A 144,179-nucleotide genomic window follows, 5' to 3' on the forward strand; every position below is an offset into this window, starting at 1 on the left:
GAGTCAGTTTTGACTTCGATAATGTGTTTAATTTGCCCTTTCGGGGGTAACTTCATTGGTAGATCTTGGAAAACCTTCTCGTATCTTTGAAGCAAGGAAGCAAGGATGAAATCTCTGATGTTTGATGAGTCCCTTCTATTGATAATAATTCCAAGTGCTAGCATTGCGCAACAAATGTTGGTGCCCCCTTGTGAATAAGCGTCTTCATCTGTTGAGTGGAAGCGACGATTTTATTTAGAAGTAAGTCCTGCATGCACTAAAGCTTCATCATTTATCTTTAGTCTCTGTATATTTCTGTTTGTGTTGAGCCCTTGAATGGTCAGAGTCACCACTGGTATCAGAGCCTTATCTCGTTCCTTAGAAACATATCCTTGACGAAATACATTCTATAGACAGAATCTGAAGAAAGCTAGGAAGCCTTCGAAAAGCAACTTTGTTTTACATTGTGTTGAGTAGATAAAAGCTCCTTCAGTCGACTTTTGGAATAGTTTGTATCAGTCCATTATGGCTAGATTTTTGAGATCTTTTTCTACTATTGACAAAAGATCAATATCAGAAGTAGAAAGTAGATCTGTTGAGTCAGATATAAATGAACATGAACAAGTAGAAGACCCTGAAAGCTGGAATCCTCCTGCTTTAGATACTAAAGAAGTCTATCCGGTCCCGCTTATGTTCAAATTATCAAAAAAGTATTATTTTAAAGAAGTTGAGATTAAAGTCAGAATCAAAGGTCCATTTGTACAGATAGTTGGTTTGAATTTATTTTCTGAAGATGAGATAAGGAAGTTCAGAAAGTATGCTAAAGAAGGAAGGTTTTATTATTTACATTTTGGAGCAATTAGAATTGGTTTAGCTCCTCTATTCAGACATGGATTAAATACTCCTTGCATAGCAGAATTATTTGACACAAGGCATAATGAATATGATCATGCTAGAATAGGAACCATTCTGGGGAACCTATCATCTGGTTGTCAGCATGGAACAATTTTTCCTGATTATGCTATCAGTCTAACAGATGTTCATATTAAAGACTGTTGGAAAGCCTTGATAGGAGTACAAGGGTTATCTATGGTAGATGACAGTGAATTCTTATTTGTGATAGTTCAGACTTCCTTTCAGTTAATTAATACAGTCCATCCAAATTTAAAACAGCCGGTGTTGAAAGATTGTGTAACAGTTGGGATAGTAAATGCTCAAATTGAAGGTGTGCATTATGAAAAGGAATCATTACCCAATGACTGGTATATTCAGTATAGGTCTTTGGCTTCAGATAGTGCAAATAGTAAGATTAAGAGAATGGCGCTTACAGATGGTGGTGTAAAGATTATACCTAATCCAAACCATCCTAGAATTCCTAAGCCCATAGTCTTGCCAGAGAAGCATGTATTACCAGTTGAAGAACCAATCCAAAGTGGAAGAAGATCTTTTTATAGACAGCTCACTATACCAGAAGAACAGCGTTCTACTTCCACTAGTACACCCCGGTCTGAAAGTCAGTTGTATATTCCTGAAGAAAAACCATTTTTTGCAGTCAATAAAATGTTTAGGACTCATGTAAATAGTTTTCCGCCTATAAAAGAATATCAGTTTGCTAAAAAAAGATTTGTTGGAGGGGGGAAATGGCCACCCAAAACCAAGTTCTGTGTTTCTTCATCTCGAACTAGACAGCCACCCACAAGAGCCGATTGTGCTCCCTTGTTAGAACATAATTCTCAAGATCCCGATGATATGGATCAAGTCTATCAGGTAGGAAACTACTTGACTACTTGGTGCTCCCATGCCAAGGATGTTCTAGACGATTTGGGAAAACAAGCTGATTTGATAAATGATAATCTAAAGCTGTTATATGAAGAGCAACAAGCAGAGAAAAGAGAAAGAGAAGAAGGAAACAGAAAAAGAAGGCCAAGCAAATCCCAAAGTTTCATGTAGATATGTCAACTCCAAACTACTGGGACTTAGAAGAAGATGAGGAAGATAGAAAAGAAGCAGCTCAATCTAGTGCAGGCGAAGGAACTTCCATAGACAATGGTAAACTAACCAGTGAGACAAAATCATCAAAGACATATAAGATAGATAAACCATTTGAGTCTAAAAAGGAAGTCATGACATTAGAGCAAGCTGCAATAAAATTCCCATCTTTTATTTTGTCGTCTATAAATAATCAGAATAAAGCTCATATTCTGAAAGAAGCTACAAAATATCCTAGAATTGAAGAAGACATGTTTGCAGCAAATTCTAGCGGCTATATTCTAGACCTTGATAACTCATCAAATCCAGGAGAGTCTATTAGAATTTGGATAGGAGCATTATATCAAATGCAGGTCACCACAAAATTAGACAATTTGTCTATTATGATTCTAGCTGAAAAGAGGATGGCAGGAATTGTTTTTGATTGGTGGATGGGAGGATCAGAAACAGAAAGAAGAGCAGTCATGGAAGCTGGTTTGTCCACATTAGAAATATTGTTAAAGACACAATTTGTGCCAGAACCAGTAGATGAAAAGAAACAACTTTTAACTGACCTTAGCCGTATGGAATTGAAAGATCTAAAACATTTAGATCAATTTGGTAAAGAATTTATGGCTAGAGTCTTTAAAGCTAATCTTTTCAATGACCTTGCTCAAAAAATTGCATTTTTATCAAAATTACCAGGTAATTTGGGAGATCTAATAATGAAAGATCTAGAAATTCAGATGAAAAGTCTAGATCAAATCTATTGGGTTGATCTTCTGTTTCGAGTATCAGAAAAGGTAAAATATTTATGTTGGCAGAAGAAAGCGCACGACATCACTCCAAGTTCAGATGTCTGCAGATCAGTATTGCCATGGACACCTTTTAAGTCCAAGAAGAAATCCAAAAGGTATGGCAAATACAAACCCAAAAGAATATCAAACCCAAAGAGGCCTTTTAGAAAATTCAGATTTTTGAAGAAGAGAACCAAACCCAGAAACAACAGTTGTTGTTTCATCTGTAAAAAGGAAGGACACTTTGCCAGAAAGTGCCCCCAGAAATCATCTAGTAAACTCAAAGCTTGTGTAGATATTGAAGAGTTTCAGGATGACTGGTCTGTTGTAGAATCAGATGATGAAATTTCTGATGTATATATTCTTACAGAAGTTTCAGATGTTGAGGATGAAAGTGATAATGTACAGAAAATGAATATCTGTCCATCTTGTTCAGATTTTTCTAGTGAACAGCATTACAGTGACATAGAGAGTTCTTCAGACATTGAGTCGACAAGCGAGACAGAAGAAGATTCAGATGATGAATCAGAAATCTTGGAAACAGTTCAAGAAGATAAAGGTAAGCAACCTGCAGTGCCTTCATCTCAATTTAATTCTTTCTGTCCGTATGAAAAGAAAATAACGCCATCAACCAGTATGCCACAACCAGAGGGTACTAAAGAAGAACATAATACTTTGCTAAAAAAGATTGTTAAAACAGATAGTCTGATTTATATTCCAGTACAAGTGCAAGTAAGAGGTGAATGGATTTCAGTAGATGCATTTGTAGATACTGGAGGTTCTAACAATCTAGCTAGACCATCTCTGTTCAAACCCCTGTGGAAACCATTAAAAAATATACTGGTTTCAGAGACAATTGGAGGATCTGTTCAGCTCACACATTATGTAGACAATGTTCCTTTAAAAGTTGGGGGGAGTATTATTAAAATCTCAGCAATTCAGCATTACGACCCTTCAGCAAGCTTGATGTTAGGCATGCCATTCATAAACTCTGTGCTACCTGTTACTATCAGCCAGGACAAGCTGATAATAAATTTGAAGAAAAAAGCTATATCAGTACCTAGATTAAGTATTGCAAATTCTGAAGCTAGGTATGAAAATAGTCAAAAAAGAGTAGGAACCCGAAAGCCGGTAAAAGACTCAGATGACTGGCAAGAAGTCCTACAAATTTATGAGGCCAGAGTAGAAAACAAAACAAGACAATTAGCATGCATTGATACTAATTGGTCTACAGAGCAGAAGGATATCTACCAGAGACTTCTAAAGAGTTGCTCGGACAATCCACAACAATTTTGGGAAACTGAAAGTCCGATGCAGGAAATAGTCACCTTACATGACAATGGAGTAAAGGGAAAGCTGATTCCGTGCACACCAGCCGATGAACAAGAAATAAAGAATCAGATTCAAGAATTACTAAAAATGCAGCTGATCGAGCCGAGTGAATCTCACTATGCATGTTCTACATTTCTAGTAAGAAATCATTCTGAGATCGTGAGAGGTAAGCCAAGAATGGTTATTAATTATAAACCTCTTAATGATATCACTTAGAATTTTAATTCTCCATTGCCAAGACCCGAAGTGATTATGCAGAAGATTCAGCACAGTAAGGTGTTTAGCAAATTTGATATGAAGTCAGGGTACTACCAAATCCAGATCCAGCCAGAAGACAGACACAAAACAGCTTTCATATGCCCAGCAGGTTTCTATCAGTGGAAAGTTGTTCCGTTCGGCCTGAAGAACGCTCCAGCCTTTTTTCAAAGAAGGATGGATTATATTTTTTCTAAATATGAGTTTATAGTCACATATATAGATGATATATTGATTCATAGCCCTGATGTACAGACTCACTTAGAACATTTAGAGATTTTTCTTGAAGAACTTAAAAAGCATGGAATTGTTCTGTCAGAAAGAAAAATGTCCTTATTTCAGGATAGCATTGGTTTTTTGGGGATTAATGTTGCTAATGGTGCTATTCAAATGCAGCCCCATGTGCTAACAAAGTTAACACAATTCCCTGATGAATTGAAGGACAAAAAGACAATTCAGAACTTAGACAATCAAAGAACTTAGGCATTTCCATGGCAATACTGATCTGCAGACATCTGAACTTGGAGTGATGTCGTGCGCTTTCTTCTGCCAACATAAATATTTTACCTTTTCTGATACTCGAAACAGAAGATCAACCCAATAGATTTGATCTAGACTTTTCATCTGAATTTCTAGATCTTTCATTATTAGATCTCCCAAATTACCTGGTAATTTTGATAAAAATGCAATTTTTTGAGCAAGGTCATTGAACAGATTAGCTTTAAAGACTCTAGCCATAAATTCTTTACCAAATTGATCTAAATGTTTTAGATCTTTCAATTCCATACGGCTAAGGTCAATTAAAAGCTGTTTCTTTTCATCTACTGGTTCTGGCACAAATTGTGTCTTTAACAATATTTCTAATGTGGACAAACCAGCTTCCATGACTGCTCTTCTTTCTGTTTCTGATCCTCCCATCCACCAATCAAAAACAATTCCTGCCATCCTCTTTTCAGCTAGAATCATAATAGACAAATTGTCTAATTTTGTGGTGCCCTGCATTTGATATAATGCTCCTATCCAAATTCTAATAGGCTCTCCTGGATTTGATGAGTTATCAAGGTCTAGAATATAGCCGCTAGAATTTGCTGCAAACAGGTCTTCTTCGATTCTAGGATATTTTGTAGCTTCTTTCAGAATATGAGCTTTATTCTGATTATTTATAGACGGCAAAATAAAAGATGGGAATTTTATTGCAGCTTGCTCTAATGTCATGACTTCCTTTTTAGACTCAAATGGTTTATCTATCTTATATGTCTTTGATGATTTTGTCTCACTGGTTAGTTTACCAGTGTCTATGGAAGTTCCTTCGCCTGCACTAGATTGAGCTGCTTCTTTTCTATCTTCTTCATCTTCTTCTAAATCCCAGTAGTTTGGAGTTGACATATCTACATGAAACTTTGGGATTTGCTTGGCCTTCTTTTTCTGTTTCCTTCTTCTCCTTTCTTCTCTTTCTCTTTTCTCTGCTTGTTGCTCTTCATATAACAACTTTAGATTATCATTTATCAAATCAGCTTGTTTTCCCAAATCGTCTAGAACATCCTCGGCATGGGAGCACCAAGTAGTCAAGTAGTTTCCTACCTAATAGACTTGATCCATATCATCGGGATCTTGAGAATTATGTTCTAACAAGGGAGCACAATCGGCTCTTGTGGGTGGTTGTCTAGTTCGAGATGAAGAAACACAGAACTTGGTTTTGGGTGGCCATTTCCCCCCTCTAACAAATCTTTTGTTAGAAAACTGATATTCTTCTATAGGCGGAAAAGTATTTACATGAGTCCTAAACATTTTATTGACTGCAAAAAATGGTTTTTCTTCAGGAATATACAACTGACTTTCAGACCGGGGTGTACTAGTGGAAGTAGAAGGTTGTTCTTCTGGTATAGTGAGTTGTCTATAAAAAGATCTTCTTCCACTTTGGATTGGTTCTTCAACTGGTAATACATGCTTCTCTGGCAAGACTATGGGCTTAGGAATTCTAGGATGGTTTGGATTAGGTATAATCTTTACACCACCATCTGTAAGTGCCATTCTCTTAATCTTACTATTTGCACTATCTGAAGCCAAAGACTTATACTGAATATACCAGTCATTGGGTAAGGATTCCTTTTCATAATGCACACCTTCAATTTGAGCATTTCCTATCCCAACTGTTACACAATCTTTCAACACCGGCTGTTTTAACTTTGGATGGACTGTATTAGTTAACTAAAAGGAAGTCTGAACTATCACATATAAGAATTCACTGTCATCTACCATAGATAACCCTTGTACTCCTATCAAGGCTTTCCAATAGTCTTTAATATGAACATCTGTTAGACTGATAGCATAATCAGGAAAAATTGTTCCATGCTGAAACCATATTTGCCAGGCTAGAATTCTGCCTTTTGCAATTTGTCTTGAAATCTTAGCAGACAGAAAATATTTGACTTGTGTTGGTGGTGCCTGAAACTCAAACAACTAATATTTTTGTCCATACCATTTGAATCTAATGAATTGTTTTATGTGATTTGTTGAATAAGTGCCTAGTGTTCTTAACCATTGTACACCTAAAACATCTACCCCTCCCAGGGAAACCGTATAAAAACTGGACTCCATTGAATAATCGCTTAATTGCAACTTAACTTTATGGCACTTGCCAACTCCATCTATTTGCTTTCCATCTGCTACCATAACTTTTAAGTCTGCTACTGGGTAAGCAAAAATGTTTTATCTTTTTGCAACATTGACACCTACAAAGTTTTGCTTACTTCCTGAGTCCACCATCACAATAACACTTTGCTTCTTGATGTAACCTTTAAGCTTCAGTGTCTGTGGTTGAGTTATCCCTGTGATGGCTGCTATGGAAATTCATGGCATAACATCTTCTGATTCTGGACTAGGGTTTGCATTTTCTTCATTTTTCTCTTCGTCGGAGCTATCTTCTGAGGATTCCTCTTCTTGTTTAGCTTCACAGTTGTACAATTTTTGTGTTGCGCATTTGTGTCCTAGATGATACTTGTCTCCGCGCTTCCAGCATTTGCCATCCTTTTTCTTTCAACATTAGATTGTTGTTTTCCTTCACTTTGTAATGGTGGCGGAACATACTTACTAGTATTTTCTGACAAGGTTTTACTTGCCTTTCCCTTGAAATAATTTTTAGTCCTGTCGTTACTGACATATGGTGGTTTGTGAAGTTTATATTTTCGCTCGCTAATTATGGCTGCATGTCTGACCTCCTCAATAGTTTTAGGTTTATGCAATTTTAATTCTTCGTGAATGTAATCTTTAAGGCCACAACGGTACATTTTTAGCATCTTCTCATCTGAAAACCTTCTCTGCCTTACTGCTAATACTTCCCATTCATGAGTATATTCACTCACTGATCCTTTTTGCTTCAGGGGAACAAATCTCTCGTAGACATCATCCTCCTCCTCATCATAAAACCTTTCTAACAAAGCGTTTTTAAGGTTTTGCCAATAGAATGAGCAACCCGTGCATTTAGACAACCACCACAAAAACCAATCGTATGCTTCTGCTTCTAAGTAATTGGATGCAGTCACGACTTTTTCTTATTAGCGAAGCAAAGGGTTTGCTAAAAAAATGCATCCATCTTATTTACCCATACGACAGCACCTTTAAAGTTCTTACCATCATACTTCGGTAATTCATTTTTTATTTTAAGATGGTTCTTTCTGGAAGAATGAGTATAATATTGGCTCCCTTCGAAGTGAATTTGGAGTATTTGTTGCTTCTCACGCCTCATGAAATCTTGCTCTCGAGAAGTCTTCCCTTCTAGAGCCTTGGGACTCTGTGTAGCTGAGAGTGGATTGGTCTCTCCGAAGCGCTGACTCATCAAGTTTTTTAAGGAGATACCATCAGTCATCTGGTCTTGCTTACTCACTGACTTCTCGACATTATCCATGTGTTTATTTAGCTTGTTGATGTCCTCTTGGATCTTTTTCATGCTATCATTGTTGTCGCTCGTCATTTTGTTCCGATTTTTTTGAAGACCCAATTTTTTTAATTAATTAATTAAATTAAGCTTGCGTATATATATAGTTTTTATGTGATTAATATATACGTATGTTATATCATACACTTTTAATTAATTTATTCACTCACTGAACGGTCACATCACTCGCGACAATTGACCCTACCCTTCGTGCGAATATCACCACAACCCTTCAGCGTTTCTATTCCACACACAAACGTCTTCCATGGAGCGGAAAACAACAACAGATCTCGGGGGCCGCTTTGCCAACAACCTGATTGTAGTTCCACGGATTGTTTAACTTGCAGGCTTTGCAATTCCACGAGACTGTTAACTTGCAGGGATACGCTATTGTACGCTGATCACCACACAGAATTAGGCAGACATCGGATCTCAAGGAACAACTGTTCCAAAATTTGATCCATGCCCCACGCACAAATTGCACCTCTATTCTGTAAGCACCGTATTGCACTGCGAAACACAGGGTGTTGATTGAAAGTTTGTCAAGCCTGACAGCCAACAAAAGCTCGTGGGTGTCACCCAACTAGTTCTGGCTCCGATACCACTATTAGCAATATTAATGTTTAATTTGTTGTAAACTGATAATAAGACATTAGATAGGATTCTTTGATAAAAAATGATTGATGATTTCAAGGCTGAGGCGGTGCTCCTTAAATAAGAGTTGACTGGCCACGCCTAATCAAAGAGACATGTCCCTTGGGGACTGATGTCTCTTCATTTAACTAATTATTTGCTAATTAATTGATTATAATTAATATTTTTTATTTAAATAATACTTTAATATTTTAATATTTTATTTAATTGTTACGATTTTAAGTTCATAACACCCAAACTACACTTTTCAATCAACCACCCTCTGATACCATGAAGAAATTTCAATCCCCACTCCGGTTATCAGTTTTCCTTATCACTCCATGCATTTAGTTTTAAATCCAAGCATAATAAAAATTCTAAAATCTAGAAATGACAATATTTTCCCGAAAACACAAATTTAGAGATTTCACAACTACTGAAATTGCAGAAATAAAACACAACAAAATTATGACAGCCACAGAAAATAAGGGTGATTTTTGGTCAATGTGACCCTGAAAAAACCCCCAAAAACTCTTGGGAAAAACCAGTGTGAGAGATTTTCTTTATTTCTGAAAATGCTTTTATAGAGAAATTGAAATACACAGTGAAAATTTCAATGACCGCAAATTACAACTTATCTCGATTTCCGTGCTTGAACTCCACCTCAAAAATCATGTGAATCAGTAAACAGCCAAAACAAAAATTTTCCAACAAAACAACATTAAATGTTGTACGGCCTGCCTCGAAAAGCGTGCCCAAAACCTGTTGTACAAACTACGGATTTCATCAATACGATTGCCTCGAAATTGCCCTTGCTGATGTCCCTCTTCCTCAATTTTTGTGCATTTATCTTGTTGTACAGTTTTGCTTTGGGATGTGTGCCAATAAATGTTGTTGCCCAGGTTTGTTGAAATGTCTTCTCGCTGCTTTCCTTTACTTCCTCACTACTAAGAAATTTTCTCCTTGCTCTTTTTTCTCTTTCTCTCAAATGCTCATGAAAGAATGAATTGATCTCTTTTCTCCTCCTTTTACTCTCTAAATGACTTTTTGGGTTACCCTAAGATCTAATGACTGAGATTCATTTAAATCTAAAGATGAGAATAAATGTGCATTTAATTCTTACTTTCTATTTTTTAACTCAGCCACTTAGCCCTTTATTTCCATAGTCGTTTTTTCACTTTCTAATTCTTCATTGACTTTAATAGTCACCTTTAAATTAGAATGTAACTTTACCACTTATAAAGTCACTTTTAAATTAAATTGACTTTATCACTTATAAAGTCTGTTAGGCCCCTATACTACTAGTGTAACCCCTTATTGTTATTAGTATAACCCACTTATTATATTGATGTACCCATGTAGTGCCCATATTGTTACTATTGTGCCCCATAGAAGCCCACTATTGTTATTATTGTGCCCTTACATTATTATTGTTATGTCGGCTCTGATTATGTTATGACCCCTTAGACTCCTATATATAGAAAGGAGGTCTTTTCATTTGTATCATCCAAGAATTGTTCATTTATGTAATGTAAAGGAGGTTGTCCCCTCGAAGAGGCTGAATTCTAAGGCGTTGATCTATCTTTTCTATCTTTTCTTGAGCTAGTTTCATAACATTTGGTATCAGAGCTTTGGATTCTAGGGTTTCGCTGCTCCAAACAGGTCATCGTGGCATTTTCACTATAACTTTTTTTCTGTGATGTTTCAGAAGTCGCAAAAAAAACCCATTTGAGAAGAAATCTCGTTGAACCTTGGGTCCGAATTTCAGAGCTTTTCGCGCGATATTTGCGGAGATATGATCTGAGGAAGTTGGTCTTTTTCCAGACTCGTGAATTACATTCAAAACAGGTGACCTGGGGAAAATCGTCATAACTTTCTCTCTGGGAATCGAATTGAAATTTCGTACGAAGGTACAGAAAGAGGACGGACTGTAGTTTTTTGTATGCATTTTCAGATCCAAAGGTTGAAACAGTGATTCGTGGCACGTCGTACAAGTTCGCTCTACTGAACTAGTCTATAATCAGGTCATCTTGGGAGATTGTGCATAACTCTTTCTTGGAGAATCCAATTTGGATCAGACTGGTGGCATTGGAAAGAGGACACAGAGGGCTACTACAGGTCACAATTTCAGAACTTAAAGATCTGAAAGTACAGAGTTACAGTTGTTTCAAGGTAGAGCTCCTAAAATCAAGAAAAATCAAGATGAAGAAGTTTGATGGCAAGGATCCAGTAAATTGGATACTTCAGATGGAGCAATATTTTGATATACATGGTGTACAATTGTTACAAAAGGTATGTATTGCATCTTCATATTTAGAACCAGATCAATTTTTATGGTACAAAGGGCTTTGTTCTTGTAAACAACTTGTTACGTGGTCAATTTTCACGGAGAAAATGATAGCACATTATGAGGATACAAAGAGCAACACCTTCCTTAGAGCAACACCACAACAATTGGAAAGAGTAAAAGGGCTTTGTGACATAGTGGAAAGCAAAATTATGGAAACCAGGAAGTGTACCACTCACAACTATAAAGATGGAAGTGTTGTTTCTCCTAGCCTTACACAACCTACAAGGGTTACACCACAACAATTGGAAGAAAAAAGAGAAAAAGGGCTTTGTTACAATCGTGATAGCAAATGCACTAAAGGTCATAAGTGTGCTGAGAAGAAATTATTTTACATAGAATATGAAGAGGAGGAAGAAAAGGATCAAGAAACAACAAAAGAAGAAGATATACGCCAGGACCCCACCCTAGAGAAAGAAGAAATGAATCAAACCATATCTTGTAAAGCATTGGCAAGAATTACCACTCCTCAAACTCTCAAGATAGAAGGACATATCAAGAAGAAAAAGGTGCAAGAAGTGAAAGATCACATCGAGAAAGAAGAAATGAATCCAACCATATCTTGTAATTCATTGTTCGAAATTACCACTCCTCAAACTATCAAGATAGAAGGACATATAATGAAGAAAAATGTTCAAGAAGTGAAAGATCACATCAAGCATCAAGAAATAAATCCGACCATATCTTGTAAAGGATTGGAAGAAATTACCACTCCTCAAACTCTAGAGATAGAAGGACATATCAAGAAGAAAAAGGTTCAAGCAGTGAAAGATCACATCGAGCATCAACAACAAGTTCTCCAACTTTTAAAGGATAACGCCACTTCGGTGCAAAATCAAACGAAACAACAGGCACTTAAAAAATGGCGACCTTACCGAATGGGAAGACTCTTCAAGGATGAGGATGTGGAAGCATTATTTTGTGCTATTTATATTATCCAACCAGATTGGATAAACGAAGCAAGGGATGAATGGAAGAAGGAAGAAGAAGTATGGCCACTTATTCAAAAGGTGCAAAAGATCCCAATTCAAACAATATTGCCAGAAATTAAAGAGGAAGGAAAAATCATATTGGAACCTGGAGCAGTCACAAAAACAAGAACCCGACAGCTACGAAATCGATCAATTTCAGAGTATCTCATCAAGTGGAAGAACTTACCTGCTGAATATTCCACATGGGAGGACAAGAATTTTATATAGAAGCATCAAGAACTACTCAAGCGTTGAGGACAACGCTTTTTGAAGGATAGGGGCATGTTAGGCCCCTATACTACTAGTGTAACCCCTTATTGTTATTAGTATAACCCACTTATTATATTGATGTACCCATGTAGTGCCCATATTGTTACTATTGTGCCCCATAGAAGCCCACTATTGTTATTATTGTGCCCTTACATTATTATTGTTATGTCGGCTCTGATTATGTTATAACCCCTTAGACTCCTATATATAGAAAGGAGGTCTTTTCATTTGTATCATCCAAGAATTGTTCATTTATGTAATGTAAAGGAGGTTGCCCCCTCGAAGAGGCTGAATTCTAAGGCGTTGATCTATCTTTTCTATCTTTTCTTGAGCTGGTTTCATAACAAAGTCACTTTAGGAAAAAAAAATACAAATAAATTTGGACACTTTTCCCTAGGCCAAAAAGTTCAAAACCATAGGGAAACCCTTGTCCTCTGGTACCCAAATTTTAACAAGGTTATGATAATCATTGTATATACCCTTCCATCTTTTGGTTTTCTGATTGTAAATATTTTTCTACAAATAAAAGACGTACAAAAGACATATACTTCAACAACAAATTTTAAAAATACCTGGTTCTTCCTCCAAAATAGGCCAACTTTTTAGACCAAGGATACTTCCCTGATTCTGCTGCTTGGAAAGATGATTATGGAAGATAGAGAGAGAAAACTTAACATCCATCGATGATGGCAATGGCATAAATGTACAATTGCTGAGCATTTCCAGACTCGAACTGTCTGTCTAATATTCCCATAAAACACAATCAAGAGAATGAAAGATAGCCCATTGGCACCTCAATCTGTCATCCCAACATGGGATAACTTCAGCCATCACAACCCAACACAATGTTATGTACTTGGCTGTCTGAAGCACTGGCACCATTTCCACATACTTTCACAGTAATTATATGATTAGAATTTGACTGAATTACTGCAAGCAAGAATTGCCTGTTTCCCAGAGAAAGATTCATCCTTTACTAATGGGACAGTCCTCCAGATTTGCATCTTAATACCAGAACAGCTATTTCCATCCCTTCCCTCCTCTGTAACAAAAACAACAGCAAATTCTGAGCATTCTTTCAGAAAAAGAAAATATGTGTAACCAAGCATTTCAGAGAGTGATTGTAATTTGACAGAAGAAACGCTTTACCAAATCTACAAATATATAAGCAAACTAAAATAAAGGACGATCATTCCTCAAGCAGAATATCCAAAGAATATATTGTTATCCTACATGAGAAAGCTACTTCACTGTTTTGAGAAAATATAGAAACCTACCATCTAAGTGGTTTTCATTTTGTTCCATGCAAACTGAAGCATAGTGTAAATCTGTAGGCTGAAAAAGGAGAAACTGCCAGTTACTTGTAATAGCATCACTGTTTCTGGAAACCTCCAATGTTATTGTCTGTGCCTGTAATATAAGGAAAAATAGAAAACGACTACTACTATTCAAATTAAGGAAACGGAAACTAACACCACTCATACTACTAGTATATCCTTTCATGCCTACAAACGTAATATAATTCAATGAGTTATGTTTGTTTTAGTGATGCCCTCTTTCTCACAATCCATCATCATATACACCTGCTTGAAGAGAAGTATATTTATACAATTTTTAGTTTTACCACCACCATCCAAAAATAGAAGCAGGCTTAATTTTAGCAAAAAAATGGATTTTAAAATGTCATTTTTCATGGTATACCAGGGAAGCAGCATCTCCACATTGGCACGAATCCTCTTGAATGCCTGAAATATTTTTCAGATGGATGGTGAAATCCTTGAAAGGAGCTCCACTTATCCCTCTTCCCAAAGCTTTGACATATGCTTCCTGAATCATATCACCATTTCAAAAAAATATATATCCCTTTCAGATAAAAAGCATGCATATCCTTTCTTAATACTCAGTGATTTCTAAGATAATGTCTTCACTTTTCAAAGCAGGGAGGAAAGTAAGAGCATTTCCTTATGCAGCTAGTACAGTAACTTTCTACCACAGTATGTTGAAGTATTTCAGACATTTCTATCTTCAACCTATAAAGAGTGCTAAGCCATATTGGAAAGGTTGAACCAAAAAAAGTGAATCCCTGACCTTCTAACAGACTCATATCATGACTTGTTTACAGGATCCACTTGTCATCCAACACTAGAGTTCTAATCAGTCCATTATACTCTAACTAGTGTTCTAAACAACTGTAGCTACTAGGTAATTTCTCAGAAAAAATGTTTTTCTGTGGTTTTGTTTCCCACATCTATTTATTTTGTTCATCTATGCCTTTTCCAAATGAAGAAGAATTGGTCCAACAGGCAGAAAGAATAACAGATTCAACCCAAGAAAAAAGCATTGCAAATTATAGTAAAAAAAACATAATTAGTTTATATGCTCACAGAAAACTGAGAGATGAGAAGTGAAAACAGTCATTTATTGAACCTTGAGAGTCCAGAGTTGTACAAATTTCTGTAGTTGCCTCTCAGGATCAGGGATCCCCTCTAACCATGCAATCTCCTGTAAAGAAAAATAGCGCCTGGCAAATTTTAGTATATTACTGTTCATTCTTCGTCCCTTTTCCTCCACATCAATGCCCACCTATCATGCAACAGACCGCAAATGAAACATTAGCTGAAGGGCCTAGAACCCCACAATATGATCCCAACCGCTTAATCTAGAAGCTTTTAGTATTGAGAACATAACCAAGCTCACAGATCATAGAAAAAGGAAAGGTGACCCACATACATTAACAAAGACGTATTTACCAAAACTTTGCAGCAGGTTGTAAGAAGTTCTAAAAATGACAGGTAAATAACAATCTGAGCTTACTGAAGACTTTGTCGTGACAGCACAAGCAATTAGTGAAGATGTATGAGAAAGATTGAAACATAAAGGAGGAGGTTTCCACACATTTCCATTATGCTTCTCAAAAGGCCATATTACCTGTACCAGAGAACATCCAACAAAGTGGTCATGTAAGCTATACCAAAAAATATATGACACAAAAGCAATCTGTAAAAAGAATTCTAGTTCTATTTGGTAATCAAACCACCTCTGGCTTCCCAAATGTATTCTTCCTGAACTTCAGTGATTTTGGGTTGATCTTTCCATCCGTGTCTGCTTCAGAAACATCAGAAATATGTCAAAATTAATATTCAATATTAAATAACAATCATGCATTAGGACCAAACAAGCAAAACAGAGACCATTATATTAGAATAATTGCATTCTGAGCAACATTCATCTTATTAAACTATCCACACATGTAGAGGGTGCTTACTTAGTCATATCTGTAGTAGTTAAACGTTTTAAAGAGATCAAAGGATTGCAGTGCATCTGTACTGAAGTTGAAAGGTGCATAAAAACAACTAGGAAGAAATTTCCACAGCTTCTCCACCTTTACAGTACTAAAAACAACTTCGAAGATCCCTAACTAAATCCATGAACAGAATATCATTTAACTTCCATTTGCTTGGAAAAGAAAACCAAGCAATTTACTGATTTAAGCACTCAAGCATCTCTTCTAAACATAGCCATATTCACATCCTTTTGATCTTCATAACATGACGAAAATTATCAATCTAGGAAGGAAAAGCAGACAAAAGCCTACATAGGGTCAACCTGTTGACTGATGGCCAATTTATGGTCATATATGTCTGAACCATGTCTCATGAGATTTAAATACTGTGATTATTTAAAGCAATGTTTTTTGACCCTCCAACAGATACCATAATCTATGAGAATAACTCAGCAATGCCAAAGAGGAAAAGTTGACTTGTACTCTAGAAAAGAACAGGAGTTGAAACAGAAAATTAAAAATATTAAAAATTCCAACAAATTTCAAGGGAAAAAAAACCATTGGTATGTAAGTTTACAATGGCCACATACTGCAAATATCAATAGTAATTCGATTCAAAGTACATATCTGATATTACACACTACAAAATACCATGGATTCTGGAAAGTTGGCAGGCTTGTTCACTGTCTACAGTGAGATAGAGTCAGAAAAACAAGCATGATTAGTGTGTTTGTTAATGATTTCAGTCTTTTTGCGAGTGAGATTCATCAAGTCAATCTGACTCACATTTGGCTGGCAAGTCTAAGTCAAGTGAGACAAAATCCCAAGTATGACTCAAGGCCAAGTCAAACTTAAGGAAACTGACTTGACTTGGTTTCTTCAAAGAGTAGAATCAAAAAAGAATGTTGTCAGAACTAAAAAAAAACATTTGTGCACATACACTACCAAAAAAGCAATTTCATGAGAACTCGAATAGTAGTATTTGAAATGGTTGTAAACAGTATAACATAAGCTTTTAGCTTTTCTTGTGTTAGCTTTCCTTTTTAAGCTTTTTTCTCATCAAAGTATTCCCTTTATGGATAACACAACTCTTATTTTAGAAGAATAGTGTGTAGCCTTGTAGGCTATCCATGGCACTTGTGCTAAACTTGTAAATACCAGTTTTGGTTCCCGTGTTCTTATATATACATATAATCAATGACAGAATGCATAGTTTTATGGTTAGCAAATACTTGTGTCTTCCTCAGTGTGGTTGCTTCTTGGACTCTATATTCATTACTTATCCATGTGTTAGTTGGGGCACATATCAGTTGGTATTTGAGCTTACCATTAGGGATTTGGGAGTTTTGTAGTTGTAGTTTCTTTCGAGTCCTTCCCATCTGGAGGAAATACTATTCTCATTCATGTCATCAACCTCTATATATCTGTCTCTCCTAATATCCAAGGAAGATGAGAATAAAAACATGATAGTTCCTGTAAGAAGAAAAAATTGTTCATATTAGAACTAATAGCAATGTTTACAGTAGCACTTTCCAAGGGCAACCTTCCAAATGAGCAGAGCTAAGATAAAATGCAATTACTTTACAACATTACATAGTTCCTTGCTCCTTTAAATAGGTTCTGGCACACCCTAATCCTAACTTCTATGGCCCCTATATTAAAATTAGGTCATATTAAATTTATTGAATGCTAACCACTAAGTAGGCCTTGTTTAATGAGGTAACGTTACATCAATTGAAAAACATCCTTTGAACATACACATATATCATAGTGTTGTGTCCAAGTGGAATGGATGCATTGCAATAAATCAGAGGTAGGACAGAATCCATTAAAATGCATATCACTACATTAGAGGCATATGACGAGAGTAGCTCGGAGACCACCTACTCCAATATTTTTAACACGAGCTTTATCTATTTTTTCTACAAATTCATTATTCTATACTAGATGTATGGGCCAAAACAGCTAATGAGAGTTTACAATTGACCACATCTTTAAAGGAGCAAGGCTTTGAGGAAGAGGGTGTACTTTACCCCCACACCTCCACGAAGTCGTAATACCAAGGAGAGGGTTGCATATTTACAAACTCCATGATTTAAAAGCAAACAAAAATCTTCCAATTGCTTATAGAAAGGTCGTTGTTGTGTCACCAGGATCCCCACTTTGGGTTGCAGCCTTTGTTTGATGGATCCAATAGGATCAAAGGATTTAGCCAATAAGCTGAGGGTTTTCCCCTCAATCAATGTATTTTGACTCAACCAAAACAAACAAGTCTCGCTAAGTCTTCTTTGGCTTGAGTACTTGCCAACAAAGTCACCACTCACCACAAACTCACCAACATTCACCGCCAACTTGTTATCAAACTCACCATATTGCTTATGCACAAAATTTGCCATATTTTAAGATTTTTTTGTATTTGTTGAGTCTTTAACAAGTCTTTCCTAACTCAGTAATTCTTGCCAAGTCCCAGGCCAATCGTCCTTGGTGAGTCTGAGTGTGACAACATTTCCCTCAATAGAACAGTCCAAAATTTGATAAATTTCCTCATAGCTTTTACCCGAATAAGAATGTTTGTCGTTGTTACCCATCAAAAAGCGGGCAATCCATAGGAGAAATTTTTCTCCTCCTTGGAAAACAAACCAGCGAGTAGTCCTATTGATCAGTGACATGATGCCATAGATCCCCCACCTATTGCTCCAGTCAGATTTCTTTCTCCCATCTAACATTCCTACTTGAAGGAAGGAAGGTCATCTATCTGTAGGTACCTTAACCATTTTGTAATCATGTGCCTTTACTTAATGTTTTGAGGCATAATAATATGAATCAAGGGGTGATCCAGAGGAATGAAAACTTGACTGTATTTATGTTCCCTCACTTGACCTGGGAGGTTAGTCTTTGACTCTAATCCAGTAGGACCTCCTTTGAGGCCTTAGGGTTATCGAAAGGACACCACTGTGGAGGCTTTGATTAAAGTGGTGCACCCATGGTATTCCATACTTACCAGTTACCACTTTCCATTCTTTCCATTATTTCATCTCCATTATTTGTTGGTTGATGTAGCTTGGACAAGTGTTCTAGTCTCATGTGGTGTCAGAGAGGCTAGGAACACAAGTAGAAAATATCTCCAAGTAGAAAATATTTCTAATGAGAGATTATAAAGGAAATTGATTGGCAATCTTGGAGATCATTCATTGCAATGAAGAGGAAGCAATGATAGTTTGCGGCTTGACACTAGTGAGGGTTTCAGCAGCAGTTGAAGCAGTGAATATTTCTGGAGTTTTCTTTCATCGGCATTCTTGTAGTTTCCGAGATTTGTGGGAGGAATTCTCCCATCGTTTTTCTGCAAAAGGGAGGCCGAGTTATTGAAATCATGAGGGTTCTGAGAGAGACCGAGTTTTCCCTGAGAGAGGCTAACATTCCTTGTTGCGGCCAAGATTTCCAAGAGGAGGCCATATAGATTGCTAGGAGAGTCGTATGACTTGCCAACATAGCTGAGAGGCTAATTTCGTCTAGGCCATGAGCATCAAAGTGCCAAAGGAGCCGCACATGTGATGTTGTATAGGCCATATTTTCCAGGAGAGGTCGTGTCAGGTCGTGAGCCTTCAAATGGCCAGCTCGACTTGTGGAGGTGAAGAAATATTTTGTTGGAGCTTTGCCAGGGTTTGGCAAGTAGTATTGTAATATTCATCAATTGCAAAATTTGCTAAAGATTAATAAAACTCTCAGATCTGAAGAATTGGTTTTCCCTTCGGGGATTTCCCAAGGACGTTTTATCCAAAAATATCATGTCCATTTTGTGATTGGCTTTCTACTAGAGTTTCCACAGTTTATTTGTGTGAATATTGCAATCTTGTTTTTATTCAGTTTTTGCAATATATTAATTTTGCTCAAAATTAAATACATTGGATAATTACTGGTTGTGAGAGTTTGTAGATTTCTGTGGTGAGACTTTTGAGATTTTTTATTCAGATTCTCCACAGTCTCCATTTTTTAGTCTATGTTTCGAGTCTATAACAAGACTCATCTTCAGGACTAATGTGCAAAGAAGAGAAGGGAGCGAGGGAATAAATATGGGACCAGCAAATCCATAGGATGAAGAAAACCCTAAGCAAAAAACCACCGAAAATGAACGCAATATCTAATGTGATATTAAATATTTAATTAATTTATTTTTATTTTATTTTAATAACTTTCTATTTATATGTTATTTTTATAAATTTTTAATTATGGCCAATGACGAGGAATATAATAATTCCTAATACTTTAGATTCATTTTATTAAAACTACATAAAATTAATGCAATATCTAATATGATATTAATTATTTAAGTAAATTTTATGTAATATTAAATATTTAATTAGTTTTTATTTTAATTATATTAATTTGATAATTCTTCATATGTTATAATTATAAATTTTAATCTATTGCTAATGAGGATGAATATAATAATCACTAAAACTATAGTCTTATTTTATTAAGAGTAAATATTAAAAAAAAAAATTAATATTAATAGTATTTTATTGTTGTTAGTCATTACCAAGTTGTTAGTACTAATTTTCATAGTACTAATAATAAGGCTTACTATTATTAATTTTATGGTTTAATATTAATTATACTTAATAAAATAATAACTATAATAATAATAATTAGTGTAGGAAAAATTTTAAATAAAGGGAAGCAAACAAGGGTAGGGGACCATGAAAAGGAAATGAGAGGGAGATATAGGGAAGGAGCTAATGTGTGAGATGAGGATCGAATGCGACATTATAGACTAGAGGAATAAAGGAAAGATGGGGGCGAAATGATCTAAAAATGGAGAGGTATCAACCTGCGAGAGGAACGGGGATCAATGGAGGAAAAAGGAGGGGGGGGGCCGGGGTGGCTCAAAGAAAGAGGATTATGTTGTGCGGGAGAGTAAGGGAATCCAGTTTCTGCTTACTTCCAATCCCCCATCCCTATTGAAATTGTGAGGGTGCTTAATGATTTCAAGGGCCTCGCGAATTTTTCTTTTATAGTTAAGGTTTTCATTAGCGATAATCTTAGTGTCTTCCAAGCAGATATGATGACACATCTTAGTTGAATGTTCAGCCAGTGCTGAAGACCATGTTCTACCATTTTTGATGTCAGCGCCATGTTCTTTAAGTCTAATCCTGAAGGTTCTCCCTGTTTCTCCCATATAACAATTTCAGCAAGAACATGTGACTTTATAAACACCCTTATGTTGGAGTTGATCAAGAATGTATTTCACGGATCTCATCTTTTGTCTTATTGTTGACATGGGCTTAAAAGAGGTTTCAATTCTTTTTTAGAACCTTAGCCAGCTTGTCTGTGACCCCCTGAATGTATGGTAGATAAGCCCTTCTACTAGAAGCTTGGGAATTTGTTTCAGGTTTTCTCTTCATGTTACCATATCTAGCTCTTCTAATGCTCTTGACGATGTCAGTGTTTTTATATCCATTGCGAGCAAAGACCTTCTTTAAATATTCTATTTCTTCTTCAATGTGAGAGCAATTTGATATTCTGAAAGCTCTTGTGAAAAGAGTCTTAAGAACCCCCATCTTTTGTGTCGAGTGATGGTGTGAGTCTGCATGAAGGTAGTTATCGGTGTGTGCTTTCTTTCTGAACACCTTATGTCCTAAAGATCCATCTTCATTTCTTATGAGGAGAATGTCTAAGAACGGGATACTGTTGTTTTCCTCAACCTCCATTGTGAACTTGATATCTTTAGATATACTGTTGAGGTGGTCTAGAAAGTTACTTAACTCCTTGTCTCCATGAGGCCAATTTACACTGGTGTCATCAACGAATCTGAACCAAAATTTGGGCTTCAACGAGAAAGTGTCAAGAGCTTTCTTTTCAAACTTTTCCATAAAGAGGTTGGCTACTATAGGGATAGTGGGGATCCCATATCTACTCCCGATATCTGTTCAAAGAATTCACCTTGGAAGGAGAAGAAAGTGGAGCGAAGGCATATTTCTGCCAGCTTTGCAGTTTGGGGATCTGTGACCTCTTTCACAACCTGAACAACTTCCTCCAAAGGGATTTTATCCCCAAGATCCATTTTTACTTTTTTGATGAATTCCACATATTGGTTGGAGTCTTTAATGAATGAGCTTGTATTGCCAACCAAGGGTGCCAAAGCGTTGACCACATATTTTGCCAATGCATATGTGGGTGCCCCAATAGTGTTGACAATAGGTCTGAGGGGGGCACCAACCTTATGAATCTTGGGGGCTCCATAAATTCGCGGGGTGATTTCACTATCAGGCGACAGGCGCTTCTTCATTATATCATCCAAGTTTGAATCCTTGATGGCTTTTTTAACAATTTTGGTAATTTTAAAAATAGGGTTATCTTTTAGCTTCTTGTAGCTACCACTGTTATATAGGTGGTCTTTCATTTTGGTGGTGTATTCTTCTTTGTCCATAACCACAGTTGCCCCACCTTTGTCTTCTTTCAAGATTACAATGTTTTCATTATTCCTTAAACTTTTTAGGGCTCTTAATTGCTCATGGTTTAAATTGCTTTTAGGAGGCCTTGCCTTTCTTAAGATTATGACACATTCTTGTCTAACCTGCTCTCTATCTTCATCCCTAAGAGCTTGAACCCCATCTTCAAGACTACAAATAATTTCTTCTAAAGGAATCTGATTGGGGGCTAAGGCAAAGTTGAGTCCTTTATTTAGGACTTCTACTTCCTCCTTATTTAATTCATTAGAGGGAATATTAACTACTTTTTTGTTTAAAAAATTAGTGGATGTGTTAGATATTAGGTTAGTTGTATTGGGCTTCTCTTTATTATCATAATTATCTAAACCATCAGTTATGCTTCTAACACTGCTTAAATTTGACTCCATGCTATTGGAACGCTTGCCGAGGAGGACAACATTGTTTTCTTTATTTTTCATAGGCTCAGTGTTGTTTACTTCAATGTTTGAAAGTTGTCGACTGGTATTGATAAGATCATTCTTGAAAAACGAACCACCTGTATCCTCATCGTTTGATATCATGCAGAGGACAGCGTTGTCATTGTTCGAACGTCCTTGGTTCTTGCCTTCTGCAGAATTCAGTTTATCCTCTTGATTGTGAACAACATTGTCATTTTCCGTAAGCCTATTGTCAGCTGTTATAATATTGGAAACCAGCGTAGGAGTCACATTTTTTGCAGAATTCTTATTGTATTCATCACCGGATTCACTTTCTGCAGAAACGTAGGTATTATCTGGTCTATTGCTGGATGTGTGATGAATCAACTGGCCGGCCACGGTTTCTGCATTTTTATTTACACCTGTATGTCTGGTTTTCCAATACGCTTTTGAGCTCGGACTGTCTCTGCTTACGGTGTTCTCAGAAATTAAACATCCAGTCCACCGAGACTTTAACTTATCAATTTTTCTTTTCTATCTCTCCTGCGCTAATCATCCTTCCTTCTCTGCCTTGAGCGTAGCTGAGGCATCAATGATAATCCACAGGCCCTGTCTAACATTTTCTGCAATAAGCAATATTTTTATCGATTTTTCACATGGTATCAGAGCAAATCTAAAGCACAAAGGTTTATGTAGTAGATCAGTGCAGGGCTTTGGAAGAGAAAGACAAGGGTTTAATACCCAGATCGATTTTTTTAGTTTGTTCCAGATTTACTTGGAACAATTTTACCAGTGTTATTTTATGCAAGAAGGATGCAAAATTAACCAATACAAATTCCCAATTTACTAGTGCAGGTTGCTAGAGACATAGTTTTTTTGTCAGTTTCCAAATCAATTTTCTGGAGGCAATGCGAGTGGGTTTATCTAGTTGTTGGAGGCAGAGAAATTTGTCAGAGTGATTTCTCGAAGGTGCTACGAGTTTCTGGGAGGGCCAATGGGCAGTGTGAGGTCACAGGGGAAGTGCGAGTTGCCCAGTAGCATTTGACATCACTTGCAGAGGGAGACCGTGAGGTTTTCCAAATACTTTTGTTAGCTGGTAGAAGAGATATTTATTTTTATTTTCTCTCGAGGGCTTTAGTAATGGCTTCAACAAGATTGAGGGATCAAGATAAGTTGGATGGTGAATCGAACTTTGGTGTCTGGAGAATTCGGTGCCTTCTTATTTTAGAAGAGCATGGGTTGAAGGAGTTTTCTATAGCACATATTGTTGTACCAACAGATCCTATCATGTTGCATGGGTACCGGAAAGATGATGCCAAGGCCAGGCGTATTATTATAGATGGGGTCAAGGACCACATAGTTCCAGATTTAGCAGAAGAAGATACAACCAAGGTGTGAGATGCCATCAACAAACTTTTGCAAGATAAAAATATGAATCGGAAAATGATCCTAAGAGAGAAGCTCAGAAGCACCAGACAAAATAAGGGAGAAAACGTTATCAGTTATCTCACCTGCATCAGGACAGTCAGAGATGAGCTAGCAGCCATTGGAGAGAAGGTCGATGATGAAGAGCTTGTGAGAACAACCTTGAATGGGTTTCAGAAGCAGTGGGATGTTTTCGTGCAAGTGGTTAGTGGAAGATCTAATTTTGCTACTTGGGAACACTTGTGGAATGACTTCACACAGGAGGAGCTTCAACTAAGCCTTGTGAAAGGCAACAGTGGTACTAGCAGCAATTCTGAGTAGAAGGGAGATGACAACAAGAATGTTGCTCTTGTGAGCAAGGAAAAAGCGAAGAAGGGATCCAGTAAAGGGTCCAACTCCAAGAAGGAAAAGAAGGACATGTCGAAGGTCAAGTGTTATGGTTATCACAAGTTTGGTAATTACAGTAGCAATCGCCTACACAAGAGAAAGGTGATGAGAAGGGAAAGAAGCAGACAGTGGCCATCACAAATGAGTCTTCTAGTCAGATGAAGAATGAGTTTCCACTCATCGCTTGCAGCAACAGTTGGAGAGAGTTGTGGCATAGTGGAATGGGCCATGGGACACTCAAGGTGATAGGTGTTCCAAATACAAAAATGGAGCACAATGGTGCCGAATGTAGAATACCATGCTCACTAAGAGGAAGCGTTAGTTGATGTAGCTCGAACAAGTGTTCTAACCTCAGGTGGTGTTAGTGAAGCTAGGAACACGAGCAAAAAACATCTCTGAGCTCAAGTTATTCTTTTGAATGTAAATGTCTTAAATTAATTAATCAATTTTTAATTATTTTCCTAAGTTTTAACTTAGGGAAATAGATTAATTAATTAGTAATAATTGAGACATGGTCGATTTTCCTCTAGAGACTTCTAGTAAAGTTTCTAAGTGATCTTAACCATTGATTAGATCATTTAGTATCTAGATCTTGGTTGTTGATTTCTCAATAAGATATTATAAATGAAATCGATGGGCAGTCTTGGAGATCATTCATTGCCATGAAGAGGACGCAGTGATAGCGTGGGGTTTAACACCAATGAGGGTTTCAGTGGCAATTAAAGTAGTGAATATTTCCAAAGTTTTCTTTCATCAGTATTCTTCCAATTTCCAAGATCTAGAGGAGGAATTATCCTAGCGTTTTTCTACAGACAAGGAGGCTGAGTTATTAAGGTCATGAGGGTTCCAAGTGTTGAGAAATCGAAAGGGGGAGCACTTAGGGTGATTTCTCTTTACTTGATAATTGCTTGTGAGGTTATGTTGGCTTCTTATTACTTTATTATGTTTTTTTCATCAAACAATTACCAAAACCATAAACAATGAACATCACAATAGACAATGAACACAGAATGTAGGCTCCAAGCCAGGGCAAAACCCCTCCAAGGGGAAACCCAAAAAATTCTTCTCTTCATATAAAATCAGATGAAATGAGGAATCCAAGACCCAAACAACAAGACCAAGGAAAGCCCTTCTTCCAGCAAGTCAAAGTCAACTCAAGTTAGCACCTTCCAAAACAGCTCCAGCTACAAAATTTTGGCCTGCAATTTCAGAATTTTGGCCCCAATTTCATAATTTCAGACCTGCAATGACTCTGTAACTTCGGCCCTTATAGTAGCTTCAAAACTTCGCATGTGTGAGGAATCTAGGGCATATTTCAAGGTAGAAACTTCGATTTTTCTTCTTTCTCTCTTGCTTCCCAGCTTCTTCTTCTCTTGAATTTCACGCTTCTTTTCTTGGAGTTCGAACTTGCTTGAGTGGTCTTCCAAATGAGGTCGAATTGTGTCTATTTATACACATGCAGGACGTCAAATTACCCCTACCAGGGCCGACTTGGTTTTGGAGGCATAAAAATTACATTTTTGACTCAAATAAATTTCTTTTTCCACTCTCTTCAAAGTCGAAATGGGACTTGACTCAAGGACAATAATTTGACTTATGACAAATATTATTTTGACTCAATAAACCCTAGAAGCATGAAGAACATGCTTGACTTAGATGACCAAACAATTTGAGCATGAAACCCATGCTTGAAAAATAATATTTCTTTTCTTCTTTTTGATCTTTTACATAGAATATATAATAACATGAGTACAATATCAGTTATGAAGACCTTACCCAGTTACATTTTCTAACACTACCTCTTGTTGAGAAATCTAGGACATTGGCATTAGGTGATTTCTCTTTGATTAGTAAATTCTTGTGAATGCTTTTTACTTCTTTAGATTAGGATCTTCTTCTTCCTAGATTATTAGTGTTCTTCTTCATCAAACAATAACCAATGCATGAACATAAATTGACAAGAGACATAGAATGTAGGCTATCAGCCAAGCCAAAACCTCTCACTCTTTGAGAGGAAAACCCACACAAATTCTTCTTATAGAGATTCTAATTGACGAATACCAAGACCAACACCCTTGACCTATTAGCCATTCCAAGACCAAGACACAAGTCCTCTTCCACCTTCTCGTTCACTTTCTTACGGTTCCTTCTCCTTCAAATTCCATACCTTATGAGATCACTGTAGTTATGAGATGACATTGAATTGAGATCATTGTAAAAATACGAATCATAATCACACCGAGACCTTCCTGAGACCTAGTCACACACTTGCGACCTTCTTCTCGAGTGGCACCGATCTCTCCTTCGCTGTGAGATAGAGTATCGAGGTTTTTGCTGTGTTATAACATCAAGACAGTGTGGAGACATCACTGTAGTATCACCAAAACTTTCTCTACTCCAATCCGCAATATAACCTCTGCAATTAGACCGAAACAGAGACAAACCCTTCCTGTGATTGCTCTGAACCTTGATCATTGTAGTCTCGTTGTATTTCTCCTTGCTGTACCGAATTTATCTAATGCATTTAATCACCGAAAAACTCAGAGACATCCAAACTGTTGACTGTGATTTTTCTTCCAAAATTACAGAGATATATGCGAGCTTCTGACTATCAAAATTGTGAAGACCCTAGCCACGTATATATAGTAGTTTGTCCTATATTTTAAGCCGACATGTGCATCGAATAGATGTGTCTTTATTTAGGTGAGCTGATGTGATCTTTTACTTCATCTGGAGGCCGACATGAAGAGAAGGACTTATGCTTGTCGTTGGAAGGCTTTATAGACTCATATAAATTTGACACATGCTCAATAAGAGCTCTTCATACATGACATTGATTCTTTTTACGATTTCTAAAGGCTCACAATGTGAGCCATCTAAATAAAATCTCTTGCTCATGAAACCCATGAAGCAAGCCAATAATAATTTTATTTTCTTCTTCACATTATTTACAAAAATCACAATTACATGTCATTATGAAGACCGAACCTAGTTACACTTTTCAACACCTCTTAACTAGGGAGGTATTCATAATCACATAATAGGTACATGGATATACTCAAACTGAAATCTTCCTATAAGAAGTGTCAGATTCGTAAGTCATCTTTTAAGCATCATCAACATGACCAACATTGTCAAATACCATCATAATTAGGTCTTTTGATTAACGAGCTCTAACTCTCCACAAGATTTGAGCACAACGTTGGGAGGTACACACATATGGATACCTCAACCTCTCAAGGCACATAACCCCATCTGGATGTTCACAAGGTGTGTCCTTCTAGGACTTATTCTTATCTCGGACTCCCAATCCTCAAAGAATATCGGTCCTCTTCGACCACTCTTATCTTGGATACCCTGTTAGATCCTCAAAGAGTGACGGTCCATGGAACTACTTCCTATCTTGAATTTCCAATTGTTAATTTTAGGTTAACATGTTCTTTGCTTAGGTCAATCACTTCAATGATTCATATGAGCCCAAGATTAATTCCATTACTTTCAATAGCCACATAAACTATTATTTCATTGACAATAATTGAAGAAAGAACATAAGTAATCATATGCAAAGGGAAAGCCAAAACAAGAGAACACAGGAATTGGCTCAAGCCAAGGAAAAACCCCAAGGTGGCGAAAACCCTTGATCAATCTTCTTTATTATTGGTATCAAATGTTCAACAGAGAAAGAGAGAGAGAGAGAGTACAATCATAGTCAAAATTGACTTGCCAATATGTTGATCAACTCCACTATCCAAATGCTAAGGAGATAGCCCAGTCAAGTTTGTACTTCTGCCTTCTTCCCTACCCATAGGTCAACAATAATCAAAGCAACTTCAAAACTGTCTTGAAAAGGGAACTCGATCCTGAAACAATAAATGTGGCCTCCTTAGCTGATGATGAGGAACCCAAAACATTTCAATTCTAGGCAGATTACATATCTTGTTAGGGCACACATCAACCCTAACTTACATCAACAAACCCATGAAAGTAACCCCAAAACACCTTGCTTTTTCTTGTTGTGAGTGAGGCCCTGGATAGGCTAATATCTAGGCCTCTCATCCTTCATTAAATATGGGTTTGAATCCTGCAATCTTCATAGTAGGTCTGCGACCTGCAAGAGGAGATACAAGCTACCCGGAACAACCCTTAATTATCTAGCAAATTAGCCCAGACATTCTCAAAACAACCTCAACCTCCTGCCTGTGGAACTCGGCCTATGAAAGAATCTAAAATGATGCCAACCTTGCCCTTACTGCCTTCGTTGGAGACCTTCTTTCTTCTGTGGCTATTTCAGAGAGAAGAAGATTAAGATATGGATGTGACTAATGAGGTTGGAAGTCACTTCCATTTTTAGGAGATGGAAAGGGGTTTAACTTGGTTAATTATCCCCAATCCAACCTTGATGAGTTACACATGAGTGGGCTTGCTTTCAAAAATATATTTTTCCTTATCCAATTTAAGTGATCTTTAGGTTGATTTTGGTCCTCTCGAAAAGAGGAATTCATTGCAATAATTATCTCCATCAAATGAGTTTTTCAAAGTGGAATTTAGCCCTAGTTTTGAATTTTAACACCAATCCTCAAGGAGTACCAATTTCCAGATGCTTATCCAATCCACCATTCTCCATTCTCCCTCCATGGCCTTCACTAGATGTAAGGTTGTTAGTCCAAGCTTATTGCATGACACATGGAGAAGAGAATATAGTGTCCCATATCACTCCTTAACCAAGGAGGAGGTCATTACTCCTTTTTCACATATATAAAGGAGATTTCTTGCTCGCTCTCAATCAAAGAGACTTCATCATACTCATATGTTGCATTCTTTGTCTCTTTCATCGACTACTTGTTCTTCTTGTGGAGATCATAGTAGTAGCTACAGAGGTTCCTCTTCTCACATCATCGTATATCATATCTGAGCTTCGACCTTCCTAGATGTTGTGGAGCCAAACTCTTTCTCAATGTTCCTTCATAATAGGGTTCTTCAACATCACTTTCCATCAATCATTGCCTTCATCATCAATAGTATCCTTCCAACCCAATCAATGTATACTTAATCATTGCTCCTTCAATCCATCAAAAAGTAAATATCATCGAATTCAACATGACCAACAAGTTATCTTGTGACTTGCTACCTTTTTTGTATTCATGGTGTGTTTATTTTGATCTTCAATACTACAAAGCCAAAAATCAATGTTGTCTACTCAATCCATGTGATTAGAATTGAGCTTAAACCAAACAATTGTAGATATATTATCTCAATTGTTATCCTTTCAATATGAAATTTTGCAAGATATCCTTCCAGGTAGTTCGGTCATAATTCAAATGGATCATACGTACCAATTATCAAAATCAGAGTTACCTAGTAGTGATAGCCTTCAAGATGTCATGTTCTGCTAGTAGCTCCCTCTGAGATCAACATCCCCTTGTATGGTTTATCTTCATATAAGAATCCTTCTTCATGCTTTCTTGGAGTGAACTAATCAACAAGCTTCAAAATCATGCTTAGTAGAGTTTATGCAACTCCCTCTGAAGTTGTTTTTCTTACAATCTTCAATAGACCAGATCAGATGTAGATCAATGTCATGCTTCAGGAGACCATATCAGATGTTGTCCAACTTCATCATAAGTTTTTCCCATGCTTTCCAATGGAAGAGTTCTTTCTTATCCAATCAAAACATACCATCATTCATCTATCATGTTGTATATGCATATGGAAGAGATCATTCATATTCATCATACTTCTTTATGCAATTGAATAGAAGTTCTTTTTGAGAAATCTAAGGTATAGCAATTAAGTGATTTCTCTTTTGTTGATAATTTATTGTGAATGCCTTTTACTTCTTAGATAAGGACCTTCTTTGACTTATTATAGTGTTATTCTTCATCAAACAGCTACCAATGCATAAACCATAAAGAGACAAGAGACACAGAATATAGGCTATCAACTAGGGAAAAAACCTCTCCTACTTGAGAGAACAACCCGACCAAATTCTTCTTCTTATAGAGACTTCAATTGACGAATAACAAGACCAAGACCCTTGACCTATTTGCCACTCCAAGACAAAGACACAAAACATGCTTGATGAGGTCCTTCCTTGAGTCAACGATAGTCAACCCTCTTGCTTCTTCCTTCTTGTCGGCTACCCTTCAGAATTTCGGTCCCTTGGTTTAGCATTGTACTTCTTGTCTCTATTCAGAAACCCTAGCACATGAGTTTGACCAACTTTGATTCTTTGTCTTCCTTGCTCTAGAAGGAGACATCTTCTTGACACTTCGGCTTGAGATCTTTCTTGTTCTCCACCCAAAAATCCTCTCTCACTGTGGCTATAATATTTTGGCCTTCTTCCTACAATCTACAAGTCTACAATCTCGCACATGTGGAGGTAATTTGACCCAAAAACAAAGCTAAAGGCCTCATTTCTCCTTCCCCTCTCCTCACTGGTTATAGAGCTTCTATTTGATGACCTTTGCACTTCTTGATTTCTATTACGAATATAAATTAAAATAAAATGAATATAAATAATGTAAATAATAAATAATCAAATATTGATTATGTTAAATAGTCATTAAGTTAAGTGAAAAGGCATGTCTAAAAGACATGCCCAGTCATGAAAGGACACCTGCCTAGGTATATATGCGGGTCCTCATTGTAACATTCAACATCCTTGTACATTTTATATATATTAATAAATTATTATTACAAATACCTTTTATGTATTTTACATTTAAAGTCAACAAGCTACAGTTTTGTTGCTTCAGTAGCATCAGAGCCATGCGAATCTTTGAAAGTTATCCACCGCACAATATAACCATGTGAGTCCTTGAACGTTATCCACCACACAATATGTTGTTAAGTTTTTGCCCTGAATTCATTGAGCAAATTAGTAAAATTCAAGAAAAGCTTCAGCTATTAGAAAAATCATGTGCAAAAGTTACAGCACGTCTAAAATAAAGCTATAATAAGAAAGATGATAGCGACAGCGAAGAAACGAAACAAGGTGAAGCAGTAGATGATTATAATGGTCGAAGATGCTGCAGTTGTGGCCGAGGTCAAGTTGGAAGAACAAAGCGTTGGAGATTTAGAAGAAAAAACAGCAAAAAGGGATCAAGAAGAAGAGAAACAAAGCATTGAAAGTTTAGAAGAAAACGTGGATCACAATGTTGATGCAAAGTCTACAGAGGATGAAGATAAGGAGGGTATTGGGAATGAAGCAGAGGTTGTCAATACTAATGCGGTGGATGAATATTCTGAATTGCATAAATCAGTGTTGACATCAAAGCGGCGGAAGAGCAAGAAACTAGAGGTTTTTGTTGGAGTTGACAAGGAAGCGACAAAGGATGATCTTAGCAAATTTTCGAGAAAATGGAAGAGATTACCGAATTGTGGTTGATTAAAGACCCTCAAACTGGGAATAATAAGGGTTATGCTTTTGTGTGATACGCCACTCTAGACGAAGCGAAGTGTGTTATAGGGGAACTCGCTAAAGTAGAGATTTGAGGGAAGAAGTGTGGAGTATCTCCCCTTGCAGAAAAGGACAATGTCTTCATTGGAAACATCGACAAGCACTGGACCAGAGATGACGTTTCAACAAGTTGAAGGAGTTGGGAGTCAAAAATATTATTGATGTCAGTGTGGTTGAAGACCCCAGCTATGTAGGAGTTAATCGTGGCTTTGCATTTATAGAACCAGAAACTCATAAAGATGCTCTAATTGCATTTAGAACATTGCAAAAGAATAGAACTTTCAAGGAGGGTAGAACCATTAAGGTTGTTTTGGCTCAGCCTTTGAACAATCATGATGAAGATGTAATGGCACAGAGAAAATACCTTGCGTTTGTGAACTACACTACTCGAGAAGTTGCTATTGCATGTATCGAGGCATTCAGCAAGGATGATGAGCTTAATGATGCAGATTCAAAGGTGAAAGTGAAGGTGTCACTAGCCAAATCTACACATAAGGGAAAATCTAGAAAAGTAAAGTCAAAAGGAACAAATAAAGGAGATCTAAAGGGAGGGAACAAAGGCGTTTCTCAAGGTCATTACATTGCAAAATATTCCTCGAACACAACAGTTGGTGCAGTAGCCCTTGAAAAGGGTGACCAACCAACGCTCTCTTCAGCAACGACTTCTTTAGAATTTGCGGCACCTAACGATCCTCATCAAAGTCAATTTGTTGTGACAATTGATAGGCATTACGATGTCACGCAAGTCTAAGATTTTATAACTATTTTGTCCAAGTTATGTCCAAGGGCAATGACTTCTTTAGAGTTTATGCAATCTCTCGATGGCTCGAACATTAGATGGCACGTTTATCTGATATTGCTCCTTGAATTTATCAGCAAAATCCCTGAAAAGAAGTTAAAGAAAGTCTTGAGTGTCAACATCGAGGCACCTCTCAATATTGAGTGTTTAATGGATGAAAAAGATGTTAGAGGATTTATCAAACGGGACGAGTTTGAACAACTTGCACAACTGATGCTTGAGCATGTGAAAGGGCCTTGCGTGCAGGCTTTGATTGAAGCAGGAGTCACTATAGATAAGATTCATGCGATTAAATTTGTTGGCTTGGGTTCTCATATTCCTACAATATTAAAAATATTGACCGAGACTTTTCGAAAAGAACCGAGGCGAACTATGAATGCAAGCAAGTGTGTGGCTCAAGGATGTGCCTTGACAATGTCGATGTTAATATGCAGGATGCCAAAAATGTTGTTGGACTTGCAATAGCGGGAACTCCACTTAGTTAAGTCATTGTTCCCTACCGTCAAGCGGCGTGCTTGGTCGAAAGGTCAACAAGTGCGAGGTTGTCATTCCGGGCGTCGGTTCATACGGGCTCGTATACATATAAAGTGATGATACACCGTATATAGCGTAGGCTCAATATATAGCAATGTTTTAAAACTCCGACTCAGCTGAGGGTCGACCTTGACTCCGACTCCGACTCAGTATCGAATCGGTTGGCTCGATTTCAATGACTCGGTCGTTGTAAAAAATACATTAGATATTTTTTTATTCTAAAAAACATAATTTTAAAGATTTTCATTCATGTTTCCAAACACACAGCATTAGAATATAGATAGAAGATAACATATGATCAAAGTAGGCTCATAAATATATCCATTAGATCAAAATGGCACCCAGTGCACTGTCCAATACATACATGATGATGATATAGAGATCAAAACAAAAACACATAACCAAGGAGGCTAGAAATAGCGTTATCCTCCAAAATAGATTGTAAGTCATCAAGGAACTAATACAAGGGTCCAAGAGTGTTCCTCACTCCAAGAAAGTCCCAAAGTGCATGTGTACATCTTCAAAAGGCACATCCTCCACCATGATTTCATCTAGGAGAGACCCTATGTCACCCTTTTCAAGCATGTGAGTGACATGGCACCCCTAAGGGTAAGCATTGGCATCAAAGAGGGATGTGCTAGCCCTCCTAAGTCATCTCAATGATAACCATCCTCATCTGTGCTTTGGAAGAAGGCACCATCCACCAAAATAGGATCAAGGCTAGCCAAGGGCATCTTCAGTCCATTTGGGCATATCATCAAATAGTCCAACGTCCAAGCTTTTAAGTTTAATGTTTTAGCATTTGGAGGCTCATCAAGGGATGTAGCATCACGTGGAATCAACTCAAGGCTCGATGCTCATCTTTGGAGGGCCATGGTTGGGGCCACAAAGTTAGGTTTGCTTTAAGAAAGGGGCAAAGAACCTATTGGAAGGTTTTGAAGAAGAATGAAGGTATCCCTTAAGGAATCTCTACTACATATGTAATACCACCTAAACAACCCTCTCAAGATCAAGTGAGATAAACTTATTTAGGGACAAAAAACCATTAAAGTATCATCGTGAAAACCTTGGAGTCCCCCAAAAGCAAATTTAAAAAAAAAATCGTTGTTTTTTAATTCACGGGTCGCTGTCATCCAACTCGGCCGAGTAGGCTCAGACTCGGTCGAGTCGGCCGAGTTGTTAGAAGACTCGGTCGAGCCGGCCGAGTTGTTAGAAGACTCGGTCGAGCCGGCCGAGTTGTTAGACAACTCGGTCGGCTCAGTAATAACTCGGCCGGCCGAACCGGTTCATTGGTCGAGTCGACCCGGTGAGGCCTTGACTCGGACCAACTCGGTCGAATCAGTTCCGAGTCAGCCGAATCTTAAAACACTGATATATATACATGGTTCGATATATTGGGTTGTATAATTGCAGGTATCACTGTTTTTAAAAACGGTCGAGTCGACTCCGACTCGGCCGAGTCAAACCGGGTTAGAAGTTGACCGGGTCAACTCGATGGGTGACTCGGACCGGTCCGCCGGCTTGTTACTGAGCCAGCCGAATTGGATACCAACTCAGCCGACTCAGTAACAACCCAGCTGACTCGGCCAAGTCCGAGCCAACTTGGTCGGTTTGGTAAGAGCGGGTAGTCAGCAGCATTTTTTTTAAAGTTCGGTTTTTCGGGACCCCAAAGCCCATTCTAATGTGCCTTTAGGTTCTTTGGGGTCCATTTCCCTCTCCTAAACCTTATAAAACCCACCCAACCCCTCTCATTTCCTCACAGCCAGCTCATTGCATTTGAGTGAGAATTTGTGAGGAATTTGTGAGGAGTTGTGGAGTTTGTTTTTGGAGCAACGGTGAGGAGTCTTGGGCAAGCATTGTAGCAGGAGTGAGGTGCTTCTTGGGCAGCGCTTGGAGCAGCATTGAAGAGTTGGTTTTTTGGAGCAACTTTGAGGAGGCAGTTTGTGCCTAGAGGTATTTTTTTTCACTTCTAAAAAATTGTTTTTGCTTATTTATTTTTTTGTGCAAATCTGGAAATTGAAAAGAGTGTTTTTGGTGAAAGAAATGAACATTGAAGCAATGCTATTTTTTTGTTTTCATTTTCAGATTTGTTTCCTTTGATTTCCAAGTGAAAAAATCGCACCTAGAGTGAAAGATGTTGCTTGGGCATGTTGAAATGGTTGATAGTCAAATGCTTTGCAAATTTTGCCATAGAAAAATTAAGGATGGTCCTGGGGGCATTAATAGGTTGAAACAACACTTGGCAGGGATTAGAGGCTAAATTACTCCATGTGAATATAAGGTCTTGAATCGAAGAGGCAAATTGAAATTCCTAGAGGTCAGCCCAATAAACCTTCAAAAGTGGATTTTTTTTTCTAGGTATGCAAACATATTTGTAGGTTTTTTTCTAGGTATGCAAACATAGAGGCCAAATTACTCCATGTGAAGCAATGTCCCCTCAGGGTTTTTCCAAGGATGTTTTGTCCAAAAATATTACATCCATTTTGTGACTAGTTTTCTATGAGAGTTTCCACAGTTTATTTTTGTGAATATTGCAATAGTGTTTTTATTTAGTGTTTGTAGTATATTAATTTTGTTTAGAATGAAATACATTGGATAATTACCTGTTGATTGCAATAAGTGATATTTTTATCGATTTTTCACATTCTTGGGGCTGGATGTCATTCGTCTTGGGATTGACACCTTCTTATCATCATCCTTGAGTCTGGGCTAGAAAACAATGCCCTAGAGCTTGATGTTGCTAAAAGAAAGATAAAACAAAAATAGAGCCACAATGAAAGAAAAAAAATAAAATGCAAAAGATGGCTAAGGCAAAAATTAGCACATGAACAAAAGCCTAACATGAGCTCTACCCCCCTCATCAACCATCACCCAGTTCCTAGAGCACATGATGCTCCATCCATACAAAGGAACCTTTGCATTGTCCTAACCTTGATGAGCGATAAAATGCTTCATCAAAGAGGTAATAAATGCTAAATCTCTAAAAGAAAGCTTTGGGCTCCTAACCTACGCACCCAAATCAAAGCGTTATCATAAAGAAGTAGAAGGCACACTAGAGGGGTGGAAAAAGAAGGCTAAGGAAAGGGATAATTCATGCCTCCACAATTGCTCCCTCCTTACATCTATAAACTTTGAATGTTAGACCACCATTAGCTAGTCACTTGGCTATGGCACCTTGCCCTAAAGTCATGCCCTCTCTATTACCACCATCTTTACATAGACCTATGAATTGATGGACTAACTTGGGACTTGTCACTTCCCCTTGGTGGTTGGGAACACCTAATATGGATATCCTTAGTTATCCATAACATAAGAGAGGGAACACTTATACAAGACTTGGTCGAGTTAGATATTTTACAGTTCTATTTGTGTGAAGTAATAGTTGTGCCCATGAACATTAAGTATGGTTCATGTTGGAAATACTGAGAGGGGGGTTGAATCAATATTTGGCTCTTTTTAACAATTTAATCATAACACATAAACTTTAAACAATTAATCAACAACATTCAGCAATGCACAACATCAAAGATAGTACACAAGAGATTTTAGGTGGAAAACCTTTTGAGAGAAAAACCACTGAACGCTTTTAATATAAGTTTAAGGATTACACCAACGTGAAGCTCCAACTTCCAAGTTCTCCTAGAACAATTGGAAGGAGGCCCCAACCTAAAGAAAGCTCCAACTCCTTGGTTTTACCATCTCCAACTAGAAGGATGCTCTGACACCCTGGTTTTAGCAGCTTTGATTGAAAGGATGCTCGAACACCTGGCAAGCTCCAACTTGCCCTAGCACCACCCAACCACCCTGAAGTGTTCTTACGCTCCAATTTGAAGGAGACCCCAATCTCTGCCTTGCACCACCCTGTTGTTGAAGAATGTAACTAGTGTTGGTCTTCATAATTGTATTTGAGTCATGATGTAATGAATTTGTCAAAAGAAAGAAAAAGAAATTGACTTATTAAAGCATGGGTTTCATGGTTTTTGGGTCAATTGTTTATAGGTCAAAGCCTCCATTGTAGGCTTCTAGAGTTTATGTCAAGTGTCTTTATCCATGTCATAATGTAATAGACCCTTCTTGGGCACTGTCAATCAAGAAACAAATTTATTTTGATGTAAATTAGGTCTTCTAGGTCTCCTCCACCAAGTCGGCCTCTAACTGGACAAATCAGCGTAATTGAGGGGCAAAATCTCCTTTATAATGGCAGTGACTCGACCTCATTTGAAGCACTCACTCAACAAGTTCAACTTGTCGTAGCTGAGGCAGAAAAAGTTTGAAATTCAAGAAGGAAGAAAGAAATAGCTAGCAAAGGAGAACAAGGTCCTTACCTAGCTAAGAAAGTCAAAAATTTCTCTCTCTTATCTCACACGTGCGAAGGAACTGAAGCTGTTGGAGGGCCGAAACTGCAGTCTTGTTGCTGGGCCTAAATGCTAAGTTGTTGAGCCGAAATTCTAAGTTGCTGGGGGTCGAAATTTTGGGTTGTTGTTGGGTTGTAGTTGTTGGACAAGAAAAAGACTATTGAAGGTTGTCGAATCATATTGGAAGGTTGACTTGGTGGAGGAGGAAGGTCTTTTGGTCTAGGGTCTTGGTCTACCTCAATTTGAGTTTGCTAGTGGAAGAGTTTGACTAGGTTTTCCCCTATAGAGGGGTTTTAGCCCTGGCTGAGAGCATACATTTGGTGTCTTTGATCTTCATGTTTTTGTTTTGATGATTGCTTGATGAAACAAAGATAAAAGAACATAATAAAGTTAATAAGAACACAAAGATATCACAAGTAATTATCAACATAAGAAAATATTTCTGCTTTTCCGATTTCTAACATGGAATAAGAGCTAAGGTGAAGAAGGAAGAAAAAGGCAGACTGAAGATTTATTGAAAAGAGAGATATAAGAAAAAGGGTTTCAAGGAAGGTCACAAGGAGTAGAAGATAGCAATATGACAAACTCAATGAAGGGAGAAAACAAACTAGAAGGAGCCTCCAACTACAAGGCATGGAAAAAGAGAATAGATCTTATTCTCGCTAAGCACAAAGTTTTGGACCTTGTTCAAGGAAAAGTCAAGAAGCCTACAGATGAAGCAGAGAAAGAGAATTTTAGAGAAACTGAATATTGGCCATAAATCTAATAGTAGATTGAGTAAAGGATAACCTAATTCCATACATATCCAACATAGACTCCACTTAAGAAATATATGAGGCTTTCTCCAAATTATTCACCATCAAGAACATTGGTCAAATAGCAAGCCTCGAAAATGAACTAAGGACAATAAAGATGACAAGAGATGATACTGTATCATCCTACTTTGTAAGGATATCTGGAATAAGAGATGAACTCCAAGCAATAGATGAAGTTGTACCGGAAAAGGAGCTCATAATTATTGTTCTTATGGGACTACCAAAAACTTGGAGTGTTTTTGCATCAGGAATTAGTGTTGAAATATGTATCTAGGTTCGGTCTTCACAAATGTATTTGAGTCACAATGAAATGTACTTATCAAAATAATGAAGAAAATATTTTTATTATTATTATTATGACTTATTGAAGCATGGGTTTCATGCTTGGGTCATCTTGTTTTAGGTCAAAGTCCCATTGAGGATTTCTAGGATTTATTCGGAGTCATTAACGTCATTGTCTATTAAAAGAGACCCTTCTAGGGCTTTCAAATCATGTAAAAAGAATTATTTTTGAATCAAAAATGAATTTAATCTCCTCCACACCAAGTCGGCCTCAAGAAGGGTAATTCGACCTCACTGGAAGGCTATATATACAAGGCAGTTCGAATTCATTTGGAGCAATTCACTCTCTCACACAGTTCGATATCCTGAAGCTGGAAGCTGGGAAGTGCGAAGTCGGAAAAGAGTTGAAATAAGGTTGGAAAGGAGTGCGAGTTTTTGGAGGAAGATAGAAGACACCAAGATCGAAATTGTGGGCCATGTCTCTCTCACTTCTGAGAAGTATCAAGGGAGATCGAAGTTTTCTCTGTCTAGTCGAAGTTGTTGCTGCTGCTGCTACTCGGTCGAAGCTACTACTGCAAGTTGATGCTACTAGGTCGAAGTTGTTTTTGAAGGGTTATCATCTGCAAGAAGGATTGAGGGTTGAGTTGGTGTGGAGGAAGTCTTTGTCTAGGTCAAAAGTCTTGGATTATCTCGAGAAACGATTAAAGGAAGAATTGTTGACTAAGTTTTCCCCTAGATAGGGGTTTGCCCTGGTTGTCCACCTACATTTGTTGTCCTTGTGCTACTGTTTTGGTAATTGCTTGATGAGCTAAAAGATAAAAGAAGAACATAAAAATAAAAGAATCACAAGTAATTATCTATATAAGAAAATATTTTTTCCTTTCTGATTTCAATTTTACCAAAAGATAAGTATTATGTTCTTTGTTTCATCTTTTCATTTTTGGTTTCCTTCTCACATCAAGATTTGTTTGTAATGTATGTTAATAACCATTTTCCTTGGTTAGAAAGCTCGTTGAATGCTTAGATGTTATGGAGACTTCAAAGGATAGACTTGAAGCATAGAAGAAGCTCTGTTGCAAAGGAAGCCCGTCAAGATTTGATGTCTTACAAGGTTTGTTATAGAACAATTCAAGGTATGTCTTAAACTACAAGTTTTGTTACAAGATTCTCTTCATAGAAAATGTATGTTCATTCTCTTTTGAAATTTGCTTTAGATTATTCACATCGTTTTGTCTAAGGCTTTGAATCTTAAAGATTCTTGTTATGGTGATTAATCATTAGATTGAATCTACCCTCGTTATACTATCATTTTGATCATTCTTGTGAAACCCTAACCTTGAAGGGTTCACTATAAAAACCAGGCCTCTTGTTGCTAAGGGTATGTGAATGTTGATCATGAAACCCTAGTCTACTTAGGGTTGTTGATGAAGTCTAAAAATTCTCTTCTTTTGATGTTTAGGGTTTTGCTATTGTTATGATAAAAACCCTAGTTTTTTAGGGTTTGTTGTTAATGTCTAAGTTATATTTTGAAACCCTAGATCTTTAGGATTGGGTGAATTAGGGTTTATGACCAAAACCTTTGTAATAGTTATAGTAAGATCCTAGGAATGAATCCCTACATGTATGTTCATATGTTTGATCGAAACCCTAGCCCAGTGAAAATTATTGTGTAACTTTGATGTATTGATGTTTGTGTCTTGGGCTTACCTAACTGATAATGATATGTATATGTGAGTATGCTAACTTAATGTTTTAGTTTGTAAAATCTACGGTTTGTAACAGAGCCCTAGAAGAGATTGATATTCTAGGACATGATGATAATGTATTCGATTATTGATATGATTTAGCATTGATGATAAAATCTAGGGTTTGCAACAAACCCTAGTAGAGTCTGACATGTAATTCTAAAAAAAAAATGTTGAAAACTTAGATGTATAGTAGGATTGTTTGATCAAATTATTGATATCTAAGGCTTTGTGTCTCAAAGATGGAGTCTAGGGTTTATGACAAAACCCTAGCAAGAAGTTGGAGTCTAGAATATAAAAGATATAACCCTTACTGATTATGAACCTAACTAGGTTTAGGTATTTAAAGCAAAAGTGATTTGATGCTTCCATTGTAATGACATGATAAACATATTATAGTTGTCTCCATGCTTCTGTATATTTGTATTTGGTTGTACTCATTGTTAAAAATCTACAGATACATAATCTTCAAGGAGTTGGAGATGTTCGTAATTGAAGATGATAATAAGCATGAGGTAGGAAGCTTTAAGAATGATGAAGATCAAGATGACCTTGATGCCATAAAAAATAAATGAAGTTTCTCCAAAGTTATGAAGTTGTTGATCTCCCCAAGTTGAGAGGGAACCTGGATAGAAGAAAGGGTATATCTCTCCAGTTGAGAGGGAGGGCATATTATGACAATCATAATGAATACCTTGAAGTAAGAATGAAACTGAATGAATGAAAGTACTACAGATGAATGTTTGTGATTCATGAAGTTATAAACAAAAGACTTGAGAAGTACTGAGACTGTATTTGGTGTTGCTGAAGAAATGGAAAAGGAAAATTGAAGATGACATAAGCAGCATCAGAATGATTGAGGACCCCGAAGGTTTGTGTTTACTTGTATATATACATTTGAAAGTTTATTACTGATTGGGGTTGTGATTGTGCAGGATCTCTCCATAAAAGATTGAACGTTTGAAGCATGCTTGGATTGGTGGATATATCTGATTTAGTTGATTAGGAGAGATGAAGCATCTTATGGCAAGATGCTTGGGAGGACATTTGGTCGGCCTATGTATTGATGTCTAGATCTCGAAGTAGGAAGGGTGGTGTTGGTCATGGGGCTCTAACCTTGGATACACACCTAGATCCTTGGGTTGGTGGTATAGCTTAAAAGCCTAATGGTACCTAGAGTGGTTAAAGCTTGAGTCCACCTTCGTCCCACCAGATTAGAGTACCCTGGTCAAGAATCTAATCTGTAGCACTATGTGTGTTGTGACTCTTCATAGAGCATATCATTTTGAGATCTTCCATGTACCTTTGTATATATGTAATTATGAATACCTCCCTAGTTAAGAGGGAGTGTTGAAGAATGTAACTAGTGTCGATCTTCATAATTGTATGAGTCAAGATGTAATGTATCTGTCAACGGAAAGAAAAATAAATTTTATTATAAAAGAAATTGACTTATTAAAGCATGGGTTTCATGCTTGGGTCAATTGTTTATAGGTCAAATCCTCCATTGTACACTTCTAGGGTTTATGTCAAGTGTCCTTGTCCATGTCATAATGTAATAGCCCCTTCTTGAGCATTGTCAATCAAGAAACAAATTTATTTTGATGTAAATTGGGTCTTTTAGGCCTCCTCCACCAAGTTGGCTTCTAACTGGACAAGTAACCCTAATTAAGGCGCAGAATCTCTTATATAAAGGCAACAACTCGACCTCATTTGAAGCACTCACTCAAGTAATTCGAATCTTAGTAGTTGATGTAGAAAAAGTGTGAAATTCAAGAAGGAAGAAGGAAATGGCTAGTGAAGGAGAAGGAGATCATTATCCAGCTAAGGAAGTTGAACTTTTCTCTCTCCTATCTCACATGTGCGAAGGAACTGAAGCTGTTGGAGGGCTGAAACTGCAGTCTTGTTGTTGGGCAGAAATTCTGAGTTGTTGGGCCGAAATTTTAAGTTGCTGGGGGCCGAAATTCTGAGTTGTTGGGCCGAAATTTTGAGTTGCTGGGGGCTGAAATTTTGGGTTGTTTTTGGGTTGTAGCTACTATACAAGAAAAAGACTATTGAAGGTTGTTGAATCGAATTGGAAGGTTGACTTGATGGAGGAGAAATGTCTTTTGGTCTAGGGTCTTGATCTATCTCAATTTGAATTTGCTAGTGGAAGAGTTTGACTGGCTTTTCCCCTATAGAGGGGTTTTAGCCCTGGCTGAGAACCTACATCTAGTGTCATTGATCTTCATGTTTTTGTTTTGATGATTGCTTGATGAAACAAAGATAAAATAAGAACATAAGAAAGTTAATAAGAACACAAAGATATCACAAGTAATTATCAACATAAGAAAATCTTTCTACCTTTCCGATTTTCTAACACCTGCCACCCTACTTCGCAAGCCACCACTTGCCATGAAGGCTCCAACCTTCAGTTCATCACAGTGGACCACGTTTCATATATTTTCAGACTGGATCCACCTGTGCTCAATATCAACATAAAAATTCAAAAACAATATGGAAACTTGGTCAATCTGCAATATTGGCACCAGGTCGTCACCAGCAATACCAACACTTTTAAAAGGATCAAAATCCTACCTAAACAATCCAGTAGCACTTAACACTCTCTGCTTAAACAACCAGATCTATTGTTGCTCAACATGTATATCCAATGGCAAACCCTAGCAGCATAGATATAGATCCACTACTAGACACTGCTCTGATCAAATGTCACTGAACCGCCTCTATAATAGCCCAATAGTTATGTCTTTCTTTCACAACACTTGACATAATATTGTTGTTAATGCTAGTGTTGTCACTGCTAACTCTTTCCCACATGCACAATCCGATGTACCACCAGTCTATCTTGTGTCCAGTGTTAAGCTATCTCAATTTTTGCCTTGGGGGATACATAATCATAAGATACTGTTAATTTTAGGTATGTTCTATGCTTAGAGCAATTTATTTCAATTTTCACAGTTAGCTCAATACCTTTTCCAGATTAGCAATCACACCAGCATTAAAGCAAACTGCAGATAGAAACATAAACATAAATCGCACAAGACAAGAGGACACAAGATGTGGCGCTAGCTAGGGACAAACCCCAATGTGGGGAAACCCTTGATCAATTCTTCTTCTATGTTCTTCAATAGTTCAACAGAGAGAGAGAGATAGTACATCTACAACAAAAGTCAACACTTTGACTTTCTAGATAAGAGAATAGATCATCTCTACATGAGATCAATTGAAGGCATGCTGCTTCAACTGATTCTCCAAGGTGACTCCTTCACCTATCATTATGTTGCATCTCGTCCATGTGCTACACCTCACCATGCTGCACCCATCATTACTATGCTGCATCTCATCATGCTTTACCAATCATGACTGTACCCATCATTGTACTACATCATGTACCATTGTTGTCCCAATGTGCTTGCTGCACCATGCTTGCCACCATGTGCCTGTTGTACCTTGCTTAACATACAGTTGTCCCAATGTGCTTACTGCACCATGCTTGCCATGCTGTCCCATTATGTTTGCAGCACCGTGCTTGCTGTTGTCCCATTGTAGCATTGATGTGCCATGTTGTTGTCCCAATGTGTTTGCAGCACCATGTACTTGCTACACCAAGTACCATTGTTGCTATCATGCTTCCCATGCATCTTGCTGCACTATCACTATGTATGCATTCAAACTTCATGGGTCACCTTGTTGTCACATCTTATCATGGACTATATTGGTTCATAGTTAAGGATCTTTGTTTTCTATGTAGGATGGAAGATGGGACAGCCTTCATCATGGGCCATCAAGACAGATCTAACATCCCCCATACATAGGCAGCAGCATCCATGCTTGTCCAACCTAGTTTGTTGTTGATTGTTAGTGAGAGACTGGTTAGGGCACACACCTATGGCCTTAATCTTCTCCAAGCTGCCCCAAACAAACCTTGGAAGGCTGCAGCTTGCTGAAGGTGAATTCCTCCCTTACTAGGTCGCTGCCTTAGGGCATATGACAGTAAAACAGCCCATGCTATTTCTTTGTTGTGGTGGTATGTACTATGGCCTACGGCCTACCACACAGCCTTGTTGTAGCATACAGCCTCCAAATGTGCCCAAACAACCAGCGTTTTACTCATCTTCTACTCAACCTAGCAGTCTATCCTTTCGGCCCTAGTTTCAGCCTTAAAGACTCCCTAACTCAGCCTCCTATAGCAGCCTTTTTCCACGTTGTTCCTTGACTCTTTCTGTTAGCAGTTAGGGCTTGTATTTGGCCTCCTCCTTGACTGCGTCTAGGGCATATCTTGTGGCACTCGTTGGACTGCACTAGGACTTGTGGAGACCCTCTCTAGACAGCATATAGGTTTTCTTTAGACAGCCTATAGAAGGCTTCTCCTAGTAGTGTGGATAAACCCTCCTTCCAGCACTCGGTCACTTGGCGCTGACCTCCAACATCCTTCAAACCCTCGCTGGCCTATCTTCCTTGCTGCGGCTAGGGCAGCTTCCTTTCCTCCAACTTCTATGGGCTTCCTCTCCTAGATTTCTCTTCCACTAAAACGCAAAGCGAGTGGAGAGAAATCAAGAGAGAAGTGTGTTCTCAAATGATTCAAGGCACCTTTATTTATACTAAAACATTGAGCACAAGTGGGGTATATTTGGTTGCTCGCTGACCCTGACGAATTGCCCATAACACAAATAAATTCATATCTCCATGAATACTTATCGAAATCGGATGATCTTTAGATCAATCCTACACCTCTCGATGAGAGGGATCCAAGAAAAATATTAGCTGCCATTAATGATGACCCACATGGAGTTTGGCTCTAGTTGCCAATTTTAACACTCCCTCTCAACTAGGGAGGACTCCATCCGTTGATCCATATGTCCGACTGTACTATCTCTTGCCACCAGTGCCATGCACTGCTCTACTTTGCTCTACTCTGCTCTGTTCTGCTCTGCTGAACCATGAAGAAGAAGAATTGATCGAGAATGTCTCATAACATTCTCTACTGACCCGAAGTCAATTTCATTGATCCCAGATCAATATCACAAGAGAGTGTCTCAAACCACTCATACTGATCCCAGATCAGTTTCATTGATCCCAGATTAATGGAGGTCATCCTAGCATAGGGAGTACGATAGATACAACGATGCGTCCATCGATAGTACTACTATGGTCCCTAACCCCATTTCCCTGCTCATTGATCAGATGAGAGGTACTTCCCATAAGTCCCAGACTGCATGGGTAGGATGCCTCAAGAGGAGAACTAATCATCTTGTCTCATAGGAGAATTAATCATCCTGTCCCAAAGTCGCCACGGGAGAACTAATCATCCTGTTTCACAGTTGCCATCAGAGAACTAATCATCCCAGTCCACAGGGGAACTAATCATCCTATTCCATAGTCGCCACGGAGAACTAATCATCCTGGCCCACAGGAGAACTAATCATCCTGTTCCACAGTCGCCACGGAGAACTAATCATCTTGGCTCACAAGAGAACTAATCATCCTGTCCTACAGTCGCCACGGGGTGTCATGGGGGAAGGTAGAACCTTTCACCCTATACATAGTGCACCACTAGGGGATGGTGAGTCGCCCTGTGGTCACATGTCGCTCCAAGAAGTACCCCGCATCCCCCTAGAGCTCCCAAGCTCAATACATCATACTCGACCCTCATAAGAGGGTCTCTAAACGACACCAAGTCATTCTCAGAAAGTCAAGAATTTGACCTCTCACAGGGGCTTCGTCAATATGTTGACGACCTGTTCATCAGTCTCAATGCGATGGAGCCTCCTCGCTCATCGAATTACCATATCCCAGATAAGGTAGTATCTGATGTCTATCTATTGGAGCAATCATCGAATACGGGATTCCTCAATAATCACATTCCCCCTGGTTGTCACAAAGAATCACAATGGTATTCATCATGTGTACAAATAGCTCACTGATGAGCTTCTACAACCAGGCAGCTTCACACGAGATCATACTCGTAGCTATGTATTCGGTCTCGGCGGTGCTTATATCAACCGAATCCTGCTTCCTGCTCATTCATGATATCGAAGGAGAATCCAGAGAAAACCAACACTAAGAAGTGCTCTAGCGATCCTCCACACTGCCTGCCCAGTCAGCGTTTGAATAATCACGCAACTTCATATTTCCGACAGTGTATCTCAATCCACGAGAGATTGTGCCCTGAAGATATCTCAGAAGATTCTTGGCACCAATCTAGTGAGGCTCAATCAAATAGGAGTTCACTATGCTAACTGTAAAGCATATATACAGACGGAAGTTCACCAATAACATCAATGCGGATGAGTTTATGAAACTCAGAGGCATTTCCCAAATCTGGTCCGGCATCACCACCATATAACTTCTGAAAGTTAAGATCCTCGAGGTAGTCACGAGTGTGCAGTTTACCATTCCATATCTGGAATCCAACTCCCTCTTACTTCTGCAAGTGAGAGGGTCTGCACCTGCCAGATATAGGTCGTTTCTCAGAAGGTGCTAGTGTGAGAGTTCTATCATCCACAACCTTCAAATAATGGTTTGGATCGACTTCACTTTTAGTGAATCTCAGCTTCATCAGACAGCTATCAATCCTCTCATATTAGGCCCGGGGTGTTTTACTTCAAGCCATAGAGGTCTTTCTTCCACCTGTATACATGAGATTCCCAATCATGAATCTCAAACCCCTCAGGTTGTTCCAAACCTGTGGAACTGCTACATGAGGTGAATGGTCCCCTTGTAATATTTTCCTTCGGTACATCTCAGACATGTACCTTCATGCTTTTCTTGAATTCAGGTATCTGAGTCACCATTTGACTCACATTGATTAGGGCCTCATAAAGTAGATCTCAGGTGTTATAAATGACATATGTCATGATCCCCAATGGACCATCCTGCAGCTTGACACAAATTGCCAACCCTGAACCCATGAGTAAAAGCATCTTTGAAAATTTCATTTTCAAGCACGTACCTTTCCATCGATGAATGCCACCCTGTAACCTTTGACTTGCATTGCCGAAATGGACACCAAGTTCTTCTTGTGATCAGGTACATAAAAGAGATTTTGTAAATGAATCGAGTTACCCTCATTCAATTGCGGGGTAACATTCCCTACACCCTTTTCGGGATATGTGGCATTAGCTCCAAGAATAATCCCACGATTGTTTCCATCTCTACCAAATTAGAGAGGGCGACCTTCTATCCGATGAAGTGCCTTGAAGCACTATAATCGATAAGCCAGATTCCCAAAGGATCTGAAGGAGAGGGCCAATACAAGATAGCACTTCTTTATCTTATCAGAAACAACATTTGATTCTTCATACCTGGGGTTTCTTGCTTTCTTTGAAGAGTCAGTAGTTTTCTTGATGACCTGCATTACCTGTCATTCCTCTGACCATTGAAGATGTCCCTGGAATGATTGTTATCATCATCAAGTGATGTGTCCCTGCCATTTGGATGCTCCTTCGCATAATGGCCGAACTAGTTATTTGTCTTCCCTTCCACCCTGAGATCTAGTCTTCCCAATGAAGTGATCTTTAGGTAGGCCATATTTCGCAGCACCATTCTGATAATATTCTCTGCTTCGATTTCACCCTCGGTGAATTTGAAGAGGGATGAGGAACCCGTTGATTCTTTTGTCCTTTCCCAACTTTCTTCAGTGATTGCTCTTTCACTCTTGCTTGGGCTTTGTCTTCACCTCAGCTCTGATACCATGTTAATTTTAAGTATGTTCTATGCTTGGAGCAATTTATTTCAATTTTCATAGTTAGCTCAATACCTTTTCCAGATTAGCAATCACATCAGCATTAAAGTAAACTGCAGATAGAAACATAAACATAAATCGCAGAAGACAAGAGGACACAAGATGTGGCGCTAACCAGGGACAAACCCTAATGTGGGGAAACCCTTGATTAATTCTTCTTCTATGTTCTTCAATAGTTCAACAGACAGAGAGAGAGAGATAGTACATCTACAACAGAAGTCAACACTTTGACTTTCTAGATAAGAGAATAGATCATCTCTACATGAGATCAGTTGAAGGCATGCTGCTTCAACTGATTCTCCAAGGTGACTCCTTCACCTATCATTGTGTTGCATCTCGTCCATGTGCTACACCTCACCATGCTGCACCCATCGTTACTATGCCGCATCTCATCATGCTTTACCAATCATGATTGTACCCATCATTGTACTGCATCATGTACCATTGCAGTCCCAATGTGCTTGTTGCACCATGCTTGCTACCATGTGCCTGTTGTACCTTGCTTAACATATAGCTGTCCCAATGTGCTTACTGCACCATGCTTGCCATGCTGTCCCATTGTGTTTGCAGCACCGTGCTTGTTGTTGTCCCATTGTAGCATTGTTGTGCCATGCTGTTGTCCCAATGTGTTTGCAGCACCATGTACTTGCTACACCAAGTACCATTGCTGCTATCATGCTTCCCATGCATCTTGCTGCACTATCACTATGTATGCATTCAAACTTCATGGGTCACCTTGCTGTCACATCTTATCATGGACTGTATTGGTTCATAGTTAAGGATCTCTGTTTTCTATGTAGGATGGAAGATGGGACAGCCTTCATCATGGGCCATCAAGACAGATCTAACATCCCTCATACATAGGCAGCAGCATCCATGCTTGTCCAACCTTGTTTGTTGTTGACTGTTAGTGACAGACTGGTTAGGGCACATACCTGTGGCCTTAATCTTCTCCAAGCTGCCCCAAACAAACCTTGGAAGACTGCGGCTTGCTGAAGGTGAATTCCTCCCTTACTAGGTTGCTGCCTTAGGGCATATGACAGCAAAACAGCCCATGCTATTTCTTTGTTGTGGTGGTATGGCCTGCGGCCTACCACACAGCCTTGCTGTAGCATACGGCCTCCTCCAAATGTGCCCAAACAGCCAGCGTTTTACTCATCTTCTACTCAGCCTAGCAGCCTATCCTTTCGGCCCTCTTCCACGCTGTTCCTTGACTCTTTCTGTTTGTGGTTAGGGCTTGTATTTGGCCTCCTCCTTGACTGCGTCTAGGGCATAGCTTGTGGCACTTGTTGGACTGCGGCTAGGGCTTGTGGAGACCTTCTCTAGACAGCGTATAGGTTTTCCTTAGACAACCTATAGAAGGCTTCTCCTAGTAGTGTGGATAAACCCTCCTTCCAGCACTCGGTCACTTGGAGCTGACCTCCAACGTCCTTCAAACCCTCGCTGGCCTATCTTCCTTGCTGCGGCTAGGGCAGCCTCCTTTCCTCCAACGTCTAGGGCTTCCTCTCCTAGATTTCTCTTCCACTAAAACCCAAAGCGAGTGGAGAGAAATCAAGAGAGAAGTGTGTTCTCAAATGATTCAAGGCACCTTTATTTATACTAAAACGTTGAGCACAAGTGGGGTATATTTGGTTGCTGGCCGACCTTGACGAATTGCCCATAACACAAATAAATTCATATCTCCATGAATACTTATCAAAATCGGATGATCTTTAGATCAACCCTACACCTCTCAATGAGAGGGATCCAAGAAAAATATCAGCTGCCATTAATGAGATGACCCACATGGAGTTTGGCCCTAGTTGCCAATTTTAACAGATACCAAGCCAACTACCTTTTTGCAATGTAAGCTTCAGCTTAAACAATTTGCTCAACACATTCTACTGTCAAAACCCTAATGGCATCATCTTTGTTCAATAATATACCAAATTAATATCATCACCAGTAGCTTTGCCCAACAACAGCGTATTCTGATTACACAACAGTAATATCTTGGGGTACATCAACCATATAACACTTTGATATACTAGTACTAGCAATCCAGCCTTAATCAATACATCATCCATTCATGGGAATATATAATTCCTTGTGGCCGTACATCAGCTACAAGAGCATACAATTCAATATCAGTATACTTGCGAAAACAACAATGATGTACAATGCTTCAGCAGCAAAACCTAATCTCAAATCTTTGTCATAGAACAATACCATTAGCCCTTCGCAACCTTGCCACAACTGCAATATAGGACCCTCACTCAGTTTTACTGAAAACTTGCATATAAACAATAGAACTCATGAAGGGTATTCAACAGCTCAAAGATCTACGCCATCTCGTTTTGGCTTTCAACAGTGATGCAAGAGTCTAACAGTATTGCAAAAAAACTACCTCACAACAAATTTGCAAAAGGTCATACAACAAAGATAATCATCTTCAGAAAACTTTTCAAAATTTGGCATAAATGATCCTCAATAGGGAAATCCGAATACAATCTGTAACCCTACATTAAATCAGACAAACGACAGCCTCAAGAAGGCCGAGAGGACTACTTCTTATCAGTCCTTAGAATGCTCCTCAATCCAGCCTTAAGAAAGCCCTATAACCAACCACTAATGGATCTCTAAGCAAGCTCAAAGAGGGCCTTTAGGACGCCTTAGACTTTTGAAAGAGTCCAATATCTTGCACCATAATTCTACCTCAGGAAAGGTTCGAGATAGACCTTGAAATTACTTCATACTCAACCCTAAAAATGACTTTGATCAGCCTCCCATTAGCCTCAGATTGACTAAGAAAACAATATCAAAGATAGGCCAAGAATGTGCATTGAAAAATATTTGTAATCTTTAGGTTATGCTTGAAAATTTTGGATTAACTTCAAGAGAAAACCTTAAATCAAACCCTTGATTAGGCCTCTGAGTATGGTCTCGGTCTAACCTTTAAGGAAGCCAAACACTGTGGATAAGTATCACAAATGGGGACCAATTTGTACCTCTGAAATAGACCTCAAAGGGGGGCAAACCATCTGCCATAGAAGGCAACAGACCATTGAAGAACCCTTCAATAAAATTTAGAAATTTAAGCCTAGAACTTCTTTGAAAAACTCAGCCTTGGAAAGAATAAGCCTCAAAAAGAATAGCTCTTGGACAACGAAGATATACTCCTGCCTCTGGAAGAGATTAGGGTGCAGTGTTAGTTTTTGGTAGTAGTGAACAGGTGTTCTAGTCTGTACAATGTCTAAGAGGCCAAGGAACACAAGATCTCCAAAACCCAGGAAAGGTTTCACAAGAAACGCCTTATAAACACCTCAATTAGATTAACTGACCAATAATTAAATCAGATTAATTTAGGAAAACTAGTTATTTAAATCAGATTAATTGAGGAAAAACGATTTTTCTCTAGAGACTTCCAAAAATTCACTTGATGGGGTCAAGATGATCTTTGCCATCGATTGTGATTAGATCATGGTTGATGATTGCTCAATGAGAGATTATAAAGAGCAAGTCGATGGGTTTGGAGAAGACATAAAACACAACAAGACATTCAAGCAGTTCAACTTACCTAGTTGCAATGATTTAGCAAGGGCACAGTTGAAGCAAAGGGAGACACCACCAGCGGATTTGAGCAATGAGAATTTCCGGAGAAATTCTTAGGAGGTTCCCAACATTCCGATGTTAGGAGGGGAGGCTAGGATTTCTAGCAGAGGATACCAAAGTAGGCAATGCAAATTGTCAATGCGAGTTAGCCAATCAGTGAGTTTGTGCTTCAGAGGTAACAATTCGATTTCTAGTCCAGGGAGGTGATCTAGAGGAAGTGCGAGTTGTCTCACTGAGCAACAGCAGGCAGTGTGAGTTCCGAAGAGGGTTTCCAGACACTGTGTGAATTTTCCTGAGCCACCAGTGCGCATTTCTGGCAAGCAGTGCAAAGAGCTAGAGGGAGTGTGAGTTGGCTAGGAGAAGGCCGAATTGATTTGCAAGAGGGAAAAGCGATTTCCCAGTTATTTTTCCAGTTGAGATAAATTTTTTGAAAGCTTTGCTAGGGAATAAGCAAGCAGTGGTATTCTCAAATTTTTGAAGATTAATAAAATGAAAACCCTCATTTGTTGCACTGCTGCGGTTTTTCCAAGGACCATTGATCAAAAATATTGGTGTCCGATTTTATATGTACAGTATTTTCTCAATTCCAGTATTTAATTTTGTGAAGAATTGTAGTAGTGAATTTATCATTATTTGCCGTAATATTTCTAAAGACAAATAAACTACATAAGTTAGAAGATAGATATCCAGTTTCTGCATTTGTGGAAATTTCGCATGGTATAAGAGTAGATCTAGCGCAAAGGGTTGGTCGCAACAACATTTTGTAGGAGTAAATCAGCGCAGGCCATGGAAGAGAAAGCACAAGGGGTTTTATAACCCAGTTTATTAATTTCTCCAATGTATTTGAGTTTGCAAATTTTCTAGAGATGGTCGCAGTAGGATTCAAAGATCGGGACAATTTGGATTTGTCTTCCAGGTTGGAAGATAAGGTCGATCTCACAGCTTACCTCTCTATCCCCACGTCCACAGGTGTCTAGTACATAGACAATGGAGCGTCAACACATATGACGGGGATTAGAGACTACTTCTCCAACTGCAAGGAGGAGGAGATGGACTTCCAGATACAGATGGGTGACAAGACAAAGTATACTCCACTCAGGAGAGGTACCATCAGTGATCAAAGGGAGTCAGGCAAGAACACCAGTGTCACAAATGTGTTGCATGTGCTAGGTTTGGGCATGAACCTGATTACATTTTTGCACTACAGGATAAGGGATATGACGGCTATTTCATAGGGCAGAAGATGTTAATTAAACACCAAAGTTGGAAGAAGGTAAAGCAAATTGGGGTTCGAAGCAACAAGCTTTATAAGTTGTAGCGAAATGCTCCAAAGGCACTAGTTAGCAACAACGGTAGTAGTGTTAGACATTTGGGAGAATTGTAGCATAGGAGAATGAGACATTTACACCATGGAGCACTCAAGAGTCAAGATGCTCAGGGAGATAGTGACTGGTGTTCCAAAATCAAGCACATAACACGATGATGTATGCAAGCCGTGCATGCTTGGGAAGTTCGCTAAGGCAACATTCCCAAGAAGTGACAGTAGAGAAGATGGTGTGTTGCATCTTGTACATTCATATATTTGTGGCCCAATGTCCACCAGATCTCTCAGAGAGTACGAGTACTTCATGACCTTCATAGATGACTACTCCAGGAAGACCTGGATCTACTTTTTGAAGACAAAGGATGAAGTCTTTAGTCGCTTCTAAGAGTTCAAGGCTCTTGTGGAGAACATGACAAGAAAAAGGATCAAGGTGCTTTGTGAAGACAATGGAGGAGAGTACAAAGATAGTGATTTCATTGGGTTTTGTGTGAAGGAGGGCATCAAGAGCGAGTACACAGCTCCATACAATCCACAACAGAATGGAGTAGCGGAGCGAAAGAACACGACAATTGTTGGGGCAGCAAAGGTTGTGTTGTATGACCAGGATATGCCCAAGTTCTTATGCGCAGAGGCATGTAGCATAGCAATGTACATACAAAACAGGGTTCCTCATAAAGCATTGGGGAAGATAACACCAGAGGAGGTCTTTACAAGGAAGAAACCAGAGGTCAGTGACTTCAGAATCTTTGGTAGCATAGCATATTGTCATGTGTTGGCTGAAAAACACACCAAACTGGATCAGACTGCGGAGAAAGGATATTTCATTGGCTACAGTGAAATGTCCAAGGCATACAGGATCTATGTTCCAAGTAGCAGAAGCATCATCTTGAGACGGGATGTGAAGTTCCAGGAGGAGAAAGCCTTCAGGATATCTCGGATGCGAGTAGGTGATCAGAGTGAGCCAGCAGAAGCTCCAAGGGCTGAGCAGCAGCAGCAGGGATAGTTACAGGGACAGCAAATCACGAGTATAGTTACCAATACGAGCACTAGCTCAGGTGCAAGGGATTTTGCAAGTTCACAGTAGGCTGAGCAGCAGGGGCAAGAAGAGGAATTGGAAGCTCCACCCACCACTAGTGGTAGAACCAACAAAGAAAGTTCGTCATAAGCTAAAGGATGCACAGGAGTTTGTGGGAACTCCTAAGATGGGCGAGAGGGAACATAGACATCCAGACAGGTATAAGGCATTGGTGACAAAGGTCATTGATAGAGAACCTTCCAGTTATGAGGAGGCTACAAAGCTTCAAGTGTGGCAGGATGCCATGGTGGAGTACACCATCATGACAAACGATGTATGGGAGGTTGTGCCTAGACCACTGGACAGGGTAGTGGTTGGCTCCAGATGGATCTACAAGATCAAGTACGATGCAGATGGAAGTGTAGAGAAGCACAAAGCTAGGTTCATGGCCAAGGGGTATGTGCAGAAGGAAGGCATCAACTATGAGGAGACCTTCACACTAATGACCAGGTATACCTCTATCCAAGCAGTGATATCTCTAGCAACGCATATGGGATGGCAGATTCACTAGATGGACGTCAAGACTGATTCTTTAACAAGGTGATAGAGGAGGAGATGTATATCAAACAGTCGGAGGGTTTCAAGACGTATGAGAGAAGCATGTGTGCAGGCTCAACAGAGCACTATACGGGCTCAAACAAGCTCCTAGGGCATGGTATGGTTGGATTGACGACTACTTGCAATAGATGGGCTTCATGAAGAGCAAAGCAGACTCCAATCTTTATTATCTAATGGTTGGAGATGAGCTACTCATCCTAGTTTTGCATGTGGATGATCGCTTCTTGACAAGGTCATCAAGGCTCATAGAGGACTGCAAGAGGGACTTGGCAACCAAATTTAAGATGAAGGATTTGGGGTTGATGCATTGCTTCCTAGGCATGGAGGTATGGCAGACAGACGGGGAGGTCTTCCTTAGTTAAGGGAGATATGCTATGGAGATCCTAAAGAGGTTCAGGATGCAGGACTTTAGACCCATGTCCACGCCTATGATTACTAACTGGAGGAAGATAGATGCATTGGAGGACACAGATGTGGACCCAACCTTGTATAGGTAGTTCATCAGTTCACTCATGTATCTGGTCAACACAAGGTCGGACATTTGTTTCGCGGTCAACACTCTCAGTGAATTCATGGTGGAACAAAAGATGGTGCATTGGACAGCAGTGGGACACATTTTGAAGTACTTGCGCATCACAGTCGAGTATGGATTGAGGTATACTCGAGGTGATGGTGTCAATTTGTGTGGATATAGAGATATAGACTAGGCAAGCAATTCAGTGGATTGGAAAAGAACTTCAAGGTGTTGCTTCAGTATTGGATCAAGGGTTCTCTTAGTGCACCAGGAACTAGAAGTCTGTGGCATTGAGTTTTGCATAGGCAGAATACATTGCAGCAAACTTGGCCACATGCGAAGCTATTTAGCTTCAGAAGCCGCTAGGGTTTATGTGTTCAATGGTTGGGTTCGACCAGTATCTACTATGATAATCAGAGTTGCATCAAGCTCATGCGAAGTTATTTAGCTTCAGAAGCTGCTAGGGCTTATGTGGTCGATGGTTGGATTCGACCGGTATCTACTATGATAACCAAAGTTGCATCAAGCTCTCTTAGAATCCATTGTTTCATGATAGGTCGAAGCATATCGACACAAGGTACCATTTCATCAGAAATTGTGTGCAGTGTGGATTCGTTCCGCTACAACATGTTCCCACAGGTCAGCAAGTTGTAGATATACTCATGAAGGCCTTGGGTAAGACCAATAATTTAATATTTCCTAAGTCTAACTTAGAAAAAATGGTTAATTAAATCAAATTAATTGAGGAAAATCAAATTTGCTCTAGAGACTTCCGGAAAAGTCACTTGATGGCGTCAAGCTGATCTTAGCCATCTATTGCGATTAGATCATGGTCGTCGATTGCTCAATGAGAGATTATAAAGAACAAGTCTATGGATTTGGAGAAGACATAGAACACAACAAGACATTCATGCAATTCGACTTACCCAATTGTGGTAATTCAAGAGACGCCAGGAGCAAGGTTTTCAACAGTGAGAATTTCCTGAGAAATTCTCAGGAGGTTTCCAGCATTCCAATGTGAGAAGGGGAGGTCGATATTTCCAGCAAAGGAGGTCGAAGCAAGCAATGGGAATCGCCAATGCGAGTTAGCCAAGTTGTCAGTGCATGCTTCAAAAGCAAGGGTTCGATTTTCAATCCAATGAGATGATCTGAAGGAAGTGCGAGTTGTCTCAGTGAGCAGTTGCAGACAATGCGAGTTCCGAAGAGGGTTTTCGGAGGCTATGTGAATTTTCCATAGTCACCACTACGCATTTTTGGTAGGCAATGAGAATAGCCAAAGGGAGTGCGAGTTGGCTAGGAGAAGACTGAATCGATTCGCCTAAAGCTTTGCCAGTGAATAGGCATGCAGTTGTTTTCTCAAATTGTTGAAGATTAATAATAATAAAAACCATCTGTTGCACTAGTTTCCCCACATCAGGGTTTTTCCAGGGATGATTGTCCAAAAATAATGGTGTCTGATTTTATGTGTGCATTATTTTCTCAGTTCCAATATTTATTTTGTGAAGTGCAGTAGTGAATTTATCGTTATTTTCCATAATATTTTTGAAGACAAATAAACATCATAAGTTAGAAGCCAAATATCTAGTCACTGCATTCGTAAAAAATTCACGCTCAAGACCTACACCCCTGTCTCAGAGATCTAACCCCATATGGGGCCGAAATTCGGCTTTTGAGGTAGCCCCAAATGCCATAGATCCAGCGCAAAATTTAACCTCAGAACAACCTTGGTTTGCCTTGAAAAATTCGGACTTGAATAGGCTTGAAGAGGGTTGAAGTAAGCACACAAAAAGAACCCTCAAGGAAGTCCCAAAAACACTTCAGAAAATCTCTATTCAAACCACTTCTAGCTTCGAAAAGGGTCCCTATCTCAGAAAAACCATCAACCAAAAGAAAACATTTAAACCCTAGATAACCCTTGCATAAATCCAGCCTCCTTTTAATGTAACACTCTATCCAGGCCTCAGAATAGTTTTAGATCAGTGAGTTTTTTATTTGATGATTTTGAAAGAACCAAGCCTCCTTATTTATACTAGCCAGAGGGCATAAAAAGAGGGGTCGACTAGCCCAACAGGCCATGGAGCCGTCCTGAACAATACTGAAATTTAAAAAGATAAATTTAACTTTTTAATAAGCCAACCTAAACTCCAACAAAATTTCTTTTTAGAGGACTGATTTGATTCCTTTGTTAGCCGATTTTGAACAAGAAAATTCCTCGTTTGGAGGGTTGATTTGTTAACCCAAGACCCAGAAAAATTCCTTGAATATAAATGCTAATATTTAACGAAACATCAAGTTGCCTTAGCATCTTTCATTGGGGTTCCTTGACCACATAATGGGGCTCCAACTTTGACAGGGCATATCTCCTCAACCGTGAGGAGTTATGTGGCATGCCAGCTACCATTGAAATTGGCAAGACAAGCTCTATCATTCTATGATGGTCTTGTTTGCAACTTCAAATATATTCTCATCCACATTCTTCATCAAAAGTGAGGGATCGTGAACACACCATAGGAGCTTCTCATCCTTCCAAGGCTTCTTAACCATTGTAGCTTCCAATCAATGTAATCCATAGACGAATATTAAGAGCATTCAAAGATTAACGTTGTCATCAATGACAACACCATTCAACAGTTCACTATGATGCATCCATGATTTTTGTTACCTAATGATTGTTAATTTGCACTTCATCTTGAGAGGGTTCTATCAGGTGGTTCTCTTCACAACAACATATGGCTTCTTGAGGTGATTGCCCCACCTTTTCAGCAAAGCAGTAGAGTTTGTACCATCCATTGTAGAGAGACAGAGTGAGATTAACCTTAATGATGCATTGTTGCATATATTGAAAAGAGCATTGGGCTATTTGATGACCACACATGATGCTTGACACCCTAAGGAACCCCCAGATGTTCAAATGTTGAGCCCATGGAGCTTGGTGTTGGAGATATTGATGATGTGCCCAGTGGACCTAGAATACCCCCAAGTTGGCCTTGACACAGTTTGATGGGCAGCACTTGTTCTAGAGCCTAGATGTGATGGCCATCCTTGAGATGATAAAGGAGGGCTTGTACACCACCTTGGAACCCCTACGCTTGAGTTATAGTGTGCCACATCATCCCTCTTGCTCCTTTGAGGGTGACATAGGGCACCATGGGGAGTGACTCTGGAGGCTTGCACATGATCCTTGAGATGCATCTTGGAGCATTGAGCACTCATTAGCCCTTATCACACCTTTTGATGGCTTATTGAGCTCATTTGGAGAATGACATCATGCTACAGGAGCTTTATCTTCCACACGTGGGATTTTATGGCACTTTTGTTACATTTTTGAGCTATGAGATTGGCTTGTAACCTCTTTCTTGTGGAACACTTGAAGTAAACTTGCCAATAGGGCTTTTTAGTTGAATAATTGTAAAAATGAGTGGGAGAAAGCTCATATAAAGAGAGCCTCCCCTCATTTTCTCTTTTAATCATCACACATGGAATTCAACTTCTCTCTAAGAGAGTGTGACTAGTCTTTTTTTCTATACATTGGGTAAAATGTGAGGTTTATGGATGCAACTTGCTCGTGGAAGTGATTTTTTCTTGGAGACATTGTTTTGGGATTAAAAGAAGTGCTTTTGTGTAGGATTGTTGTAATTTTCTTGTTTATTATTGATATTTTGCATGGTTTAATGTTTAAAGTAGGGTTCATTCGTACCATGACTAAATGTTCTATCATTGTTGAAATTTTGCTTCATAATTGCATGTAAAAGTGTCCTCTTCAAAGCATGTAAGGAAACCCTATATGTGCAAACCTTATACTTAATTTCTCCCCTAACAAGAGTAATAACCAGGGTTTAGAAATGGATTCCCTGAAGCATCCTCCCTTACTCCTTCAAACTTCTTCCTTGGAAATTTGTGCCATAAAGACTCCATTAACCCTTGTAAGATAAGGCATTGGTCCAAAAGTGTGTTAATCACCTTAAAAAGCCTTATTCTTTCGCGCTCTCCTAGACAGCTAGGGTATCCGCTAGGGTTTTGGGGATGATTTGTGCATAAAATCGTTTTATTACATAAGGGTGGCTTATAATTGAGGGTTATATCTATAAATCATATACAAGTAGAATATAGCATAGTGGATAGCTTTGCATACCCTAGAAGAGTTGATGTCACCTTCTATTCTTGTTGTTCAAAAACTACTAACCCTAGTCTCTACTAGAAGACCTTGTTCCATTCTTGTTGAAGATCATTTTAAGGTATTTTATTTGGTTGCTATATGACGTTGAACGCCATATTATTGAAGATCATTCAAACCCTAACTTATAGCTTCCCATTTACTATTCTAACTTTAGAGTGCTTGAACCTTAGTATTGAAAATCTATGTCATATTTGGCCCTGCCAAGCTCTCTATCCACCTTAAGACCCTCAAAAACTTGTCATCTTGAGCCCTGGTATTAGAATATTATTATAGGTGATTTAGGGAAGCCTCCCTTATGGTTTCAATCCTATTTCTTAACACAAGTCTGCTCACCAAACTAGTGTGTGCTTGCTCCTCAAGGCTATGCACACCATAGCCAATGAGATCTCACACAAAATTGTGCTCTCTCACAATCTCATGAGTTGTGTCTTGCCACAATCCTTTGTCCAAAAAACAACAATGAATAAACTTTATGCCTTTCGTCCTTCCTTTATAGATTTTGTCCATGTTATAATAGGCAAGTTACAAATTTGGAAATTGAGTTGTGACTGACTAGTTAATTGAGTCTAACTAGTTCTCTTCACCAATCATCACTTGGAGTTATAACTTGTCCTCCTCCAATCAAACAATGAAGTTCCCAACTCGTCTTTTTCTAAACTCGAACTACTGTCTATTTTGTAGTTAACTAAAGAAGGATCCACGTGACCAATCCTCCAACATTACGCATGAACATGTGAATTTCATCTCGCAAACTGGATGATAAGCTCACCATCTCCATGAACTTGCTCAATGGTAAAGGAAAGACAACTCGTGGTTTTTCTGGCTAAGTCACGAACCAGTGAAGACCTTCTCTTGCTACACTTTTCAACGCTCCCTCTTAGTGAGGAAGGTACTTCTGGAAGAACCTCATCCACCCGGATTTGTCTTCAACACCACCATGTTATCTGTTTTTGCAATTGCTCCCTCTAAACTAGAAGACTTCCTTTCTTCCTGCTGCAGAATTTGATCTGAAGACCTGTTCTTTCCAACCATGCTCCTATGATCTGAGTCTCACCTTAGTCATAAGTGCCATGTACCCTGTGTATCTTTATGATTGCTTACTCTGTCTTAATATGGTACTAGGAGATCCAACTCTCTCCTGATACCCCCTAAAAAACTTGTCTACCCACCTAGCTCGAACTCTCCCTGTACTAGGAGCATCTGACTGAGTGGTTGTCTCCACTGGCCCTGGTCTCTTCTCCTCATCATCCTGTTGGTTGGCCCACTTGCCAACTAGCCAAGACTCAAACTATGATATTGGCTGAGACTCCTTCTTGGGAGCTCTAACATGCTCTCGCTCTAAGGACTCCCTCAAACCTCTAGTCTCCTCCACCCTCATGTCTCTACTCTGTGCACTTCCTGACTAATCTGTGTTGTAGCCTCACTGATCAACTTGGTGTTAAGTCTTTATACTGATCTCTGCTCTGATATCATGATAATTTTCCATGAAATTCTGCAACTACTTAGATGATTTTATGAAAACTGAACTAGTTTACTTTTCACCAAGATATAGAATTTCTTAACAAGAGATAAGCAGCGGAATAAACACAAATATAAAAACACAACACACGAATTAACACAATTATTTTCTTGGGAAACCCAACTGGGAAAACCCTCTTCTTTGATGTGGTATTTTATTGTCTGAGCAATTGAATCAATTACAAGGAAAACTATTCAACTGAAAACACACGTTTCCTCGCTATACTAGCCTAAACTACCCTGCAATTATGCTAACTCAATTCTTGCTTCCTTACTCTTTGCCTAGCTTGGATTCCTTGCGCACAGGTCTCCACTTCTTGGCCTGAATTCCTTGCTCACAGGTCTCTTATTTCCTAGTGCAAAGGCCTCTTATTTCCTAGGACACAGCTCCTATTTCTTAGCACAAGTTTGCTCACCAAACCAGTCTGTGCTTACTCCTCAAGGCTACGCACACCACAACCAAAGAGATCCCACACAAAACTATGCTCTCTCTCTCAATCTTGTGAGTTGTGTCTTGCCACAACCCTTCATGCACAAAACAACAATGAATAAATGTTGCGCCTTTCGTCCTTCCTTTATAAGTTTTGTCCAAGCTATAATAGACAAGTTACGAATTTGGAAGTTGAGTTGTGACTGACTAGTTAACTGAGTCTAACTAGTTCTCTTTTCCAATCATCATTTGGAGTTATAACTCATCCTCCTTCAATCAAAGACTAAAGGTCCCAACTCATCTTTTTCTAAACTCGCACTGCCATCTATCTTGTAGTTAACTAAAGAAGGATCCATGTGATTGATCCTCCAACACTACGCATGAACTTGTGAACTTCATCTCGTAAATTGGAAGATAAGCTCGCCATCTCCATGAACTCGCTCCATGGTAAAGGAAAGACAACTCGCAGTCTTTCTGGCTAAGGCACACACCAGTGAAGACCTTCCCTCGCTACACTTTTCAACAACTACCAAGTTCATTAGTAATAGAATACAAAACAAGGGCCCAATATATTGCTCCTAGAAAAAACATGATAAAATCAAATCTATCCTATGTTGAGTAGATCTAAAGTCTAAAACTTAACAACATGGATCAAGAAAACAAACTAATAATGCAACTACCTGCAAGTATTATGGAGAACCAAAGACCAAAGACGATGAAACTCTAGGGGAGATGTCTCACTTGTGGGGGAATCAACATTCCCTAATGTTATGTCTCCTATCATTCAAGACTGAAGAGAAGAAACCCCTTGAAATAATAAGTCAAAGGTCAAAGGATATGGGGGAGAAAGAAGACATGGTATAAGGTATGTTGCATTTTCTAAATGCAATACCAAGTGTCCAAGCTCTTGAGGAAGTCTCTTGATTGTTGGTGGGGTTGTTGAAGAATATAACTAGAGTCTGTCTTCATAATTGTATATGTCAAAAGAAAGAAAAAGGAATTTTCTATTGTATAAGAAATTGACTTATTAAAGCATGGGTTTCATGCTTGGGTCAATGGTCAATAGGTCAAAGCACCCATTGAGTGCTCTAGGATTTTTTTTTGAGTCAAAGTCAAAGTCATTAGGTAATAAAACCTTCTTGGGATCATTATGACAAAGAAAAGAAAATACTTTTTATGTCAAAATTAGGCATTGCATCTCCTCCATCAAGTCAACCTAGCCTCATATCAAGTCGGCCTCTTCAATGTTGACTTGGGGTGGCATCGGATGTGCTCTAAGCCTCAAATTTTGCAGGGAGGCTTGGGCACATGCATTCCAAAGAACCCAGAAACCGTTTTGGGAAATTCCACCCAGAGACAATTATATTAAAATAATTAATATTTTTAATGGAGTTCCTAAGTCTAAACTTAGGAAAATTAAAATATTAATGGGTATTAATCTAATTGTGGGTGAATCTTCTAGATAAAGACAAAGATCAAGTCAAAATGATCTAAGCCTTTGATTAGGAGTTAATCTAGGTCGTTGGTTGTCCAACAGGAAGATATAAGAAGGGGCTTGAGGATCATTTAGAAAATACACCGCGAGATCAAGAGATCGAATTTCTTAAGTGAAGTTCTCAGGAGGAAATTTTGATCAAAGAGATCTTTTGCAATAGAGGGGCAGGGACAGTGATCCGGAGGAAGATTTCCAGATCCAGAGATGCGGTAGCAAGAGGCTGAGTTATTCCCAATGTAGGAACGCGTGCAAGAACTCGCAAGTGCAGGAACTAGCGAGTGAAGGAACGCACGAGTGCAGGAACACGCAAGTGTAGGAACACGTGAGTGCAGGAACGAAAGGTGCAACAACGCGCGAGTGCAGGCAGCATGAGTGCCGGCAGCACGATTGTCGGCAACACGAGTGCCAGGGTTGCTTTGGGAATATCTCTGCCAGATTTTCTTGTTCTTTGGATTGCCAATTGGGCATCCATAGATGTACTTAGATTTCACTGCTGCATAATAAAATAAAACCCTCACTGCTACAACGATTTTCCCAAGTTGGGTTTTTCCGAGGACATTTGTCCAAAAATAACAATGTCTTGTGTGTTTATATTTTCCTTGCTCAATTTCTATGTTTCAGAATCATATTAAATTTGGTGTAGGCTGCTTCAGTAATTTACTTCAATGTTTCAAGAAGAAATCTGAAATAAGTTTGTAATGTAATATACAATCTAGGTGAAGTAGATTCAGTTGGTTGCAGTAGGATTCCTGAGATTGTTAGACCTAGCAATTTTCACATGGTATCAGAGGTGTTGATGTGAAACAAGGAAGCGCAGATCTAGCACTGAAGCAAGGGCCAACTTGCTGCAGCAAGCAGTAGTTTGAATCTCCTGAGGGATTGCACAGTTCTCGCCAAGAGGGCTATATTTTCATGGGTGTCTCTCTCTGAGTGAGGTGACAAAGAGGTAAGACTGTCGGATCGAGAATTTGCCAAGGAAGGGGGAACCATGCAGAGCATCAGCGCAAAGCTAGAGGGACAGTTTTTTTCAAGCTTAGTGCTGGGCAAAAAGGTCGTCAGAAGAAGGAAGCAGATCGCAAAGTGAGGGAATACTTCCTCAGTGATTTTTTGCAGAGGAAATCAGTATTTCTCATTTGCTGAGCAACAGACTTACCAGCTCCATCAGGGAGTGCGTAAGCCAGCCTAGAAGCTACGCAGTAAGGAGAAAGAGGGAGTTGTTCAACAGTTTTCGGAGGATATGGCAACCAGTGGCTTGAGGGATCAAGACAGGTTGGATAGAACTTCCAACTACATCATCTAGAAGGCTAGAATGTCCTTCCTTCTAGATGAGCATGCCCTCAAGACGTATGTTGATAGTGTGGTAGTTGTCCTTGCGGATGCAGATCCGCTAAAGAAGTACAAAGCTGAAATGGCAAAGGCCAAGAGGATGATCCTGGATGGAGTCATGGATCACATGGTGTGCCACGTTGGTAGCAGAGCAACTGCTAAGGAGATGTGGGATGCTTTGGCCACATTATATCATGGATCTTCTGAGCAATGGAAGATGTACTTGGAACAGAAGTTGAGTTTTGCACATATGCAGAAGGGAGAACGTGTGGATCCATTCCTCACGGAGCTGAAAAGACCCGTGATGAGTTGTCGGCTACGGGGCATACACCTCAGGATTCGAAGTTAGTGAGACTGACCCTAAACTCTGTCTTGGATGAGTGGCAAGTCTTTGTCCAGAGTATCCTGGGCAGAGCAGCATTGACTATTGGGATGAGATGTGGGCAACTCTAAAACAAGAACTTAGGAGAGCCTTGGTCAAGGTCAAACTTGACAGAAATAGCAGCAGCAGTGGGTCAAAGCCCAAAGTAAAGGAGGAGGATAATGCAGCCCTTGCATCGAAGGGGCAGCAGGGTCAACAGAGACAAAAGAAGGACGTCTCTAAGGTGAAGTGTTTCAGATGTGGTGAGATGGGCCACTATGCATACCAATGTCCCTTGAAGAAAAAGGACAAGGATGAGAAGCACGATCCTAAGGTTGCAGCTGCAAAGATCGAACAGGAGGAGGAGTTCGCCATGACAACCAAGATACCTCTAGGAGGGAGGTGGGCTGATATAGAACTGTAGTTTGATAGAGCTATAGATGGGCAAGATCCTTGAGGAGCTCACCTCTTGGATCATCACCTTGCTACAGGAGCCCATGATCAGTAGTAGCGGGATGGAGGAGTTTTCAGTTGGTGCCATGGAGAGTTGGAGCGACAGATGCAGTAGTTAGCAGCGAAGAGCAAAGAGGCGGCAGTGCATGGAGGCACAGTGCAAAGCTTCAACGACACAGTGGCTTCAGAAGACAGTGTGGGACTTGCAGCAGTCAGGCTTTTAGCACCGAGGTGTATCCACGGGATACTTATCCAGTTTTTGGTGTTTTCAGTTGCTTCTCTCAGCAACTGAGTTGTAGTACGGATGTAGTGTTAGCAGTGGCAGTGCTAGCAGCATAGTAGATACAGCATTTGAGAGGGAGTTGTAGTACAAATGTAGCATTAGCAGTGGCAGTGTCAAAGGCAGCAATACAGTAGCAGCAACAGCGCAGTAGTTGGTGGACAACATGTCAGACATCAGTAGCGCAGAGGACGATGCTTCAGAGTCAGAGCAGTATGCAGTGGCAGTGTATTGCTAGAGCACATTCCTCGCTAAGAGGGAGTGTTGATTTGGGATAGCATCAGATGTGCTCTAAGCCTCAAATTTTGCAGGGAGGCTTGGGCACATGCGTTCCAAAGAACCAAAAAGTCGTTTTGTGAAATTCCACCCAAAGACGATTATATTAAAATAATTAATATCTTTAATAGAGTTCCCAAGTCTAAACTTAGGAAAATTAAAATATTAATGGGCATTAATCTAATTGTGGGTGAATCTTCTAGATAAGTCGGAGATCAAGTCAAAATGATCTGAGCCTTTGATTAGGAGTTAATCTAGGCCGTTGGTTGTCCATCAGGAAGATATAAGGAGGAGCTTGAGGGTCATTTGGAAAATACACTGAGAGATCAAGAGATCGAATTTCTGAAGTGAGAAGTTCTCAAGAGGAAATTCTGATCGAAGAGATATTTTGCAGTAGAGGGGCAAGGACAGTGATCCGGAGAGCCAGTAGCAAGAGGCTGAGTTATTCCCAGTGCAGGAACATGAGTGTAAGAACGCGCGAGTGCAGGAACGCGCAAGTGCAGGAACGCGCGAGTGCAGGAACTCACAAGTGCAGGAACGCGTGATTGTAGGAACGCAAGTGCAGGAACGCGCTAGTGCTGGAACGCGAGTGCAAGAATGCGAGTGCAAGAATGCAAGTGCAGGAACGCGTGAGTGCAGGAATGCGAGTGCAAGCAGCACGAGTGTCAGCAACACGAGTGCAAGGGTTGCTTAGGGAATATCTCTGCCAGATTTTCTTGTTGTTTGGATTGCTAGTTGGGTATCCATAGATGTATTCAGATTTCACTGCTACATATTAAAATAAAACCCTCATTGTCGCACCGGTTTTCCCAAGTTGGGTTTTTCCGGGGACATGTGTCCAAAAATAACGGTGTCCTGTGTGTTTCTATTTTCCTTGCTCAGTTTCTATGTTTCAGAATCATATTTAATTTGGTGTAGGTTGCTTTAGTAATTTACTTCAATGTTTCAAGAAGAAATATGAAATAAGTTTGTAATGTAATATAAAATCTAGGTGAAGTAGATTCAGTTGGTTGCAGTAGGATTCCTAAGATTGTTAGATCTAGGAATTTTCACATTCAGTTGTTCATGTCGACCTATTAGTGGAGCCTCCAATAACTATATATAGCAAAGAAGTCGACCCATTATGAGAGGAAGAAACAATGAAGTTCGAACTGCAATCAATGACGTAACAGAAGTGCGAAGATATAAAAGGAAAGTCTACAAGAAGCAAAGGAATCTATGCAGAGGAGATTAGAAGCCTAGATCTGCACGTTATCTCTTCTGTCACATATACAAATAATATACGAATGGTATGAAATGTTGCAGGACTGAAGTTCAGTAAAGTGATAGGACCGAAATATAATTTTCCTACAGGACCAAAATGTATTACAAGGGCATGACTGAAGTATGGATACTAGAGCCGAAGACACAAAATGATAAAGGGCAAGCCAAAATCTTTGAATTGTTTGTTGATGATTTTGTAGAAGAAGAAAGGTTGACTTGATGGATGGAGGAAGGTCTTAAGGTCTTGGTTTGTCTCACCTCGATTTGATTCTACTAGAAGAAGAGTTTGACTGGGTTTTCCCCTTCATAGGGGTTTTTCCCTCGCTATGCACCTATCTTTGGTATCGATCTTCTTGTTTGGAATTTGTCATGATGATGAAATAGAAACATAATAACAATAATGAAGAACAAAATAATAATCACAAGAATTTGTCAAAGTATAAGAGAAATTAAGCTAAAGAACCTAGTCTATAAGTTGCCCTAGATTTCTCAACAGGGGCATGAATTGTCCTAAGAACTATGGCATATGTTCGTAAGGGTCTCACCAATCAAGCACAAAGGGCCTCCCAAGGTCTCACAAATTTGATGGCTATTATAGTATTGTTGTATGTTTGCCTCTAAGTACCTCTATTTGTTAGAAGCATCAAGAAGACATTTATAATCATCCAAATGAGGCCTAGTTTGGTCTAGAGTGGGCAGAGTGAGCAAGATCTAAACCCAAGGGCCTCCCTCATATACAATGCCAAGCATCTTTGTTCCAACTAACAAAAAATATGGATAGAGAGTTTTAGGACTCACTAAAGGTAGTAAAGCCATCCTCTAATCTCATGGTAGATGGGGCACATGAAGATGAAGTGCTCCTTTGTCTTAATCTCATGAAGATGGCAAAGCTAGGAAATTCTATCCCCTCAAGTGAAGTGGTGGTTGGTTTCAATTCAAATGCAATGACAACCAATCGAAAACTGCCTGAGTGAGATCTAAAGGTCATGCATCACATGTTGAAGTGTGTAGGGGGTTTGAACAATATGGCCATGGGCAAAATCTGCATTTAATAGCATAAAATACCTTGGACCTCATAGTATTAGGGTTAGGCTTTTTGCGTCTTCTAAATTGAATATATATATATATATATATATATATATACAATTTTCAACCACCTTTTTAGGGTTGACATCTAGGGTTTTGTAGTTGTTTTATGCATTTTCAGCCATTGAAAAATTGTTGCGACTTATTTCCTTATTTACTCATTCAATAGCCTTCGCTTATTTATTGTTTATCATCAATTATAGGTTTTTATATAAATGTTGTCATAAATTTTGCATGTTTTGTAAATTGTAGTCTAGAAACCATAATTTGTAATAGCAGTTTGATAATTAAAGGCAACATGTGTTTGGTATGTATTGAGCCTCTCCAGGACTATCCAATCCCTCTAGATTTAGCCATGGGTCCTCTGAACTCGTTACCTTATCTCACTCGAAACCTTTCTTTATTGAACATTATCCTTGGTTGTTTTATTTAGTGGAACCCTAGAAGGGCATCTAGCCTGGGAATCCTAAGGTTATCTAATCCCCAAGATCCACTAGGGAAGACTCCCTTGTTGGGATAATATCCACCCATAAAACAAAAAGGGAACAGTTACTAAGGTGATAGTGGTGGTTGATCCCATTGTTACCCTTAACTTGCAGTGCTAGTGAGGCTTTACACTAGGGTGCTAGATTTTGTGATAACAGGGATCAAGTGTTCCTTTGCTTACAAACTTATAAACAAATATCACTTAAAGATAATGTTCCCCAAAAGCTAGCTCCTAAGTTCTATGGTCCCTATCAAATCATACAACACATTGGTCAGGTCGCTTACAAGCTGGCTCTTCCAGCCCACTCTGAGATTCATCTAGTATTTCATGTGTCTTGTTTGAAGAAGATTGTGGGATCAAATTGCAAAGTACAGATCAACTAACTAGAACTTGATGAAGAGCACACAATCAAGGAAGTATTGATTCAATGGAAATATATGCAACCAGAAGATGTCACATGGGAACCAAGAGTGATTCTCCAATGATTTCCTCAACTTCAGCCTTGAGGACAACATTGCTTTTAAAGGGGTAGGGCATGTTAGGGTCCTCCCCTAACCCCCTTACTTAAATACTTTATTAATGTATAAGGTCATCTTCCTTGAATAAGGCCCATTAAATAGTTAGTTATTTCTCAGTCATTGTAAAAAAAAGGGTCCCCTTTTATTTATAAGACCCAATTTAGTTGGTCAACGCACATTACAAGGGGGCCATAGGTAGTTGACATTCTTTATGGATAGCTAAATATAAAAGAGAAGGTTGTGTAAGTTATGTCAAGAATTGTTATTGTATTTGGAGCATCGCTCTTGGAAGTCGCCCCCTTGAAGAGGCAAGTGAACATAGCTCTCTATTTTCTATTATCAAAAGATCTTAGGGTTTAACTCTCCTTTCTCTTGTGTTCTCAGGTTTTGCACTATATTTCATTTGAATTATGCTACAGTCTCAATGATAGCTAAGATGCTAGTTTACTTTTCAACCACAATAACTAGAGGTGCAATTAAGGTGCTAGAATTCTAGAAGGCGACAAAGGGAAAACCTCTTAGACTCTTAAATTGCAAGTATTTCCCTTCTCTCATTTCTTCCTAGCATGAATGGTTGTGGACATCCAATACGCACATTGTCTAAATCAAAAATCCCTATTTTTGCAAAAGGAATTCATCACCATTATTGCTAGAACATAGTTTCTTTCATCGGAGCATCTTATTCTCTGCATCACTTATTGGTGTGCAAAATGAAAACATGTTTAGGTATTATCAAATAGAAATAATGAGCTAATTAAGGGATGTTAAGCTAGATATATTTTTTCAAATAATGATGATGTGCCAAATCAGAGGCCCATTCCCTCTAAATTTGGGTCATGAATCTCTTCTATTATGGATGTCCATATACAATCTGCTTTGGCACTTTCACTGAGATGGTCACCACATCTAATGAGAGAGAACTTATCTAATTTACTATCAAGGACTTTGCTTCTATAATTAGGCACTTTATCTACTTCTGTAAATTGGCATCCCTTTCTGTCATGGTGGGACAAAAGAAATAATTGTCTAATTTGGGTATATGTGACCCTGTATTTTTAGCCTACATGTACTTTTTGCATTCTCATGTGCAAAATACCATATCTGTATATGTAGATTATCTTCATCTCTAAGATTTTTAATTTTTTTCCTCTAAAGACAATCCTAAACATGTTAAGACACCATCAGCTCAAAGAAAGGTAACAAGATACTCTATTGGTTAGCAACCAATTTGATCATGTTGTCGCGCAATCTAGTAGGATCCTAGGAGGGGTACCTAAGGGACAACTACTAGACCAAATGAAGGCAATGGGACAAAGACCCACTGTCACCTCAGTCAGTGTCCCCTGCTCTTTACAGACTTTCACGGATCAAAGGAGTCCTAGTATGAGGGAAATCACTATTAATGATAAAATTGATGACTAAGTATGATGTGATTTCCAAGGCCCATTCAAAGGAGAGGCTCAAATACAAGCTCAATGCTTCCAGAGAAACAAAAAGGATCTCCAAGAAAGACCTAGGGCTTATGATATTCAATGATGACAAGGAGATCTAAGGTCAAGGCTCCAAAGATGATAGGGACCTTTCAAGAAGCTTTTTAGGATGATTATATCCCTTTATACAAGCTTTCGGTATTCTTGAGAAGGACCTAGTATGGGACCACACGAGACTTAGGGTTTATGTATAATCGTGGGGGAAGACTCTCCAAAGTGTTCTCTAGGTCAAGGTGAGATGGAAGAAAGGGCTTGAATGATTTATTCCATCGAATACTATGTGTCAAAACCCTCAAGAAAGCAAACACACCTAAACATTCATGATGAGCTTCTAGGCTTAGAGTCAGGGCTTCTAATTTCTCACAAATGAACAGTGGGAGTTTCGTGAAACCTTAGGGAACCCTAGGGGAGACACCAATGCAGTACTTTATCCAAGTGGAATTGAAAAATTCCTCCCCTATAAGAATTCGCAGCAAACCCTAGCAAGGTCATCTAGGTTGAAGGCCAAAATTTTTGGGAGGAGAAAAAGAGAAGGGAAAAGGGGGTGATCACCAAATTTTCTTGGATCAGTGCCTTATCCTTGGGCTATGGAATCTATGTGATTTGAAATTTGGCCTAAATTGTTTTCAAGAAGGCTAAAAAGTGATGCCCTGGCAAGCACTCTTTAACATTTACCCACCCAAAATCAAAAGACCTTCATGGAGGAAAAACAAGTTATACTCCACTAGGAAGATTCATTTGCAATCTAACAATCCTTTCCAATGATATTAAATAACTAGGGCACAAAAGAAAGAGATAGTTACAAAATCTCCACACATTAGACAATAGACATTTTTCATGCAAAAATCTTGTACAAGATTACTTACAAGATAGCAAGAGATATATCCAAATCCAACATCAAGATGATGGCTCCAAGAGAGAACGAAATTTCAGCTCCAAAGATATCGAAATGCATCAAGAGATCTCCAATAGACAACCAAGAAGTAATGTGAAATTCTCAAGAAGAGATATCCAAGTTCAATTGATGATGATCAATACAAATGAGGTCTCACTTTATTTATATGAGCCTCTACAAGTTCGATTTAGCCTAAGATGCCCAAAATTTACTTTAATGCGCAAAATAACAACAACTTTGGTGACAACCCAACCAAATAGCTCAAATGTGTAAGATAAGCCATCCAAATGAACCCGAAACAATAAAATAATGGTGCAAAGGGTCGTTGAAGGGCCTAGTTGAGTCATCAAGTGCCATTTTGAAGAACATACCTCCATGGATAATGATCAAAGGGGGTGGCCCCTTGATCTCCAAGCAAAACATCATGTGGTGCTCCCAAGTGACTATGGGGCACATGGTCTCATGGGTCTCCAAGTGGCTCATAATCAAGTCGATGCTCCATCAATGAGGGCCAGAAGATGACATATGCCCTCCCATGTCTCCCCGGGAAAGACAAAACCTCCTTTGGGCCCTAGATCAGCTGCCAAGTGTTGGGTGCAATGTGTAGCCAACTGGACAATGTCGTCCAAGTGCATCATCATCTTTATATAACTAGGGCATGAACAAGCAATTGGTGGTGCTGAAGAAGCCCATGGTGTGGCAATCAATGTTTTGCATGGTTGAAGGCTCGTAGCTCTCAACGCTCACCCTGCAAGTGCCATTATGACCCTCTGAAGGGCTTGGATACTGTATAGGGAGGGCGAGTCCAAGATGAAAACCCGTCTGTAATCCTGTATAAGATCTAATGCATCTCCTCACCTTTCAAAACAATAATTCATTAGTGCAATTGAGTAAATAAGCTTGTTAATCAAGGCAGAAATGGGCACTTCATAGTGGCATGCCTTCCAAATGGGATTTGAACACGTACTAGTGTTACCTTCCTTGACAATAGAGGTTAATGAAGGACCCTATTAGGTGGTCTCAACCTCGAAGGGAATGATAGGTCCAAGGTACACCCATCAAGTGGTAGGTGTCATGTAAAATAATGATGGAACGAAGTGGGGACAAAGGCAAGGCTCCAAGCCACATGCCATGGTACAAGGCTAGCTAAGATGAAGGAGGCCCACACCTTGGGTGTATGAATGTAAGCAGGGAGCAATCGCGATACATGAGTTACCCCGGCTTTTTTTTTCCACCCTTCTTCATTTGACTTTTGCCTTTTATTGATTCTTCCTCCTTTTACTGCTCGGGCCTCAAGGGGATGAGAGCATGATGTGTAAGATATCGCAGTAATTACCCCCTTAAGGTGGGGCAGTTCATCACCCACTAGAGGTTGGGACAATCATGGGTTCCTTGATGATGAAAAGGGCACTCATAAGGCCCTGTGAAAATTCCAATATGGAATCCTATTGCAGCAACTAGTATTATTTCTCCTAATTGTTAATTAATTTAACAATTTATCTGCTATGAAAAATATCAAAATAAACACACTGCAACCTTCACAAATAAAATTGCAGAAAATAAAATTTTGAACGCTGAGAAATGCTAACACACACACATAAAATATAACACAATTATTTTTAGACAAAAGTCCCCGGAAAAACCCAACTTGGGAAAACCGGTGCAACAGTGAGGGATTTTATTATTATGCAGTAGCAAAAATCTAAGTACAATCTGGATGCCTGAAACTGGCAATCCACAGCAAGAAAATCTGGGCAAAATTATTGAACGGAATTTACCCTTCCTCCATAAGCAATCCCAGCGCAACTTGCCTACAGAAAACTCAGCCCTTTGACCCTCTGCGATGCACTGCGCAGTTTGCTTGACGTCAAGCCTCCAACCAGTCTCTGATGAAGTCGTTCTACCTTTAGCTGCTACATGTTGAGAAATCTAGGGCATCAAGGTTAGGTGATTTCTCTATTAATGATAACTGCTTGTGAATGCTTTTTACTTCAATAGATTAGGATCTTCTCTTTAGTTAGATTATTATAGTATTCTTCGTCATCAAATACCTACCAAAGCATATATAATAAAGAGACAAGAGGCACACAATATAGGCTACCAGCGAGGGCCAAAACCTCTCCCACTTGAGAGGAAAACCCAAGCGAATTCTTCTTCTTATATTGACTTCAATTGACAAACACCAAGACCAATATCCTTGACCTATTTGCCTCTCCAAGACCAAGTCTCAAAGCTTCCTTGACAAGCTCCTTTGAGTCAACAATAGTCAACCTTCTTATTTCTTCCTCCTCAGCTACCTTTCAGAATTTCGGCCCCTTGATTTAGGTCTGCAATTTTCGACCCTAATTCAAAAACCCTAGTTGCAGCTTCTTGGAAAGTGTCACCTTCTAGATAATTCCCTTGATTCCTTCACTTAGGATAGAGTCTCCTTCTAGCTTAACTTGGCTTCTCTTTTGACTTGTCCTTCTCCAAATTCGGTTACCCAAGAGGACTGCAATTCTTCTCGACTTCTTCTGCAGCAAATGATCCCTCTTCTTCCCACTTGTAATATCAAGGTGGCGCTAAACAGATCCAAAATCGATGTTAAAGACTTCGCTCTTCCTTTTTCCCTCTTTGTTGGTGATTGTTGGAAATACTCAGGGGGGGTGAATCAATATTCCTTTTCAATTGTTACTTTTACCAATTAAATCAGTTATATTTAGAACATAAAATGAACAATAGGAATAAATGCTTTTATTAATATACTCTTTACAATAAATTAGGTACAATATATATAGGGCTCCAACCCTTGATGAAGACACCGGTCTTCAATTCCCAGGCTCCAACCCATTTCCAAGCACCAACTTGGTATTTTGTGAGGCTCCAACCTCTAGGGCTCCGACGCTATCTTTGTCAAGGCACCAACCTTGAATTTAGGAGCACTAAGTCCAAGGACACCAATCCTTCCAATTTTGAGGCACCAACCCCAAGGGCTCCGACCCTATCTTGTCAAGGCTCCAACCTTGGATTTAGGAGCACCAACTCCAAGGACACCAATCCTTCCAATTCTGAGGCACCAACCCCAAGGGTTTTAACTTTTGACCCTATAGTTTTGCTTTGTCAAGAAATGTTTTGATTATATTACACTACTCTCAAAGTCTTCTTCATTGTGTTTTGTCAATCTACAGCTTCACTGCTACATCAATGACAACCTGTCTTCATATCAAGGAGTCTTCACAATTCTTCATATTGCCCAAACAAAGTCTGCAGAGTTACCTCATGATGATTTCAAATAGCCATCACAATCTAAAATAGTCTTCACACAACTTCAATGTGTCTACAATGAATTGTACTAAGTTTTGTACACAAACAATTATTTGTTTCAACCCTCTGTTCTAACTGTCACAATAACTGCTTCAAGAGTACTTCAGAAGTGTGAACGTCACGGCTTCACGTTGTACGTTCAATTACAAAACAATCTTGTCTATGCAGTCCTTGTAACAGATCGCGACTTATGCTTTAACGAATTCATCATAGGTCCGATCTTTTAATGAATAACCCAGTCAACAAAAGCTCGACCTTCGGGTTTCTTCTTCCTCTGTTGGACCTTTGGTTTCTTTCTTCACTCACTCGGCCTTCGGCTTCGTTCTTTTCTCTGTCTCGCTCAACCTTCAGCTTACATTCACTGTTTTTCTTTTCGCTCGTCCTTCAGCTTCCTTCGAGTTCACGAGTTGTGAACTGTTTTTCTTCTTTCTTATCGATGCCCAAGATCCACGCCTTGAAGTGAAGTGTTTTAACTCGTTTTTATACGAGTTTCACCAATGACCAAAGGTCACATCTATTGGAGGGAGGCCGACTTGTATATTAAAAATATATATCGGAGAGACTTTTGTTAATATTCAACAAATTATAACATAGCCTTGTTATTTACAGAAAACGCATCAATAGAGGTCCCCACACGCCACTTCATAGCTTTCATTGCAATCGCAATTTTTTCGAACTCTCGCAATCGCAACCTTATGGCTTCACGATATAACATCCTGATACCCCTACTGCCAATGGCACTGATGCGATATGGTATCAAGCAGCTGTTAATAAATCCGTCGGGTCCACAGCTTCTATCGCAATCGGCAGTTCGAGGTCCACCACTCTATCACAATCGGCAATCCGTAATACTATCGCATTCAGCGTTTTACCATGACATCCCATTAAGACTTGTGATATGAAAGTTTTGATATGCAGAAGCGATTTTACATTGAGTCATATTATAGTGGTGCAGTCAAGTCCGCAATAATATCGCAATCGGTGTTTTAACATGACATCCTTTAAGACTTGCGGTACATAACTTCAGACGTTGCGGACACGATAATACAATAAACCTATTTCAATAGTCCTATCGGGTCCATATATTATATCGCAATTAGAACTCCAGCATGATAACTTTTAAAAGGACTTGCGATGTGGAAGATGTGGTGTTATATTAATTGTTATATAATCACGTCAGGCCCGCACCTTATATCGCACATCGGAGGTTTTGGGCAATGTTACATAACTTAATATAATGGAACTGCCGATAAAGTTCCTCCAATATAAATTCTCCAATGCGGTGTTATTACATGGTTTTATTCTTGGGTTCTTGCTCCTGTGACTTCTCTTCACTCTGCCGCTCTTCCGATAGTTGTTGCTCATGTGGCTTATCTTCATGTGACCTTCGATAGCTCTTCTTTGACTGCTCTTGTTCTTGACTTTCAATGGCTTTCTTTCTTGGGTCTACTGCTTCTATTATGTCTGTATATATATATATATATATATATATATCAATCCACTTGGCTCCTCCATCTCATCATATCATCATATATCAAACTTTCATCACTATGAGCATTATGATCAATGGGCATCAATGAGCAATCATGTATCAAAGAATTTTCCATCACAAACACTGCCATATTGACATCAATGACAACCTAGATTAACAGTGATGAGGCTCCTTCCCAAGTGATCTTCGCACTTCTTGCTGCAAACTTGTTCTTGACCGAATTGCTTGCTTCCGAATGAGAGTCGAGTTGCCTATTTATAGTGATTTTCCCATGTATATTAGTTGACTTGACAGAGATCTAGGCCGACATGTCCCTTGGGGAGGTTCCATTCTATGTTGCACGAAACTTCTAGGAAGCCAATGTTTTGGGACGTACTTGTACCCGAAACTCTGAAACTCGGCCGAAACTTGACCAAAACTCGACCATTATGTAATCATCTATGAGAGTTAATATAGACTTGGTTCTAAATTGTCATCTATAGGTCTTCTTCCCTTTTTTCTTGCAAGATAATGCGTTATTTACTTATTTATAAATTTTTATATATATATATATATATATATATAAACATATCTGATGTTTCAGCAAACGTTTCGACCAATGTTTCCATTTTTGGGAGGTGACGTTTCTAAACGTACCCATTTCAGAAACTCCGAAACGTTTCAGCACTTCGTGCAACTTTTCATTATTCCTTCTTGAAGCCAACTTGTAGGAGGTGCTTGAGCTTGGTCTTGGAGGGCCTTTTTATTCTTTTAATGACTCATACAAATATGTAACATGCCCAAGAAGGGTCCTTCATACATGACATTGACTCAATTTGAATTTTATGACTTGATGACAAAACCTAAAGGTTCACAATGGGAACCTTAACTAAAATAAAATTCCTTGATCATGAAACCCATGATTCAAGTACTACAAAAATAATTTTATTTTCTTCTTTACATCAATTACATAAAATCACAATTACACATGTCATTATGAAGACCGAACCTAGTTACACTTTTTAATACTAAGGAAATCGTCTCTTTGACCTTCTGGAACCTCTACCCGGCCTCTGGAACTGAGAACGATTTTCTCTCCAACAAATCGAATTGCCCTCTTTGAAGCTACTACGTAGTGCCTTGCATTGTCTCACTGGGATAACTTGACCCTCTTGTTGTTGCCTCTCCAGATCTAGAAAACTTGCTCCGATCATTGTCCCTGCCCCTCACTCACTACTTCGATCTCTGGCTCTCTCCAGCAACTGACTGCTACTACTCTAGAAATCGAATTGCTCAAGTGTCCTCTCCATCACCGCAACGACCTCCTCTTATAATCCACTGTTGGAGCACCAATGGCCAAGATTAAAACATAATCGATGGCTCAGATCATCTATGGATCGATCTGTGTGAGTTTCTAGACTATTCTCGTCTTATCTCAGTTAATACTGATTAATTAACCATATGCCCTAAGTTTAAACTTAGGAAATATTTAAAAATCAGTTAATAATCTAATTGAAACACTTCTAGGCGAAATTTCAGTAAACGATTTATGGGTTTTGGAGAACTTGTGTATTCTAGCGTCTCCACCAAATTTCGTGGCTAGAGCCTAGAACACATCCGATGCTACAAAAACTAACAGGGACTAGGAACCAGGGTGATGGCCATAATGATATTGGGTATAGCTCATATTTGACTTTTGCCTACGTGCTAAATTCTATTGTCCCGGCCATCTTTTGCATTTTGTGGTACATTTCATGTTGTATATGACCGTATTATGCTTTATCTTTCTTTTTAATTGCATCAACACCCAGGGCATCGTTTCGGGCCCAACCCAAGGTGTGAACAAGGAGAAGGGGGTGCTAACACCTTATGGACCCAATGGACAAATGTGGACCCAGATGGGGAAAATGTGAAAAGGGCTTGTAATAAGTGGAAAGGAGTGAAATATATGGTATTGGGAAGTGGGACCATGCAACCAAAATCAGGGTTTCCCATGTAGTGCCACTCCTAAAGCAAGTAGCCAATAAAGGAGATTCCACGGGACTAGGATACAGGATTAACCACCAAGATGAGGCAAGGGAACAAGAGTACAGTCAAAGCTCGGTCTTTCCACCAAATCCCCCCATTAATCCATGCCCAAGTGTGCCCAAGAAAAGCAAGCTTGAACACCCAATTACATAATGAAAAATCATATCTTCGGAGTTGGATGGCCCACCTTCAAACATACGATCATAACAAATGAGTGAAGACACACAATGGCTAGCTCAGGTGGCAAAGAATAGTAGCACATCAAGCTATCAGGTGGCTGCAAGGAGCTGCTGGCTGTCAGCTGAAGACAAGACTAGGAAAAAACTTGTCCTATAGGGGTCACCCACTGATGGTGGGTAACAAATCCCTTGGTTTCATTATTGATGCACAATGAGTACATACTGATTGGGAGAAGATCAAAGTTCTTCAAGAATCAAGACTACCCTACTCTCACTTGAGTTCAGTTGATGAGCATTTAAGGAAAATTGAGCTACTACAGAAAATTCATTTGTAATTATTCTCATATAGCACAGCAACTTCATCCATTGCTATAGACCACTAAGCATTTTGCCTGGGTGTCAGAACTTAAATGCATTTCCGTAGATCTAAGATACTTTATGCTCTGCACCAATGCTTCTACAACTTGATCAACGACAACCCTTTGAAGTTAAGACAGATGCTTTGCAATTGCCACGCAAGTTATTTTTAAACGGACAGGATATTCAGTAGCATGTCATTCTAAAGCTCTTTTGCAACAAAGCTTAACTGTAGAATGCACAATGAAGAGTAATACGTCCTAGCTCAAGCACTCAAGCAATGGCAACACTATATTATAGATAAGGAAGTAATTTTGAACACTCATCACAGTCCAAGATTCAGGAGCATTGCCATATGAAGTGGGCATCCTACCTGTAGCAATTCCGTTTAGTGAGTCAGTATGGGAAGGGGGGCACTAACCACATAATTTATTTTCTTAGCCACCCTTCCCATCGAGTATCTATGTCAAGTTCACTACTTAGTAAGATTGGCACAATATTTACTCTTTTGACACTCACTTTGCTCCCATCATTGCAAACTTATAGCAGGCTACAGTACTGAATCAAATTCCATTTTTGGATTATAATTTCAAGGATTCTTTACTACTTAATCTTGATCAACTTTTCACTTCCACTGGCACAACTTGTGAGTTTCTTCTGAAAGAGGCTCACTTCTTTTCATATGGGAGACATTTTGATGTTGATAAAACACTTCGGATTCTACAGCACTATTTTACTGGCTATCCAATGGAATAAACTTCAGAACTGTATTCGCATAAATCCAAACCCACTAACAGGAAAGCAGTGTTATATCAACCATTGCCAGTCCCCTCTCAAACACAGGAGTCTATATCTAGGAACTTAATTGTGATTCACCCACCACTCAGCATCTTTGCGGCAGTTTGCAAATTTTCAAAAATGGCTATCTTCATTCCCTGCAGCAAGACAATGGAATCACACAGAACAGCAAATTTATCCCTTTGGCATATCCAAACACACTTTCACCTTCCACTCACTATTTTTACAATCAAGACAGTTTTTAGCCATTTTTCGCTCTCCTTGTGTTAGATGCTTGGTTGTAAACTGTAGTATTCTATTTCATTTCATCAACAAACCAATGGTTAAACTGAGGTGGTCTCCTTGTACATGCACTCTGCATATATCAGCAGTCAATAATGTAGTGGGATAAATATCAGCATGAGCTACAATTAAGTAACTCAAACTTTGATAGGTTACTCTCCTTTTGAAATATGGCATCTCTTTTAGCCTCTTGCACCAAATGAGGCTTCAATTGCCTTGTCTACTCCAGCCACATCATCATAAAGGAACATGGCAAAGCTGCTTCTTTTGTAAAGCACATAGCCAAAGTCCATCCAGGGATATCCTTATCACAAACACACGCTCAAAATAAAGGGTCGGGCTCCACATGACTTCCAAGTCAGTGACAAGGTATCTTCACATTTGGATAAAAAGAAATTTAAGCAGCAACATCACAAGCTAAAGGCCAAATGATATGGTCCTTATATCAAAGTTGTTAGATCTAACATTCTTTGTTCAAAACTTCTAACTTATTTGTGTTTCCATGATGTGGAGAGCATCAATCAACTTAAGTGAACCATCATATGAGTATCACAATGCAAGATCAAAGGATAGTTCAAAAAGAAAATTTGGAAAGTTGATAACCTTGCATAAATCAAAGAAAATAGTGGTCTCCACGCAAGTATTTTAGCTTTCAAACTTATTCAATTGGCAGAATATGCATAACAGCCCATGTTATTCCATCAGCTTGATAAAATATGGAGGTATTTCACAGTTAAGAGACCATAATGTGTACATCCACAATATATCAATTCCAAATGTTGGAGTAAAACGTGTTGCGAGATTAAAAAAATCAAACATTGTAAGCAAAGGACCTTCTCACCGTGAAAGACACTAGGCCATAATATGAGCATATTGGGACAATGTGTTTGAGGGCAGCAGCCAGAGATGAAGGAATGGAGTTGCTTGATGATCATTTGAAAGTAATTTGGCTGGTCCAAATGCTTTACATCAACCAAAAGTACATCATTTGGTCAACCCTATTTATTACTGTACCATTATGAGTCACAACTGTAAATAATGGATTGTGTTCTGTGAGCAATTTGATGAGATCGGATAGCCAGCTCTGACTTGACAAATTATTGCAGAGCATATCAGACACTATGTAGATGTAACTCTGATTTGCCAAATAATAGGACTATCTTCAACCCAAGGAAATTGGTATACAAACATGAATTACAAAATCAAGGGAGTCAACAGGATCACTAGACATGATCGCCAAAGAAGCAATGAGAAGTGATGAGAAATAAATTGTAAATCCACCAAGTCCTACATCTTGCAAGGCTAGTGATTGCAGAGCCACTCAGACAGCTATGTAGAGGTAACTCTAATTTCCAACTTACAAGACTACCTTTCACCCAAGGAAATCGATATTCAAACACAAATTAAAAATATAAGGAGCCAACATACTTACTAGAGAAGCAATGAGAAGAGAAAAGAAGTAAATGGTAAATCCATCAAGTCCTACATTTTTTAAGACTGGTGATTGCAGAGCCACACAAACACCCATGCAAATGTAACTCCAAATTTTCCAACTTATAGACTATCTTTCACTCAGGAAAAAGATATACAAACATAATTTAAGAAATCCATGGAATCAAGGCAATTACTAGACAAGCAACGAGAAGTGAAAAGAAGCAAAATGGTAAATCCATCAAATCCTACATCTTGCAAGGCTAGTGCGCACCAAGACACGAGCAAGTAGGGCTTGTTTCTGAAGCTGCTTCTCCTTCATTTCAAAAACATGCATGTGCTCTTCTGGAGAAATCAAATCTTTATATGCATTAAAGATCATTTTGCCTTGAACCTCTTCTGGGACAAGATACCAGAAGTGAACCTCCCTGCAAATGAAGAGACAAAGCCTTAAATGAAATCTTGTAAAGTCTTACAACTTATAAAAGTCTCCCATAATTAATCATTTCATCCAACTGAACTCGTCATGCCTTCTACATTATTTATATTGGGATGAATTCAGGTCTCATGTTATCATGTTTCACAAAAATTGCATCACGCAAGCATAAAGACACAGAACAACATCTTATAGTCCCATTGACAAGTGTAGATTTAAATAGTATTTTCCTAATAGTTAGAAGAGACAATGTCCCCTCCACCAGGCAAACTTGGTACAGAAAAAGCTGTAATTTATGGCAAAGCTGTTTACTTAAAATATCCTCTCCTATCCAGGCCCTTCTTCTAGAATAGGAAGAGTGCAAGAGCATGAGAGCATACGCTATGACATCGACAGTAGGCATCAACATCCAGAACGGATCATCCAATTACACATGTAGTTTGGAAATCACGCAGAAAACACGTGAATAAAACATTATGGAAATTAATGAATCAAAGCATGTCAATAATCAAGCACTTTCCCTACACCTCACCTAGGGAAATACCTATTTTGTCAGGAAAAGTTTTTCTGCATACATCGATAAGTGGACTAACAGTAGTGGTCAGTTACAGGAATCTTGCACACTTAATTGTTAGCAATGTCACAAGTGGAACCTCATGCCTTTGGGTTGCATCCGTGGATTGGGACTTTTTCCACTCAGACGTGAGTTGAAGAGGTAGCACTTTGGAACCATTGTCAGAGATGAAGTCCATTTCCTAGAAATTTTGAAGACCATGCTTCATGATGGATGGGTTTGCAGCCTAGTAATATGAATTTTGATGGGTTGGCGTGTATATCTTAATGGAGTTGCTTTCTTTTCTTACAATCCTATGCTTGGAGATGATGCTACTTTTTGATTGGGTTGGTGTATTGGTGGAGGAGACTCACGTCTCCTTACTGGATGATGATGTTTTAGAGTTCGATGATGGATCACCCTCTTGGTATAATTGCTCACTGTCTTTTGGATATTTTTCTATAGTGGACTAGCTCTTGTATGACATGATGCTTGGCTTGGTATATGAGCGCCTTTGAAGATAGAAGCATCTTGATGGTAATTTGACAGTTTCCTAGTGACCATTTGAAGAGATAGGGCGCTTCCCTTCCTCGTCATCCCATCTTTCATATATTTGGGGGCTTGGTTGTATCACTTTGCATTCTCATTCCAAATTGTAATTTGCACTTAATGATCAAGTGAATATGCTGAGCCCAAATCAGGTATGAAGACTTTCTTTTAGATGCTTGTAAATGATTGCTGCAATCCCAAACTTGGCCTGAGTATCCAGTTTGAAGTAAAAACAGTACCCTAAGCCCAACGCATGTCTAAAAGAAAGTTCACATATATTGCAGAAGGTATGTCAAGTGCTAGAATCAGGCCTCAACGAATTGTATGAGGAGATTTAGAAGTAGACGAGTGGACCATCCAGATCTGTACATGCAATCCAAAAATCAGTATCGTGCCAGTCATTAACATGATGTCTTTCTCTATTCAGAAAATATCTCACCATCTGTTTTGGGGTCTGTTCTCAACCCTGTATTGTTATGTGACTTCAAGCCCTCATTTATTTCCTGTATCTTATTTCCAGCCAGCAAATGAGTCACCTCAGCCAGACATTAAAGGCACCATCTTCAGAAATTCACTTCCAGCAGCCAAGAAGATAGTTTAAATTCTTTCACAGTTCATTATCAGCCTTTGATGCACTCAGATCTAACACTTGTTTGTCCTGTATGAAGAACATCCTGCCCAAGTGATGACAAACACCATACAGAAATCATCTAGATCCATTTTATAAGCAGTCGATTGGACATTGGGTGAGAAGCGTTCAGCTTAGAATAGGTTTGAGGGCACAGATATTGAGGGACAAACGTTTTGAGAACAACCTATTGGACCATATTAGCATATTACCACATGAGATTCACTTTTCAAGAAAACTGAGAGTTTAAGTAAAAATATACCAGCATGGAAGCAATCTTTTGAGATTGTCAAGGCAGAATTTAAGTAGAGCTTTTGATCCAAAAAGTGATACATAACAGCCAGCATACATCTCAAAGTCAAAAATCATTAGTAAATGGAAGCATCCACCTTGGGACAATACGCATGTGACATGGCTACCTTACTATTTTTTATGCATTGCTGATTTGTCATGTGAGGTGGTTATGAGATATTGCTATGTCAATTCCTTTAGGTCTCACGTGCTATTTTGAGATGGTTACTTGCACATTTTTGAAGGGTCTATTAGTGGAGTGACCTCTCTTGGACAGGACTGACGAGAATGTTGGAGCTCATTGACATGCTCAACATTTATGGAGGAGCCACATGTGATGTGACCACTCATTATTTAGTATTTTTGACTTGTCTCGTGAGTTGGTTATGTATGAGAGCATTTTTATATTTGTTTTCCTTGGAGATAAGGATATATTTTATTTTATTTTCTTGGAGAAGAAAGGGGATCTCAACAAACTATCACTATCTTTAGCAATGGGAGTTGTTGAGGAGGCTTGAATTGTAATATTTCACTGTATTCCTTGTTGAGATTATTGGATTTAGAAAAGAATTTCATATTTTATTGTAAAAGGAGGTGGAGCTAAGAACCTATAAAAGGCCTAGCTCTCTCCTCCATTTGCATGGTTCGATTTGCGGGGTGAATCTCCTCTTGGAGATCTATTGAATATCTAATGGATAGCTTTTGGAGATTACCACATCTAGAAGGGGTTTGTGCAAAAAATTCCCTCTTCTTCCCTTTACTATTTTGCTTATGAATGTATTAGTTTGCTTCTATGAAATCGTTGTTGCTATTCTAATGCTTCATTGTAGGACATGCCCTCAAAGTATTGTTTGAGTGTGGCATCTTTAGGGCCCTGTTACCCCTCTTTCAGCAAGGGTACCTATAGATTCATTGCAACATTCTTAAGCACCATTGTAAGCCCAAGGTCACAAGTCAAAAGCCATCTAACAACCATGTCAGGCCTTGTAGGCATCCTAGACCCTAAGTCGGGTTCAATCAGTGTTGTTTTCATCAGACCATGCCTTGTCCCTTTGAGTTTGTAGCAAGTTTCTTTCGTCCCTAATAGGATTGGAGGGCCTAAGGTAAGCTTATATGTGGACTCATGGTTTTGTGGGAGCCTTGCAGTGTAGGGGTGATCACCAATGTAGGGGCCAATCCAACCCACATCAAGTGCACTCGTCTTTCTGCATGGCTACATGTCTATCAAGATTGTACGTGGCCTTGGCTTTTGTGCCATATCCCTCAAATGTTTCTCATATATAGCAGTCTCACAATCAATGGCATCTTCACACATCCCAAGGCAAAGAGGTCCCATAAGTCAAAAAGTCAACAAGGTCCCAAATTGTAGAGCTCAGTGAGAGGATGACATGCCACATGAATTTTTTCAATTTGGTGAAGGCATTCTCAAGATATGGCTGGTCTAAGTTGGTCAAACAACAGTGTTGTAGGTTTTCCGAGGTGGAAAAGGGGGAGCATAGGGCAAATTTTCACATGCATTAGATCAAAAGAAGTATACTTGCCAAGATGAACAAAACCTGTCTCAGAAAAAATTTATCCTTGGGGGCATTGGAGATCATCCACTTGGCCATGAGGATGTGGTAGGGCAATTTTTCCACATGGCATCACAAGGGCAGATTTTGTCAAAACTTCACATATAATAATGTCAAATTTGGTCTACAAAAAAGAGGAACAAAACCCCTATGTTAGTTTTTTTAAATTCCCAAGGACATTAGAGATCTTGAGGTGGTCGAAAATGCACTCATTAATGCATGGAAAAGTCAAGTCAATTAAAAATGGCCATTGGAAAGATCAATATAGTTCTTGGAGGTTACTACATCCAAGAAGATTAAGATAAGGATAAGAAAAGTAGTAGTTAAAAATCAAGTAATTAGTCTTCAACTAATGGCACGAATCCCCAAGGATGATCTCTCTTTTTCCCAAGATAAATCAACACTATTCTTCATGGTTTTGACTTTTGGACATTTTCCTTGTGGAATGTTGGACTACTTTGGTGGTGATGAGGCCATTTGACCCGTTATGTGGACAAACTCAATGTATTTGAATATTATTTTTCTCTTGAGGAGACTTAGTCTCAAAATTAACTGTGGATGACAAGTCAAATATTATTATTTTAATAGAAGAGGAAATCTAGCCATTAGCAATGAAACTTATAAATTGCTAGCTCCTCCTCCCATTAGTGGTTGTTGACTGTGAGATCATTTATGCTATGCAATAAAGAAACCAATTGGCAAAATACTCTCTTATGTCTATTGGATTGATTTTACCATGCTCTCTTTTCTTAGTTTTAGCCTTTAACCTCTACTTAATAGACTAACTTGCAGGTACAAGATTAATCAACACAAAATTGTTGCAGGGATCCATTGAGTGACACTATCACGTGGAAGGGGGGTTTCTCTGACTGTTAGCTCTCACCAAGAAGACACATTTTCAAGTATTGGACAATCCCTTTAAGGGAGAATGTTCAACCAAATTTGTGGGATGTAGTGACTATTAGTTTTCGGTAGCAGTGGATAGGTGTTCTAGTCTCTATGGTGTCTATGAGGCTAAGGAACACATTTTCTCCAATACCCAAAAAAGGTTTCACAAGAAATGTCTTAATTAGATTAATTAGTTAATTATTAAATATTTTCTTAACTTAGGAAAACTGGTTAATTAAATCAAATTAATTGAAATAAATCGATTTCGCTGTAGAGACTTTAGGGAAAATCACTTGATGGGGTCAAGATGATCTTAGCCATTGATTGAGATGAGATTGTGGTCGTTGATAGCTCAACGAGAGATTATAAGAGCAAGTCGATGGGGCTTTGGAGATCACTCAGATATAGCGAATTGCAGTGATAGCAAGGACGTGGAGGCAAACACCAGCAGCAAGATTTCAGCAAAGAGAATGGGAAGAGAATTTCCAAAGAAATTCTCCACAGAGATTCCAACGTTCCAAGAGAGAAAGGGAGGCTGAATTATTCTGCAACGAGGTCATACCAGGCAATGCAAATTGGCCAATGCGCAAAGCTAGGTATCAGGATGGATTTCTAGTTGGTGGAGACAGGTGTCTAAGGAGGTGCAAGTTACTTAGTAGATTTGCAGGAAGGCAGAGATCATTGCTAGCACTGATCTTCAGAGGCAGTGCGAGTTCCAGAGAGGGCCACGTGCATTTCCAGTTCAGCCAGTGTGTGTAGTAGGCAGGGAGTGCGAATTGCACTACGGAGGTTGAGTTAATTTTGCAGAAGGAAACTTGGGTTTCCATATTGATTTTACTAGCGCAGATATTGCATGTTGGAGCTTTGCCAATGAGAGGCAAGTTGATTGTATTTCTCAATTTTGTTGAAGGTTTATTAATAATATAAACCCTCATCTACAGAACTGGTTTTCCCCACATTGGAGTTTTTCCAGGGACAATTTGTCCAAAAATACTGGTGTCAATTATTTTGTGTGTGCTTTATTTCTCAATTCCTGTATTTATTTGTGAAGATTGCAATCGTGAATTAATCATTATTTGTCGTAATTAAATTTCTGAAGACAAATAATCTCCAACAGATAGAAGATTAAATTCCAGTTGTTGCAATTAAGGAGATTTCACACGGAATGAGAGAAGATCAACGCAGAGGGTTTGCAGGAGTTATCCAGTGCAGGGCACAAGAAGAAAAGTCGAGGGTTTATAACCCAGTTTATTGCTCTCCAGATTTATTTGGGTTTCGCTATATTTCCAAATTTCTAGAGATGGTCGCAGCAAGTTTGAGGGATTAGGACGGATTGGATGGAGCCTCCAATTTTGGCATTTGGAAAGTCGAGATGTCATTCTTATTAGATAAGTATGGACTGAAGGAGTATGTGGAGAATGTTATAGTCGCGGTGATAGATCCAACGCAGTTGGCCACCTACAAAAAGGAGAATGCCAAAGCTAAGAGGATTATCCTTAATGGAGTCAAGGACCATATTGTTCCGCATATCACAGAGTTAGACATAGCGAAGAAGATGTGGGGTACAACTTTTAATTTGTACCAGAATCCTATAAAGAACAGGAAAGTGATTCTTCGAGAGAAGTTGAGGACCATCAAGATGTATAAGGGTGAGGATGTTGTATCCTATCTCACCAGAGTTCGACTTTCCAAAGATGAATTGGTTGCACTATGAGACAAGCCAAGTGACAACGAGCTAGTGCGAATAGCACTAAATGGGTTTTCCGAGGAATGGAGCATGTTCGTCCAAGTGATTTTTGGGCAAGATGCACTTCCAGGTTGGGATCACCTATGGAGTGACTTCACTTAGAAGGAGCTTAGGCTCAGCTTGGTTAATGGCACCAGTAGTAGTGGCAAAGCACCAAAGGTGGAGAAGGAGCATAAATGTAGCCCTAGCAAGAAAAGGAAAGGCAAAGAAGGGTTCCAGTAAGGGACACGGCTCAAAAGGAGATAAGAAGAAGAAAAACCTAAAGTAAGGTCAAGTGTTTCTGTTGCAGTCAACATGGACACTATGTCAACCAATGTCCTGAACCGAAAGAAGGAAAGGAAGGGGAAGTAGACGACAACTTCAGCAGACATTGAGCATTTGTCTTCTAGGTTGGAAGACAAATTCGCTCTCATAGCTTGCCTCTCTAGCTCCACATCCACAGGAGTCTAGTATATTGACAGTGGAGAGTCAACACATATGGCGGGGGTTAGAGATTGTTTATCCAATTACAAAGACTTCCAGATACAAATGGGAAACAAGATGAAGTGTACTCCAGTTGGGAGGGATACCATCAACATTCAGAGGGACTCAGACAAGAGCAACAGTGTTATAGATGTGTTGCATGTGACAGGTTTGGGCATGAACCCAATTTCAGTTTCTGCACTACAGGATAAGGGGTACGATATCTATTTCGTGGGGCAGAAGGTGTACATCAAACACCAGAGTTGGAAGAAGGTCAAACAGATTGGGGTTCAAAGCAACAAGTTGTACAAGTTGCAGTTCGATTCTCCAAAGGCATTGATTAGTAGCAGTAGCACCAGTGGTAAAGACTTGGGAGATTTGTGGCATAGGAGAATGGGACTCTTACATCATGGAGCACTGAAATTGCTCAGGGAAAGTGTGACAGGAGTTCCAGAATTGAGCACGGAACATGACGATGTGTGCAGAGGGTGCGTACTTGGGAAATTCACAAAAACAAGATCCTCAAGTTGTGACAGTAGAGCCAGTGATGTGCTTCAGTTGATACACTCAGAATTTTGGGGCATGTTGTCTACTAGATCTCTCAAGGGTTATGAGTATTTCGTAACCTTCATCGATGACTTCTCCAGGAAAACCTGGATCTATTTTTTGAATATGAAGGATGAGGTCTTCACTCGCTTCCAAGAATTCAAGGCTCTTGTGGAGAACATGACAAGTAAAAAGATCAAGGTGCTTCATATGGATAATGGAGGTGAGTACATAGTTAAAGCCTTCACGGGGTTTTGTGCAAAGGAGGGCGTCAGGAAGGAGTGGACAACTCCATACAACCCACAACAAAATAGGGTTGCAAAGTGGAAGAAGAAGATGATTGTTGGAGGAGCGAGGGCAATGTTATATGACCAGGATATGCCTATATTTTTATGGGTGAAGGAATGTAGCACAACAGTGTACATCAAAATAGGGTTCCTCACAAAGCATTGGGGAAGATAACACCAAAAGAGGTCTTCACAGGGAAGAAGCCAGAGGTCGAGCACTTCAAAATCTTTGGCAGTATTGCTTATTGTCACACATTGAATGATAAACACACCAAATTGGATCAAACTGGAGAGAAGGGTTATTTCGTTGGCTACAACAAAACGTCTAAGGCATACAGGATCTATATTCTTGGTAGCAGGAGGATCATTGTGAGATGAGACATAAAGTTCCAAGAGGATAAAGCCTTCAGGAGATCCCGTAAGTTGCCAACATATGATTAGAGTGGGCCAGTAGAAGCTCCAAGGGTTGAGCAGCAATTGCGGGGTCAACAGAGTACTAGTACAGTTACCAGCACAAGCACTAGCTCAAGTGAAGGAGGTCCTGTGAGTTCACAGCAGACAGAGCAACAAGGGCAGGACAAGGAGAATGAAGCTCCAACCACCACCAACAAAAGGACTAGAGAGGTATCATTTTTGGGATTCAACTGCGTTAAGTAAGTCATTCAAACGTATGACCATTTCCATGAGAGGTAGTCGTAGAGAGGTGTTTCAGACATTAAAGGATGCACAGGAGTTCGTAGGAGCTCCTAGAGCAAGCACCAAAGAGCACAGATAGCCAGACAAGTACAAGGCATTGGTGACAGAGGTCGTTGACAGATAGCCTTCCAATTATCAGGAGACTGCACAACATCAGGTGTGGCAAGATGCCATGGTGGAGGAGTACAACTCCATCATGACCAATGATGTATGAGAGGTCGTGCCTGGACCCTGGACCAATGAACAAGTCTATAGTTGGATCTCGACAGATCTACAAGATCAAGCATGTTGCACATGACAGCGCGAAGTATAAGGCTAGGTTTGTGGCCAAGGGGTATGCGTAGAAAGAAGGCATAGACTATGAGGAAACCTTTGCACCAGTGGCAAGATACACACACACTCTAGTTATTATTGTTTTCCCGTGTTTGGTTCTTTACAAATCTGTTTTAAATAAGAAAAAATATAATAGTTGAACAAGAAATGGAGTTTCCCAATTTTCACATTTAGGAAACAACAAAATGTCTGCACAAAGTCATTTGGAATGTCATAGAGAAATTAGAATAGAAATGTTTCTTCTCATCTCTAGCATTTCATTGGAATTTCCCAGTATTTAATCCCATTTCACATGTTTCTTCGCCATTTGAAGTCTACACTCACCACAACATCCGTTTTTCATTTATGAAGATCTATCTAAGCTATTTTTGCTTCAGAAATAAATCATTTCAAAGACATTTCTGTTTTAAATTCAATTGAATAGATCTCAGTGAATTTACATATTTTATTTAACAAAAACAGATATACTTGTATTATAAGAATGCTGCAGTCGTATTGTACAGTCTGTGAATATATATAATTAAAATGTTCAGCAAAATTGCCTTAAGTGAGTCCAAAACTAGGATCTGACATTTTAAGTCTACAATAACTTTTTCTGAAATGTATTCCTGAAACCTACTGCATGCATATCCCTGATCAAAGACTTCTTGAAACAAACAGACTTTAAAAAACATGTAACAGTACTGTATAAAGCCCAGCTATCCATAAGCTTCTTCCCACTTCATTTTGTTGATTGTTGAGTTCTGTTGATTGTTGAGTTCTGTTGATTGTCGAGTTCTGATCCACAAGCTCCATCTCCACATCCTCACGCTGTTGTTGCACTACTTCACCCTCTTTGTCACCAGATGACCATGGGATAAGCCATGGTGTTGATGTTGACCAACCATAGATTGTTTGTTTTTAAGCAACACTCTCAGCTTGAAGCTCTGTTATTTGTTGTCTCTTCACCATCATCCCCAGACACCTGTAGGCCACCAATTCCCCTTACTCCAGAGAGGCTATTTCCCTCCAGGAGTTCAATTTCACCTAATCCAAGGCCAGGAACCAACTAAGACCCAGAAATGCAATTGCTGAGAAGAAACAGGGGCAACTCTGAACCCCAAAGGAAAATTGGCTGCAGCAACAAAATAAACCATGGGAGCACCACAAACATCAGATCCCCATACGTTGCATCCATACTCCACCAGCATCCAAAATTATGAACTAGGATGGCTGATTAACTCACTACAAAATTGATTTTAAGATGTGTGAATGGACCACATTGTGTGCACATTCCAGCCTTTGCGCTTGGTTAAAATTCACTTCACAGTATTATGACACCAAGTGTGTGACACACTTGACTTGATCATTAACCTTAACACCATATGATTAGTGGATTGGAAAGTCTCCCAATTTTTAATTTGGGGATACTGTGTTCTGGTCTGCTTGCCTTATTTGCCAATGAGTCTGCTTGTTGATTATGTACCCTAAGCACATGAAAGAATTCGACACTCAAATCTTGCCACTTCTTTTTTGATTTGGAAGAACATTTTCAATAAAACAATACTTTTCAAACAAAATGTTTTATTCATTGATTTGATAACTAGTTCTGAATCCCCAATAACAAGTAGCTGCTTGTAACGCCTTTCATCAACAATACCCATACTTTGATATAGAACAAGAGCTTCAGCTTGGTTATTTGTGGCTCTGCCCAATCCCTATTCAAAGGACTTTTCCTCATTTCCCTCAAGATAAACAATGATCGCCCCCACCACCCCGTCTACCACCTGTGCTCCTGCCACCCTGTGAATTTATACATGTTACTCAAATAAATCTTGGGGCATTTTGTGTTATCTTCCAACTTTGACATAGAGGAAGGATATGTAACTCTGTCAGGGTACCATCAGAATCTAGAATCATTTGGGTTCATCCTAAGCCTTTTATATAAAATCATAAAATCAAATGTCTGCACCTTTAGATTCGTCTTGTTTTACATTTTTTAGATCCACTTCAAGAAACACATCCCTGGCACTGCACCACAAAGATCACACTTCTGTCAGCTTGAGCACCAAGTCTAAAGGTTAACTGTTCTGCCAAAACTGCCCAGGACTTGCACTTAGCCTGGTCCTTTGAAATCCATCCAGACAGGTGGGGTAACCCTGGTGTGGACACCTCAACACTCTGTCAGCTCATCAGTGAATTAATGCTCCTTTGAAAATTCAGCATTTTATGACATGATCTTTATGTTAAAAGTTTAAAAGAAAGGTCAACCTATCAAAATGTCTATTGTGGAGTCTACTTTGGAAAACCAAAGCATCGCATCTCAATCCACAGGAATCTCAAAACAACCAATATGTTCGTGTCTTCATTGATTGATTCCCTAAAAGCAGGTTGCATTCTGTTAAATATTGCTAAATCTCCTATCCATCAGTTCTTAGCCACTGTGGACACCAGAAGCATAGTTGTTCTTTTACCTCAATAATCTGCAGTCTACCATATTACAACCGAACCGCATCATTCATTGGCTTGTGGCATTCTTTGCTTGTTTGTATTTATGGCACTTTTGATCTGCTTGCTTTGGCGTAGTGATGGAGACTGGGCGTATATGCACTGGAATATTAAGGGCTACAGGTTCAAAAACCTCCCAGTGCATACCTATGTTGCCAGGAAACGTGGGTTCGGGGACGGAGACGGCATTTTTGGAAACAGGGTGCGTGGGTTCGTCGGGTAATATAATAATATTAAATTTTAATAATTATATTTTATAAATTATAAATTTATAAATTATAATTAATAATATATATGAAATTTGAATTTGTATATTTTTCAACTTTAAAATGTTGAGTTCTCAAAGACTCAACATTTTAAACTTTATTTTATTGGGCTGCCTTGTGTGTTTGGTGGGACAGCAGTGAAATATATGCTGCCAGCAGCCATAATTTATACTTTAATGTAGCCACAAGCCTAAAAAAAAACCACAGAATTTATATGTAATGATTCAATTTTTCAAAATATATATAGTATAAAAATTTAACAACTCTGGGCTGAGTAGAGGTTAGTTTGTGGCATTGTCATCTCTGTTTAGGGCTTCGGTTGGGTACAGGAGTCTGCATAGGGAGGCCGAGGTCTGTTCCTTAGTGAACAGTGAGCTGTTTTGTGTAAACAGTGGCATGAATCGAGCCCTACAGCTCAGCGTTTGACAACAAGGAGGAGGAGGTACTATGCCGCAGCTGTAGGAGGCAAATTGAGTGTATAAAAGTGGACTGACAGTTGTGGATCATGTTGCAGACAGTCCGAAACAGCAAGAAATTGTGACATTCATTCCGACAAGCCTTTAAAAGCACTGTATGAGTTGTCACGTTATTGTAATTCTGCTTAATGTACTTGAGCCCCTGTGGGTGCTCACTGTTCAAATCTAAGTTACCAGGATTCGGATACGGATACGGATCCGGATCCGGATCCGCTAGTTTTTTGAAAATCTAAGATCCGGATACGGCAAGGATACGTCACGTACAATATATATATATATATATATATATATATATATATATATATAAATATACCTTTTAAAGCTAAAAAATCAAATACTCTATTGGTTACTTGCAAGTTGCCACTGCATTTAAAAGTCAAGTTATAATATATTAAAATTTAATATTATGATTATCCATAAGCAATTAAAAATTAAATTGTAAAATTAAATACATTAAAAAAAAAATTTAAATTTTAAATACATTTTAAAAATTTGAATAACATATATTAAATATTAATATAACTATTAACTGTTATTATAATTTATTATGTTATATAAGTTATAAGTTATAACATATATAATTATATTATATAACATATATATATATAAATATTAAATAATATATATAACTGTTAAATATTAAATAATATATATAACTGTTATAAATATAATTATTTACAATTATACCGGTTTATAATTATTTACTTTCTCATGTTTATATATATTAATATAACCGTTATTTAATATATATAACTGTTAAATATTAAATAATATATATAACTGTTTAATATATATATAAATATTAAATAATATATATAACATAATCTTAAACCAAACCATAAACCAAATAAATATTAAATAATAAATATATATAACCAAACCGTAAACCATAAACCATTACGGACCAAACCGTAAACGATAAAACCAAACCGTAAACGATTACCTGGTTAACGCGGAAGCCTGAAACCCTCGGCGTGACCGACTGTGCCCACAATGTGTGCTGCGTGCACGGGAACCAGCAGCAGTGAATGGTGCTGCGTGCAGTGGGGCCGGCGGTAAGCCCGCAAGCAAAAGTCTTGTGCAGGAGGGGCCGGCGGTGAGCACTGAGCCCGGAACGAATGGCGACAAAACAAAACTACGAATGGTCAAAGCAGACAGAGCTACGCAGAGTCCGACAAAAGTTCAAAACTAAAAGTAATGTTTTAATATCGGGACCACAAAATATCTAACCTTAAAACCTAGAAAATATCTGCGTTGCTTTTTCAGCCACCTATCACCGCTTCCGGCAGCCACCGTCCGGATCCGTATCCAAAATCGGCTTTCCGTTTCCAAAACCCGCGTTTTTTAAAATATACGTATTTTAAGCGTATTTGGGAGTATCCGGATCCGGATCCGGTTCAAATCCGTGGATCCGGCAATACTCCACTTGCCTGAGCCGGATCCGGTAACATAGGTTCAAATGTGTAATATAATGCACCTATATTTTTCAGACGCGGGTCTTGTGAAACTTTTTCATGGAAAAAAATCATTCGTTAGAGGTTGATTCTTGGAATATCTTCCTTGTTAAATCTCATGATTGAAGCTTTTATAGGTCATAGGTTTCCTTTAGATTTGGCGGTTCTCTAACCATATTTTCACCATAGCAGTCTCCTGTCATGGAGTTGTTTAAATACCACTGCTGTTGAAATAAACTAGCTCAGTAAGAAAATTGAAAACGAAAACTTGAGGAGCACCGTAAAGTAGTAAATACCACTGCCGTTGAAGCTGCTCTGTCCACTGCCGCTGAAGCTGCCCACTGCTGCTGAAGCTGCCCACTGCCGCCGGAAATGGTAAACAGGAACGGCTCAAGCCTCAACCAAATGGAAAAAAGACTCAAGTTAAATGAAATCAGTAATCACGTATCAGAAATTTTGATGTGTGCGTTCATAGAGAGTTAAAGATTTAGGGTTTTTAAAGTTTTTTACATTTGTTATAAGTTAAAACTTAATAATAAAAAAAATTTAAAATTTTTTTTTAATTTCAATAAAAAAAATTATTTGAAAATTAAATTTTTAATATAATTTTTTTTATGAAGAACCCAAAGAACCCAACCCGAAGAACCCAAGAACCCATTAAAGGAAAAGAACCCAAATTTTTTTTTGAAGAACCTGGTTCTTCATGTAAGAACCCGGTTCTTCTGGGTTCTTCTGGGAAGAACCCGTACACGAATCCGGTACTAGGGTGCGGGAACCCATGCAACATAGGTGCATACATTTACAAAATGTAATGGGAGTTGATTCATATGTATTACGGATACGTAGACACTCTAGAAACTCAAGACGCGTATCTTGATAGGTTAAACCCAATATCCAATAATAATAGTAATGATCCTTCAGCCACTGGCATGGTAACTGCAGCAGATAATCTCCTATTTTTATAATACCGTACTTGTTTTCATGGGGATTGTATCCAGCCTGTTAATTTTCTTGAAACTTTCCAACTACTTAGATGAATTACTGAAAACAAGGCAACTGAAAACTGAAACCAAATTTACTTTCACCAAGGTACAAAATTCCTTAACAATCTATAAGCAGCGGATAAAAACACCCTTATGCGGGAGCAAGCAGGCCATTTTTGTGATATTTAAACCCTAGTGAGAGCTAAGACAATACCCCGCTTTGGCCAACCCGGTTAACATCTTAGGGCTATTTTTTTGGCTAGATATGATACTTAGCCCAATTTTTTTGAAATTTTGGGACTTTTAATGCCCTAACAACGATTGCTTTAGCAACCCACATCTGTTTCTATAAAACAATCATGTACACAGCTGCATTAAAAGACAGAAAAGCAATAGAACACCACTAAATCTCGTGACCTACCTAAGAACTGCATCTCAATTCAAATGAAGCAATAGAGTAACAATCTTAATAACAAGATACCGAACTTAAACTCATTTTAAAGTCCAAGGGAATTTTGGTGAAGGTGTAAACATACCTGGGAGTTGGAGGTGCACAATAATTCAGTAATGAGAATGGCATAGTTGGGTCAGTACAAAACGTTCTCCTCCCAATATAGGAAATATGCATTGGATATATCCTTTCATGGAAATATATGCCTTCAGATTATATTATTGTATCTGGACCATGATTTCAAGTTTCAGTGGCATTCGTGATCGCAAGAATATTAAAAGTTGGTGGGTCGCTTGTCTATCATGTAATCGGCAAGCAAATTGATTTCAAAGAGAGCACAAGCAATTTCTACTTTGTTGTCTTGATAAATGGGGTGGCCTCTCCGTTTTTCCATGCTCAGAGAGGCCTCTGACAGGGGTGTCCACTATCCCCGTTGCTTTTTCTTTTAGTTGCAGAGGGCCTAAGTCGTCTACTAGTTGAGGCAAAGCACAGAGGGGACTTCCTAGGCACCATTATTGCCTAGGCTCTCTTGCTGAGACACCTTTTGTTTGTGGATGACATTTTGATTTTCTACAATGCATCCATGAGAGAGGTTGCCAGTCTGGAAGAAATTCACCCTCTTCAGCAAAAGCCACTGGCATGATTAGAAATAACAAGAAATCTTCTTTCTCCCATCACAATCTGGAAGATGAGATAAGGCTTCTTTCCCATCATATCTCCTTTGAAGAATCTCCATTGCAGCAGGGCATTAAGTATTTGGGATTCAAAATAAAGCCAGGTAACTACAACAAGGCGGACTTGCTTTGGCTCTTGGCCAGAATAGAGAAGAGGCTGAAATGCTGGAGTTTTAGGTGGCTTTCGCGGGCAAGTCGTCTAGTCCTGATAAAATCTGCCTTAGAAGCCATACCAGTTTACTGGATGTCGCTGATGTGGGTCCCAAAAAGTATATTGGAAAAAATCAGGAGAACATGCTTTAAATTCCTTTGGTCTAGGCCAATGTTGCACGAAGCGGGGATGAAACGAGGACGTTTTTTGGAAGCGGGGACACGAAAGCATCATTTTCCAAAAATCTAGGAAGCAAAGCGTCTGCGGAAGCGTCTGCTCTATATATATATATATATATATATTATTTTTTTGCATTTATACTCAAAACAAACATCCCAAATACCAAATTAGGTGTAGAAAACATGAAAACATGCATATTTTTGCATAAATCAAGATAGATATAGCATCCATTGTACATTAATAATTAATTATTCGAGCATCAACCATCTAGAATCTAGATTCTTCTCCTCTTGTCTAGTCTTTGCCTCTACCTCGATTGTCTAGGGATATTAGTCAACATTGCCCAATTTTGATCAAACTACCTTATTCAAGACTTAAAATATCATAGAAAAAGCTTAACATGCTTGATCGATGATTTTGACTTGATTGAAAGATAATTTTTGCTAAGGGCGTGCCGCGTGACAAAGGAGTTCAACAATTAACACCACCAACACTAGGGTACATATAGGGCTTGGTGCTCTTGATTAAATGCTAATCGCATACCTTCATACTTGATATAATCTAATGAAATGCCACAATCCCATTGATCCTGAATTCCTGAAAACTGTTAGGTCTACTGAATTTTGAATAGGATATGAAATTCTATTTTCTCCATATGAAGTCCAATGAGGCTGGAACCACTCTCAAACATCCTGAGTCATTTCATGGTAATGTTAAAAATTTAGGAGAATGTCACTTTAAATGAAAAATAAAGGAGAATGTCACTTTTACTTTAAGAATTTAACATTACCATGAGGGAGTGTTTGCTATATTTATATTTTTTTATATTTTTTTTGCCTTCATTCCTCACCCTAACCCAATGTGGACCCACCCCCAACAAGCAAACTCACCTAAAACTAAAAGAAAAAAATTAAAAAAAAAAAAAAAAAAAATCGATTTTCTAAACAACGCAGCGCTTTTTCCGGAAGCGTACGGAATCGTAAGGGAACCGTAGGATTCACCCTCCGAAGCGTCGTACGAAATGCGCTTCGTAGATTCGGAAGCACGCTTCGAAGGGATGCTTCCGAAATTTCCAGGAAGCGTTCAAAACAGGCGGAACCGCGTTTCAGAATTTTGGAGTTGCGCTTCCGGGGACGCTTCCTGGACGAATCCATATGGGATGCGCTTCGGGCACTAGATCCGGGGGGGGACATTTCCTACAACATTGGTCTAGGCATCAAGAAAAGGGAACTCTACCTTGGGTCAAGTGGAAAAAGCTCGCAGTCCCAAAACTACTATGCGGTTGGGGTCTCAAAAACATTTCTTCGATTTCAAAGGCCTTAGCAGACAAGGGCGGGTGGAGATTGTTATTTACCCAGAGCCCGTGGACTTTGGTCGTCACTCATAAATATATCTTTCCTTCTACTCTGGTGGAATGGATATGAAGGGTAGACAAGCCCAAGACGAACATCTCTACAATTTGGAGGTTTGTCCTCAATTATTTTGATATAATTGAAAATGGACTAACCTGGAAGATCAGCAAGGTTGACAGAGTTCGAATTAGCGTTGATCCCTGGCCTGGGAGTGGTGAGGCCCATATCGTCCCCCAACAGCCCATCATCCACTTAAGAGACAGGGGTTCACCAAACTGACCCATATCAGCAACCCGGACAACACTACAATCTAGAGACAAAGTTGGAAATTAGCAGAGCTAGCGGATGAGTTACATGAGCCAACGAATGCCTACCTGACTACCCTCTCTTCTAGTGACTGGTCACATCAAGCTATCGAAGAGGGAGGACAAACTAGTATGGTGCAACTCCCCTTTCGGCGTCTACACTCCAAAACATGGTTATCTGGTGCTGTTCTCAGATAGAGTTCTTGCAGAACCCACCTAGCCGTGGCAGGCTCTATGGAAGGTCCTACAAAAATGCGTTGTCATTGGACCAGGATGGTGCTTTCTCTGCAAAAACAATAACGAATCCATTGGGCATGTTTTAATGACATGCTCTTTTTTCCAGAAAGTATGGAACATTTGTAAATCCGTTGTGGGCCATAACGGAGCTTGGGCTGGGGACACTCTGGAGTCCGTATGGAAACAATGGCACACAGATTCAACCACAAGTGCTTTCAGAGCCCTCCCCATAATATTCTATTGGGGGATCTAGCTGGCTTGAAACAAGGCTATCTTCCAGGAACAGCCCTCTGTCCCTGAACATATCAATGCTGAAGCACTCATGATTCTAGCACATATTCCACAGGAAAAAGGCATAAGTCCACCCAAATGTATTATCAACGAAACACCAAATTGCTCTAAGCCTTAGGCTTTTTTTGATGGTGACTCCTTTGATGATGGAAATCGGAGTGGTGGGGATTTGTACTGCACTTTACAAATACCAATTCCATACACGTAAAAATGAGTTTCAGCCCAAGTTCAAACAACCTAGTGGAATTACTGGCTTGCAAATTTCTCCTGACTTTTGCAAAAGAAAGGGATGCTCAGAAATCCAAGTCTGTGGTGAATCAGTGTTATTCATCAATTCGGTCAACAACATTGTTTTAAAAAAAGTCTGAGTCGACTCCGACTCAGCCAAGTCAAACTGAGTCAATACCTGGCCGAGTCGGCTCAGTGGCCGAAACGAAATGGCTGGCCTGGTTGTTACCGAGCCAATCATTGACTCGGTAACAACTCGGCTGACTCGGTAATGACTCGGTCGGCTCGGCTCTTTGACAAAAATCCTAAAGCACATTTGTCAAAAGTTGTTCCACCTCCTACATATCAATGATTGGGTTGTTGTTTATTGCATATTTATAACCCTAAAGTAATCTATCACTGTGAGAAAGTTTTGAAAATTACAAGGCCGAAGTATGGTCATCCTAGTGGCATGAATTAGAAAACTGAAACAATGCATTGAGCCATACAATGTTTTTAAAAAGGCAAACGTTTTGGCAATGGACTAATAAATACATATTTACCTCTGATTGTTCTGGAGCTTGACCAAAATTAAATCAAGGGTTTTGAGACTTCATTAGGGGCAAAGAATTGGTATTATTGTTGTTGTAGTCTAGTGATTGTCCTTAGGCGGAGGCAAAAAAGAATCCTAGCATTGGTGGCTAAGTATGAACTTTGTATTGGACAGTGCATTGGGTGCCATTTTGATATAATGGATATATTCATGAGCCTACTTTGATCATATGTTGTCTTCTCTCTATATTCTAAAGCTTTGTGTTTGGAAACATGAATGAAAATCTTTAAAATTATGTTTTTTATAAAAAAATAAATATTTAATGTATTTTTTACAACGACCGAGTCATTGAAATCAAACCGGCCAAGTCAATACCGAGTCGGAGTCGACCCTTGGCCATTTCCGAGTCGGAGTCGGAGTTTTAAAACATTGGTCAACAAGACTCAGGCTTGCAGGAATATATACTTAGCCCCCATACTGGAGGACCTGTGGAAAATCAAGGAGGGTTTCACTCTTTTCTCGTGTTACAGAGAACAGAATGGGGATGCCGATAGGCTTTCAAAATACGGCTTGGCAATGGAAAGGGGTCTATGGAATATTCAGTTTTTCCAGGACACCTCCACTCAAGAATGCTTTCACAGGCCACTTCAGGATCAGCCTGCACACTCTGAATCAATATTGCAAACATCGGCAAGGGTCCGAAAAACCAAAAATAGTAAAAATCGTGAAAATATCGGTAAAAATTGGCAAACATCGGCTAGGACAAAAAATTGCGAAATTGGGATAAAATCGGGATGTTTGCAACACTACTCTGAACACACTCAACACTTTTGATGCTATCTACTTTTTTATCATTACACATTGCTGGAGCACGGTTATCTCCTTATTTCTGTCATACAGGACTGTCTCTCCAATCGATGGATCGGTTGGCTTCTTGCTGCTTCACTGCCATGCATCAGCTGTTTTACCTACAGGTTTTTTGAAGTCCAGACTCATGGAGGCTCTGTTTCTCCTCATCACCAGTTTTTTTAAAACTCTGTTTATGTTTTCTTTTGACTTACTTTCGGAACTTCAATCAAGCAGAATGTTGCTGGTATGCTACAGATGATATTTTGCCCTCATTTCTCTCGGAAGGGCTCTAATCTTTTTTGGGAATGCACCTTACAGGTGTATCTGCAAAATGTAATTTTGGATCATAAAACTTATGAATAAAAATTACAGCTTTTTTCCTGGGGGAAAATGTGCTGCGGATTTCTTCTAGCTTCTGCTGTTCTTATTTTTAGTTACCTATGTTTTTGTAGATCTAGCATATAAACCAGCAACTTTGATACGTTTTGAGTTTTAAAGCTATCTAGTGTTTTAGTTCACAGGTCTGCTTACCATGTTTTGAAATTTTAACAGACATGATGCTGATTCAACCAACGCCAGCCGACCATGTGTTGACTAACGAGAAAGATTCAACCTGTACTAATGTTATTTGATCTCAATTTAAGCCTTTTAAATATTGCATAAATGTTAACCTGATTCTAATAGCGACAGCTAGGACGTAAATGATATGGATATGGTTGAAATGTAGGCATCATCTAGATTATCAGTGAAATTTTATATAAATATTTTTGTAGGGACTGCACACACAACTGCCTGTGATATGTATATATATGCACACACACTCTAGTTATTATTGTTTTCCCCTGTTTGGTTCTTTACATATCTGTTTTTAATAAGAAGAAATATAACAGTTGAACAAGAAATGGCATTTCCCAATTTTCACATTTAGGAAACTACAAAATGTCTTCACAAAGTCATTTGGAATGTCATAGACAAATTAGAATAGAAATGTTTCTTCTCATTTCTAGCATTTCATTGGAAATTCCAAGTATTTAATCCCATTTCACATGTTTCTTCGCCATTTGAAGTCTACACTCACCACAACATCCGTTTTTCATTTAGGAAGATCTATCTAAGCTATTTTTGCTTCAGAAATAAATCATTTCAAAGACATTTCTGTTTTAAAATCAATTGAATAGATCTCAGTGAATTTACATATTTTATTTAACAAAAACAGATATACTTGTATTATAAGAATGCTGCAGTCGTATTGTACAGTCTGTGAATACATATAATAAAAATGTTTAGCAAAATTGCCTTAAATGAGTCCAAAACTGGGATATGACATTTTAAGTCTACAATAACTTTTTCCAAAACGTATTCCTGAAACCTACTGCATGCATATCCCTGATCAAAGACTTCTAGAAACAAACAGACTTTAAAAAACATGTAACATTACTGTATAAAGCCCAGCTATCCATAAGGCTATCCATAAGCTTCTTCCCACTTCATTTTGTTGATTGTTGAGTTATGTTGATTGTCGAGTTCTGGTCCACAAGCTCCATCTCCACATCCTCATGCTGTTGTTGCACTACTTCATCCTCTTTGTCCCCAGATGAACATGGGATAAGCCATGGTGTTGATGTTGACCAAACCAGAGATTGTTTGTTTTTAAGTAGCACTCTCAGCTTGAAGCTCTGCTATTCGTTGTCTCTATACCATCATTCCCAGACACCTATAGGTCACCAATTCCCCTTATTCAAGAGAGGCTACTTCCCTTCAGGAGTTCAATTTCACCCAATCCAAGGCCAGGAGCCAACTAAGACCCAGAAATGCAATTGCTGAGAAGAAACGGGGTCAACTCTGAACCAAAGCAAAATTGGCTGCAGCAAAAAAATAAACCACGGGAGCACCACAAACATCAGATCCTCATACTTTGCATCCATATTCCACCAGCATCCAAAATTATGAACTGGGATGGCTGATTAACTCACTCCAGAATTGATTATAAGTTGTGTGAATGGACCACATTGTGTGCACATCCCAGCCTTTGTGCTTGGTTCAAATCCACTTCACAGTATTATGGCACCAAGTGTGTGACACACTTGACTTGATCATTAACCTTAACACCGTACGATTAGCAGATTGGAAAGGTTAATCTCCCAATTTTTAATTTGGGGATACTGTGTTCTAGTCTGCTTGCCTTATTTGCCAACGAGTCTGCTTGTTGATTATGTACCCTAAGCACATGAAAGAATTCGACACTCAAATCTTGCTTTTTTGATTTGGAAGAACATTTTCAATAAAACACTACTGTTAAAACAAAATGTTTAATTCATTGATTTGATAACTAATTCTAAATCCCCAGTAACAAGTAGCTGCTTCTAACGCCTTTCATCAACAATCCCCATACTTTGATATAGAACAAGAGCTTCAGCTTGATTATTTGTAGCTCTGCCCAATCCCTATTCGAAGGACTTTTCCTCATTTCCCTCCAGATAAACAATGATCGCCCCCGACACCCCTCCAACCACCCATGCTCCTGCCACCCCGTTAATTTATACATGTTACTCAAATAAATCTTGGGGCATTTTCAGTGTTATCTTCCAACTTTGACATTGAGGAAGGATATGTAACTCTGTCAGGGTACCATCAGAATCTAGAATCATTTGGGTTCATCCTAAGCCTTTTATATAAAATCATAAAATCAAATGTCTGCACCTTTAGATTCATCTTGTTTTACATTTTTTTGGATCCACTTCAAGAAACACATCCCTGGCACTGCAGCACAAAGATCACACTTCTGTCAGCTTGAGCACCAAGTCTAAAGGTTACCTCTTCTGCCAAAACTGCCCAGGACTTGGACTTAGCCTGGTCCCTTTGAAATCCATGCCAGACAGGTGGGGTAACCCTGGTGTAGACACCTCAACACTCTGTCAGCTCATCAGTGAATTAATGCTCCTTTGACAATTCATCATTTTATGCCATGATCTTTATGTTAAAAGTTTAAAACCCTGTTATAATAATACGAATCTAGTTATTTGATTCCAAAGGTCAACCTATCAAAATGTCTATTGTGGAGTCTACTTTGAAAAACCAAAGCATTGCATCTCAATCCACAGGAATATCAAAACAACCAATATGTTGGTGTCTTCGTTGATTGATTCCCTAAAAATAGGTTGCATTCTGTTAAATATTGCTAAATCTCCTATCCATCAGTTCTTAGCCACTGTGGACACCAGAATCATAGTTGTTCTTTTACCTCAATAATCTGCAGTCTACCATATTACAACCGAACCGCATCATTCTTTGGCTTGTGGTATTCTTTGCTTGTTTGTATTTATGGCACTTTTTGTTGGGTGTGGAGCCTGGTTATCTTCTATATTCAAAGGTATCGCCACATTGGACCCCAGTTCGAAATGGGGGCGGCAACGCCGGCCGTAAAATATTCGCTGCAGGGGGGGTCCAGGGGGGGCAGCTGCGACCTTTGGGAGCCCCCCCTGGCGGGGGGTTTCGGGGGCAGCGCCCCCGAAGTTAAAAACAGCTGTAAAATTGCCTTGTAAAAGTATAGTAATTTCTAGTCAATCTGGGCCGTTCATTAGGCAGATGATCTGACGGTAGAACTTATGTTTAGTTTAGGGTTTTTTGCCCTAGAAGGCAACCCCTCTCTTTGTATGAGGGCATTGTATTTGAGGCTGTGTGATAGATGTGTATTCTGTGAGCGGAAAATAGAGAGGTGAGGCTGTGAGAGAAAACAGAGGATATTACAGCGGATCTGCTGTAGGTTGTGTCTCTTCATTTTGCTGGATAATAGAAAGGAAGGACTGGCTGTTCGGGGTGGACGTAGCCCAAACTGGGTGAACCACGTATATCTGTGTCTCTCTTGTTTTATGTGTTTTCTGTGTTTATATTTCTGCAATATTTTATGTGTTCCATTGCTCCATAATATATAATTTTCTAACAACTGGTATCAGAGCCGAAGGTCTATTTAGCTGATAAACTCACAGGAAAGAAGGGTTCCTGGTTCGAGTAGGAGCAATGGCGGAAGATGGTAAGTTTAGGGTCGAGAAATCTAACGGCCAAAACTTCTCGCTGTGGAAGATGCGGATGGAAGATTATCTGTATCAAAAAGATCTATACCTACCATTGGGCTGAAAATCAAAGATGTCGACGGGTATGACAGACGAAGAATGGAACCTTCTCGATAGAAAGGCACTCGGAACAATACGGTTGTGCCTTGCTGCGTCAGTCGCCTTCAACATTTCGAAGGAAACCACGACAGAGGGTTTGATTCAGGCGTTGTTGAAACTATATGAAAAACCCTCGGCCTCAAACAAGGTATTTCTTATGAAACGGTTATTTAATATGGAGATGTCGGAAGGTGGATCTGTTGCAGACCATTTAAATGATTTTAATACAGTTACAAGTCAGTTAAGTTCTGTAGGGGTAAACTTTGATGATGAAGTTAGAGCTCTGTTATTCTTGTGCTCATTCCCAGAAAGTTGGAATGGTTTGGTGATGGCCACTAGTAACTCTGTTTCTGGATCTAGTACTTTAAAGTTTGATGATGTTGTCAGTGCTATCCTTAGCGAGGAAATGCGACGGAAAAGCTCCGGTGAGACATCGGGAAATGCTTTGAGTGCAGAGTCTAAACGAAGAAAAATGGAAAGAGGAAAGAGCTCAGGATATCGCAGTAAATCAAGGAAAGGCAGATCCAAGTCCAGATCGACGATAGTGTGCTAGAAATGTGGAAAGAAAGGACACCTAAAGAAAGACAGTAGATCTCGGAAGGGAAAAGAAGGAGATGCACAACAAGAAAACAATCATGAAGCAAATGTGACAGGTGAGGTGTTACAAGATGCTTTGATTCTTTCTTTCGAAAATATTACTGATTCATGGGTGGTAGATTCAGGGGCTTCATTCCATGCCACACGTGATAAGAAATACTTTCATGACTATGTTCAAGGAGATTTTGGACAAGTTCGTCTGGGTGATGATAAACCCTGTAAAATCGTTGGAATGGGTAAGGTTCTTGTAAAACAGCAGAATGGAAACCAATGGCTATTAAAGGAGGTAAGGCATGTTCCAGATCTAAAGAAAAATCTGATTTCAACAGAGCAGTTAGGTGGTGAAGGTTGTGTAACAACTTTCACAGATAAAGCTTGGAAGGTCACCAAAGGAGCCCTGGTAATAGCAAAAGGCGAAAAGGTTGGTACATTGTATTTATGCAATGGTATTTCTAACTCTGTTAATGCTTTAACTTCCAAAGGAGCAGATGCAACATTATGGCATCATAGGCTCGGACACATGAGTGAAAAGGGGATGAAGATTCTTCACTCAAGGAATTTGTTGTCGGGTTTGAAGAATGTTGATTTGGACTTCTGTGAGAATTGCATTTATGGAAAACAGAAGAGAGTCAAATTTCTCAGAGTTGGGAAAGAAAAGAAGAATGAAAAATTAGAGCTTGTGCATACAGATGTATGGGGACCTGCTCAGGTATCATCTCTTGGTGGCTCTCGTTATTATGTTACTTTTATTGATAATGCAACTAGAAAAACTTGGATTTATTGTATTAAGAATAAATCCGATGTATTTGATACTTTCAATAAATGGAAAGCTTTGGTTGAGATTGAGACAGGAAAGAAATTGAAGTGTCTTAGATCAGACAATGGAGGTGAATATTGCAGCAAAGAGTTTGATAGGTACTGTTCAGAGCATGGAATTCGCAGAGAGAAGATAGTTCCAAGAACACCACAAGAAAATGGTGTGTCAGAAAGGATGAACAGAACAATCATGGAGCGTGCAAGGTGCATGAGATTGCATGCAGGATTGCCCTTACAGTTTTGGGCAGATGCTGTAGATACTGCTGTTTATCTAATAAACAGAGGGTCTTCAAGTTCCTTGGATGGTGGTGTTCCAGAGGAAACATGGACAGGTAAAAAGGTAAACTACTCTATTTTAGAGCCTTTTGGTTGTGAGGCCTTTGCCCATATTGATAAAGAAAATAGAACAAAGCTTGAGGCAAAGTCAAAGAAATGTACCTTTATTGGATATGGTGTTAATGATTTTGGTTATCGCTTATATGATTACGAAAATCACAAAATCATTAGGAGCAGAGATGTAATATTCAATGAAAAGGTCTTGTATAAAAATCAGTTGCAGGAAAAGAAATAGGAAAAGGAAAACAAGGAATACGCAGTTCTTGATGAAATCACTGAAAAAGTAAAGGTGCCTGAAAATAATAATAATCAACAACCACAACAACAGCAACCACCACAACAACAACAGGCACCCCAAACACCTGAAAGTGGTGTTAGAAGATCTACCAGGATAAGTAGACCCCCTGAAAGATACTCTCCTTCATTATATTATTTATTGTTGACTGATTCCGGTGAACCCGAATGTTATGAAGAAGCAATGCAGGTTGAAAGCAGGAAGAAGTGGGAGGTAGCCATGGAAGAAGAGATGGACTCCTTAATGCATAACCAGACTTGGGATTTAGTCAGGTTGCCTGTAGGAAAAACTACATTGAAGAATAAATGGGTTTACAGGCTGAAGGAAGAAGATGGAGGAAAACGGAGGTATAAAGCTAGACTTGTGGTGAAGGGGTTTGTACAGAAGAAAGGTATTGATTTTGATGAAATATTTTCTCCTGTTGTTAAAATGACTTCAATCAGAACTATTTTAAATCTTGTAGCAGCTGAAGATTTGCATCTTGAGCAGTTAGATGTAAAGACAGCCTTTCTCCATGGGGATTTGGAGGAAGAGATATATATGCAGCAGCCACAAGGATATGAGGTGAAAGGGAAGGAGAAACTAGTGTGCAGGTTGAAGAAGAGCTTGTATGGCTTAAAATAGGCTCCAAGGCAGTGGTATCTAAAATTTGACAAGTTTATGTCTGAACAAGGTTATACTAGATGTCACTCTGATCATTGTGTTTATTTGAAAAAGCAAAATGATGGTAGCTATATTATATTGTTATTGTATGTAGATGACATGCTTGTTACAGGCTCTAACATGCAGGAAATAAATGTGCTCAAAGAAAATTGGCAAATTCATTTGCAATGAAGGATTGGGAGCTGCAAAACAAATCCTTGGTATGAGAATAACTAGAGACAGGAAAAATCGTAAATTAACATTGTCTCAGAACGAGTACATACAAAAGGTGTTGAAAAGATTTAACATGCACAATGCAAAACCAGTTAGTACACCTTTTGCTAGCCATTTCAAACTTAGCAAGGAAATGTGCCCAAAGACCCAAGAAGACATGAATTATATGTCTAAAGTTCCATATGCATCAGCAGTTGGAAGCTTAATGTATGCAATGGTCTGCACAAGGCCTGATATTGCACATGCAGTGGGAGTTGTAAGCAGGTACATGAACAATCCAGGAAAGGAACATTGGATGGCAGTGAAATGGATTCTCAGATATTTGAAAGGTACCACAAATCAAGCATTATGCTTTGGTGGTTCAAACATCTCCCTACAAGGATATGTTGATGCATATATGGCAGGTGGCAGAGATAACAGGAGGAGCACTACAGGATATGTATTTACTGTTGGAGGAACAGCTGTCAGTTGGGTTTCAAAAATCCAAAGTGTTGTTGCACTTTCAACAACAGAAGCAGAGTATGTTGCTGCTACAGAGGCTAGTAAAGAAATGATTTGGTTACAAAGGTTTATGGGTGAATTGGGTAAGGAGCATGATATGGGCACGTTATACAGTGATAGCCAAAGTGCCATTCATCTTGCAAAGAACTCAGCATTTCATTCCAGGACTAAACACATACAGCTCAAGTACCATTTCATACGATCAGTGTTGGAAGATGGAGAGTTGAAGCTGGAAAAGATACATACTAGCCAGAATCCTGCAGATATGCTAACAAAAGTTGTAACCAGGGAGAAACTGATAATATGCTCAGTTTCAATTGGTCTTCAAGGATGACGATGAAGATGAGAAACAGCCAGGTCCAAAGAGGAGTCATTGTCCAGCAAATGGAGCAGCGGTGGAGTTGCTACAGTGAGTCTCCAAGTGGGAGATTGTTGGGTGTGGAGCCTGATTATCTTCTATATTATGGAGCAATGGAACACATAAAATATTGCAGAAATATAAACACAGAAAACGCATAAAACAAGAGAGACACAGATATACGTGGTTCACCCAGCTTGGGCTACGTCCACCCCAAACAGCCAGTCCTTCCTTTCTATTATCCAGCAAAATTAAGAGACACAACCTACAGCAGATCCGCTGTAATATCCTCTGTTTTCTCTCACAGTCTCACCTCTCTATTTCCCGCTCACAGAATACACATCTATCACACAGCCTCAAATACAATGCCCTCATACAAAGAGAGGGGTTGCCTTCTAGGGCAAAAAACCCTAAACTAAACATAAGTTCTACCGTCAGATCATCCGCCTAATGAACGGCCCAGATTGACTAGAAATTACTATACTTTTACAAGGCAATTTTACAATTGTTTTTAGCTTCGGGGGCAGTTGTTTTTAGCTTCGGGGGCGCTGCCCCCGAAACCCCCCGCCAGGGGGGGGCTCCCAAAGGTCGTAGCTGCCCCCCCTGGACCCCCCCTGCAGCGAATATTTTACGGGCGGCAACGCCGCCCCCATTTCGAACTGGGGTCCAATGTGGCGATACCTTTGAATATAGAAGATAATCAGGCTCCACACCCAACACTTTTAATCTGCTTGCTTTGGCGTAGTGATGGAGACTGGGCGTATATGCACTGGAATATTAAGGGTTACAGGTTCAAAAACCTCTCAGTGCATACATTTACAAAATGTAATGGGAGTTGATTCATATGTATTATGGATACGTAGACACTCTAGAAACTCAAGACTCGTATCTTGATAAGTTAAACCCAATATCCAATAATAATAGTAATGATCCTTCAGCCACTGGCATGGTAACTGCAGCAGATAATCTCCTATTTTTATAATATCGTACTTGTTTTCATGGGGATTGTATCCAGCCTGTTAATTTTCTTGAAACTTTCCAACTACTTAGATGAATTACTGAAAACAAGGCGACTGAAAACTGAAACCAATGTACTTTCACCAAGGTACAGAGTTTCTTAACAATCTATAAGCAACAGAAAAAAACACCAGAGATAAAAACACATGCACACAACATTGACACACTTGTTTTACCCAGGAAACCCAAAAGGGAAAACCTGCTTTCTTTGTTGTGGTATTTTATTGATTGTTCTTGAGCAGTTGGATCTATTACAATTCACACTGCTTCTGCAGCCAGCAATTTATCTCTGAGAAATAGCCTCGACCTGCCCTAAGAATCTCTGATCCCAGCTCCACAATCCTTGCGCACTTGCTCCTATTTCCTTGCGCACTACCTCCTATTTCCTAGCGCACTTGGCCTCCTATTTCCTATCACACAATTGCCCCTATTTCCTAGCGTTTTTGTGGCTCCTAAATCTGTCTGCAGTCGCTCTTCAAGAATGCGCACTCCACACACAAAGAATTGATCTATGAATTTGTGCCTTCGTCCTTCTCTTTATAGATAGAATTTGAACCATGCAAGGAGGCCTAGTTCAATTAGCAGTTCACTCGAGTTTCCTTCAGTTGTGATTGTAAGTTAACTGAGAACTCAATTCGTTCACTTGCCAATCAACATTGGAGTCTTAACTCATTCTCTTTCCAATCAACACTGAAGTCTTAACTCGTTCTAATTGAACTCTAACTGAACTTGTCACTGCCACCTCGTCCTATAGTTTAACTGAAGGAAGACTCCACTTAACTGAAGCTCCAACTCATCGTAAACTAGAAACCAACTCATCGTAACTGAAGCCTATCTCACGAACTCACACTCATGCTAGAGAAAGACAAATTCGTAGTCTTCACTGGCTAAGGCACAAGCCAGAAGACCTTCCATCACTACATTTTCAACACAGCCAAGATGTGGTTTCCAATTTTTGTACTTCTGGACATACCACCAGATGGCAATATGGTATATTTTTCCTAGATATAAGATTGAGAATGCTTCCAAAGCAATCATATGAAAACCTTGAGCTCAGGAACATTGACAATATGCAATGGGACCTAATTCATGTGGATATGTACACACTCTAGAAACTAGAGATTAGATATCTTGATAAGGTAAACCCGATATCCTATAATTACAACAATGATACTTCGGCCACTGGCATGGTAACTGCAGCAGAATAATCTTTTGTTTTTATAATTTTACTACTTGTTTTCAAAATTTCAAGGGGATTGTATCCAACCCAGACGTCATTTTTCATTTTTCGTACTTCTGGATATTCCACCAGATGGCGCTATGATATATTTTTGCTAGATAGAGGATCGTGAATGCTTCCGGAGGAATCATCTGAAAAACTTACTCCAGGAACCTAACGCCATCACCCAAACGTGAGTCTTCGCCTCTGGATGCATCAGGCCAACTTAAGGCCATGATAGTTTACCCCCTTTTGGCCACCACCCTTATGCGGGAGCAAGCAGGCCATTTTTCCGACATTTAAACCCTAGTGGGAGCTAAGACAATACCCCGCTTTGGCCAACCCGGTTAACATCTTGGGGCTATTTTTTTGGCTAGATATGATACCTAGCCCAATTTTTTTGAAATGTTGGGACTTTTAATGCCCTAACAACGATTGCTTTAGCAACCCACATTTGTTTCTACAAAACAATCATGTACATAGCTGCACTAAAAGACAGAAACAATAGAACGCCATTAAACATCGTGACCTACCTAAGAACTGCATCTCAATTCACGTGAAGCAATAGAGTAACAATCTTAATAACAAGATACTGAACTTAAACTCGTTTAAAAGTTCGAGGAGATAATTTTGGTGAAGGTGTAAACATACCTGGGAGTTGGAGGTGCACAATAATTCAGTAATGAGAATGGCATAGTTGGGTCAGTACAAAACGTTCTCCTCCCAATACAGGAAATATGCATTGGATATATCCTTTCATAGAGAGATATATGTCTTCGGATTATATTATTGTATCTGGACCATGATTACATTCAAGTTTCAGTAGTATTCGTGATGTCAAGAATATTAACAGTTGGTGGGTCGCCTGTCTATCATGTAATCGGCATGCAAATTGAATTCAAAGAGAGCACAAGCAATTTCTCAGCAACTACTCCATGGATTTAGCTTGTATAGAAGGCCACCTCGACCGAATTCCTTAATGCCCGCTCTGTTTGAAGTGATGTTTACTTACGCAGGCAGAGTTCGTTCCTACCATTGAGACCAAGCAAGTCCCAACCAGCGTTGGAATTTGACGGGCAAAATGCCCGTCGGAAGGCATTCTAACCGTAAAATAGGTTTAATAATTTTACATTGCCGTTTCACACGATGTGTTTTGCAACTTCCAGAACGTTTTTTTGACGGTTTTAACTTTTTTCAAAAACGTCTTTATACCTAGTCACCTATTTTACCCATATTCCCTCTCACGCTCTGGCAGGCTCCAACTCTGCGATAATGAGATGCACCAATTTACATTCAATTCCACCAGTCAGCGGTCGGTAGCGATCCAAGTCGGTCAGTGTGTTGCGTTGTATCTAATGAATTAATTAGATAGGCGAGTGACGCCATCATAGCATTTGAGATATTGGATTTCGACAGAGTCTAACTATTCTTTGGGTTATTACATGTGGATTTATTACCAAATTTTAACTACTCAAATCATTATTGATTGGTCATTTAAAAGCAAAATTAATTCATAAAAATATCGAAATTTGGTAGCAATGAAAACTAAATCAAAACAAGCGAATTAAATAAATCAAAACGAGGAACTAGCAAAGATGGGTTGTGGGTTGTGTTTAGTTTAGGAAATATGGGTTGTGGGTTGTGTTTAGGTCAGGAAATTTTATAAAGGGTGAATTTTGATTTGTGTTTAGGTTAGGAAATTTTATAAAGGGCGAATTATACTTTTACATAAATGTTTGTTTTTGTCGACAACATGAACGATTAAAATTTTTAACATTTTTTAATTGTGTTTAAATGAAAAGAAAATATGGTTTATTATAACGTGTCTTGAAGTGCTAATTATAACGTAAAGTAACATTTTTTTAATTGTGTTGAAATGAAGTATGGTTTATTATAAGGTTGTTTTGAAGTGCCAATTATAAGGAGATGATTAACTTCGCCTGATTTATTATAATGTTGTGATTAAATCCCAATTGAAGTGATAAATTTCACTAGCCTTTGGTTTTTATTTTTATGTTAATTGTTTAATTTAAAATTTACTAAACATTTCATAATAATCTTTGGAAAAAAATAAAAATAATTTTAGTTTTAATTAATATTGCTTTGTCAAGAAATTCTCAATTAAATTTAGTCTCAATTTGATATGAGTTGTAATTATGACTAAAAAAGAACTAAATAAAGGAAAGGAGTTGAAAGTGTTATTCAAATGTAAGAGAAGGAAAAGGAGCGAAAATGTGTTTCAAGAATAGAGTATAAAGTGTATATTATGGCAAATTATGAGATATAATTTTACACAAAAATAACTAGGAAAAAATAATTCCAACCTCCCAAATATGTTAAGATGTAAAATGAGATAAATTTACATAAGTTGCATTTTAGAGGAAGTATATCAATCTATGCTCTAAAATGATGAAAATTCCAACATCCCAAATATGTTAAAAATTTACTATGTAAAATGAGATAAATTTACATAAGTTGCATTTTAGAATAAGTATATCAATCTATGCTCTAAAATGATGAGAAATTGACACATAAAACCAAGAAAGAAAGGGAGTTAGTTTAAAACGATAAGAAATTAGCACACAAAAGAAAGAAAAAAAAGGAGTTAGTTTGTGGATGAGACATTAGGAGTGGAGTAGAGGCAAACCCTATAATTTCACATGAAAAATAGAATATGTGCACCATGAGATGACTGAAATTACATGAGGGTGACATCATAGCCATGCCCAAGATAAAGGGTAAGGATACTTTAAAAGATGAGGAAGAGGATATAGTATTTATTGACTATAGATTTACTATTACATATATGGGACAGAGGGACATAATTTATTAGAGAAACTATAAACTGGTAATGTAGGATGGAAATCGAAAATGTAATTTAATCAATTTTGCCTTAGACCAACAATTTAGGGTTGATTTCATTGGACTAGTTTTTGCTACAAGTTAATGATGTATGAATCATTTGCAATTGCATATCTATGTTAATAGTTTCACTAGCTTCAATTTAGAAAGTGGTATAATGGGATAGAATTTATTTTCAAAAGGGTTGTGTAATAGGATAAAACTTTATTTTCAAAAGGCTTTGCTTTCTTTAGCTGGGTGGAGTCCCCATAGTAGCCCTCATGAGGGTTGGGATTTGATAACTTAGGTAAATAATGATACTTAATTGAGTCTAATTGGAATTAATAATAACAATTGTGTACAAATAATAATATGGCTATGTACAAAAATAAAAAATAATATGGTGACCTATAAATTAAATAAAAAATAAATGGTTGTCTAAAAGTGTCCAAAATACCAAAAATCCACTTATGAAGAACTATATAATTTTGTGTACAAGACTTACAATGAAGTACTTTTATTTTAATTTTTAACAATTAATTTGATTTTCAATTTGGTTATTGAGAAATTTTGATATGAAAAGATATTTTAAAATAGAAAATATGTTATCATTATTAATTATATGGAAATAATCAGATTCAATAACTCATTTGTGTGTTATAGTCATTTTGTATTTTTTGTTATGATAAATATGTGAAATTTTTAACATAATTGTGTTATAGAAGGGTAATATTTTACTCATTTTTTTGAATGGTTAATTTATTATCAAAGCATCACTCTGAAGGGTAACATTTTAAACATAACGTTCTTTGATGGGTAGTATGAAGATCTAAAACGTCAAAAAAAAATTGTTTGACGAGTAAAGAGGAATCCAAATTCCAACTGTGGTCGCAACCCCCCCCCCCACGATTATAATACACTCAGCAATCTTGAAGTGACACATACGAGCGCCCCAGACATGGGTATGCAAATGATCCACCTACGACGGATATGGCCCCATCAACCATGAGTACTCTGCATTGTGATTTTCCAACAAAGGCAAGGACAAAATTAATATGAAATGATATTTTAAGGTCCACGAGACTAAAAATAGTCTATGAGACCATTAGTTCCCTGTTTTTCGCTCTTTGCAATTCAGTCCTTTTTTGATTCAAATTGATGATGCGCTGACCCAACGTTCCAACAATCTCCTCGCTAAAAAGACAATGCCAAGACACTGAGGCTAACATGTTCCCATAACTTTCTCTGAGGTCTTTGTATGCATCACATTCCAAAATGAAATGTTCTTCCGATTCCACGGCCCCAAACATGCAAAATGTACACACCCTTTCTTCCCAAGCTTCTTTAAGCCTTTTCCACCGTCCTGTTTCACACTGAAGTTGATGTGAGTTGGTTCTTAATTGAGCAATAAGAACCTTTGCCCTCCACGAAATGCTAGCTCCAATGAACTCTTTTTGTTGTAAATCACACGTAGGGTTGAATTCCCCAATGTAATATTTCTTCTTTCTACCCAACTCTTTTCTCCATATCTTTTTACGAAACTTCTCCATAACAAAATCCTTTAGCTCCTTGTTATTTGTGGGACATGCATTGAGGTAGATATCCCATTTTTGCATCCATGTGTAGTTTTGTTTCATCCATGTTTTCTTTCTTTCACTGATGCCTTCATTGAAGATAACATTAGGCCATCTACCTACTCTCATTTGTTCAATTCTTTTTAGGTATCTTATGAGCCACACCATAGAAATTTCTTCAATGGAAGTTGCTCCTGTTTCACTCAACATTATCTCATAAGGTACCGAACTTTTTATTTTGAACTTTCTCATGATCAAGCGTTTTTGGATCTTCTCAATTTGTTTCCATTTTGAGATGGGAGTGCTACTGGCCCACAATTCACACCCACATAGCATCACTGGACAAACTAGGAGTCCAAAAAGCAATTTAATCATTTTTCAATCCCATAACTCTGCCTCTCTACATTTGTTTTGAAGAGCATATAATACTTTCCACCCTCCTAAAATTCTCTTCTTTCTGCAGTTATCCCAATTGAGTTTGTTGTTGAAATCAATCCCAAGGTACTTGTACTCCTTTACTTCTTCAAGAATGTTGTCTTCAAAGAAGAAAGTGAAAGGGAAAAGGTCAACAAAAAAAATGGGGGAGCAAATAGGATGTATTTTTTGTTCTTCCCGAAAAGTGGAAAGAGAAAATCATTTTATTTTAGAATGTGAGGCTTTCAAAGACAATATGGAAAGTTATGCAGATATGTTGGCAGCTAGCTCTTGGGATAATCTATTTAGCGAGGAGTGTGTCGAGAAGTTGGGAGCATTTATTTTGAAGCTTTACAAAAAAAGGGCCATTTATTTTGAAGCTTCACAGAAAAAGGGTTGAATACATCAAGCATATGAAAAAACAATATGTCCCATAGGCTATCTTTTGCCTCGTGGACATTCAAATAATTTCTTTCTTTTTTTCTATGATAATTTCACAAATGTTATTTAAATAATAATTTACGGGGTAGTCGAATGATTTGACTTCATTGGAATTTGATGATCTAATTTTGTCAAATTTGAAATTGCTATATTTATATGTGAATTGAACACTCTTAAAAATTCTTATAATCAATTTAAGCAATTTCTATACTTAATATTTGCAATTCTATTTGAAATATATATATATATAGTTATTGTGTAAACTAAACCCAATGTTTTTATCAACATCAAAATTTAATTACTTTGATAAATTTTAGATTACAAAACCATAATAGTTTTAGTATTCTCATTTCCCCTGTATTCACATGCAATTATTCTCAAGAATATGTTGAAGATTTCACATAGTTGGTCCATATAAGAATATTTTGAAGATTTCGCATAGTTGTTCCATAGAACTTGTTGGCCTTAGGAGGGGAAACATTGTCATCAAAAAATACATGTGAACATCTTCCTCTTTGGTAAAGTTGTAGTAGCTAAGTTATTTTGGAATTTCCTAACTAGCGATAATATAAGGAGTAAGATTCTAATTAAAATATATATTGTCCCCCACATTGTCATTAGCTAGATTAGGAGGAGAAGAAAGAGTATTCATAATATATCTAATGAGTGTAAAGCTTTAAACATTAGCTTTTCCAGTCATGGATCAATTCCTTGTTTGGAAAGTTGGTTCAAGGGTTCAAGTCAAAGTAGGTACTAATGTAATTCTAGGAAATACCTCCGAGAAGATTTAATCCTCTATCTCCAACCAAGAACAAGGAAGATGCACATTAAACAAATTTGGTAATCCTTTACTTACCTCAATTTGGAGTCGGGGCTGGTTATAAGCTCAAGCCTTGGGCTTAGATGGTAATTGGACTTGATGTTGGGAGGGATTTTCATTTGAGCTTAGGAAGGCTCATGTGAGACTTAGGGATGAAAATGATGAAATCGCTTGGGCATATAACAGAATTAGAGATTATATAGCGCCAATGCTAGATATGCATCTTTATAAGCATTGGAGTTACAAAAAGTTTGTTGGTGGTGGAAGAAGTCATGGTAGGTTAAAGCACCTCCAAAATGCACTCTATTCCTTTAGCTTATTCTTGACAAGAGGATTCTAACTTAGGATAGACTTTAGAAGAGAAATAAAATAAGTCCAAGCATTTACATCCTCTATAGAAGTAATGAAGAAAGTTCCTTATATTTTAGAATGCCCTTACTTAATATATGTATGAAAGAGGTTACACATCATACCTCACTTCAAAATTTTTGAGATAGATCAACCCTACAGGATTATTTTCGAGAATACTTTATTAAAGTGAGCTGAAGGAATATAAAGCATTTTCATACTTGATTACTTTGGGAAATTGGTTTTCTAGGAATGTCAAGGTTTTTGAGGATGTCCAAGTTCTCACTTTCAAAGTTTCATTACAAGTGCTTTCATTCATTTATTCTTACAAGCCTAGTATAAAGCCAAAAGAAAATCATGTTATAAGAGAGGTGAATATCCAAAATGAAATCATGTGATAAGAGAGGTGAATATGAAAAGGTATTATGCATGGAGCATTTTTTATGGAACCTACAAAGGTCCAATACACTTCTATAGTTTGGATTTTATATTATTTACTACTAAGAATCATCATTGGTAAGGAAAATCTAGGTATTGGGACCAATAATAAAGATAAATTTAAATCATTATTCATCCTATTGAAGTGTGCTTTAGAGACAAATATTGTGCAACATGTATTTTAAAACTATAGTATGATTACCAAATGGAAGATTACTGAAATCTAGGCCATAGTTATGGCCTTTCATGATTGACGTTACATGTGAAGGATATATTTGGTCTTTTTCATATGATTTATTTTACACATATATTTAGAGAACTGAACAATTTTTCCAAATCACTATCTCAGGAAGCTTTGCACTTGGTTGAAGGTTTTCTTGTCTTAAATGAATTTGTTGAGGATTGTTTGGTTTCCTTTGAGGTTTTGCAACCTTTTATAGTTTTGATCTTATTTGGTTGTTGATTTGTAATATGTCAACTAATGATGACATATCCTTATCATAATTTAGTTAGAGGTTTTGGAATAGGTTATGTATAAGATATTAGTAGTGGGCATGTAGGCCACATAAAACTAGTCATGCATTATATATGCAACAACATGTCAATATTGTATTTTCAATTCATTCTGAATAAAATGTACATTTTTTCTTGGAAAAATAAAGATATGTGCATAATATATTGGCATATGCAAAATATTGATAGATCTTTCTTATCCAACTTATAGATGCATCATTTAAAGAAAATATATGGCTTTAGTGTTTCTCTTGGATTTTATTATAGATAGTGATTTTTTCATGTGACGATACTAGGGTGGGGGTGGGAGAGAATATGATAGAAAACATATGAGCTTCCATCATGATAAATCCCTTTCCCTCTCTCCATTAGGGCAAGTGTTTTATTTCTATCCTTCACCTTCACCCAATTGGTTTGGTTCAATTCCCTTACCCCCACCCTCCTTATTAAGGAATATTTGTGTTTGTCCCTCACCCTCCTAATGGTCTCTTATGGGCTTGTGGCTTGTACCTCACCCTCTCGATGATCTCCTTGGCTCATTTTTTGTGCATTGACCTCCCTATGGTCAGTCTTTGCTCTTGTTGGGCGCGGGATCCCCCAAGAGTAGTTTTGGGGCTTAAAGCCCAGATTTTGGTCCAATTTTGTAATTCCAATGTAAAGACTCCGCATTTTGTGGGCGCAGAGCGCGTAGTTGTTAAAGAGTCACGGGGTTGTCCGCCCTTATTTTGATAATGTAATTTCGGGTGTAGAAAATCTACCCATTGTCCGCGACCATGGGATTGTATAAATAGAGCTAAGCTCTAAGTAGTTGATAGCATAATACATAGATGAAGTAATGAAGATGTGTGAGAGATAGCTTTGAAGCGTAAGTCTAAGTTATGGGTCGTAGCATAGGTAGAGGCTCTGTAGCTGAGTTCGTAGAGGCCTAGTAGTCCGCAACTGAGTGCGCGGACCCCTGCAGCTGAGTGTGCAAGACGAGTTGAGTTTGTAATCATCTGGAAGTATTAATAAAGAGAAGTTTCTATCAATTCTGTGTCTTATTTCATGTTTATGCATTTGTTATATTGGGTATGAATTTCACTTCTAATGCTTATATGATGCGGGAACGTGTGTAACTGTATTGGTTAAGTGAACACAAGTTAGACTATCTGTTTACGCGAAGATAATTAAGATATGTTAATAAGATAAGTAAGACAGTTAGTCTAGTTTGGGAAATAGCACAGTTCACTGCCCTAAAAGCTCCAAAGCATCTCAGCCCCTGGTAAGGGTTGCGCGCAAGTTGGTTGTAACACTTCGTGAGGGTATTGAAGGGTGGAACAGAGCGCGAAGCAACTTGCGTGAAGGCAGGTATAGTTGGAATAAACCGACACTGCAACCATCTTAATGGTGCGGAAACTTGGTTCTAGCATCCCCCCATATTGCTTCGGGTGAGACTTCAGTTCATGCTCCACGCGCTAATGTCGAAAGGGCCAGTAGTGTAGGATTTGTTTGGCTAACTAACGCTGAACCTGGGTCAGGCCCCCATAAGCCAACAAATGGTTCCATTGTTGGGACCAGAATCTGCATAGAGATGTGTGATGTCATATCATTGGAATCCAACTAAGAAAGAAATCAAAGGTTGGTTGGACAAAAAAATTCATGAGTTCGCGACGCAAGAGAATAGAAACCTGTGACTGTCAAAGGAAGAGTGGCTAGACAACTACCTGTATACGGATATCCACGAAATCTTTCCATGTCCTTCCCTACAGGACTATACAAGTGGATCGCGAAGTTAGCAGATAGCCAAGGAAGGTGGAAGCCTGACGGTCCTATTGTGTGGACCCCAGAGCTAGTATGAAGATTGGAAGCATCGGAGGATAAGATCGTGCACGCCGTCGACCATTGGCTCGATCGTATTATAGGAGGATTTGTTACTGAGTTCGCGGTCGACACCTCAGTCAGCTATAATGAGGCAGAGCAATGCTTTCTCAAAGGAGCGCGAGGTAATTACGTAAAATCTTTGAATACTTGGATTAAAATGCTATTGTGCGAAAAGCGGGTTATGCAATTACCTTGATGTTTAGGGCTACGCAAAGCAGAAAAGTTTACAAGAACGAAGGAAATAAGGGTCCAGAAAATAGCCCCTTGATTTCATCTCCGCGAGGAGACGAGGAAGAGCTCGCAAAGGTCTCTACGTGAAGTGTTATTCATCTGATAAGACAAAGAATTCCACAAATCCCACCTCCACCCACACCACCACTGGCTTCATCACCATCACCTCCATCTTCACCCATACCAACTCCACCACCACTGCGATTCAGTATGGCAAACACAGTGAAGTTGCATGTGTTCAAAGGTTTGGGAAATGAGGATCTGGACCAATTCTGGTTTGTTGTAAGGGCTGTATGGGAAGTGCAAGGTGTTACAGATGACCATATAAAGAAAGCGACATTGGTTAGCGCCCTGCAGGATCGCGCGCTGACTTGGTATATTAAGTACTCCAACGATAACCCAAATGCGAGAGTCGCAGATATCCAAACAACACTAAATAGAGAATTTAGCAGGCCTAAGTCTGAAGCGCAGTCAATTGTGGGATTTAAAGAGATCACAATGCTACCAAGCGAGACTCCTTGGGAACTACATCAGAGGCTGAAATGTACAATCCACGAAGCCAATATGAATTTGACAGATGGACAACATCGCGAGTGGTTTGTAGCTTCGCTACTACCACATTTAAGGAGTGGGCTGTCGCAGCGGAATATAACAACTCAGGCAAAGGCCTTGGAGATTACCATGAGAATACATGAGACCTCGATGCAAGATACTAACCTAGGAGTTCAGCAAATCCACACACAACTGAAGAATCTGTGCCTTGAGATGTAGAGTCTGAAACAGGACAGGACAGTTCGACCAGAAGTGCGCGAAGGAGTATGGTGCGTAAAATGCAAGAGTCAAGGTCATGACAAAGACCACTTCCCAGTCTTTACAAATTACCTCGCAAGAGGAGGACCGATACCTTTAAGGCCGGAAGCTCAAGCAGAACCTAGCGCAGTGCCTACTCTGTGGTGCACGATCTGTCAAATAGCAGGAAAACATGCCATGGATAACTTCCACTTGTTACAGAAGTATACACAAACTTCGCAAAAATTGTTCTGCAACTTTTGTAGGTCAGTGGGACATGATGAGCGTACTTGCAAAAGCTATGAATTGATGATGGATAGAACTCCCACCTACACGGTTTAGGCTGAAACACAGCCCCTTGACCAGAATGCAAGGATGGCGCGGATAGGATTTCAGGGGTGCGGACGAGGCCGAGGCGGAGGAGGACCTGGTAGAGGTCGTGGACAGTTGATTTTCTACAATTGCGGAGGGCCAAGACACTATACCCGCGATTGCACTAATTCAACGTGCCCGTCGTGCAAGTATTGCACGTTGTTTGATCATGAGACAGAAGATTATCCTACGCTGATGGCTAGGATACACGACAAAGGAGCGTTACCGCCTCCCACAACTCAAAACCTGCAGATGATGAGGTCTGAGTCGCGCAAGGAAGATCTGAACGTAAACATTATGCTCCGAAGTGGAATTGCGATGGGAGATGACAAAGGGAAACAACCAGAAGGCAGTACATGGGTCCGCAAAGCCTCGATGAAAGAAGCTGAGTTTGATTTGGAGCGTGCTCGGGAAACTTTCATGGAAGCAAAGAAGAACTTCACTGAGGCCTCCACGTTAAGCAGCAAAGATAAGCCTGAGCCGAAGATGGACCCATTCATGCTCACAACTTTCTTGGAAACATGTATGAAGTTACTGCGCGACAGTAAGGCTGTGAAAGGGTTACAGGAACTTATCAATAGGTGTGTTGGGACCGCGCTAGGTGAACCGTGCCTAGTCCGCAAGATCGGAAAACATAAGACTAGAACAGGATGAGAAATGAGACTCACTGCGCAGATCGGAGAATACGAAATGGATCAAGTCATCCTGGATTTGGGATCATATGCGAATGTTTTGCGGAAACAAACATGGGAGCGAATGGGGCGACCTACGCTGCAATGGTCTTCAATTCAGCTGAGGATGGCGGATCAACAGAAAATCATACCCATGGGGTGATTGCAGGGAATAACTGTGGAATATTTAAGGAGCGAGCGTGTTAGCAGACTTTGAAGTAATAGAGATTGTTGATGATAACAATCCCTACCCCGTGCTCTTAGGAATTGACTAAGCCACTGACATGAATGGGGTAATTAATCTGAAGAAGCAAAAAATGATCTTTGAGAAGAAATCATTGCGCATAATTATACCTCTGGACCCTACTGAAGGATCGCGCTATACAGAACTAGTCCGTGACTATGATAGCGATGATGATCTGGACTGCATCTACAAGATAACAGCGCGAGACAAAGACTGGGTAAATCCCACTGCAGATGGGCAGATTACATGGGAACGCGAGAGTTCTTGCACTTCGGATTCTGACAAATAAATAGAATGATGGAAGAATCGGTTACGTGAAGTAACTATGTTGAATTGCAATATGATGACCAGGTCGTTGCGCTACGTGTAGACAGAAGTAAGAGATCTGCCTACTTATGATGGTCTAAATGAGGTTGATACCTTCTTGGATGCATTTGAAAGGGAGGTGACGGAAAAGCAACGCTTCTAGGCCTTGGACTGGGTACTGCATGCTACGCCCAAAAGATGGTGGGGTACGCACAAGGGGAGTTTTGTTGATTGGCGCGAATGTAGGAAAATGATGCGGACACGATTTGGGAAGCCTAAGATGTGATTGACAGACAAGTATGATGGACAGGAGGATCTGCATGCGCATCTGGCCAAGTGGACACAGGCTTATGGAGAAAAGCCACAACCTAAGTGGGTTCACTTATTCTGTCATACCCTAGATGTAATTCCAATGAATTGGTATGTACAAATAGAGCTTCACCATGGGACAGGTGAATGGGATATCCTACGTGAAGGGTTCATGATGACATTTAGTTTTGAGGATGGGTTTGACGGTATTGAGGAAGCGCTACAAGAGGTGAAAGCAACCATCTTTAGGATACCACAGGAGCCTTTAGACTTGGCGCACCCTGAATGGGCTACTCAGCTGAGCTGTGCGTTGGAATGTTATAATGTAACTGCGGAAGAAGAGGATGAAGATCCGTGGAAAATTAACATTCCAGAGACGGAAGGCCACTACGAGGTTCAAAGACCATAAATTGAGAACCCTGATATAACTGCACCGATGAAGACTAGACATGTGAATATTGGTATGGAGGTCGAGCCCAAATTTGCGAAGATTGGAGACTACTGGGACAATGTGATGGTGGATAAGGTCATTGAATTACTCTGCGAATACCAGGACTTATTCCCGACTAAGTTTACGGATTTGAAAGGAATAATCGTAGATTTATGAGTAATGAAGATCATGTTAAAACTTGACGCAAAGCCTATTAAGCAAAGGCCATACCGCTTAAATCCAAGATACAAGGAGAAGGTTTGTGTATAACTAGACAAAATGCTCGTAGCAGGCATCATTGAGCCTGTGGAAGAATCAGATTGGGTAAGCCTGATGGTGGTGCAAGAGAAGAAGCAGAAGGATGAGATAAGGATATGCATGGATCTCAGAAAATTGAATGATGCTTGTGTGCATGATCCATTCCCAACTCCGTTCATGGATGAAGTGTTGGACAATGTAGGTGGTCAGGAAGCATATTCTTTCACTGATGGGTTCTCTAGGTACCACCAAATCAAAATCACGCTGGAGGATAGGAGCAAGACAACCTTCGCGACTGAGTGGGGTTTGGATTGAAGAATGAGCCAGCCATATTTTCACATGTGGTTGTTGAGGCATTTAAGGAATATATTCATAAGTTCTTGGAGGTCTTTTTTGATGACTAGACTGTATTTGGGTTGCTTAAGCACCATGTAGCGAGCTTGCGCTTGATGTTCGATACCTGTCGAAGATACCAAATCGTGCTCAACCTGAAGAAGTGTCTGTTCCTTGTTCCTTTTGGGAACCTATTGGGGCATGTGGTTTGCAGATAAGGGCTGATGGTAGATCCCGCGAAGATCGCGGTGATTCTAAATTTGGAAGCATTGAGAAGTGTGAAACAGCTACGCACTACTCTTAGACATACGGGATATTACAGAATTTTATCAAAGGCTATTCCCAGATCACCGCGCCAATGGAAAAATTGTTGAAGAAGGATGTCACATTCAGCTGTAACGATGACTGTAAGAAAAGCCTGGATATATTGAAATAAAAAATGGTTACTGCGCCGATTCTTGTCTTCCTGAACTAGAAGAAAGAGTTTCATGTCCATGTTGACGTGTCGTGTATAGCGTTGGGGGCAGTACTAACACATGATGGTGGAGAAGGCTTGGATCACCCTATCGTGTTCGCAAGTCGCAAATTATCCAAAGTAGAGAAGAACTATTCCACCACTGAGCGTGAGGGGCTAGCTATGGTATATGCGCTCCAGAAATATCGACACTACTTGCTAGGAGGCCACTTTAAGATGTATATAGACCATTCCGTGCTAAAGTACCTGGTCAATAAGCCTGTGTTGGGGGGGGGGAGGGGGGGGGGGGAGCGCATCTACGGATGGCTTTTATTGTTCCAAGAATACGATTTTGAAGTTGTTATGAAGCCTGGATGATTGAACGCCGGCCCAGATCACCTATCGCGCATCAAGATAAGGGAGGAACTTACTAGTTTGGAGGAAGGATTACCCGACGCACAGCGCTTTACTGTGCGCAGCGGATGGACATTTCGAAGATATAATACACTTTGTAACAACTGGAACTACGCTGGAAGGATACTTTGTCCATCAAAAGAAGGAATTAGTGGTACGCGCGATAGATTTCTCTGTCATTGCGGGGCATCTATAGAAGATGGAGAATGATGAAATACTGCGAAGGTATGTACCTGAATTTGAACAAAGCAGCATCCTCGTGGACGCTCATGGGGGTGCTGCAGGAAGACATTATGCAGGAAGAGAAACTACACAAAAGATTCTACGTGCAGGGTTTTGGTGGCCAACCCTTCATCAGGATTCAAAAGCATATTGCAAAGCGTGCGACATATGCCACGGAACAGGTAGGCCATCACGGAGGGACAAGATGCCTTTGAATCCATAAATGACGTTGCAACCTTTCAAAAAGTGGGCAATAGATTTTGTAGAACCTATTTAGCCTCAAGGAAAGACAGGCGCGAGGTATATTATCACTGTGACGGAGTACTTGACTCGTTGGGCAGAAGCGCAGCCGGTGAAGGATTGCACGGGTGCGACTGCCATGCAGTTTTTGTTTGAACATGTACTGACGTGATTTGGATGTCCGAAGATCTTGATGAGTGATCATGGTACACACTTCCTGAACAAAACGATCAGCGCACTAACAGAGGAATGTTAGGTGTATCACTAGAAGAGCACACTGTATCACCCACAGGCTAACGAGACAGTAGAAGCATTCAACAAAGTACTGGAAACCATACTGACCAAGGTATGCAATGCGCAACAAAGTGACTGGGATCTACACATACCTGTAGTGTTATGGGCTTATCGAACGACATGCAAGAAACTGACGGGACAGACACCTTTTAGGCTTGTATATGGAGTGGAAGCCATAATGCCTATGGAATACATCGTGCCTAGTCTGTGCATAGCAGCGCTCACAGGTATGACGGATCGCGAAGCCCTGGAGGAGAGGCTCGCGCAGCTGGATGAGCTCGAAGAAGAACGATTTTTGGCTGGATTTCACCAGCAGGTCCAAAAGCAGTGCGAAAAGGCTTGGCACGATTGACATATAATGTTGCGCACCTTTAAGGTGAATGATTTGGTACTGTTGTATGATAGTAAGTTTGATAAATTTCCAGGGAAATTCAGAATGCATTGGCTGGGGCCATATGTTATTAAGGAGATTACCGATGGTGGCGCAGTCCAGCTGGTTAAGTTAAATGGAGATCCCTTCCCTAGAAAAGTGAATGGCAGTCATTTGAAGCCATACATAGGTGGTTTGACCATCTGACTAACTGACATCATCACAGTCTTAGTGCTCCAGGCAGCTGAAAGGAGGCGCGGGAATATAAACTACTCTGCCCAGGAACTACGTGATGTCAGGACTGCTCGTAGTAACGAAGTGTTACAGAGTCCGCGATAGCGTGAAGATAGTTGCGTTGGCGCACAAGTCAGCCGAAAAGTCAACGTTAAAGTCACTATTCACGATTTGATGGTTGGTTTCAGGCCAAATGGAGCGGCCGGTAGGCATTTAAGGTGAACTTTATGGGCTAGATTCTTGAAAATCTGCCACCAATCTAGCATTAATAGACTGAATGTGGGGGGAATAGTCGAATTCAAATTCAAAAGGCACTATAAATTACAAGTGGTTATCCAACGAAAACCACTTGGCAATTTGAGAACTGAGTTGTTGTGCTATCAACTGTGTATGGACCTTTCGAACTTTGAGGCTTTGAGAGCAAGTTTAGTGTTTGAAACATTATTGAAGGAGACGTAGGGCCTCCTGACTAGAATGATGTCAGCACTCGAAGAAGCCATGGACACAGGAGTAGTGACATCCGAGGAAGCTGTGCAGGAAATTGCGGAAGTGGAAGCCCCAGAGAGCGCTGGAATAATTGTTGAGGTCCCTAAATAACCACGCACGCCGAGACCTAAGAATGATAAGTAGGCCATGATCTCGCTGCGCGTCTTGCCCAGAAATCTGCGCGAATGAGGTGCTCGTGCCAGTGGTTGCACTAGCGGCGCAGTGTGCAGAAGGGGTCTAGTTCAAATGGGCAAATTATCTATGCAGTGAGTTCCTTAAGAACTGCCGCGAGGCACAGGAGTAGGGAAAAATGTTTCATTACGCATGGCTCCTATTGTCGATCATACTGGTGGCATGGGAGCTACCCGAAGATAGCCAGTTCCCTACGGCCGCGCCAGACCTTCCAGAGGCAGCGAAGTACACTTCGCTATGGGTGACCAGGGACATGCAGAGGATAAGGGAGAGCAAGATATTTTGGGTGCTAATGGAAATGAACATATGGATGGGGATCAATTGCAAGCCACAGTTATTGCCCACAATCTACAACAGTTTGTAGAGCTTTGGGGAGTTTAAAGCCGATTTCCACCATGTCTTCATCAGGGCGCAAAAGGACCGTACGAAGGTGTGGCATGATTTACTGTACTTGGCGACTAATGATGTGATATTCACAGTCCTTGAGTCTTGGCCACCGGAGTGGCGCACTCCAGCAGACTCCGTGGTGGAAGCAGAGAAGTCCGCCATGCAGCGAAAGAAGGAAGAGACAAAACTTCGGATGGCACAGCTGGCGAAAAAGCACAAGAAAGAAGAAGCAGTGGTTAAGGCCCAGGCAGCACGCGACGCTATGACGTTGGCGGAGCAACAGAAACAACAGACGAAGAGAGTGAAGGATAGCAGTCACCTTTGCCCGAACCAGAGACAGACACAGAACAAGGTGACACGGAACCGCAGACGAAATCCACCCACCTCAAACGTCTGCGACCACGAGAGCAGGTAGGATCGTGAAAGAAAACAAAGGCCTCGAAGACATCTTTCGACCCTATCACCCTCACTGAAGGGGACTTGCATGATATCAACAAAACGATGAGGGATGTCACCACGGAGGCCCTCCAGTAGTTTGAGGAACAACACCAGTTGGTATTGGGGGCTCTTTGGACACAAATACAGGAGTTGCAGGTGCGCACTCCACAGGCTGGCACAGTGTCCACCAACCTCGCAGTCGACACTTCAACTGCCGAGGAAATGTTGCACACCAGGATGACCAACACAATAGTGCTACCAGATGGAGCACTCATTACAGAGAATGAGGCCGACAGGCCTATGGTTAGCAGTTTGAAAGGGGTCAGATTAAACATGGTTGTGCTCCCTCAGGAGACACTCTATCTCTTACAGGATGGAGTCACTATAGAACTTCGGGCTAGGGAGAGTCACGCTCTACAGGTAATGAGCGAGCAACGCATCAACATTGAGCAGTTGAGCCTACAACGCAACAAGGCAGTGGAGCAGAACAAACAGATAATGTAGGTTGTGGAGGAAGCCTGCCAAATGGTCCCAGAGTTGGCCATTTAAGCAGAGGAACCGGTGGAGGCGCACGTCCGAAAGTTAGCCATAGGGGTGTACGACGCAAGAGCATAAATGGCGAGGGTTTAGCTGGAGCTGAAACTTCAGATAGCAGAACTACAGTTGAAGGCTCAACTTTCATCTTTGCCGAAGTCAGAGAACAGCATACTACCGCGGTCACAACAGCAATGGCAGCGGTTGATAGTGCAGTGATAGACTGCATGAAGCTATTCGAACAGTTATTCGAGGTCCTAACTACCCTGCAGGAGGACCCGCACATAGATCACCTAGAGACAAAGGCGCGCGAGCTGCAATAGAAATGCATGACGTAAAAGGGACCACACAGACAGTTTCCCTTACACAGAGGCTTGCAAGGATGCAACAGGCAAAGGCGATCAAGGAATAGGTGGATGTCACTCAGCATAAAGAGTCAGTTTTGAAAGCGTGCCTACAGCCGTGGATCAACGAGGCTTATACAATTACAACCTCCATTGAAGCAAATCTCGCGTAACTGCAAGCAACTCAGGAGAGGATTCAGGACAGCAGTTCAACAACGGCGGTCACCGAACAACGCATAGAGGAAGTTTAGCAGGCAGTCACTCAGTACGCTACCGAACTTGCAGCAATCCAAACAGAGATGGGAGGTCTTCATGCTAAGATCTCTACACCTGCAGAGTGACTCGAGGGTGATTCATGATGTTTGTGTTGGGGGCTTGTTGCGCAAGATCCCCCAAGGCAGTTTTGGGGCTTAGAGCCCAGATTTTGGTCCAATTTTGTAATTCCAATGTAAAGACTCCGCATTTTGTGGGTGCGCAGTGCGTAGTTGTTAAAGAGTCACAAGGTTGTCCGCCCTTATTTTGATAATGTTGTCAGCTGTAGAAAATCTACCCATGGTCTGCGGACCATGGGATTGTATAAATAGAGCTAAGCTCTAAGTAGTTGATAGCATAATACATAGATGAACTAATGAAGTTGTATGAGAGATAGCTTGAAGAGTAAGTCTAAGTTTTGGGTCGTAGCGTAGGTAGAGGCTTTGCAGCTGAGTGCGCACAGGCTTAGTAGTTCGCAGCTGAGTGCGCGGACCCCTGCAGCTGAGTCCGTAGGATGAGTCAAGTCTGTGATCATCTGGAAGTATTAATAAAGAGAGGTTTCTATCAATTCTGCATCTTATTTCTTGTTTATGCATTTGTTATATTGGGTATGAATTTCACTTCTAATGCTTATATGATGTGTGAACGTGTGTAGCTGTATTGGTTAAGTGAACGCAAGTTAGAATATCTGTTTACGCAAAGATAATTAAGATATGTTAATAAGATAAGTAAGATACTTAGTATAGTTTTGGAAATAGCACAGTCCCCTGCCCTAGCAGCGCGAGAGCATCTCAGCCCCTAGTTATGGCTGCGGGCAGGCTGGTTGTAACACTTCGCGAGGGTACTTAAGGGTGGAATAGAGCATGAAGCAACCTGCGCGAAGGTAGGTATAGTTGGAATAAACTGACATCGCAACCATCTCAAGGGTGCGGAAACTTGGTTCTAGCATCCCCCCATACTGCTTCGGGTGAGACTTCAGTCTGCGCTCCATGGGCTGATGCCGAAAGGGCCAGTAGTGTAGGGATTTGTTTGACTAACTAACGTTGAACTTGGGTCAGGCCCCCATAAGCCAGCAACTCTTAATGTTCCTCTTCACCTTGTGTTGGGAGATCAACTACATTCCTCTCCCTCCCTATGGTGGATTGAGCAAGTTAGTTCCCTCCCCCTTGCCCTTTTCTTGATCTCCCTTTTAAATGGTTGATATTCATTCTAAATGCCCCAATTTCCCTCAATACCTCAAGATATCCTTGCCTTTGTAATAAATTCCTTCATTTTTCATCCACTCTGTCCTAAATGAAAATAGAGAAAAAAATGGAATTCACCTTCTTCTTCTAAATTCGACTATGAATTTCATTTTTTCGGTCCATGGTTGTCTAATTGCAAGAAAATGACATGATTTCTCTCAAGGGTCTATCAAAATGGCATTTAGGTAAGACTACTAGCTTATAAGAGTGGATAATATCTTTATTTATAGTAACTTCAATTTTCATATTCTTGACATGTCTAGGTAACCAATAAAAAAGCATATGGGTACTAAATAAATGTGATCTTGAAATATAAAAGGGGGTGGTGTGTGTAGGGGATTTTTTTTTTTTTTTTTTTTTTTTTGAGGGAGATTTAGAAATACCACATGCTTGGGGTCTTGGAAAGGATACAAAGAATCAAACATAAGCCTAGGCTCTCTACCAAGGTATACTCCTAGCGAAAGAGGCCATATGGGCAACCTTAATAGTCATAAGAGAGTTCATGTACAATCATAAATTTATTGATCTTGTAATCAACTCCACCTAATAATAATTTGGGATTGATCGCATCCCGAATATGAAAGGAGAGAAGCACTTCGCATAATGTCACATTTTATCAAGTGTTATGAGAATTAAACCTTCAGGCATATTGTTTGGCTAATAAAATGGTCACCCTCAATCCATGTGTTCTCCAAAAAGGCAAGGGGTGGAGATATCAACCAATTTATTAAACTTTCTAATGTTTGGAAATGGGGATTCACAACATTGTAATTAACATCCACGTGTCACACAAACACTGTGAGTGATTTACTAGCAAAGAGCTTCGACTTGAAGGGACAATCTTGCCCCTCATTTGAATGCTTGACATTAACTTGGCTATGGGATTCGAATTGCTCAGCAAAGGAATGAATTATCAATATGGGATAATGAAACATTGTGCAAAAGGGGATTGTTATGCTAAAGGGAGAAGGGCAGGTTAGCCCAATACCAATCTCGTAGGAACCTTACTCAATCTTTGGATAATACTTTATAATTTTTGCCTTCTCGAGTCAATTCTAGAGTGTGAGTTGGACATTTTCTAGGATAGGTCTTTGGATAGAAGGAAAATGTTGTGTATGAATCTCAAGTCTAGTTCAAATTGGTTATCTTCTGTTTGGTTCCCTGGTCCTTGGAGGGTAAGCAAAAATTCTATATGATTCCATTGGGCATACCTGCATTTTAGGAAATTACCTAGTCTTTTGGGCCTGATTTTGATCCTAAACCTTATTCTTTGGGTACTTTGGAATTCGGTCTCTCCCCGTGTAAATTTGGAAACTGCTTCAGATTTCTTACATTTTGGTTCTACTTGGGTGTTGTCCCCTAGCTACTCATTTTGTTAGTAGAATTTGATGAATAAGGGGTTACTTATTGAGTGGTGGAAACTAGGCTTTCACTGGGCCATTCCTTCGTGCATGTACTTGACCCCTAAAATGCCCTTTACCAAAAGTGTCATTACAACTCCTTTTGAGAGTAGCTTGCATTGATTATGAAGAAGCACAATATTTTAGAAGGGTGTTGCAAAGACACAAAGAATCGATATAGTGTGATGGATCCTCTTTTTTTTTTTTTACTGATTATGAACATTACTGTATATCACAAAAAAGTTATAATCATGAGTAAATCAGTGCAACACAAGTAAAAAATTGAGGTTCTATAAGTCGAGTGTAACATCTTGAGGAACACAGTTATCAACCAAAGCAAAGATTCATGATTTGCTACCTCAAACCACAGAAGGTCAATAGACTCCATTCACAAAGAATTAACCTTCCTCCCTTCCTATCAACCTTGGGCAGGAAGAAGCAACCTCAATATCTTCTAATGACTTTTATGCTTTCCAAAGTAATTAGAATATTAGGATTATTTTATACTTTTAAGTTTGTCTAGAAAATCATTGGGATGTGATAATTATGTTCTTTTCTAGATTTCAAGTGGAAACTTTTTAGAGCTTCCATATATGGTTGAAAACTTAGGAAAATTGTTTATATCTTGTTGTCCAGTTTCTTCTTCTTCATTTTTTAACCGTAATTGGAATATTTTATAATAAGCAAGAGCTACAACAAAGCTCATATCAAAAGCACATCACAAGTTGTCTCAAAACGGTACAAACAAAAACTAAAAATGAGCTAACTTCCAGCACGAAGCTAGACAACATAAGCAGTGTCATATACATAACATTCCAAAAGAGCCTAGTAAAATAGATTTTATAAAACATACCTAAAATCCTAAGTACTTTGTGATGAATATAAGCTTAGTAGGGGACATGATGACTAGTGAAGTCAACCATTTCTTCCTTAGTTGAATCCAAAGGTCACTCCACTAATTCTAAATCCTCCAAGAGATGGTGTATTGTGTCTTCTTCCCTTGCTCTTGTATAGTCTAAATAAATAGATTGCACACTTGGTTAGAAGCTCCAAAATACTCACCCTCAGATAATTTAACTACCATGTTCCTAAGCATATTACATTATGCCTCCACCACATTTACCTGACATTTCTATTGTACCAAGGTTCCCATTATATTGTTATTTGGGAAGTTGCATGGCTATCCTACTCATGAATTTTCTTAGAGGTTGTAATAATTGAACTACAATTGCTTTCAATTTCCTCCTCGTGCCTTTACAAAGAATGTCTTAACTCTTGGAATTCCATATAATCCATATGAACATAGTAGTAAATAGTTCATGAAGCAAAGAAGAAAAAACTTTGCAGTCTTCACCATTAATCTTTATCTCAAAAACTAGGTTACATGTAATCTAGGTTAGGAAGGAAAATTCTTCAAAATCATCCCAACGAGCACTACTTGAGCTAAGAATAAATAGGGGATTCCAATTAAACAACAAATTATCTGAGGATAAACAGTTTTTTCACCCATACAAGGAACGAGAATCAACATGCCACTTGTAACACTAAGAAAAATAAGTTTACTTCCAAAGTGTTTCAATTCAATCTTGCCAAAAACAATGAATCAATAAGTGAACTCCTAGAATCACACTATCTCCATTGATTAAATGTAACACTTGTAATAGAGAGATAAGATCAAAAAAATGAACAAAGAAGGAAGAAAATCTCTCAAATTGAGATGAATAGCTTACCCAAAGCCTACCAAACGTTCAAGAAGAGAGGAAGGTAAATGTGGTAGCTTACTTGAAAAATAGAGGAGGAGGAGAACCATTACTGCTAGTCATTCCTAAAGACCATAATTCACTAAATAAGACATTGAACTAAAAAGTCAAAGATGTTAAGAAAATAAACCAAACCACAAAGCCATAATCCCATGGTGATTATGGGAAATGGTATTCACTATTTCAAAATCACACGAGGAGATGAATGAAAGCATGTGAAAATACAGGGAGCATTGCTTCTCATAAGTCCCTCTACCACGTGATCCTCTTGGCTTACAACGAGCCATGGGTATACTTAAGTGTTAGTTATGTGCCTTTTCCTCCATCATATCAATGTCTAAGTTGAGTATAAATCTCATCATTAATAACTATATCCACCTCTATTACATTGTAGCATGATATATCTTCTCTATCACCAAAGATAAGAGAGAACCTATATGGGTATTGTTCAAGGACATATGTCTAATAATGCGTTGGGAGTCTCTTGCAATAGTCAACTTCTTAATGTGAAGAATAATGGCAATTTTCATACCTTACAAGACAACACATGATTCAATGTGGTTGTTAGTAGATAAACTCATGCCCCAAGCATATACAATTGTTATTGTTCCACAAGGGTTTATGATAACCCCTCCCACTCCTGCCACCCTAGGATTCTTTTTTGGGGTTTTATCAAAGAAAAGAAATTAAGACTTCTAATATGGTTTCCACCTTTGGAAATGCTGAGAGGTCATATAAATATGCCAACACGATCCAAGGTTGGTTTTTCCAAATATGTGCCCTGTGAAGGAATTTTTTATATTAATTTATCTATACCATTCCTCTTCATCCCTGTTGAGTTCCAATGATTCAAAAATTATAATTCTCTAAAGCTTAAGTGCTTCACTAACAAAGTATTTTCTTGTATTGCCTCCAACTCAGGTTTGGTTAACTCTCGATTAAAAATGGCTCTATTATAAGCTGACCAAACTTTCTAGAAACTGTATTTCGGTAACATAAGCCAAATCCATTTCAATAATGGTTTGTTTTTAAGGTGCCCCTATATAGACTACTCCATTTGTCAAATAAAGCATTTTAAGAGTCTAGCTTTCAGCAAGTTTGTTTTATTCCTTTGATAGTTGAGATCCAAACCATTGTAATGAATGCACACCCAAATAAAAGGTGAAATGACACTTTTCACAAGAAAGGAAAAAAACACAACTGGAGGGGCCTTGTATCGTTTTATTAAACAATTTTCATGTTATTAATATATTTCCATGCATAAGAGTCCAACAAAAAATGTTAACCTTAGGGAGGGCATCCAAATTCCAAATCTTGTTCCATTTAGAGATCTAGTTGTGAAGAAATCTCTTCCAATTGTTATTCATATCCAAACTTGATGTTATAATCTACCAAACACCATTCTCTTGTATTAGATGTATGATTATTTCTAAGTGCACATCCTTTTAGGTGAGCCATAAGAGAATAAATCAAAGGGACTATATGAGAAAAGAGGTAGCCAAAGTCCCATTCCATCCATAATTAGATGGTTTGGACCAAGGGAAAATTTCTAAGAGATTTTTTTTTTTTTCGAGACTATCTAGAAAATTCTTTAGTCTTAAGTAGGAAGAGGTCTTGGTAACAATCTAGTGGTTGCATTCCCGTAATATTATCTTACAATGGGTCTATTGAATGCCTGTTTATTATTTTATATTTAAGTTGTGTCATGATCTTTAAATATTTATGTTAACTAAGCTTCTAGTAGGTTTTAGATGTCTAGTTGGCCCTGCGTTTGGAGTTTTTGTATTTTAAGTGTAAATCAAGTGTCATAAGCCTAAGATATGGTATCAAAGCTCATTTTGACTATAGAGGGGTGTCTCTACTGTCAAATATTGAGGATGTTTAACCTGGATATGTTCATGAACATCATTTCTTTGTTAGCTATGAGACATTCTTGTTCAAATGGGAGTCTTAAGATATAACTTCAATTAAAGAAGGATGACAGTAGTACAAGAATTGATATTGAGAAGTTTAATAGACAAAATTTTGAGTTTTTGAAGCTTAAAATGGAGGATATCCTCATAAATAAAGAAAAATGGATTGTTATGCATCTTAGAACACCTTTGATTGGAATGTCGATGGAGGATTGGGAAAAAATCGAAAGAAAATCAAGGAGTATGATTTGACTTTGTCTTGCAAATTGGGTGTTGTTGAATGTTTCGAGGGAAGAAATTGCAGGATAAGTTGGGAACCTTATACTAGTCAAAATCATTAGTCAATAAGTTGTTTCTTCGAAAGAAACTCTACCTTCGAAGGATGAGAGAGGTTGACTCCACCACAAAACACCTCCATACATTTAATACCATAATCAATCAATTATTGAGTGTGGATATCTCCATTACAGAAGAAGAAAAGTGTATCGATTAGAGACTCGTGGGATATCCTAGACATGGCTACGATGAGCAATATGACCACAAAGACACTTGATGATGTGTTGGAATTTAACATGCCTCCTCTCATATCTACCCACTTTCACCGGCTTGCCTAGGTAAACATGAGTTGAGGGGATACTATGATAAGACTCAACCTCCTAAATGACCTTCAGGAAATGGAGTCAACAACTTAATACCTTATTGACTTCTCTCATGTGCTATAGGACCTCCAGGAGCAACCCAACCTCTCCAGGTGTCCAACCCCTAAGAGAACTCTCTTTTTTGCTGACTTAGATACGCAATCACTCCCTTTCCAAGGCCTCCAAGTGATTAAGGGTCTCAATTCGCTCCCATGAGCCTTCCTGAGTGCGACTATAACCTTTTTCTGCTAGTGTTATGCCAACGAATGAGATATCTAAGACTATTTTCCAGGGATGGGGCTTAGCCTCTGCCCAAAACTCTATGAAACTTTCAGAACTCATAACAAATGTGAAGACAATGCTTTTAATAACAAACTTGATCAAATACTTGACCTACCCTAGTCTAATCATGATTGACATTCCGTCTAACACTTCGTAAATATGCAACCTACAAGTCATGAATGCAAGTTTGAACATAAGGGACTGAAAATATATCTGAGGTTTAACAAGAAGGATCACTACCTTCTCACATTAGTTATTATAACACCAATTAGGTCTTTCATTCATTATTCATTTAGTTACAAATAAAAACATGAAAAGAGCCATGACTGAGAACTATCATATAACCATGCTTATAACCAGATAAATAACAGTGAGAGAACAACCATTAAAGCCACATAATAACTAGTACCTTTACTCATCAAGAGCAATGGAATCTTAAATCTTATTAAACATAGGCAAAATCTGACTAGGTTCGGGACTTCCACATACCACCCGACCATAGATTGGCTGGACCAAATCTTTCTTTTAGCCAATCACCCACGTGCCATGTTCCAAACATGAATGTAGGATCTCACGAGATAAACCAATCCATAAACAACCAAGGGAATCCAAAGGTTAAACCACCACCACCCTCATGATACTGTGACCACACCTAAATCGGTGCCGAGATCACAAAACCAAACTGAGCTTAGATGCCTCAAAATTTCTTCTCCAATACCTTGAGGAATTTTCCCATCTCCACCCTCAAGCTTTACCATGTATCCCGCCATTACCGGTCAAGGGATTCCTAGGCCTTTGGGAATTTTCCTGAGACCACATCACCCATGTTGGAAAAAGTAACCATGTTCGGTCTTCACTAATGTACTTGAGTCATCTGAAATGTACTTGTCAAAAGAATAAAGAAATTTTTTTATTATTGTAACAATGACTTATTAAAGCATGGGTTTCATGCTTGGGTCATCATTATATTAATCAAAGTCCCCATTATGGATTCCTAGGATTATTATTAAGTTTATACAGTCATTGTACATTCAAAGAGACCCTTCTTGGGCTTTTGAATCATGTAAGAAGGTTTAGTATTGAGTCAAATATGATTTATATATCCTCCACACCAAGTCAGCCTATAAGAGATCAAGTTGGTCTGAGGATCCTAATTCTACCCACAAGAAGCATACAAATACAAGCTAGTCGAAGTCATTTGGAGCATCACATCTCAAGCTAGTTTGATATCTCAAGAGTAGTTGGGGAAGTGTGAAGTCTGTTGTTGGGAAGCCAAAGGAAGTGCGAGTTTGGGGAAGTCTAAGGAGAAGAAGAAAATCGAACTTTTGGTGCCTCTCTCTCTGTTTCATGCCCTAGTTTGGGAGATCGAAGTCTTCCAACTTTCGTTGTTGTTGGAAGCTGCTGCCTTGTCAAAGTTGTTGGAAGGGGTCAAAGATCTGGGAGGCTGACTTGGTGTGGAGGGAAGGTTTGGTCTTTGTCTAGGGTGAATAGTCTCACATAATACTATTGAAAGGAAGAATTATCTTGACTGGGTTTTCCCCTCGAGTGGGGATTTTCCTTGGCATAGTGCCTATATATTACGTCTCTTGTTTTGTGATCTTCATACACACATAATATGGTAATTTCTTGATGAAAGTTAAGATAATAAATAAGTAAAAGAAGCTAACACACTCACAAATAATTATCAAGAAAGGAGAATCAAACCCTAATATAACTACTTAGATTTTCCAACATGGTATCAGAGCTAAGGTTAGTAAGAGTCGAAGATCACTTTGTTTGCGTGGATTCCCCCTCTATGATGAACTACATAAGAATGGGCATCAACACTACTCGAAGTTGGATCAAGAAGGTCATCTACTACTTGTTCAACAAGGTCAAAAGTCAAGGATTCTTGGTTGCTGTTACAGGTTCTCTTACTTATAACAATTCATGGATCATTGATAGTGGAGCATCGAGACACATGACAGGAGAAAGTAAACAACTTCATACACTATCAAAGGAGCCATCTTCTCATGCAGTGGAATTGTGTGACAACAAAAGCTATGTTGTTAGAGGCCTGGGGCCAACATCGTTGAAACTGGATAATGGATTGAAGCTACATCTCAAAAACATTCTATATGTTCCATGTTTGAAAAATAATTTGCTCTCTATTTCTTGTTTAGAATATAAAGGGGAGATAATTTCTTTTGTTGATGGAAAACTGTTGGTTTGGGGAAAATACTCTAGGATTGATAAAGCTAGGGTTATTGGTGTCAGTGAAGGAAGTCTTTATAGAGTCATTTCACCACCTCCTCAAGCTTTGGTTCATCTGGAAGTAAGTCTCATTGAGCTATAGCATAGGAAGTATGGTCATCTACATTATAAGGTCATCCCTACTCTTAGTCAACTGGTTCATGGTATTCATAATATAAAGTTAGATCACGAAGGTGTGTGCAAGGGATGCTGTTTGGGAAAACATACAAGAAAGCCATTTCACAATAGTGAAACTAGGTCTAAAGATATTTTAGGCCTCACCCATTCCGATGTGTGTGGGCCCATGTCTAACAAGTCACTTGGAGGTCATCTCTACTATGTGACATTCATTGATGACCATTCTAGAAAGACATGGCTCTACCTCCTCAAAACAAAAGATGAAGTATTTGATAAGCTCAAGGAGTTTAGGGCTGAAATGGAAACCCTAACCGAAAGAAAGATAAAAACTCTAAGGTCTGACAATGGTGGAGAATACATTTCTAAGGAATTGATCGCATATTGTAAGGAAGTAGGTATTGACAGGGAGCTCCTTGTTCCCTATTATCCCAAACAAAATGGATTGGCTGAAAGGAAGAATAGGTCAATTGAAGAAGACGTTCGAACTATGCTCCTTGATCAAGATCTTCCAAAGTTCTTATGGGGAGAAGCAGTGATGATAACCATATACACTTGTTCTAGCGGCTGCAAACCCTCCAAAATTTTGGCCTACACTCGAATTTTGGAGCCTACTGTGGATCTTGTGATCGGCCCTTCCCTAGTCATTTATTGGTGAGCTGATGAATTCAAGCTCCCTTCTTGGATCTCAAGGGTCGTGCACACTTATATCTTTATATAGCAAGTGTCGTCTTCAGGCATGGGAATTATCGCATATCATGCAAAGGGGAGTTCAGGTTTGCTTCAAGGGGCCTTGGTGAAAATGAGTTGTTATCATCATATAGACATGTTTCACACTCATTTCCAAAGTATCACGCCTTATTACACAAGTCTCATCATTATCCTCACAAAGTATATCGTCGGAGCCGCACTTATTGTAAGTTGCCACAAAGGTTGTCTGCATTAAGGGAAGTATGTTTCATATGTTCTCGATGATCTATGTTGTATCACTAAGTTTCCAATTGTTGGTCACAGTCAAGTTCTGTCACTATTCACATCAGTTCCATTGATCCCACACTTAGCCTCATCCAGCCTTGCTAAACTGCGCATTTCACATCTGCAACCCTCAATCTTTTTCCTTGCATGTTGGAAATGTCCAATGCGTAGAAAGCCGAGCCTCCATTGGCCTCCAAAACTATGCAAATGCTTCCCCCAGTTTCCTTCCCTCAACCAGAGTTCACTGCCTCAGGAAACTGTGCAGTTATGTCCCTCAAGCCTCTCAATTGCCCAGTCCCCCTTGCCTCCTGAAACTGCATAGTTTGTCCTCCAAAAGACCCATCCCATAGCAACCACTACTTGCTTGAATTGCACAATTTTGTCCCTCAGTGGGCACTGCGTAAATTTTTTCCTTAGTGAGGACCGTGCAGAAATTTCCCCCAATCTGGCTTGAGCTGCGCACTATGCAATCCCAGTGATCAAGCTTGACCCTTGGCTACTTGAATTGCGCAATTGTGCAGTCACTGGGCCTTCTCCCTTGACCTGTCACTCAGTCCCGACCCAGTTCATGAATCCAAGTGCTCTATCTTAGGCTAGGGGTTTTCAGAATGATGTTGTCTCATCATGAGTGAGTTGCAGATGCAAGTACTCTCTTACACTATGGCAAGATGATGAATAAGGAGATGAAGAAGGAGGACATGTTAGATGACACTTAAGGAGCTGAGGAGAAAAGATAATCATCAAATAAGAAGACCAAGGAACCCTGGGTATGATAGAAGATCAGAGATCAGGACCGCATGAAGACTCCATCTGATTCACAACCCTTTGGAGGGTAGGTACGAAAAAAAAAGCACATCTTTCATGAAGTTGAAATGCACCTCTTAGTGTAGTATGAAGGAAAACTTATCATTGTCATATCATTATGTCTTCAATGACATGTATGGTCGCAAACACTGAAAGTCATTCCATGTGTTTTCGCTAAGTGTTTCACTCCCTTTCACAAGATAGGCAAGATGTCGTCTTTTTGCATGTTGGTTGTTGACTTTATGCATAAGCTCATTCTAGTGGTTTCAAGGGTTCATCTTTGTGTTTATGAGTTTTCCTAACCATGTAAACACTTGTCACACTCATTCACAAAGTTTTGAGTGTTATCGCGCAAGTGTCGTCATAAAGTCTATCTTAGGTGTCGCACTTGTCGTAACTGGTCAAAGAGCGGGCACACACAAGTGAAAGTGTTGTTCATGTGTCATGGGTGATCAATGTTGTTGAGTTGTCAAGTATTCTAAGTGTTAGGACATAGTCAAAGCTTCATTACTTCACCTGTCAATCTCACTAGCCCAACACTTAGCCTTTTTTGAAGAAGCTCCCCAACCCGTAAACTTGGCTTCACCCAACCTACCTGGATTGCACTACATTGCGCAATTCTTGAGCCCAAGACCCAGCCTTCCCTTCCAGAACTACGCAGAAGATGCCTTCAGCGATCCTCCCCTCATACTGACCCACTGTCTCCTAAAAATGCGCAAAATTTAGTCAACCTTCCTCTCCAAAAATGCGTTGAAATCTTCCACAATGGCCCCTCCTTCAGCTGGACCCACTGTCTCTCAAAATTGTGCAAGTATTGTCCCTCAACCCAACCTGAACTACGCATTGCACAGTTCCAGGCCTCAAGCTTCAGCCCTAGCTGTTGGGACTGCACAATGTGCAGTCACTGAGCCTCCTTCCCAACTTGTAACTCAGTTTCTGCTTCGTCCCCGGACCAGAATGCACCATCTTAAGCTAGGAGGTTTTCGAGCTAATATCGTCTCGTCATGAGTGAATTGTAGATACAGGAATTTGGCGAGAAGATGAAAAAGGAGATGAAGGAAGAAGACATGAAAAATACATTCTTGTAGAGCATACAAGCTGATCTATCAAGGCAAAAGGATAACAACTCACGACCACAACCCAAGGCTTGAGATCATTGAAGACTCCTGTCACCAAGCCATGAAGAGGTGGAAGACAAGAGTATTCTCAAAGAAAACATCACTCATAGTGGCAACAGTGGACTAACACTACGACAACATCCAACCGATTTACATCAACAATGGCATGTCATGTCTTGTCATAAGTTGCCATATGCCACATCATCATTGTGGAGCATGTATAATGTATTCAAATGTATTTTAAAGTGGAAGTCCAAAGGACACACATGAATATGGAGAGTCGTGTAAGTTGAAAAGTCATAGGAAGTTGAACAATCATGAGGGTAGTCAAACAATCACAAAGGGGAAACATCACCCCTTGCTTATATATGCCCCCTCACTGTATGAGCAAAGGACTTTTCACCTTGGCTTCTCTTGCAAGACATTAGAGAGATCAACTATTTCTTTGAGGAGCAAGGGGTGGCTCCAATGTCCCACTATTGGGGCTAGTGATGTACATTGTAAAAATGTGTCTTGGAACTTTGCTTAATAACAGAAGCCTTTTAAGGCCAACATGATCTTCATGCATGGACAATGAATGTTTGTAACACTATTATGTGGACGTTTGTATTCCATGTTTTCTTTCATGTGTACTAAGATAGTTGAACTATTTCGGCTCTTTTAGTGCTTATCTTATTGAGAATGTGTTGTAATGGTTGTTATTGTTGTCCCATCCTTGTGGACTATTTTGTGGGATACTAGACAAATATTTCCTTGTTTGTTGGTTGTAACGACTGTCGCATTCACTGTGGATTATTCCGCTAGGTTTTATACGGAGCCTTATGGTTCATGTGTATCTCTTTCTAGGTGGTATTATTACCTCAAACTTAGAGGCTCACTTTTCTCCCCCCTTTGCAGTAGAAGAACCTTGACACAATTGCACCTGCACACTCACTAGACACAACTCCCTTGCTTTCTAAAGACACCATCGCATCACTCTCTTGTGTTGACAACTAGAGCCAAAGAAAATATTTAAGGATTTGGCAACCGGGCCTTTATACCAGATGGGACTCCTACACCAAATAGTGTGAGGTCATATTGGGACTTTATATCGGGGAGATCCCCTTGGTTGGCAGATTTCCAACACCGTCAACAAAATGGAACTAGAAGGAGAACCAGACAACATGTTGTGCATGTTGAGTCTGATTTGAATATCTTATTTAAAATGGATCTTACACAAATCATAATCCCGATATGTTTTTCTAAAGAGATTAATTGTACCATCCATGCGAAAGTTATTCATAACCTGTCCGAATTTAAGTTTGAAGGTGAGGGTGAATCGACTTTTCATGAACATCTATTTCAAGTTGTCCGTCTTTGTCTTTCTAACGGAATACATTGCAAATATGTCATGGCTAGATTACTCACCCTCACATTCGAAGGTCGTGTTAATCGATGGTGTCATACACTACCCATTTCTTCTATCCATTCACTCGGCCAGCTTGCCAAGAGGCTTCATAAAACCTTCAATAAGTATAACTACCGAGATGTTTGTGGAAGAATCAATCTTTTAAGAATGAAGCCTGACGAATCAGTTGAGGATTTTTCTAATAAATTCCTTCACCTATGTTATGAAATTCCTGAAAAACATATGAGCTAAGATTTATTAAAACATGAGTTTGAGAGCTTGTTTCTTGTCTCTTCATATGGTGAACCTGAACCCCCTGATTTTTCCGCTCCCCCAACTCTTGTGAATCATGAGACACCTCAAATTTCAGAGGAGGAGCTTACTGCCCCTTTTTTCTTTGTCCTCCTCCCTTTCCAATCCTAATGTGGGTGCCTCCTTGCGATGGTTGTAAAATTGGGAAATCTGCAAATCAATTCTCTAGTCCATCTTCTCATTCTTATTCCGCTTTGCATGATTCAAATTCAATGGAGGAAATTCCAAAATAGCTTATGAAGCCTAAAGTGAAGACTCACTCCTCCATTCCCCAAGATGATGTCACCGTTCATATCCTGACTCTTTGTACCATGACCCACTTGATCAATCTGCTCCACCAGCTAGTTCTTCACATTCTACTAATTCTCAAGATGTTGGCTCAAATTGCGATCAGGTACAAAGCAGTCATGTTACGCAGGTAGTGGAGCATAAAAGTAAAGATGCTTTCAATCTTTCCTCTCTTTTTTAGAATCTTCCATGTCAAAATAATGAGTTTCCACTCTTGGATGATTCTCAATATGCTAATCTAGGTAGAAAACACAATGCAATCAATTCTTTCAATCAACTCGTAGCCTTGGGCAATCAACATTCTAATGATGATGACTCTATTGTTGTATGTCGTGACAAATTCCCAAGCACATGACATGATCTTTCGGTTTCTCATGAAGAATTTAATTTAGATCTAGAATCTAGT

The 144,179-nt window shown here is 39.2% G+C and overlaps 1 protein-coding gene across 11 annotated transcripts; it reads right to left on the reverse strand.

Moving 5' to 3' along the window:
• Positions 1-13,148: 13,148 nt before the first annotated feature.
• Positions 13,149-112,566, reverse strand: LOC149193765 (phosphopantetheinyl transferase-like). 11 transcript variants are annotated; one of them, XM_089404937.1, is made up of 9 exons: positions 96,335-96,472; positions 81,420-81,573; positions 17,097-17,242; positions 15,524-15,588; positions 15,217-15,414; positions 14,914-15,069; positions 14,188-14,313; positions 13,764-13,896; positions 13,149-13,528 (listed from the first exon to the last, which is right to left on the reverse strand). In XM_089404937.1, exons 3-9 carry the CDS (start codon positions 17,146-17,148, stop codon positions 13,398-13,400), a joined length of 861 nt encoding a protein of 286 aa, XP_089261063.1. In that variant the 5' UTR covers positions 17,149-17,242; positions 81,420-81,573; positions 96,335-96,472; the 3' UTR covers positions 13,149-13,397. The 11 variants fall into 11 exon arrangements, with proteins under 11 accessions (XP_089261063.1, XP_089261062.1, XP_089261054.1 ...); XM_089404936.1 differs by having other exon boundaries at positions 15,524-15,591; XM_089404928.1 differs by lacking the exons at positions 17,097-17,242; positions 96,335-96,472 and adding an exon at positions 111,884-112,566 and having other exon boundaries at positions 15,524-15,591; positions 81,398-81,573.
• Between the last annotated feature and the right edge of the window lie 31,613 nt (positions 112,567-144,179).

Source organism: Pinus tabuliformis, chromosome 2_2 (genome assembly GCF_031772625.1).
Source record: "Pinus tabuliformis cultivar Carrire ecotype Pingquan chromosome 2_2, CPIR1, whole genome shotgun sequence".
NCBI lineage: Eukaryota > Viridiplantae > Streptophyta > Pinopsida > Pinales > Pinaceae > Pinus > Pinus tabuliformis.

Bases quoted from the DNA above. Each gene is read 5' to 3' on its own strand.
- LOC149193765 (XM_089404928.1), bottom strand. From the start codon at position 111,975: ATGCATATTTCCTGTATTGGGAGGAGAACGTTTTGTACTGACCCAACT. The intron at 81,574-111,883 runs GTATGTTTACAC...CTTCATTTGCAG, and splicing joins TGTGCACCTCCAACTCCCAG to GGAGGTTCACTTCTGGTATC. The intron at 13,897-14,187 runs GTATACCATGAA...CTTATATTACAG, and splicing joins GTGGAGATGCTGCTTCCCTG to GCACAGACAATAACATTGGA.